Source organism: Letharia columbiana, assembly GCF_014066305.1.
Source record: "Letharia columbiana isolate WasteWater2 chromosome Unknown Sc0000008_s0, whole genome shotgun sequence".
NCBI classification, from domain to species: Eukaryota; Fungi; Ascomycota; class Lecanoromycetes; order Lecanorales; family Parmeliaceae; genus Letharia; species Letharia columbiana.
In genome coordinates, this window is record NW_023501044.1 from 583295 (window position 1) to 708260 (window position 124966).

General features: G+C 42.2%; 33 protein-coding genes across 33 annotated transcripts; 16 read left to right on the forward strand and 17 right to left on the reverse strand.

The window, feature by feature from the left end:
- Positions 1 to 17163: 17163 nt before the first annotated feature.
- Positions 17164 to 17898, forward strand: HO173_003433 (uncharacterized protein; the record flags this gene model as incomplete). Its single annotated transcript, XM_037305359.1, has 2 exons — positions 17164 to 17532; positions 17590 to 17898. 2 exons carry the CDS (start codon positions 17164 to 17166, stop codon positions 17896 to 17898), a joined length of 678 nt encoding a protein of 225 aa, XP_037167767.1.
- A 167-nt stretch (positions 17899 to 18065) lies between these two features.
- HO173_003434 (uncharacterized protein) lies at positions 18066 to 18287 on the forward strand (the record flags this gene model as incomplete). Its single annotated transcript, XM_037305360.1, has 1 exon — positions 18066 to 18287. One exon carries the CDS (start codon positions 18066 to 18068, stop codon positions 18285 to 18287), a length of 222 nt encoding a protein of 73 aa, XP_037167768.1.
- Positions 18288 to 18341: 54 nt separating this feature from the next.
- On the reverse strand, positions 18342 to 19585 carry HO173_003435 (uncharacterized protein; the record flags this gene model as incomplete). The annotated part of the gene is made up of 2 exons (XM_037305361.1): positions 18342 to 19168; positions 19261 to 19585. The coding sequence occupies 2 exons, from the start codon at positions 19583 to 19585 to the stop codon at positions 18342 to 18344; spliced, it is 1152 nt and encodes a 383-aa protein (XP_037167769.1).
- Positions 19586 to 19856: 271 nt separating this feature from the next.
- HO173_003436 (uncharacterized protein) lies at positions 19857 to 20906 on the forward strand (the record flags this gene model as incomplete). Its single annotated transcript, XM_037305362.1, has 2 exons — positions 19857 to 20475; positions 20524 to 20906. The coding sequence occupies 2 exons, from the start codon at positions 19857 to 19859 to the stop codon at positions 20904 to 20906; spliced, it is 1002 nt and encodes a 333-aa protein (XP_037167770.1).
- Positions 20907 to 21804: 898 nt separating this feature from the next.
- Positions 21805 to 23451, forward strand: HO173_003437 (uncharacterized protein; the record flags this gene model as incomplete). Its single annotated transcript, XM_037305363.1, has 3 exons — positions 21805 to 21831; positions 22010 to 23088; positions 23238 to 23451. 3 exons carry the CDS (start codon positions 21805 to 21807, stop codon positions 23449 to 23451), a joined length of 1320 nt encoding a protein of 439 aa, XP_037167771.1.
- A 399-nt stretch (positions 23452 to 23850) lies between these two features.
- HO173_003438 (uncharacterized protein) lies at positions 23851 to 28124 on the forward strand (the record flags this gene model as incomplete). Its single annotated transcript, XM_037305364.1, has 5 exons — positions 23851 to 23873; positions 23947 to 26035; positions 26187 to 26720; positions 26771 to 26872; positions 27042 to 28124. The coding sequence occupies 5 exons, from the start codon at positions 23851 to 23853 to the stop codon at positions 28122 to 28124; spliced, it is 3831 nt and encodes a 1276-aa protein (XP_037167772.1).
- A 295-nt stretch (positions 28125 to 28419) lies between these two features.
- Positions 28420 to 30105, reverse strand: HO173_003439 (uncharacterized protein; the record flags this gene model as incomplete). The annotated part of the gene is made up of 2 exons (XM_037305365.1): positions 28420 to 29679; positions 29728 to 30105. 2 exons carry the CDS (start codon positions 30103 to 30105, stop codon positions 28420 to 28422), a joined length of 1638 nt encoding a protein of 545 aa, XP_037167773.1.
- Positions 30106 to 30793: 688 nt separating this feature from the next.
- On the reverse strand, positions 30794 to 33196 carry HO173_003440 (uncharacterized protein; the record flags this gene model as incomplete). Its single annotated transcript, XM_037305366.1, has 1 exon — positions 30794 to 33196. One exon carries the CDS (start codon positions 33194 to 33196, stop codon positions 30794 to 30796), a length of 2403 nt encoding a protein of 800 aa, XP_037167774.1.
- Positions 33197 to 34169: 973 nt separating this feature from the next.
- On the reverse strand, positions 34170 to 34606 carry HO173_003441 (uncharacterized protein; the record flags this gene model as incomplete). Its single annotated transcript, XM_037305367.1, has 2 exons — positions 34170 to 34195; positions 34345 to 34606. 2 exons carry the CDS (start codon positions 34604 to 34606, stop codon positions 34170 to 34172), a joined length of 288 nt encoding a protein of 95 aa, XP_037167775.1.
- Positions 34607 to 37566: 2960 nt separating this feature from the next.
- Positions 37567 to 43434, forward strand: HO173_003442 (uncharacterized protein; the record flags this gene model as incomplete). The annotated part of the gene is made up of 4 exons (XM_037305368.1): positions 37567 to 41371; positions 41422 to 41631; positions 41686 to 42289; positions 42351 to 43434. 4 exons carry the CDS (start codon positions 37567 to 37569, stop codon positions 43432 to 43434), a joined length of 5703 nt encoding a protein of 1900 aa, XP_037167776.1.
- Positions 43435 to 43718: 284 nt separating this feature from the next.
- On the reverse strand, positions 43719 to 46223 carry HO173_003443 (uncharacterized protein; the record flags this gene model as incomplete). The annotated part of the gene is made up of 2 exons (XM_037305369.1): positions 43719 to 44468; positions 44523 to 46223. The coding sequence occupies 2 exons, from the start codon at positions 46221 to 46223 to the stop codon at positions 43719 to 43721; spliced, it is 2451 nt and encodes an 816-aa protein (XP_037167777.1).
- A 152-nt stretch (positions 46224 to 46375) lies between these two features.
- Positions 46376 to 50126, reverse strand: HO173_003444 (uncharacterized protein; the record flags this gene model as incomplete). Its single annotated transcript, XM_037305370.1, has 4 exons — positions 46376 to 46453; positions 47039 to 47072; positions 47129 to 50018; positions 50081 to 50126. 4 exons carry the CDS (start codon positions 50124 to 50126, stop codon positions 46376 to 46378), a joined length of 3048 nt encoding a protein of 1015 aa, XP_037167778.1.
- Positions 50127 to 50407: 281 nt separating this feature from the next.
- On the reverse strand, positions 50408 to 51493 carry HO173_003445 (uncharacterized protein; the record flags this gene model as incomplete). The annotated part of the gene is made up of 2 exons (XM_037305371.1): positions 50408 to 50913; positions 50980 to 51493. 2 exons carry the CDS (start codon positions 51491 to 51493, stop codon positions 50408 to 50410), a joined length of 1020 nt encoding a protein of 339 aa, XP_037167779.1.
- Positions 51494 to 51849: 356 nt separating this feature from the next.
- HO173_003446 (uncharacterized protein) lies at positions 51850 to 52671 on the forward strand (the record flags this gene model as incomplete). The annotated part of the gene is made up of 6 exons (XM_037305372.1): positions 51850 to 51908; positions 51960 to 52070; positions 52128 to 52144; positions 52205 to 52350; positions 52401 to 52481; positions 52540 to 52671. 6 exons carry the CDS (start codon positions 51850 to 51852, stop codon positions 52669 to 52671), a joined length of 546 nt encoding a protein of 181 aa, XP_037167780.1.
- A 411-nt stretch (positions 52672 to 53082) lies between these two features.
- HO173_003447 (uncharacterized protein) lies at positions 53083 to 58194 on the forward strand (the record flags this gene model as incomplete). Its single annotated transcript, XM_037305373.1, has 3 exons — positions 53083 to 53245; positions 53323 to 57829; positions 57894 to 58194. 3 exons carry the CDS (start codon positions 53083 to 53085, stop codon positions 58192 to 58194), a joined length of 4971 nt encoding a protein of 1656 aa, XP_037167781.1.
- A 607-nt stretch (positions 58195 to 58801) lies between these two features.
- Positions 58802 to 62350, reverse strand: HO173_003448 (uncharacterized protein; the record flags this gene model as incomplete). Its single annotated transcript, XM_037305374.1, has 1 exon — positions 58802 to 62350. The coding sequence occupies one exon, from the start codon at positions 62348 to 62350 to the stop codon at positions 58802 to 58804; it is 3549 nt and encodes a 1182-aa protein (XP_037167782.1).
- A 278-nt stretch (positions 62351 to 62628) lies between these two features.
- On the forward strand, positions 62629 to 65111 carry HO173_003449 (uncharacterized protein; the record flags this gene model as incomplete). The annotated part of the gene is made up of 4 exons (XM_037305375.1): positions 62629 to 62800; positions 62855 to 63022; positions 63074 to 63921; positions 63969 to 65111. 4 exons carry the CDS (start codon positions 62629 to 62631, stop codon positions 65109 to 65111), a joined length of 2331 nt encoding a protein of 776 aa, XP_037167783.1.
- A 57-nt stretch (positions 65112 to 65168) lies between these two features.
- On the reverse strand, positions 65169 to 65498 carry HO173_003450 (uncharacterized protein; the record flags this gene model as incomplete). Its single annotated transcript, XM_037305376.1, has 1 exon — positions 65169 to 65498. The coding sequence occupies one exon, from the start codon at positions 65496 to 65498 to the stop codon at positions 65169 to 65171; it is 330 nt and encodes a 109-aa protein (XP_037167784.1).
- A 238-nt stretch (positions 65499 to 65736) lies between these two features.
- Positions 65737 to 66728, forward strand: HO173_003451 (uncharacterized protein; the record flags this gene model as incomplete). The annotated part of the gene is made up of 2 exons (XM_037305377.1): positions 65737 to 65836; positions 66487 to 66728. 2 exons carry the CDS (start codon positions 65737 to 65739, stop codon positions 66726 to 66728), a joined length of 342 nt encoding a protein of 113 aa, XP_037167785.1.
- A 719-nt stretch (positions 66729 to 67447) lies between these two features.
- HO173_003452 (uncharacterized protein) lies at positions 67448 to 67794 on the reverse strand (the record flags this gene model as incomplete). Its single annotated transcript, XM_037305378.1, has 2 exons — positions 67448 to 67663; positions 67720 to 67794. 2 exons carry the CDS (start codon positions 67792 to 67794, stop codon positions 67448 to 67450), a joined length of 291 nt encoding a protein of 96 aa, XP_037167786.1.
- Positions 67795 to 69599: 1805 nt separating this feature from the next.
- On the reverse strand, positions 69600 to 70870 carry HO173_003453 (uncharacterized protein; the record flags this gene model as incomplete). Its single annotated transcript, XM_037305379.1, has 2 exons — positions 69600 to 70352; positions 70634 to 70870. The coding sequence occupies 2 exons, from the start codon at positions 70868 to 70870 to the stop codon at positions 69600 to 69602; spliced, it is 990 nt and encodes a 329-aa protein (XP_037167787.1).
- A 575-nt stretch (positions 70871 to 71445) lies between these two features.
- HO173_003454 (uncharacterized protein) lies at positions 71446 to 72813 on the forward strand (the record flags this gene model as incomplete). Its single annotated transcript, XM_037305380.1, has 1 exon — positions 71446 to 72813. One exon carries the CDS (start codon positions 71446 to 71448, stop codon positions 72811 to 72813), a length of 1368 nt encoding a protein of 455 aa, XP_037167788.1.
- Positions 72814 to 74305: 1492 nt separating this feature from the next.
- HO173_003455 (uncharacterized protein) lies at positions 74306 to 75515 on the reverse strand (the record flags this gene model as incomplete). The annotated part of the gene is made up of 5 exons (XM_037305381.1): positions 74306 to 74592; positions 74651 to 74781; positions 74854 to 75168; positions 75230 to 75270; positions 75435 to 75515. 5 exons carry the CDS (start codon positions 75513 to 75515, stop codon positions 74306 to 74308), a joined length of 855 nt encoding a protein of 284 aa, XP_037167789.1.
- A 4636-nt stretch (positions 75516 to 80151) lies between these two features.
- HO173_003456 (uncharacterized protein) lies at positions 80152 to 81461 on the reverse strand (the record flags this gene model as incomplete). The annotated part of the gene is made up of 6 exons (XM_037305382.1): positions 80152 to 80261; positions 80410 to 80489; positions 80568 to 81020; positions 81166 to 81178; positions 81238 to 81262; positions 81318 to 81461. The coding sequence occupies 6 exons, from the start codon at positions 81459 to 81461 to the stop codon at positions 80152 to 80154; spliced, it is 825 nt and encodes a 274-aa protein (XP_037167790.1).
- A 497-nt stretch (positions 81462 to 81958) lies between these two features.
- On the forward strand, positions 81959 to 83142 carry HO173_003457 (uncharacterized protein; the record flags this gene model as incomplete). Its single annotated transcript, XM_037305383.1, has 4 exons — positions 81959 to 82091; positions 82325 to 82394; positions 82448 to 82624; positions 83016 to 83142. 4 exons carry the CDS (start codon positions 81959 to 81961, stop codon positions 83140 to 83142), a joined length of 507 nt encoding a protein of 168 aa, XP_037167791.1.
- A 253-nt stretch (positions 83143 to 83395) lies between these two features.
- On the forward strand, positions 83396 to 86199 carry HO173_003458 (uncharacterized protein; the record flags this gene model as incomplete). The annotated part of the gene is made up of 4 exons (XM_037305384.1): positions 83396 to 83453; positions 83728 to 84757; positions 84805 to 85327; positions 85381 to 86199. 4 exons carry the CDS (start codon positions 83396 to 83398, stop codon positions 86197 to 86199), a joined length of 2430 nt encoding a protein of 809 aa, XP_037167792.1.
- Positions 86200 to 86566: 367 nt separating this feature from the next.
- On the reverse strand, positions 86567 to 88797 carry HO173_003459 (uncharacterized protein; the record flags this gene model as incomplete). The annotated part of the gene is made up of 7 exons (XM_037305385.1): positions 86567 to 87639; positions 87690 to 88022; positions 88170 to 88198; positions 88247 to 88417; positions 88472 to 88541; positions 88591 to 88625; positions 88679 to 88797. The coding sequence occupies 7 exons, from the start codon at positions 88795 to 88797 to the stop codon at positions 86567 to 86569; spliced, it is 1830 nt and encodes a 609-aa protein (XP_037167793.1).
- A 198-nt stretch (positions 88798 to 88995) lies between these two features.
- Positions 88996 to 90875, forward strand: HO173_003460 (uncharacterized protein; the record flags this gene model as incomplete). Its single annotated transcript, XM_037305386.1, has 5 exons — positions 88996 to 89067; positions 89147 to 89361; positions 89433 to 89877; positions 89930 to 90543; positions 90617 to 90875. The coding sequence occupies 5 exons, from the start codon at positions 88996 to 88998 to the stop codon at positions 90873 to 90875; spliced, it is 1605 nt and encodes a 534-aa protein (XP_037167794.1).
- A 1880-nt stretch (positions 90876 to 92755) lies between these two features.
- HO173_003461 (uncharacterized protein) lies at positions 92756 to 94897 on the forward strand (the record flags this gene model as incomplete). Its single annotated transcript, XM_037305387.1, has 7 exons — positions 92756 to 92850; positions 92901 to 93249; positions 93300 to 93405; positions 93459 to 93606; positions 93677 to 93889; positions 93962 to 94161; positions 94218 to 94897. 7 exons carry the CDS (start codon positions 92756 to 92758, stop codon positions 94895 to 94897), a joined length of 1791 nt encoding a protein of 596 aa, XP_037167795.1.
- A 1011-nt stretch (positions 94898 to 95908) lies between these two features.
- On the forward strand, positions 95909 to 98333 carry HO173_003462 (uncharacterized protein; the record flags this gene model as incomplete). The annotated part of the gene is made up of 6 exons (XM_037305388.1): positions 95909 to 95938; positions 95989 to 96073; positions 96136 to 96362; positions 96412 to 97081; positions 97134 to 98087; positions 98146 to 98333. The coding sequence occupies 6 exons, from the start codon at positions 95909 to 95911 to the stop codon at positions 98331 to 98333; spliced, it is 2154 nt and encodes a 717-aa protein (XP_037167796.1).
- Positions 98334 to 99119: 786 nt separating this feature from the next.
- On the reverse strand, positions 99120 to 100652 carry HO173_003463 (uncharacterized protein; the record flags this gene model as incomplete). Its single annotated transcript, XM_037305389.1, has 4 exons — positions 99120 to 99147; positions 99203 to 99379; positions 99444 to 99564; positions 99722 to 100652. The coding sequence occupies 4 exons, from the start codon at positions 100650 to 100652 to the stop codon at positions 99120 to 99122; spliced, it is 1257 nt and encodes a 418-aa protein (XP_037167797.1).
- Positions 100653 to 100665: 13 nt separating this feature from the next.
- On the reverse strand, positions 100666 to 102480 carry HO173_003464 (uncharacterized protein; the record flags this gene model as incomplete). Its single annotated transcript, XM_037305390.1, has 3 exons — positions 100666 to 101587; positions 101728 to 102168; positions 102224 to 102480. 3 exons carry the CDS (start codon positions 102478 to 102480, stop codon positions 100666 to 100668), a joined length of 1620 nt encoding a protein of 539 aa, XP_037167798.1.
- An 882-nt stretch (positions 102481 to 103362) lies between these two features.
- HO173_003465 (uncharacterized protein) lies at positions 103363 to 105851 on the reverse strand (the record flags this gene model as incomplete). Its single annotated transcript, XM_037305391.1, has 4 exons — positions 103363 to 103490; positions 104160 to 105229; positions 105280 to 105411; positions 105466 to 105851. The coding sequence occupies 4 exons, from the start codon at positions 105849 to 105851 to the stop codon at positions 103363 to 103365; spliced, it is 1716 nt and encodes a 571-aa protein (XP_037167799.1).
- Between the last annotated feature and the right edge of the window lie 19115 nt (positions 105852 to 124966).

Sequence of the window (124966 nt, forward strand, 5' to 3'; positions counted from 1 at the left end):
TTAGAAATATTATAACGTATTAAGAGAATTATAGATTACGCTCCGTAATCGCTTTAACGTTAAACCCTCGAAATAAGAATTTATAATTATATATATTTAGAATATTTAAGAGTATATAATCGAGAGAACTAAGCTTAATTATTATAATTATAAAAGAGCGTAAAATTTAAATCGCTTTTAAATATAAGAGTAGAAATTTATAGAAATTTAATCTCGAATATCGCTTTTCTTTAGTATATATTTTAGCTTAAAACTTATCTCAGGGCAAGTTTTAGAAATTAGCGTATATTTTCATATTTTTTATCCTTAGAGCTAAAATTTCAGCTATTAGAATTTGATCTTAACGTTAAGATTATATAATATTTTTATACTTATATTAAAGACGTAGGGCTGATAATTGATTAAAGAAAATTATTTTGAAAATGTAGCTGTTAGGTTGATAGCCAAACGGGCCCTAAACTACGCTCCGAAGCAGGCACATAAGCCCCGAAGCGCTATATGCAAAATGCGAATTTTTTAGACATATTTGAAATTGGAAATAGGTAGTAAAATACGCAAAATGCGCATTTGATAACTCGCGCGGTTTCCCGTTTTGCCGATGTTCTATCTTTACTCCTTAGCATTTTCCTTGAAATACTTCAAGGTCTCGATATACAACCAACGAACTCATACTAACCACCATACCCGCCTCGAAGTTCTATCCGTACGCGGTTTACCTCTCGACAGAGACAGCTCGTTCGAGTAAAAAGTCGAGTGGAGGGTGTAAACGGCCGGGCTCTCTAACGCAAGAAGACCGATATACACACTCTGGCGTCTATTCTACTTCAAATCTACGACTTTCAATCTCAACCCCTAGGATATCACAGCATCATACTTTACGCTCTCGCCCCGAGGTCAGTCTCAGCCCTACGATACTCATATTTCGCGAAAGATATATTATACAGAGTGCTACGGTACCCCACAAGGGTGTAATATCTAGAGGGTCATCGCATCGTACGGTAGACATCATCAAGATCGAGTGTTGCATCACCTCAGAGGTGAGATGCTATATCCCCTCTGCTCACCCTAAGACCGGCAGCCTCAGGTGAGCCCTGACTGAGCGGAGAGCGGATTTCTGTCCTCTCCTACAACAGTATTGTAAAGCCTCTTGACGATCGGTATTTAGTTCTAGCTATGGAGAATGAGATACCTCTTACCAAGCCTCGTTCCCTGATAGTCTTAAAAATTGTTCAACTACCAAGTTTATATACCTTTCGAGCTTGTGCAACTTTCGAAATTATATCAATTCCGAAACTTATATAATTTCTAAAGTCTCTAAGGAAATTAAAAGTCGTAGAATAGAGAAACTCTAATGGGATAAGAATTGTAAGATAAGAGAAAGCCGTTGAAAAGAGAAAACTATAGAAAAGAGGAAATCGTAGAATAGAGAAACTCTTAAGGCGATTAGAAGCCGTAGAATAGCGGGAAATCGTAGGGTAGTAGGAAACGTAGAGTAGAGAAATCTCTAGAGTGATTGGAAGCCATAGAGCGTAGAGTAGAAAGATTTCTAATAATATGTGCTGGGGCGCGGGCTACCCAGTAGTGAAAAGCTAGCCAAGCATTATGGGAACACTGAGAACATCGCTACAATTAAACATGTTTACGATACTGCATTTAATTGATTCTCCGGATCCTCCCCATAACGATAGGGCTAATTACTAATTCATACCCTAAAACTATGAATCCTTACCGAATCATACCCTAATTACTGAATCATACCCCTAGGGGTATGATTCAGTAATTTGCCATTACTTGGGGTATGATTCGGTAATTTGCCATTCATGATAAAAATCGCAAAGGAGAAAATTCGCGACCTGGGCCATCCGACCATAGAAAAGAGGAAATATCTCCGACCGTATTCAATGGGTGACCTACCAGCTCGAATACATCAGACGAAAGCCGAGTGGGTGTTAGCAGCAGCCCCCACGGGGGCCCTATTTAGGTTCAAATATGGGTGTCTGGCTCAGACACCCCCGGGACCAGGCTTTTTTGCGCTTGACAGCCAGACACCCCTATTTGGACCTAAATAGGGCCCCCGTAGGGCCGTCGCAGGGGCCCCGTGGGGGGCTGCTAACAGTGGGCTAAATTTGGCCCCCAAGCCTGTCTACACCCAGTCTGTGACTCTCATACACAGTCTTCACTCCCAATAGTCTACACAGCAAGTTTGGTAAATTATCGAATCATACCCCAAGCAATTAATCCTTACTGAATCATACCTCAAATTTTGGTGTAGGGGTATGATTTAGTAATTAGGGGTATGATTCGGTAAGGATTTATAGTTTCGGGGTATGATTCGATAATTAGCCCCATAACGATATCTAAGAAATAGATTACATCGTCGGTTAATCTCAGAATATATGAGATTCTCTATAGCCTCATAATCACCGTAACGAATTATAGTAGATATTGCCGAGTAGATCTGTGTGTTACGATCAAATACTAATCGTTCTAAGAAGGTTAAGCGAGACTTATTCTATATTTAAGAGTATATATCCTTAAGAGCGTTAAGTAACTACTCGTGATATATCTCATCGTTATCGTCCTCGTCGTCCTTATCGTCCTCGTCCTCGTTATTCTTATTCTTATTATTCTTATCTTTACTCGTAGTAACGATATCGATAATATCGTTATATAGCTTCAGAACAGTATTATATTTATAGAGAATCCGAGTATCTTTCAGCTATTCTATCGTATCCCGAAGCTCTTTATTTCGCTTTACTTATTGAATATGAATAGAATTCTTTAAATAATAAGTATCGTAGTCTTATTAAGTGAGAAGACTATAATCTCGATATAAATTCTATATATTAAAGATTAAACGTTATATAGAATCTTAACAGCGAAATTTAAGATTATTATATCGATGAGAAGAATCGAGGAGAAGTCTAGTAGATAATTTATTAAAGCCTTTAAATATATATTAAGAAGATCTATAAGATATTGTAGACTAAGATTAACAGCGTATTATTATATTATAGAGTATAGAATCTCGACGTTATTATGGATTTTATTAATTTCTCTAAAATTATAGCTGATTTTGAGAGCGTAATTGCGAGAGAGCTGAATTTTATTAATTTCTCTAAAATTATAGCTGATTTTGGGAGCGTAATTGCGAGAGGGCATGCTTATTTTCCTATTATTGACGCTTTTTTTAATAACGATTCGTAGTACGTATGGCAGTAGAAGAAGAGATATCATAATCGAAAAGAGTTAATTGAGATATAATTTGTAGAGATAGAATTCTTTTAGAGAAGAAATGGAGAGACGGAGATAAAGTTGAGATTACTAACAAAATTTGATATTCGTAGCTAAGAAATTTAGTTACTTCCCGAATAGGTATCTGGCTTTCTCGATTCAGATCTTAATAGTACTTTTTAAAACTTATCGACAGGAAGAAAGCTAGCTTTCCAAAAAGGGAAATTGCTCGAAATTACTCGTTTTCACCTCTATTTATATATTACCTTCATTTATACGCTCTTAAATTCGACGAATTCGATATAGATAATTATTACTACTATATAGTTAAAGCTCGATATAGCTAAATTAATATTTCTTATTAATTAATTCGTTATAGCGAGATTTCGTAAAGATAAAAGTACGCTAGTAGATAGCTCTAGTTTTATATATATAAAAATATTACTTAATAGCTATTAAATTTACTTATTTATTAAAGAGCGTAGTAACTTTAAATTTATAATTAACTATATATATAAATTTAAGATTTTTAAACTTAACTCTATCTTATTCTTTTATTAATATATAAGTAAAGGCCTATGAATTAAATTTATAAAGTTGGATTTTTCATTTTTCTAAGTCAAATGAAGTTGAATTTTTCTAAGTTAAATGGAATTTTAGCCCTAGCCCTAAGTTAAATCGAACTCTAATCGCTTGCTATACGTTTTTAATCTACTTCCACTACTATAAAATTAATAAAGAAGATAAAAGCCCTAACTCTAAGTTAAATCGAACTCTATTTACTTTCTATATAATAAATAATCTACTTCTATTACTATAAATCGCTAATTAATTATATTCTTATCTAAAAAAGTAATATCTACTTAATAATCTTATTCTTAATATATCTTACTAGTTAAGTAAATTATCTTCTTAATAAATCATCTAAAGTTATAATTAATAGGTCGACTTTACTAATAACTTAACTTAAAATCATATATAATTAACTATAAGTAAAGATCTCGAGATATAAATATAGACTAATCTACTATAATAACTAGCCTTAGAACTTATTAATTATTATACTAAAGGCCAATCGAATTAGAAATTAAATACGTTAAAAGAAAATATATAAATTATTCGAATTAAGCGGAGTTAAAGGGATATATAATATATAATATCGTTTACCGTTATATTCGCCTTTAAAAATACGATAATTAAGTATCTTAGATTCAATATACTTAACTTATAAACGTATTTCATTATATAAACTTATATACTACTTTAAATTCCTTAGTAATATTACTATATAATTCTATTTTAACTCTAAATAATAAGATAAAAGCGAGGTTGATTTAAAGGTATTTATTATTTTAGTAAATAAAAGGAAGCTATCTTCCTTATTAACGACTTAATCTCTACTTTTATAAACGATCTTAATCTTAAAGAACTTATCGAGAATTTAACTATTAAATTAAGCGATATTCTTATTAAGAATATAAAGAATCGCTCTAGATATATAGAAATCAGCTATTTAATATAGGTTAAGATTATTATAAATAATATTAATTAGCTAAATAATAAAGTTATCTAATAATTACCTAATAAATTAATTAATAGCTTCTTATTCTTCGAAGCTTATTAAGATATTATTATCTATATCTAATAGTATTTAAGCGAATTCCTTTATATTAGTCCGATCTTAATTAATTAGATTAAGGTTTCGAAGTCTTATATTTTTTATTAACTTAAGAATTTAAATATAATTTTAAAGATAAGATATTTTTAACGTAGTTTAAGCGATATAATCTAACTTAATACCCTTAATAATCGAAAGAATTTAATAAAAGTTATTATAGAAGTATATAACTATATTATTAAAAGAAGTAAAATTCTTTTAAATATCTTAAAGTATATGATTAACGGCCTCGATATTATAGCGGTTTTATATAGAGATCTTATTCTAGAAGATAAGTTTAATCGCCTTTAATAATTAAGCTAAATTAGATTTTATTAATATATTATAATTAGACTAAATAATAGTATTAAGAAAGATCTTAAAGCGAAAATAAGCGATAATATTATCTTAAAGAAAAATAAAGGTAATATTAGATAAAACCATAATAACAGCTATCTTAAAGTCATTTCGTACTCTTTATAATACGATATTCTAAAGTATAATCTTATCGATATCTCTATAGCCATCGAGGAAGAAAAGTTAATTATTAAAATAAGAGATTATATTTTAAATAGCGTTAACTATAGTAATTTAATTATTATTAAAACTCGTCTATATCTAATTCTAGATATTAATTTAATAACTACGTACTTCGCGTAGAAGTTAATTTCGATTATTAATATAATACTATTCGTAATCTCGCTAGATTACGAGTAAATTAAAGCTAATAATAAGACTAATATTCTTTATAGAGCTAATATTATTTTTCTCTAAGCGAATTTAAATCAAATAAAGATAGAAGTCTTTAACGACGATCTACTTATATTATATATTATTTAATAAAAAAAGAGTATAATACTAAGTTTAAAGAATATAAATAAGATTATTAAATAATCTAAATAAAGAATAATAAGTATTAGTTAAGAAATATACGTAAAATATAAATAAAGAATTAAATTATTTATGAGTAAAAAAAGAAAAAATATATCTAGCGCGAAAAGTTTTGGTAGCTAAAAAAAGAATAGTATATTAAAAAAAATCGCGATATTTTAAAACCACCGTTAGCGCGGTAATCTTCTTATTCTATAACTTAAAATACTTTAACTCATTAAAGATATTACTAAGGAAAAATACACCTAACGCGAAAAGTTTTAATATATAAAAAAAGAAATATTATATTAAAAAAAGTCGTAATATTTCAATACCACCGTTAGCGCGATAAGCTATTCATACTACGCTTAAAGTATTTCTATTTAATAAAAAAGAAATTACTCATATATCTCAATTTATAATTATTTCATAGATTTAAAGAATTATCGAGCTTATATTATAGTAGAATTATTATAAAAAAAACCCATAAGTAGTATTCTCCCTTTTAGGCCGCTACTTTATTCAATACTTAATTTTATTTAGCGTTATTATAAAGTAAGCCTCTCGCTATATAGACATTATAATAAAAAGAAAAAATATTATCATTTATCATACGTAAGTCTTCGAAGAATATAGAGTTCGATATATTTAAAAGAAGATACCGTAGATAGAAGAGCTCCCCAGCGTTCGAATTAATATAATATATTCTTATAATAATACCTCTACGCCTCTAACGTAAACTCTATTTAAATATACCTCGCTTATTCTTTTTCTAGATATATTACACCGATAAATCGATATAGAAAAGATCTTCTACTTATCTTCCCTATCGACGTAATTAATTTAGCTAAAAAAAGACTATTAACTTAATCTAACATTTATATTCTATATCAATCATATAAAATAGATTATTATTATTATTAAATATTATACTCTATTAATTTAAGAGATAAATAGATAACTATTCGATAGAAGAATTATAATTATATAATTTAAAGTCAAAAATCCTTTAATAGACTTTCGTAGAGCCTATTTACCGTGCGTTTTAATACTTTTAAATCTTATTTATCTAATCTAGCCCTATATCGTTCTAATCTATATTACTCTTACACTCTATTTAAAGATTAATCTAATCACTACTCTTATAAATATACTTAAAGATATATTTATAGACTTTAATATTAATATAGATTTTTATATTAATATAAATATTATACTTAATTAATAAATAGAGACTATAGAATATTATCTAGTAATTCTATTTAAATTCATTATCTAATATCTTAATAGATTTACGTTAATAATATATAAAATATTTAAAATCTAATTTAAAAACGATATAATCGCTAAAGTCCTTCGGAAATCGCTTATTATATATATTTTTATCTAAGTTTTAATAAGATAAAATAATATCTATTCTACTAGTAGTATATTAATTATAATTTCTATAAAGTATATATCTAATAACGATTATATAGAGATTAAGAAATAAACTCTAATTAGAAATCTTAATATTAATAGCGACGTCGACCTCAATAACGCTAAAGAATCGATCTTTAAAGTGTAAAATAATAAGAATATAGACATATGATAAGCCTCGTTTTTAAAATTCAATAGTATAGACATAGGCCGGAACTCGATCTATTACCCGTAAAGTTAGTTAGAATTAAGACTAATCAACATTTCAACCAATCATACTTCGCCCTTATAGAGGTGAAAAAAAAATTAAACGATATCGTAAGGCTAACTAATAGGAATTACGGTATATAATAAGCTAAATCATATTAAAAGTACTCTTAAAGACTATAACCTACACTAATTATCTAACTAATATATTATCTAAGAAGCTACTCTACTAAATAAAATAAGAGAGAGCTACTATACTACAATAGGGGGTAAAAAGAATAAAAGCATATCTAGTACCTTCCCCTTTAAAATATTATTTATAAAAGTCTTTAGCTTTAATCTAAATACTCTAGTAATTAAATTAAACTAATTAATAACGCGTTCGCCGAATAAAAGATTTTTAATAATCTCGATTTATTTTAAGTTATAAGTAAAAGTTATAAAGAGATTTAATTAATTAAACTTAATAAATAAGATAATAATATCTTAATAGAGTTATTTTATAAATCATAGATCTTCTTAATAGAAGAAAGAGAGAATAATATATTATTTATTAATCTAATTATCTATAATAGCTTTATTGATATAAATATCAATAACTACTTAATAGATATCGACTTAAATAATCTTCTAATTTATCTTTAGCTAATAGAGTTTATTACTTTTAATAGCTATATAGATATCGTAGATAAAATACTATAGTAATCTATCGTAGTAAAGAAAGCGATTAAACTTACTAAAATGAATCTATATTATATATCTATAAGAAGTTAGCGATCGATAAAATAGAAGAAATAAATAATATAGATCTATAATATAAGATAAGTGTTACTTATATAGAGTTATCTCGACTAATAATTTCATTAACTCGTAGAGCGATTTCATTATTACTATGTTAATAGATAAAAAGACTCTTATCTAGTATAATGTCTATATTAGATATATTATTATATTATAATTATTTATTAAATAAGAAGATAATAAAATAGTGTAAGAGTATATAAATTAGATATTAATATAGAATACTAAATCTCTTACTACTTTAAGCCTCTATTAAGATATTCTTAGCCTTAAATAGATTTAATAAATTATTTATATTACTCTCTTAAGCGATAGCGATTTTATCTAAAATAGAATAATTATAAATACGTAAATTATAATATTATAAATTCTTATAAAATAGCTTATAGCCTTATATATCTAGATTAATCTTTAACTTTTCGAATATTAATTTAAGAGTAATAATATATGAATTAATACTTCTAAGAATTATAGCTATTTTACGATAAAGTATCTAATTAATATATTTATAGTAGCTATATCTAGTAAAGTCAATATAAAAAACGTAATTAAAAGAAAATTATATCGTATTATAGACTAATCTTAGATACTATTTATAATATAGATTTAGCTAAAAATCGATTTTTCGCTCTCTAAAAGCGCTAAGGCAGATATATAAGTAGTAATCGCTTTCTAGATTTTATATATATAGAGGGCGATTAAATAATTAATAATAATCTACTATAAGACTATAGAGGTTATATTATTATATTAAACGCTATAATAATAGAATTCTTTATAATTATTAATAAAATTTAAGATTTCTAATATTAAAGAATAGAGGATTTAATTAATAGTATACTCGCTAAGATTAATTAAATTATTTATACTCGTTTTAACGCCCTTATAGCCCTATTCTATATTATTTACTTCTTAATTAATATCTATTTTAGATATATTAACTTTAGTCTTTTCGCTATTATAGTATTATTTAACTATTTTATCTTTTTATAACGCTATATCGTAGCTATTATAAATCTAATTTATAAAATCTAAATTATATTATATAAGCTTTATAATATATAAATAACGCGTGATATAACTAGCGAGCTTTATTAAAGACTAAATAAAATTTAAATAAAGATTAAAAGATAGACTAAAAAAACGTAGGCTATCGAAAAAGTCGTTATTAAAGAAGTCTACTAATAGATCTTATAATAGAGAGTCTTCAATAGCGTTTTCCTTTTATTTAAGAGTTTCTTCTTATTTAGAATTTAATACGCGTTAAGAGACTTTAAAATAGAGTAATAAAGAATAAATAGAGAAGAAAAATGCGTCTTAAAAAATAGTATCGCTAGATTAAAAGATATTATCGCTAGCTTAAAAGGAGTATATAAAAGAGAATATATTTATTTAAACTCTTTTAAAGAGTCTTTTAATATATTTATAACTAGTAATAGATAGCTATTAAACTCGCTTATAGTCTTAATTATTAATAGTAGCGAATTTATTAAGAAATAATTTAGAGGCGTTAATAGAGGCTCTAAGAGGCGAGTAAATAAGATATATATATCTTATAGATCTAGTAATATAAGAGCGAGAAATAGAGAGAATAAATATATTTATATTAATAAAATTAATAGAATTAGTAGAGTAATAAAGAAATAATAATTATATAAATAGATAGAAGGATTATTATTTAATTTTATCTCGAATGTATTTAATATAACTACGATATTTAAATATTAGTTTAATCTATTAATAGTAAGTTAAACTTTAATATTTTTATAGCGTTAGAAAGCGCACACTAAGCTCTATAATTTATTAAATTATAAAGAAATAGTATTCTTAGAAAGCTCGTTATTTTAGAGTATAAGATTTCTATATATAGATTTTTAATAATTATAAACGCTAATTTATTTACTCGCGATATCTAATCAAAAAGCGTAAATCTAACGAATTAATAATTGGCTATATATACAAATTTAAGGTTTTCTAGTTTAGCTCTATCTTATTCTATTATATATACTAATATAAAAGAATAAGATAGAGTTAAGTTTAAAAATCTTAAATTTATATATATAGTTAATTATAAATTTAGAGTTATTACGTCTTTTAGCTAGACTAACTAAGTTAGCTCGCTAGCCCTTTCGAGTTTTCTTATTAAAAATTTATATATAAAAGTTTTATACTCTAAAATAACTAGCTCTCTACGAATATTATTTCTTTATAATTTCATAAATTATAGAGCTTAGTATACGCTTTTCTAACGCTATAAAAATATAAAGTTTAACTTATTATTCGTAAATTAAATAAATATTTAAATATAATAGTTATAATAATTATATTAAACGCGTTTAAGTTCGAATAATAATTCTTTTATCTATTTATATAATTATTCTTCTTCTATAATTCTATTAATTTATTAATTATAAATAAATTCGTCGTGCTTAAATATTACTAAATATCTAAAATACGTATTTCTTTTATTCGTTTTTTAGATCTCTTATTAACGTTTTTATTACTAGTAATTAAGACCGTAAGCGAGTTTAATAGCTATTTACTACTACTTATAAACGCGTTAAAAGACTCTTAAAAAGAGCTCGAACGAATTTATAGCTATTATTCTCCTCTATATACGACTTAATTAACTACTTAATTAATACTATTTATTTTATTAGCTTAGTAATTTACTTAATTAGATCGTTAATTAGTTACTTAATTATTTACTTAATTAATTACTTAGCTAGTTACTTAATCTAATACTCTATAAAAGAAAAAGTAAGAGAAGAAACTATAATAGATAAATGCGGAGAATACTACGGAGAAACTAAGCGGTAATAAGATTATTATTATTAAGAATACGGCTTAGCTCTCTAAGATCTCACGTTATATTAATTATTTACTTAGTTAATTACTTAGTTAGTTACTTAATTTAATACTCTATAAGAGAAGAAGTAAGAGAAGAAACTATAATAGATAAATGCGGAGAATACTACGGAGAAATTAAGCGGTAATAAGATCTTTAATATTAAGAATACGACTTAGCTCTTTAAGATTTCACGTTATATACTCTCTACGATCTTATATTAAATTATTACTTAATAAGCGAAGAATACTACTATAACTTAATTTATTATTTCTACTATATTAAGAAGTAAGAGAAGAAACTATAATAGATAAATATAAAGAATACTATAGAGAATACTATAGAGAATATTATCGAAGAAACTAAGCGGTAATAAGACTCTCTAGTATTAAGAATACGACTTAACTCTCTAAGATTTCATATTATATACTCTCTACGATTTTATATTAAATTATTACTTAGTAAGCGAAGAATATTACTATAACTTAGCTTATTATCTCTACTATATTAAGAAGTAAAAGAAGAAACTATAATAGATAAATATGGAGAATATTACGAAGAATACTATAGAGAATATTATAAAGAAATTAAGCGATAATAAGACTCTTAGTATTAAGAATACGACTTAGCTCTTCAAGATCCCACGTTATATACTCTCTACGATTTCATATTAAATTATTACTTAATAAGCGAAGAATACTACTATAACTTAGTCTATTATCTTTATTATATTAAAAAGTAAGAGAAGAAACTATAATAGATAAATGCGGAGAATATTACGAAGAATACTATAAAGAATATTACGAAGAAATTAAGCGATAATAAGACTCTTAGTATTAAGAATACGACTTAGCTCTTTAATATCTCACGTTATATACTCTTTAATATATATTTAAATAAATTAAAATCGTTCGATATCTATAGCTATTTTATTATTCGAAAAATTTTACTATAATAAAAGATATTATAAGATTTATATCACTAATTAACACGTTATCTTTATTACTTTTTAATATTTCGATACTTCTTATTATAAGAATATAGTCTTTCTCTATTTTTATAGATAATTATTATAAATTAATTCTTTATACTTAATATACCTTTCTAATTAAACTTTAGCGCGTCTCTCTTCGTATATATATATTTATATATTATATAGATTAAATTAATTTTATAGTAGTAAAAGTAGATTAAAAATATATAGTAAGCGATTAGAGTTCGATTTAACTTAGAATTAAGACTAAAATTCGATTTAACTTAGAAAATTTTAACTCTATAAATTTAATTTATAGGCCTTTACTTATATATATTAATAAATTAAATTATAATAATTTCTTAATAATTAATAATAATACTTTAAGATTTATAGCTTTTAATCGAACTCTATTAATCTCGTCTTATATTAAATCTTTTAATAGAATCTACGATATCTATTAAATATATTATTATAGTAGTTAATAAGTAAAAAGATAAGTTATTAATTATTTAATCTATATATTAATTAAATTTAAATTCTATATCGAGTTTTATAGTCGAGTAAGTAACTCGATATCTTTTTTAATATATTATTTATTAAGATCTAGTATATCTATATTAATATTATATCTATATCGATTTTAATATATTTAAAAATTTATTATTAATAATAATCGCGTTAGAATATAATAAAAATTAATAAAAATTAAATATTAGTATATATAAAAGAATAAGATAAAGTTAAGCTTAAGAATTTTAAATTTATATATATAGCTAATTATAAATTTAGAGTTATTATACTCTTTAATTAAATCGACTAAATTAGCTCGCTAGCCCTTTTAAGCTCTCTTATTAAAAATTTATATATAGAAATTTTATATTCTAAAATAATTAGTTTTCTATAAATACTATTACTTTATAATTTCGTAAATTATAAAACTTAATTTACGTTTTCTAAAGATGTAAAAATTATAAAGTTTAGTCTATTATTAGTAAATTAAATAATATTTCCTTTATTTATTTATATAATTATTATTCTTTTATTACTTTACTAATTCTATTAATTTTACTAATATAAATATAATTATCCTCGATACCCCTCGCGAAAATATTACTAAACGCTTTAGATATATATATTTCTTTTATCTCTCTTTTAAAGTCTCTATTAACGCTTCTAAATCGCTTTTTAATAATTTTATTATTATTAATAATCGAGGTCGTAAGCGAGTTTAATAGCTAATTTACTTAATTAATTACTTAGCTAGTTACTTAATTTAATACTCTATAAAAGAAGAAGTAAGATAAGAAATTATAATAGATAAATATAAAGAATATTACGAAGAATACTATAAAGAATACTATAGAGAAATTAAGTAATAATAAGATTATTATCGTTAAGAATACGACTTAGCTCTTTAAGATCTTATATTATATACTCTCTATAATTCTATATTAAATTATTATTTAATAAGCGAAGAATATTATTATAATTTAGTCTATTATTCTTATTATATTAATATAATATATTACTATAATAATATTATAAGAAAAGAATTTACTATAATAATTATAGCTAATTAAGTCTCTATAGAAGAAATATTAAATAATATATATTTAAACGAATTAAAATCGTTCGATGTCTATAGCTATTTTATTATTCGAAAGATTTTACTACGATAAAAGATATTATAGAATTTATATTATTAATTAATACGTTATCTCTATTTCTTTTTAATATTTTAATACTTCTTACTATAAGAATATAGCCTTTCTCTATTATTTATAAATAATTATTATAAATTAATTCTCTATATTCGATATATCTTTCTAATTAAATCTTAACGCGTCTCTCTTTATATATATATATCTATAAACTATATAGATTAATAAAATAACTCTATACTATATTAATATTATATAATATTAAAAACTATTTCTTAATAATAGTTCTAATTAAAAAAATAGATTATAAATTTAATTTATAAATCTAAACTTATTAGATTATAAATAATTTAGAGAAACTAGTATTTATTATATAAGAACGAGTAAAGATCTATAAATTAAATTCGTAATCGTTTTTTTTTAATTAGGGCTATCGAGTAAAGTGGTAAGTAGTCTTTAATAAGCGATCTTTAGTGAGCGGTCTTTGATGTGATCTTTGGTGAGCGATATTTGAATACCTTGCCTTTTGATAATTATAAGATCAAATTTCGAAATTCTTAATACGTTCAAAAGCGCAATCTACGCTTTATAATTTAAAAAAATAATCTTAAAATTTTCATAGAAAATAGTAAAGTTATTAAAGGGTTAAAAGTAGAGAAAGAGATTTTTAATAATTGCGAACGCTAATTTATTTATCCGCGATAAGTTAGTCGATCTAATTAAAGAGCGTAAATCTAATAAATTAATAATTAACTATATATATAAATTTAAGATTTTCAAGCTTAGCTCTATCTTATTCTACTATATATATTAATTTAAATAAATTAATTTATAATTAATTAATTCTATAATTTTTAAATAATTAAAAAAAATTAAATTTATTTATTAACGAAATTAATAACTAGTTATAAATAAGTAAATTATTCTTTATAATATTCTATTATATTATAGAGTCTTAATAAAGTATAATATCTTATTTAAATAGATATATAGTAAAATTAAAAATAATAGTTTTATTTTAATATTACGTCGAACTTATCGAATTTTATTTAATATTATTAAATATTAGATACTTTCGAATATATACGAGTAACTATACTTTAATTCTTATAATCTTTTAATCTTTAATCTTTACGTAACTTTATATATCTTATTATATATTAGATTTATATTATATATATACTTAAATTAATATTAGAGAGTTTTAGACTACTTTTTTTCCGCGTAATACTTTTAGATTTTTAGACTTTTAATAATTTATTATTACATTTCGATAGTAGATTACTAAAAGTCTAAAAATTTAAAAGTATTACGTCTAAAAATAATAAGACTTCGAAGTACCTTTTTTTAATTTAATAGTTTTTTTAGTCGTAGTTTTTAATTAGATTCTATAGATCTAGTAGTTAAATAAGATTATTCTATTACTATTACTACTTATTAATAATATTATTACTACTATTACGATTCTTTATATATTTATATTCTTCTTAATATCTTCTACTCTTCTTAATATCTTCTAGCCTTCTTAATAACGCGAAAAAAGCTCTCTAGATCTATCTTCGAAGGTATTACTAGTATCTCTTAGTTTAATTAATCGAAGAGATCTCGCGCTCTCGTAATTAAATAGATATAGTAGAATATAGAAGTTATAGTAGAATAATAAGAGTATTAAAAAAGAATATTACTCGCTTAGTCGAATTTAGATATAAGAGTTCTTAATTTCATATAGCGTTTCTTTATAAAGGCCTTATAAACTACTAGCTATTTTCTTATTTTAGAATATCTTCTATTATATCTTCTAAGGCTAATAAGAAAGAGATTAAATATCTTACGTCTCTATATCTTCTTATTAAATAAGCGAGATATAGTTATTAATAGTAGAAATAATAGCTAATAGTAGTATTAAGTAGAATACTCTATAACTATACTCGTACTATCTAGAAGTGAGTTACCTCGCTTAATAGCGCCGGGAGAGTTAATCAATCAAACTACGATTTTCGCGGAGAACTGAGTAGTTTGATTGGTCAACTCTCCCGGCGCTATTAAGCGAGGTAACTCACTCCTGGACAGCACGAGTCCGGGTTACAGCTCGGCAGGGGTGAAAAAAGTTCGGCAGGGGTGAAGCTTCAGCATATGCTCACTTCACCCCACATGAACTCATAGCATATGCTGAACGTATCCGTTTCACCCCGGATGAACTCGGGCCGGGTCGAAAATAATATCGGCACTTTAGGGGGTCAAGGCATATACTAGGCATATGCTATGATTTAAAGTAAACGCGGAATAAGGTTATTAGCAGCAGCCCTCACGCGGGTCTTATTTAGGTCCAATAGGGGTGTCTAGCTATTATTATCAAGCGTAAACACCCCCGAAACCAGGCTTTTTTAGCTGAGTTGTTAACAAAGGTAGGTTTCGAAATAAGGGGATTTTGTTGAAATGTAGCCCCCGCGTATCCCAGCCACCATATTTTCCAGCCACCTGATTTTGTACTGTATTTAGGACCTGGCCTCGGAGAGGTTTTGGAGAATCAATCCGTCCGTTCTACACATGACATACCTGGAATTCTAACAGATTTAAGAGATTAGGTAGGTAAGGCATATGTTAAGTATATGTTTTTAAATTTTAATTATTTTTTTTTTTAAATAAATTACCCCCCCCCCCAAAACACCACAAAAAAAAATTTTTTTTTTTCCCCCCCCCAAAAGGTGGGCTAAAAAAAAAATATTTCCCTCTCACCCCCCAAAAAAAAAAAAAAATAAAAAAAAACCCCACCCCCCCCACCCTTCCCCCCCCCCCCCCCCAAAAAAAAAAAAAAAAAAAAAAAAAAAAAAAAAAAAAAAAAAAACAAAAAAAAAAGATAAAAAAAAAAAAAAAAAAAAAAAAAAAAAAAAATTATTTTTTTTTTATATGTTATTTACACTTCTAAAAAAAAAAAAAAAAAAAAAAAAAAAAAAAAAAAAAAAAAAAAAAAAAAAAAAAAAAAAAAAAATATTAATATTATTAGATATCATGCCCCTGAGCCCCGTGATCAATGTACGAAAGCTAGGCGTGAGACCCAGGCCGTATTAACTGTAACTTACTCGTACTCGTACGTCACGTCTCTCAGCATTTATTGAATATTGATACTGTAGCAGTGACTACGAATACGAAGCATAATGTTACATGCGTACTCTTTAGTATGCAATCATGCTCTCACTGCAGGGACCTGTCATGATGTTCCATCTCCTACGTCAGTGACTATTATTTACTTTCGTCATCACTTTGGCAAAAGCCTCATTCTCGTACTCGTGATCCTGCATTTCATTTCACCTCTCCATTTTGATATAAATCCATTCAAAACTTCAGAATCTCTTCGTCAGACCATCACCCTATGCTCCCCTCCTGCGTCCGCATCCATCAGCGTACCTTCTTTCCCACTTCAAAACTCCTCACCCCTTGTCTCAACCAAGCTCGCGCAAATTTGCGACCCTTCACCACCACCACCTCCACAATGTCTGCAAACAGCAAGATGGAATCCGCCTCCCTGCCCGCCTCCGCCCCTGGCGAGAACTACGAGCCCCGCCAAACCCACCCTTCGGAAGACTATACGCCAGACCCCTCCAAATCCCTTCCCATCTCCAAAGAGCGCCAAGCTCTCGTCGACGACATTCTCGACCTCTACAGCTGCAAGCCTACCGTCCAGAAGGTCAAGCGGTATACATCTGATTGCGTGTACGACGATCAGTTCGTGTATGCAAATGATCGGTACAAGATGGCGGGGCAGTGGTTTGCTCTGCCGAAGCTGTTTAAGGATAGCAAGACCGAGAAGTATCAGATTGTGAAAAATGAGCCTGGTTTGATTCAATTCAGAAATGAGCAGGTCGGTGTCCTCCTCTCCTCCATTTGTTGGCAATGTCATGCTGACTCGCTGGTATAGTCATGGACATTCAAAATCATCCCCAAAACCGCCACCATCAACGCCCTCGTCTCCCTATCTCTCGACCCATCCACCATCGACAGTGACTTTATCCAGGTCAAGTACCACAAGGATCAGGCCAATGACAAGGACTACTCACACGAAGGTCTGGGTTTCAGCTTCAAGAAATGGCAGGCAGATCAGGTTATGAAGCACATGGACAGCCCTGAGGTGAAGGAGTTCGAGGCGGATAAGGGGGCGGGCAAGGAGCACATTAGGGAGTACGGTAGTGGCGCTGCTGAGGGCAACGCGCCTACTCAGGAGTTGTAGAGGAAGACTCCAGCTAGCCGTAATGATGTATGATCCATCATTGTAGCAAATGCAATCATAAATGATAGCTTTCATCTCTTTCTATTGTTCGAAAGCCAGTCTCTTGTTTCTAGCGACAGAACACTCGGCCAAACCTTAGAAAGCCGTCGAGGAAATGGCCCAGTACAATGCGTGCCATCTTTCAAATTGGAGGGTACAGCGGCTTGATCGGAGAGGATTTTGTCTGCCAGCAGAAACCTTCATTTTATGCAAAGGCAGCCGTGGAAGCTCGGCAACTTTGGACGTTGTTGTCCACGAAAGATGGACGTGCCCGCCTGAAATACGTTGCCCTACGGGGCGCTGTCGCTGGATTGGTATGGCATCCTCGAATTCTTCGCGCACAAGTCTAGACCATCTTCGTTTTACCAGAGCCCATGCAATGCTTCGAACGTTGACAAGACCATCTATGGTTGGGTCGTATTTCCCGTCCCACTCACAACCAGTATTACACTCCCGAACTGTCGTCTCAAATCCTCTTTGTCCACATCATGACTATCTTCCACCTCTCCCCACCGCCCGGTCTGCCAGATAACCTCTTGACTACACGCCTTGGCGGCCTCTTCGATGCCGAATCTTTCCGCTGCCTCTCCTTGCATGTCTCCTAGCTTCAGATATTCGCTCCATTCGCAGACCAATCGAGCTGCAACGCACAAACTCTTGCCAGCTAATGCCGCTCTCTCGAGCCCCACAAGCTCCCATGCTGGCAAACCGGCCATCCATCCTTTTATGACTGCGCGCGTGGCTGCAGGCTGTGAGGTGGGTAGTATAGATCCGTTGTCAAGTGTAGGTTTCAACTCAACACCGGGCCATACATTTTGCGTAAGATATGACAGGATCGGGGTCGCAGTCCGGACTTGCAGGTCTCTCAATGATTCCCCTCTGACATCCTTATCCGACGGATTCGTTAGGGTAGATGCAGGAGCCCAACAAAGTAGTGTATCAGTATCGAGATATCGTAGCAGCGTATTCACAATGTCGTAGCGTATTCCTGACCCAGAAGATGCGGCGTGCTGGTTCTCTCTATCTTCGAGGCCAAGGACGTGGGCGCGGGCGCTGATTGAGGTCAGTGGGATGAGGTGGGAGCGGGTAGCCTGCTGGGCGGAGACAAGGAGGTCCCATTCTAGAGCTAGCGCTGTTGCGAGATACGGTTTTGAATGGGGAATGCTCATGGGCTTTTTGGTCGTAGGATTGCGAAGAGCGCGAGTGTCGAGGTTGACTAGATAGTTTTCCTCTATAGGAATTTAGACATGTCAGCAAAGCATTTTCTGTAGACATGATAGAGGAGACACAGGTGCAATTAAGGGCACCGAGATTGAATCATACCAGCATCCGTCTGCACACTCACATCTTTCCAAAATCGCTTTTTGATGGCGGTCCCAGGCTTCATATGGCTAGCTCGCATGTCTTGTCCGCGCTTGAGCAGCTCAGCTTGCCGCCGCCGTCGATCGACTCTTTCGCCATATTGGGATGCTGCGGGTTGTGGAGCTGCTGGGGGAGGACCAGTGGCAGTGATGGGCAGAGGAGTGGCGACTCGAGGGGAGGTGGTATGGAGGCAATGTAGGAGCGCTGGACGATAGGGGAATGACACGGTCCTGTAAGATTTGTAACACAGGGGCGAAGATGCCAGTGTTGCAATGCGCTTCATCATCGTCCTCACTCTGTTATATGCTAAGTAAGGTATCCTGTTCGTCGCCTGCTGCGGGATAGAAATCTAAGTGGTCTACATACTAGTTTTTGAAAGTGATATGACTACTCCGACTTCCCAAGGGTTTCACTTGAAAGTGAGGAGCTCACGCCGAAGTCTTACTGAAGTGTTACACCATTATCGTCTGCACGCGATATTCCAACAGCTACATGGGTATTTTCGATTTACCGCCCCAATCTTCGTCAAAAAAACTTCAAGCGTCAAGAAGCCTAACATGCTAAAGCGAAAACACAGCACCGATGGTCCGTCTAATATGGCCGACGAACATCAAGCTACCCGCGCAGGCCCAGTAACGCTCGTGATCGATCCTGAAGGTGATCTGTACATGCAGTTCGATAGTGGAAGTCTTCTGGTTTCCCGCAAAGCTCTCTCGCTCAGCTCCCCGGTCTTTCTTGCCATGCTCGGGGCGAATTCGAAGTTCAGAGAGGGAACAGACATGACTCTCGCTCATAATGGTGTTCAAATTGTCTCATTCGAAGATGACAACTTCGAAGCCATGACTACATTAGCCAGAATAATCCACCTTCAAAGCGACAATGTCCCAGCCACAATGACATTCAAGCAGCTCTATCAGGTGGCAGTAATGTGTGATAAGTACGATCTGAAGAGATGTCTGTGGCCTTGGACAGAGATTTGGGCGACCCCGTACCTCGACTGCTATGCGAGGCAAGGATACGAAGAATGGCTCTTCATGTCCATAGTCTTCCAGTACGATGATCTCTTCAACGAGGTCACGCGACATCTTGTCATCAACTCAGAAATGTCTGAGCAAGGCACGCTCGTCACCACGACTGGTTTCGACATAGGCGAAGGCGTATCTTCGACCATCTTAGGTGAGTGAATTCCGAAAAGTCGAAGCTCTGAGCCCTGATTACGAACAGAGCGAATCACCAAGTCTAGAGCAGAAACGATGTTCGTGGTCCTGGACCTTTACTGGCAGGAATTCTGCAAGTTGCGAGCCAGTAATACGGCACGCGTCTGCAAGGTCGGTGGTTTAAATGTGGCAAAATGCGATGCTCTCAACCTTGGAAGCCTATATCAGCAATTTCCAGAACTTCAAGATCCTCGACAAACCTCCGGCGCCTGCCGTAAGACTGTCAAAAGCATGATTGAGGCTCCCGCAGGCATTTTGGAATTCAGCGGGGCGCTGATCTTCAAATTCGGCGACCATAGGCCTTGCGCTGTGGGTTCACGTCTCGCAGCTAAGGCGAGGAAGTTGCTTGACGCTGTGCAAGGGCTGGACTTGAATGACATTGTCTGCTAGCAAGATAGACGGCGGCCTGCTCCCAGTACGTCATGACCACTTGGGATCACCGAAGGTTGCACTGGGGATCTGCTGACAGTGTCTAGGATGATACGCGGCCGGCTTTCATGTCTTGATGTAGCATAGTCTTTTCTTTCCTCGGTCGGCTCGCAGGGTGGATTACTCGTTGTGTTGGACTCCGCAATGTTGAACGGCGACGCGTCACTGCACACATAATCTCTGCGGCTGCTCTCGATGTACATGACCAAAATCAGCGTTCTTGAAATGACATCCTAGTCATGAGCAGTAGATCAGACAACAAAGGCCTGGTTAATGAGACGGTTGTGCTACGCGGGACTCACGTCCATTGCCAGCTAGATGTTACCATTCGTCCAAGGTCCCCCTTTTTGCTGACACCATTCATATATACAGTCTCACAGATACAGTCTCCCACCACTTTATAGAATACTGCTCCGATCCTAGCACCATGATTCATTACACTTGCGGGTCCCGGCCCAGTCAGGGCAGCTATTTTCATTGGATCCCGAACCAGCGTGGATGGGTATCTTGATGTGTCTTCATCCACGTATGTTTATCACTGCTCGCCCAGTCTTATATTTCAGGGTTCGAAATATAGTGATTGTTGTTCGCATACTATGACGCCCTTCGTTCGAGTCGACGTCGCTATCTTTAGCGTGCTGGATTCTCCGCGGGCATTATGGTCCTCTTCCGCGCGGCCTCTTCCTCAAGCTCATGTCATTATGTCGTGAACAGTAATATCGTAAAAGTGTTCTCGACATCTTCAAAGCAGTGGTCTGTCTAGACACAGGATGCATACCAACCAGGGTAGGTTGCTGTAAATCGATTCTGAATTAGTCTCCTCCCCAATTACTCCGTTTCTTTGCAGCTGTGAGGCACGATGGCAAAGCCATTGCAGGTCATTGTTGTAGGTATCACCCTTTCTAAGGATCCTGTCCTTGTTCTTTTTCCAATTTTTGTCCGAATCACTAGAGAACTTTCGCCTCTATGTCTCTCGATTTTAGTCCTCTGCTGCATTAAAGTTACTACCCCAGTAGAGGCTTGCCTTGTGCCCACGGTTTCATTACTGAATGTTACTTGGACAGGTCGGAGGCTCGTTGGGAGGACTCTTTGCCGCCATCGTACTTAAGCGTCTCGGTCACGTTGTGCGCATATTCGAGCGCAACCCTAGCCCACTATTACAAAATCAGGGCGCAGGGGTAGTCGCAGGAGGTGATACACAGGCCTTCTTCAACAAGTATGACGCTACAAGGCGGCCGATTGCCGTTACAAGCAAACTACGACAGTACCTGGATCAGCAGGGAAACCAAATCCATGAAGAGGACACCGTTCAGAAGATGACTAGTTGGGACCTGCTTTATTATCTACTGAGAGCGAACTTCGATGGTGTCGAGAGTGGCTATTGCAAGGTTCCTGAGCCATTTGAAACCGATGGTCAATGCGCGTACGAGTACGACCATATGGTGAAGAATGTCAAAGATGTTGGTGAGCAGGTTGAATTGGAATACGAAGACAAAAGGGGCCAGGTCGATAAGACCACGGCAGACTTGATCATCGGCGCGGATGGACCCAGCTCGACTTTACGCAAGATCCTACTACCAGATGTGAAAAGGGATTATGCAGGCTACGTAGCGTGGCGAGGAACAGTACCCGAACAAAAGGCATCGCCTTCGGCCAAAGGGACGTTTGTCGATAAATTTACTTTCTACCATTCCCGAGGCACGCAGATATTAGCCTATGTTATACCAGGAGAGAATGGAACCCTTGAACCAGGCGAGCGACTGATCAACTGGGTCTGGTATTGCAACTATCCGGAAGACTCGACAGAATACAAGGAAGTCATGACGGACTCTGATGGGAAGACTCATCACGTCACAGTACCAATCGGGAAAATGAGGAATGAGGTACTAGAGCAGCAAAGGCAGTGTGCCAAAAAAGTGCTACCACCCCAATTTGCAGAGATCGTCTGCGACACGAAGCAGCCGTTTATCCAAGCTATCACAGATGTGATTTCACCGAGGAACTCCTTCTTTGACGGGAAGCTTTTGCTGATCGGAGATGCCGTTGCAGGCTTCCGACCGCATACAGCTGCCAGCACGAGCCAAGCTGCATTCGATGCGCAGAAGATGCATGAGCTGATGAATGGTGAAATCGGACTGGACCAGTAAGTGCACACTAGCAAATCCTACCCAAACGTACGCTTTGTTTTGAGCCTCAAGACATGTTTCGCGAGCAGTGGTGGCATTGGGCTCATTAAACCCCCCCCCATTTCTTAGTAGGTGAGTCTTTTGCAAAGTTATGCTGACTCCGAAGTGTGCAGGTGGGAGGTGGAGACGATGAATTTCGCGAAACATATGCAAGGGCGAGGGGTGGAGATGGGTCAGAGGAGTCAATTTGGGCATCACCCTCTAGCTCAGACGTTGGAAGGTATGGCAAGATCATGATGGACTTCATGCTGCTTGTGATGTACTTACGAGTGGAGAGGAATTGGTGGGAGAGGTTGTTCGAAATCTCAATTGTAGGCTAGAACTCATAGAGCGCACAGCTCATGTTGAGGTCCACCCTTATTTTCAGATGTAAAAGGGCTATGGTCAGGGCTGAGGCTGGTACCCAGACAGTTTCATCCGTCCCCGCGTCCCCTACAAATTCCGTGGGATTGCTTCATTCATTCACTAAGCGATCCAATCCACGCCCAGGAAATGCCGTCATTCATCCCGCCCCGCCCCGTACCGGCCGAGAAGCTTCGATTCTCGATCCCTGGAACTCGAGAGTCCACCAACCTAAGGTATATGTTTTTTTTTTTTTAAAGGTACTTTAGAGGTTTGACCCCATCCCTTGAATAAACACCCCCTATCAAATCTATTACCTACAACCTACAGCCTATCAAAGGATCGGTAAATTTGTTGCTGGTCACACAACAATAATAATGTCCGACAAAGGTGCAGAGGGGTAAGTCCTCCCTCACAGCATTCCAGCACAACATATTTTGCAGCCAAGTTGGACTGACCGGACCTCGACTCAGCCATAAGCGCTCCAAATCTGCTCTGGCCAAGTCGCTGCTTCACCGAGACAAATCGAAGAGTATCGACACCGACGGCGAGTCTAGTATTGCAGGTTCCGAGGCCGGCTCCGAACCCCCCTCTCCTACGATAGGCGCCCCGTCAAGCCACCACTCCTTTGGAGGCCTTCGATCTTCTCGTCACAAAGCGAAGACATCGAGCGGTGTTGCTGGTATGGACATCTCAAGTCCCAGCACCGCTGCTTTGACTCGAGACGCTGCTGCTAAACAACAAGACACTGGCCCTACGATCCAGCAATCCGTCCGAATGTTCAAGTTGTTTGAGATTCTACGAAGTGGAGACAGTGCAGCAATTGCCAAAGCTGTCACCGAAACATCTACTATGCCCACCATCAGCGAGGATGCGGAGAAGGGTGCAGCAGCTGGGACAGGGACCTTGGATGGTACAACGATCCTACACTTAGCCATCCAGTGTGCCGATCCCTCTGTGGTTGAGCAGATATTATCTGTTGCCAAGACTACGCCAGGAGCTAGCATAGATATCAATGCCCGAGATCGTGATGGGAACACCCCACTTCATCTCGCTTCTATGCTTGGACGGCCTACCACTGTACGCCTACTACTAGACCAAGCAGATGTCAATGATTCTCTCCTGAACTACCAAAGCCGCTCTGCTTTAGACCTTGCTAAGACACCAGACATCTTTCAGCAGTTACAACTTTCTCGCTCATTGTTCGTCGATACCACTGTCAAAGACATCCAGAAGCTCGTCAGCAAGCAAAACTATGATCAGCTCCAAGCTACCCTTCAGGACTCACGTGTTGAGACTGTCCTTGACGTCAATGGTGGAGAGCTTGCAACAGATCCCAGTACTGTTGAAAGTGGAGGCACACTACTACATGAAGCCGCGCGCAAAAGGGATACCACGCTGATACAGTTGCTGCTAATGCACGGAGCCGACCCTTTTCGTCGAGACCGCAGGGGCAAACTCCCTCAAGACGTCACAAAAGATGACAGGACACGAAGTATCCTAAGAAAGTCGCCTGCTGCAGCTGCAGCTCAGAGAGGCATCCAAGAGAAAGCAATCCTAGGTAGCGGTTCGGCTCAAACCCCAGATAACGCGCCTGGCGGGAAGGACGCTCGAGAGATGAAAGGCTACTTGAAGAAGTGGACAAATTACACAAGTGGATATAAGTTGAGATGGTTCGTCTTGGAGGATGGGGTGCTAAGTTATTATAAGCATCAGGATGACGCTGGCTCAGCGTGTCGTGGAGCCATCAACATGCGCATTGCCAAACTCTATATGGACCCCAAAGACAAGACCAATTTTGAGATACAGGGAAAATCATCCGTTAAGTATCATCTCAAAGCAAACCATGTCGTGGAAGCCAAGAGGTGGTTTTGGGCACTGAATAATGCGATTCAGTGGACCAAAGACGAAGCTAAAGAGACTGAGAGGCAGAAACAACGAAAGGAAGGGATGCTACGCCAAGCTAAAGCGGGACAATTGCCACAGCTCGCGGATGAATCGAAGGAGCTCGGAACAACAGATGCATCTAGGCTTAGCGGCAAAGGTCTTGCCCCTGCCACCGCAGTGGGTGTTCCTCTTACAGCGTCTTCATCACGATTATCATTCCAAGAGTCCACGTACGGGGATGAAGAGGGCTCAATGTACGATTCGTACGAACCCGGCGCTGCGGACAGGGAACTAGCCCGTTCAGTAAGGGGTGCACAGACCACCACAATCGCGGGTGACCTGGACGACGAGGAAGAATATGGAGATGACGCGAGTGATCACGAGATCCAACCTCTTAGCAAGGACGCGTTCAATATCACTGCCCACTCAGCCAGTCTCCAGCTAAGGCTTCTTGCCCAAGTTTCGGCAGCGCTGCAAGCGGAAGGCTCTAAAGATCACGCCGTTTCGATCTCTGATTCTACGGTCAAACAGGCTCTTTCGACCTATGAATCTGCAGTTGCTAGTCTCCAAGGCCTGGTTGGTGACCTGCTTAAGATCTCTCGTGACCGGGATGCGTACTGGCAATACAGGTTAGATCGGGAAGCAGATGTGCGAAGGCTATGGGAAGATAGTATGGTACGTAAATATCAAGGCAAACTCTTCGTGGTAGAGCCAGCTTGGGTCGCAATGCATTTTAGGAGCAGAATTAAGGGACCTCGCTCCTTCGCGCTCCTTGAGGTTGGAGTCTTTTATGCGAAGTGAAACGCTGACCCTGTAATCTTCACAGGCCCGGGTCGCAAAGGAGCAGGAAGAGCTTGAGGGCCGCATTGGCGAGTCAGAAGAGAAACGAAAACGAACGAAGCGAGCCCTGAAAGAGGCTTTGGAAGGGACTTCAGACTCTGTTGCGCCAAGCAGAGGCATGTCTCAAGACGAAGGTCAAATTTCAGCAACCCTCGAAAATATTCAACTCGGCCAACGAAGCCCTGCTCGTCCTCGTACAAAATCGATTGGCTTCAGAGACCAAGGGAGGAGGAAGTCTACAATTGCAGATCTCACGAATCTCTCCGATTCAGATTCCGATGAAGACGAGGAATTTTTCGATGCTGTAGATGCGGGGGAGGTGGAAGTCATAGATGTGATGCCACCGTCGAGTCCGCTAGCCCTTCCTGAGGACGATGCAACAGATCAGAAAACTTCCGAAGATGGAGATCTGCGTGAGAAAAAGTTGGCAGATATCAAGGCCTCGTTCAAAGGATACGAAGATCCCATCCGCAAACGATTCAAGATGGAAGCTGACAATAGACCAAAAATCTCTCTCTGGGTGGGTACATCTTCAGACTGTCATTTCATGAGCCACTGACATGAAGCTAGGGCATTCTCAAATCCATGATTGGAAAAGACATGACCAAAATGACACTACCGGTGTCCTTCAACGAGCCAACTTCCTTATTGCAACGGGTGACAGAAGATATGGTCTGTCCCTTCCTTTCCCTTTCATTTCGAAATCCTTCATGACCGCCACGGTATGGGCAGCAAGACCACGTTTTGGCAGCAGAACCAGGGATCCTACCCTTTTTACACATTTCTCGTGAGCCTGATCATTGTCTTGAAAATGGATATGCTGACCTTTAGATCTTCGCAGGAATACACCGATCTATTGGACACGGCAGCTGATCGAGCCGACTCGACCGAGCGCATGGTCTACGTTGCAGCGTTCGCCGCGAGTGAATATGCATCAACCATTGGCCGTGTTGCCAAACCTTTCAATCCGTTGCTCGGTGAGACTTATGAATATGTGAGACCAGACAAGGGCTACCGCTTCTTCATCGAACAAGTCAGCCATCATCCACCCATTGGCGCAGCGTGGGCTGAAGCGCCGAAATGGGACTACTATGGCGAATCAGCAGTCAAGTCCAAATTCTACGGCAAGTCCTTTGATATCAACCCCCTCGGCACCTGGTTCCTCAAACTCCGCCCTACAACTGGTGGTGAAGAGCTTTACACCTGGAAAAAGGTTACCTCCTCCGTGATCGGCATCATCACCGGCTCACCCACAGTCGACAACTACGGCCCCATGGAAATCAAGAACTGGAGCACCGGCGAAGTCTGCACGCTCGATTTTAAGCCTCGGGGCTGGAAAGCATCATCGGCGTATCAGGTCAACGGCAAAGTGACAGGCAAGGATGGCAAGACAAAGTGGAGCATCGGTGGTCGGTGGAACGACAAGATCTATGCTCGCTTGACCCCAGGCTTCGAAGATTCAGAGCTCAAACCTGGCAAGTCCCACGAACCAGGCTCCAATCAAGCCTTCCTGGTCTGGGAAGCCCACCCGCGTCCCCCAAATATCCCATTCAACCTAACCCCCTTCGTCGTAACATTCCAAAACCTCCCTCCCAACCTCCGGCCCTACCTCCCGCCCACCGATACCCGTCTTCGCCCCGATCAGCGCGCTATGGAAGACGGCGAGTACGACGTCGCTGCTACCGAGAAGAATCGGGTAGAAGAGAAGCAGAGGGCTAAGAGGAGGGAGAGAGAGGCTAGGGGAGAGGAATTTGTGCCGAAGTGGTTCAGTAAGGGGAGGTGTGAGGTTACTGGGGAGGAATATTGGGTCACTAATGGGCGATATTGGAGGGTGAGGGATGAGGTGGGGAGTGGCAGTGGGAGGTGGGAGCAGGTAGGGGTTGACGACATCTTTGGGAAGGATGAGGAGGAGAAGGAGAGGTAAAGATTTAACGATGGGTGAACAGTTGTCGTGAACCAAGGGTGGTTAACGATAGCAATAGCGCAGCATTTTTAAGTCATTCCTTGATGGACTATCGGTACAAGAATATGTTCACTGTCAATGCATGCTTTACAATCTCAAAGCAATTTATTGACGGTTCCTTATTTCCATGTCAGAATGCCTACATTCCTTCATGTACAGTATGGCACCTCGGCATTCTCACACTTTTTCTTCTCGGCAGTCTGATCCCTCACATTCTCTTCTTCCCCCTCTCTTTACTTATCCATCTCATCCATCATCACACCCGCCCCGGCGCACTAATGTCCCTTCTCAACTCTGCAACGTCCACCATCCTCTTCCTCGGCGTCCCATTCCCTGCAGCTATACTCCTTGCCCTACCTCTCCTCTGTCGAATCTGCTCCAAGGCGTCCTCTCTGCTGATTCCTCCTGGCGTAGCTGGCGCAGGGGTGAAAGGTAGGTCATCTTTCAGAGGTATGGTGACTGTTTTGGTGTAGCTGATGGTTCGTGGTGGAGGGATGGGAAGCGGACGAGGCGTATGGGGGAAGGTGAAAGAGGGTGTTGGTTCGATGGGAGATGTGTGGAGGCTTGGGAGGTTGGTGGCTTGTGGTGTTGACTGGGGAGCTTGTATAGAGGGTTTGGGTGTCTCTTGGGTGGGAGGAGAGAAGGAGGGTTTGATTGGTGACGGCACTTTGTAGAACGTACCTGTAGTTGGGGAGAAGTTGAGAAGATCTTGGTCCGTATTTTCACGCTGTAAAGAGGGTTGTCGCGGTGGTGTGGATGGTGGTTGATCTTGTGCTGATGCTGGGATTGGTTGAACAATGTGTTCTGGAAGTGATTCTGTGACTGGTTGTGGTGCAGGCTTTTCAAGTTCCCCTGCGATCTTAGATGCTATCTCCACCATTTGCGTAGCCAAAGTATCGTCGTGGACGTATTGGATTCCCTGTCTCTGAGCAATGCGGCAGGAGCAGCATTGGAATTGGCATTCCATTTTCATGAAGTTGATTTGGTCGTCTGCTCGAAGCCTCATCCGCTTCTCCATCCTCAGCTGGTCCTTCACTGATTCAAGCTGGTCCTGTGATCGAGGGGCTTCCGGATCCACATTCTCCTTCATGCTCTCGCTTCTTCGGCTTCGCTTTCTTGGTGAGGCAAAGTTCTCTCCATCTGTGGACAGCGGCAGAGCGATAGCTCCCTCAACTACTGGCCTAGCGGCCTCCTCATCTATTAGGCTAGTCTTCAATGTGTCCCGCTCCTTCTCAATTATCTTGTCCTGCTGCTTCTGCTTCTCCATCTCTTCTTGCAGCTCAACGAGCTGGTGCTGGGCAGCAAAAGTCTCTTGCTCTCTTGTATTGACCTTCCGTCTCTGCACATCGACCTCTTCCCTCATCAAGGTGTATTTGTTTCTGGTAGACTTCAATTCTTCTTGCAGCTTCACCAGTGCGCTGGATGACTTGAAAGCTTCTTTTCTCGCCCTTCGAACTTCCTTTTCGTAGATTGTTTGTGCATGGGCCTGCGTCTCTTTGGATCCTTGTAGCTCCTCCTGTTGTCTCGATCAGCGGAATCTTTCCGTAATGGTCGTCTACCCTACCATCACACCCTCCAGCCTCTCGCCGACCTTCCTTTCTCTCGCTCTCCCTTCTTCCACATCCTGTCTCAATAGCCTGTTCTCCTCTCTCAGCCTTCTCGTCTCACTTTCAGCTTCCTCGCGCCCTAAGACAGCCCGTTTAAGGGCAGCCTCACTATCCTTTCTTCTTTGTGCAGCCTCCTTGCTCAAATTGTTGAACTGTGCAACTTTGCCTTGAACATCTGAGTTGCCGCGCGAGTGTACGATAAAAGGATCATTCTGTATGTTGGAGATGGAAGGTAGCGATGGCGATTGCGGGAGTTGTAGTCTGTTTGCGCGCTCTGGCGAGACGGGAAAAAGAGGAGTACCAGGGGAGGCTGGGAACCTGAAGACTGGATCCATGCGATTCGATTGGCAAGTTCGGATCCTTGTGTACTGTAGACTGAAATGCAAGTCGCGGAGAAGGAGAGAAACAAATAAGGCGTGCCGGACCTAGCCCTAGCCCTAGTATAATCCTGGAGTGCGTTGCCCAGGGCAGCGCCCGCTTCACGCTAATGCACTGCGCCTAATTCGGCAATAATCTTTTTCATCTTGGGACGTGATACCTACATGTACTTAGACACGATCCCTGGCCCCACCCCCCTACCACCACACTTTTGAACTGGGGGTCTAAGGCACAGCTTCCAGGTACTGTCTCCGGGCTTGCGCAGTCGAGGGTGTTTCAATGCCTGTGTATCTTGCAAGCTACCTCTACCTTCATAGTGCGTTATTCGTGAACAGGATCCTCCCTCCCTTCGGACGCCTTAGGGGGTAGAATGTCTTCACCTATCGTACCCAAAAGATGAGAGTGGTGTACATGTATCAGGGTCCCTTCATTTTGACATTTTCAATTTTTATGTGAGATGGTGAGACGTTGAATGTATAGATTGAAATACCTGAAGCCCTAAAGATATTCCAAAAGTATAGAAATATGACCAGAGAAAATGAAAGCCCGAACCCACGCTCCAAATCAAGGACAACTCCAGTGGCATGAGGCTTTCCATTGCAATCCCCTGATTCAACCCACCCGCGTCCGGTCAGACTGCAAGTATCATGCCTTCAGCCATTTTTCCCTTCGGTCAGTCCAATCTTTATCATCATCCCCCTCGTCTCTGGCTCTCTTTTCTTTATTCGCCTTCTGAAGCTTGAGCTTCCTGAACCTACACTTTTTCTCTTTGTCTTTCACATCCTCGATCTCCAATGACCTCGTTCTTCTTGGCGCTGCCAGAACTTTCAGCTCGATCTCTCCCTCGCTTTCATCCTCCGATTTCATCGACGGTTGATCATTGATAGACGCGGATCGGCCATCTTGAGGTGGACTCGTGGTCGTCGTTTGCAGCTGCGAGTGCGTCCGCCGAGACTTGGGAGCGAGCGTGGTACGAGGTGATGTTCCTGGCGTATCTGCCATGCAGACGTCTTGATTACGGTACTTACCATCTACCGTTCCCTCAACCCCCTCAATTCCAAATCCCACCCTTCTCGATCGGTCCAAGTTCCACTCCGGTATCTTTAACTCAGGACCCTGGCGTCGAGATTTCTTGTGCGCCTGTACAATGTCCTGACCGAGACTCTGACCATCGTCGGGTTCGTCTCTGTTTCTTTTCGTCCCATGAGCCTGGTGTGGACTAGATACCGCTGACGGTTGATGTGTTTGCGGAAGACTGGGCTCGGATTGACTACAATCCGGCTGCTCATCCTCTTCGATCACGTCCACAAAATCAGCACGATAAGACCTTCCAGTCTTGGGATTGGGCTTGAGCTGATTCTGGTTTCTGTGCCTCCTCGAAAATTCTCTCAACTCAGCCTCCTTGCTGAGGTCAAATAGATGCCGGGTGAGATTCGCGCCCTCGTATCCTGCTCTATCCTCCCTATTTTTCCGAAGATTTATGCGGCCTCGTCCCCCGTAGTGCAATTTTGTGACGGCGAGCTGGTGGCCCAAAGTTCCCTTATATGGAAGACTCTGTGGATCGTAGTGAGAGCAGCCACTCGTTTGCTGGTCTGGACAGCGTGCAACCCACGGATTCCCACCAACTCCGCGTCTCGCATTCGCGCAACATTGACTTACGAAATCTTCAATTACCCTTATCTCTTCGTTAAGAGTAAAAACAAATCTGTTCCTTCTCCCTTTCTCTTTCCGTGTATCGCGACCTTTAGCGGAGACGTTCAACTTCGCGCATATCTCTGTGAAATTGCAGTAGCGCTCGATGCAGTATAGATGATAATAAGCCGCATTCAGAAATGGGTCGTGGTCGGGATACTGTACGGAAAGCTCGTCTACTACGATGAGTAGCTGACCTTGATTGATTGTACGCATCGGGCAACCTTGGAAGCGACACTTCAATCCGCTTGGGAACCTCTTGGCAGATGAGGCTGGAGTTTTATGAACCCTAAGCCTCAGGGGGCTCTCCTTCAGATTGCGCTGACCTTGATGTAGGACGTGAGTGAATAAGTAGCGATTGATCTCCTCTGCGGAGTAAAGCCTGGACGGGTCCAACTCACCGTCTTTCGTATACTCGAAGATGCTCCACGTTTCTGGCGCTTGGTTTAAAGGCGTGTATAGGCTATTCTCATTGTATTTTTTGTTTCGTTGGACCGGAGATCTATCAGACTGCTCTTGGGTTGCACCTTCCTGATAGCCTTTAAGGGGTCTGCGTGGGTTCGTCAGTACTGCTCGACTCTCGTTTTCAGGGTCCGGCTCACTGCTTCCTGTTAATGCCACGCGGCTTGCGCTAGAAGCTCCGTCCCAAGCAAGTCGTCTTGCCCTGTAATCCTGAATTGCACTGTTACCTGTTGAATGAGGTAGTTGTTGGGTATTGTACCCTACATCAGGAATCATAGCCGGTTGTATTCCCCTACCGATTAGCTGCAGACTCTGAAGAAAGTCCAAGCCCGGTGGACTATCTGGAAGCTCGAAATTACCTGGCGAAGAGATATGCGAAGAACGGTCCTCCGACTGTGTGGCTGATGTGGCTGATCCAGCCAATATTTCATTCAAATTTTGCTCTGCGGCAGCGTCGTCATCGAAGTTGAATGGAAAGCCTGGCAGAGAATGGCTCTCGGGCTGTACAGCCGGTGCACCGAACACGGGTTCAAAAGATTTCTCCTCATGATTTTCGTCATCGAAGTCGTTCAGCTCCTGAGAGGCTTTCGCAGCATTGTCATTTACCGCGAAAGGAAAGTAACTGTCCCAGTCGATATGGTCAGGATCATCGTCAAATTTGGGGTGGTCGACTAGATGATCAAGGTCAAGTCCAAATTCTAACGCGATAGCGGGGTTTAACTCGTCTTGCAAGCTGGCCTGAAACGGCATTTCTTTCGTACGATTTGTCCCGCTCTCCTGATGAACATCGACATCTGATGTTGTGGAGACTACGTTCTGAGTACGCGCTGGATCCAGATCAGAGGTATGGCCTGCCATGGTCGTACTGATTGCTGATATGGTGCTCTCTGCCATCTCGGATCTAATCATCGACCGAGGTTGGGGTTCTTCGTGGTGATGCCCTTCAGATGATGCAAGCGTTGCAGTCGTCAGATTGGTAGGTTGATAATGGCTTCGTCTGCAACATTGGCTTATTGTGTAGGAAGACCAGGAAGGTATACAGGCTGGAAAAACCAGAGGAGCCGGGGAGGTTACAGGACATCAGCCAATGCTCTTTTTGTGTCCACAATCGACAAAGAAAGTCAATAATTGCATTGTACTTTGGAACAAAAGATACGAACAGGGGCTTCCGGCACGCGGTTGTGTGCTGAGATTAAAGCAGAGCTAGACAAAGATATGAAAGTAGAGCAACAAGGAACTATTCAATGGTTTCATTTCTACCAAGGGAGATGTCTCACTGCCATCATCGCTGCTAAAGATGTCCGTCCCAAAGCACTCACGTTATCTTTTCTAATGGTCTCGAGATCGTTGAACGTAGCTTGACATATTAAAATAAAGGGTCAAAAGACATGTATAGGGGGAACCTCGAAGGCTTCAAGTCTCAATACGGCGAGGTTGTTGGCAGGCGATGTGTCAACAGAAGTGACAGTCGAAGTGGTATGAACCCTTATAACATCGACAAATCCACACCGACCAGGAGGATTGTTTGCTGTTGAACGCTCATACCGGAGTAAGTTTCATCTGCGAATGACACCCTCTTTAGAGATGAAGCCTAAAATCGGCGTAGGAATATAAAAACACAAAATTCCAACGCCTCAAGGTGGAAGTTTTTCTGACGAGTTGCCTGCCAAATAGACCAGCGTTAAGACCGCCAATTCAAAATAGATGTTAGATGTCAGAACGTTGAGACAGGCAGTCCAGAAAGGGTCTAATTCTCAACATCTCAGTCGCTCTCCTGTTGATGCTTCAGGGGATGTGACCTGCGTTTAGAGGCGTCGCGGAGCCGCCATCGGAATTTGGAGTCCATGATACTTGGAGGCAGCCAGTCTCATCCCATGTTGGCTGAGTATTTGCCTATAAAGAATCTGGGATCAGCATTTCTTCTCCAAAACAAAAATTCGAGCAACGGACGGCTCGAGGGGCAATGAAAGCTTCTTTTGCTCCCGGGACAAGTCTCGCTCGTAGAAATCGTCCGGAATAATGAGGAGTCGCTCCAAACGTACCGCGCTTTCGAAGAGATTTTCCAAAGACAAAGAACAAATAAGGTATCGGAATCAGAAGTACCCCAAAGAAGGCGATGACACTTGAGACCCATGGAATGCCGAGATGGTGATACATGGGATTGACGAACAGTGGGAACGATGCCGCGAAGACCGATCGAAGGAAGGTGTTTGCCGCCACAGCACTCGCGGCATATTTCTGGAAAGTGTCTATCAAATAGTCCAGAGCGCTCTGAAAAATAGTGAAGAAGCCGAACCCCATCATGGCGGCAGCAATACATGGGGCTACCCAAGTGGTATATCGACTAGATGTCCATCCGAAAAAGAAGAGACCTGTGGAGATTTACGAGTCAGCATTTCTTCAAAGCAAACTCATAAGGATACAGACGACTCCGAGGTGCTTCAAGAGTCTTCTGCTACCGAAACAGGTGCAACCCGAAACACGATCCGAAATAGGAAGAACAGGCTCCGAAACGTACATACCACCCGCAAAGAAGATGGATCCGAACATCATCGGAGGTAGGCGAGCTTCGGGGACAGCTTTGTTGCCGGCTGCGATAAAGCGGCGATTGTAGTAGCTCTGATTCAGCACATTCGCAGACCCCCCCCAGGAGGATACCAACGAAAAGGGCAAGGAAAGGCAGCGCGCCCACGAGCAATTTCTAGCCGCGTTCCTCCTCGAACTCAGTGGGGAATGCTGCAAGATTGGCATACAGAATACCGTAAACGAAGGAAGCGTACAATGCCACAGAGAAGCAAATCGGCGTCAACAGCACTTGGAAGGGTCGTACACCTGCGCATATTTCGGAGTCAGCATTGCTTTCCAAGGCAAAACCCAGACTCGCAAGATAGGGCTCGGGAGTAGCAAAAGCCTTCTGCTCCGGGAATTTGTCTTGCAACTCCGAATTCGGCATTGAAAAGGAAGAAATTTCTCCGAAATGTACGAACCAAATTTTAGGGCCATCTCTTTCAAGGAGACACTGGACCAATTTCGCAGTCAGTGTTGCCTTTTTGAGCGGGTATATCGAGCCTTGGAACATGTATGGAGAACACAGACTCCCAAGACATGTCCCAAGACTCAAACCAAAAGAGAAGAGATGGACTCCGAAAATACGTACACCATTCTTCGAATTCTGCATGCAATGCCCAATTCCCAGTGTTTATTCGTAGTCTTCTTGCTTTGTAGACCAGAAGCCTTGATGGGTAGCTCTCGTCGAGTGTAAGAACATCCAGGGTGAGAATAGCCAGCATGAAGATACCAGTGAGGGACTCTGTCCAGCGCCAACGAAGATAGCTCTGGAAACAGCGCCACCAACGATAGGTCCTACGATTGGGCCTCCCACCACCGCGAATGCATACCCGACTATAGCTGTTCCACGCTGCGTTGGATCCCAGATGTCCCCTAGCACGCCACCTGTGTTTGTTACGGGCGCCGATCCGAAAAGGCCTGCAAAGAATCGAGTGATGATGATGGTCTGAATGTCCTTGGCCGTGGCTCTTCCGAATGAGAAGACCGGTGCAAGGAAGTACGGAATCAAGACTGCCGGCTTGCGGCCAAACATTTCGCTCAATGGGGCTCAAAGTAAAGGTCCAATAGCAAAACCACAGAGTAGTACACTCAATCCGAGTAGAGACACTTCTGTCCCAACATGGAACTGTTCCGAAATTTGATCGATTGCAGGAGAGTATACGCTGCTCGCCCATGTGCTACCCATCTTAGAGTTTTCTACGTCAGTCTCTATCATCGGGGAAAGCAAAACGAGTCGTCAAACGCTTTGGTAGTCAGTCTACTTCGCGGCTTGCCTTACGCCTCAGAGATTGTACCAATAATAGAGCGGGGAAGTAGGGAGAAGAAACTTGCCGTGGTGAAGGCATATAATACTGTCGTGATCACCTTCTTCCTAAAAGGCCAGTTGATCGGTCTGTATGGTTAGTCTGGGCCATCGAAGTCAACGAGGACATCTGCGGATGTTTTGACGTGCGACAGAGCATGATCAAAGAATGCACGTCTCTGTGCCAGGCTTGAATGCGAGATATTCGACCGCTGCTGGTCGCTCTAAATGCCCCGGTGCTATTGCCCCTTTGGGTATCTTCAGCAGTCTCTGCTTTTTCTAGATTGAAAGGTCTATATGGACGTGAGCTGAAACTGGCCTCGCCAGCATCATGGAGGCTGGATTGGCAGGTAGTCTGGCGCTGGAAGAGACTGGGAAGGGTATGTGCTGGGTAGTCCAAAGGGGCCGACATGGCCAATGCCGCAATTGACGCCGGAGGATTTCGATCCAGGTGTAGCAAAGTTGTACGTATTTGAAGTGGACAGGAGAAAAGCTGGGAGAGCAAATGGAGTGGCCATGATACCAACACCACCAACAAGTCAATAACAAAAAGTGGTAAATGAAATGACGGAGGTGTTGGACCCGAAGGAAAATGAAAAGTTCGGCAGTTCTGATAAGATACTTCGTATTAATATCTGTGTTCTACAAATCCGTTCCCTCACCTTTCTTTTGCAATGAATTTTTCACCCAGCAGACCTACTGTTGTACCACAAAGACGGGCAGGTTTGCTTGCTTGTTTGGATCTGCTTTGATCTTGATTTTGGCATGATTATGACACTGACCGGCTCAGATTGAGACTGGGTCACTGGTCACTGACGGAATCCTGAAATCTTGGGAAGTAATCGTGGCCCCACCGTTCGCTATGAGTAGTAGTGTCAAATATCGTCGCATGCAAAATTCGTAAAATTCGTATTTATATGGATGTTATTCTTCAAAAAGCTGGAGTAACAAGCGACTATGTTTGGTAGGAGAATGCTGAACGCTAGGTGTTTTATAATATAATTGTGATGGTGAAATAAGACTGTACGATATTCAGATTTGTATGTAAATCTGATGCGTCTTCGAGTGAGATAGGGACCACTATGAGCGCAGCGATGGGGGCACGATTAGGGTGCGGATATAAAGACCTAAATTCCGCGGTTGCCAAGAATACTCAAAGCTTGATTCGTCTCTCTTCAAACACCATAAAGTACAAGTAAGCGCAGGCACGCTTCATTCGAGAGGAGAGCTCTAGAGTACCTTCAAGGCCATTTCGCTCGTTCTTTGCCTTGATTGATGCGCTACACATTAAAGCCAATGCCGTTCGACTGCTCGATGCTTTGCGAGACGAACAAACCCACCTTGAGGCCTCACTGTCTTTCCGGAACTTTCTAGCTGGCCAGGCGCAAACACAATGGCAGAGGAGAATCCAGAGTTGCAGGGGAAATTGAGGGAGCTAGATGTCGAGCTTGAAGAGGGGGAAATCACACAGAAGGGGTACCAGAAGAGGCGAACTCTCATCCTTTCCCAGTACCTCGCGCCACCTGGTGAATCCGCCCGAGGCCTGCGCTTGCACTCCCCGGACGATACTGCTCATCCCGCCAATGATGGATCGCGTGCTGCCTCTTTCGCTGCGCTTACCCAGCGCTCACTTTCACCTCTGCCTGCTGTGGCCCAGCCGAGCGCAAGGATGGGTGGTTCGGAGGCGGCAATGGATGGCCAAAACAGCTACCCAGGAGGACAACTGGGAGTCAGAAATCCGAGCCCAGGGCCATCATCGAGTGGACAAGGCTCATACAGTTCACGACCAAGCCAGGAACAAGGCCGAAGTGACGGCCAATACGTATTCAATCCTGCAAACGACGACGCTTACGGTGGGCAACAAGGAGGGGACTACGGGAGTGGCAGTCAAACCAGGCAGTCAACCATGCTAGATCAAGCCTACTTTTCAGACTTCGCAGGCGATCAGCATGAAGCTCAGCGCGATAGCTATGGAGGTGGACCACAACGATACTCCACTGCCGATACATTCTCCCCAACAGCGAACATTGCACCTCCAATGTTGAGTAACAGTGATCTACCCCTGCTTGGTACTTTGAACCACCAACTACCCTTGGAGCCGAGAGAAGTTCCGTTCGCTGTTTATGACCCCCATAACAGCAACATACCAATGTCAAAGTTCGACAATATAGCCACCGTCTTACGCCATAGAGCTCGCACAAACCCTAAACAGCCTGCATACTGGGTGCTGGACCAAAAAGGCAAAGAATTCTCGTCTATTACTTGGGAGAAATTGGCGAGCAGGGCGGAAAAGGTCGCACAAGTTATTCGAGACAAGAGTAACTTATACAGAGGAGACCGCGTTGCTCTGATATATCGCGATTCCGAAATTATAGACTTCGCTGTCGCCTTCATGGGCTGTTTTATTGCTGGCGTTGTGGCTGTTCCAATTAATGATTTCGACGTCTCGACTACCAACCTCTCAGATTATCATAGACTGAATGTGATTCTCACGACGACGCAAGCGCACCTAGCGCTCACCACTGATGTGAATCTGAAAACTTTCCAACGAGATATAACAGCTAATAAGCTGAATTGGCCTAGAGGAGTAGAGTGGTGGAAAACGAATGAATTTGGAAGCTTCCACCCAAAGAAAAAGGACGAAATACCACCTCTGATCGTTCCCGATCTCGCATACATCGAATTCTCTAGAGCTCCTACAGGCGACCTTCGAGGTGTTGTAATGAGCCATAGGACCATCATGCACCAGATGGCTTGCCTCAGCTCCATGCTTCAGACCATACCTACCAACGGCAACGATACCTTCAATCCAAATCTTCGCGACAAGGCAGGACGGCCCATGACGGGATCAAACGTGGGGGAGATCTTGTTGAGCTACCTCGATCCTCGACAAAGCATCGGTCTAATATTGGGTCTGCTCTTCACCATTTATGGCGGCCACACTACCGTTTGGATGGAGGCTCGGGCGGTTGAGACCCCTGGTCTTTACGCGAATTTAATCACCAAGTACAAAGCAACGTTGATGATTGCGGACTATCCAGGTCTGAAACGTGCAGCATACAATTATCAGGCAGACCCCATGACGACACGCAATTATATGAAAAAATTTGAGCCCAACTTCTCGAGTGTTAAATTATGTTTGATTGACACCCTGACAGTCGACAGCGAGTTTCATGAAATTTTAGCAGACAGGTGGCTTCGACCTTTGAGGAATACAAGAGCGCGTGAACTTGTGGCTCCCATGCTCTGTCTTCCAGAACACGGTGGTATGGTAATAAGCGTACGTGATTGGCTCGGTGGCGAAGAGCGGATGGGTTGTTCACTGGGAACGCATTCTTCTGACGATGATGAGAGTCATGACGAGAAAAAAGATGCCAAGGTGGTTGTACCAGGGAACGCATACGGTAGTCTGATTGGTGGAGGTCCGAAGAAGCCGGCGGGCCCGAAAGCACGAACAGAGCTGAGTGAAGTCCTATTGGACAAAGAGTCGTTAAAGACAAATGAGGTGGTGGTGGTGGCCATGGGTGATGAAGCCAGACGACGAGCAGGCAACGAGCCGGGTACGGTCCGAGTTGGAGCTTTTGGATACCCGATACCGGACGCGACTTTGGCAGTTGTAGACCCTGAAACGAGCCTACTTTGTACTCCCTATGTCATCGGAGAGATCTGGGTTGACTCTCCCTCCCTGTCAGGTGGTTTCTGGGCATTGCCTAAGCACACTGAAACAATCTTCCATGCCAGACCATACAAGTTCCAGGAAGGCAATCCTACTCCAATGGCTGTTGAGCCAGAATTTCTTAGAACTGGGTTGCTCGGATGCGTCATTGATGGCAAGATTTTCATCTTGGGACTCTACGAAGATCGCCTACGGCAGAAGGTTGAATGGGTGGAGCACGGTATGGAGGTAGCAGAGTACCGCTATTTCTTCGTTCAACACCTCATCATCAGCATCATGAAGAATGTACCCAAGATCTACGATTGTACCGCCTTTGATGTGTATTCGAATGATGAACATCTACCAATTGTCTTGCTTGAATCGCATGCTGCTTCTACGGCGCCTACGACTTCTGGAGGACCGCCTCGACAGCTCGACACTGCACTTCTAGACTCTTTGTCCGAGCGATGCATGGAAATTCTGTACCAAGAGCATCATGTGCGAGTCTACTGTGTTATGATCACAGCTCCAAACACTTTGCCAAGAGTTGTGAAGAATGGTCGGCGAGAAATTGGCAATATGCTGTGCCGGAAAGAATTCGACTTAGGTTCCTTGCCCTGCGTACACGTCAAGTTTGGTGTCGAGCGAGCTGTGTTGAACTTGCCTGTGGGCGTTGACCCTGTTGGCGGTATCTGGTCGCAAGTCTCGACTACAGCCAGGCAAGAAATTCTACAGCATCAGGACAAGCAATACTCTGGCGTTGACTACCGAGAGGTAGTTATTGACGACAGGACCTCGACGCCGTTGAACAACTTCTCAAGTATTGTTGATCTGCTACAATGGCGCGTAGCAAGGCAAGCGGAGGAACTGTCTTATTGCACTATCGACGGCCGCGGCAAGGAGGGAAAAGGCGTGAACTGGAAGAAGTTCGACCAAAAAGTTGCGGCGGTGGCTCTGTACCTCCAGAACAAGGCCAAAGTCAGGCCAGGAGATCACCTCATTTTGATGTATACACACTCAGAAGAATTCGTCTACGCAGTCCATGCTTGCTTCTGTCTTGGAGCTGTGGCCATCCCAATCGCGCCGCTCGATCAGAACCGCATGAACGAAGATGCACCTGCTTTCCTCCATATTATTGCTGACTTCCGCGTCAAGGCTGTCATCGTGAATGCAGAAGTCGATCACTTATTAAAACAAAAGATAGTCTCTCAGCATATCAAGCAGTCTGCACAAGTCCTGAAAGTTGGCGTACCTCCATACTACAACACTGCAAAGCCACCGAAGCAGTCAAGCGGATGTCGAGATCTAGGCTTCACGATGAAGCCTGCTTGGATACAATCCAAATATCCTGTTTTAATTTGGACATACTGGACGCCTGATCAACGACGCATAGCGGTACAGCTTGGTCATGATACGATCATGGGTACCTGTAAAGTACAAAAAGAGACCTGCCAGATGACTAGCTCGAGGCCAGTCCTTGGATGCGTGAGAAGTACGATGGGATTGGGATTTGTTCATACCTGCTTGATGGGCGTCTTTGTTGGTACGTTGCTGCTCTGTCCAGCTCTTGGCCTGCTGCTAACATCTCTACAGGAGCACCTACTTACCTTGTCTCGCCTGTCGATTTTGCTTCTAATCCCATGTCTCTGTTCCTCACTCTATCAAGGTACAAGATCAAGGATACCTACGCTACTGGGCAAATGCTAGACCACGCGATGAACACCATGCCTGGTAAAGGCTTTGCACTTCATGAGCTAAAGAACATGATGATCTCAACCGAAGGCAGGCCAAGGGTTGATGTCTGTAAGTGATTATTAGCTCCCACGTTGGTCTAGACCGCATGCTGATCAGACGCAGTCCAGAAAGTCCGCCTACATTTTGCAGGGACTGGCCTTGATAGGACAGCCATCAACACCATCTACTCACATGTCCTCAACCCTATGGTCGCCTCACGCTCGTACATGTGCATCGAGCCAATAGAGTTGTGGCTCGACACACGAGCTCTCCGCCGAGGACTCGTCTACCCTGTCGATCCTGACACTGATCCTTCTGCTCTCCTGATTCAAGATTCTGGGATGGTACCCGTCAGCACTCAAATCGCGATCGTTAACCCTGAAACTTGCAGACTTTGCCATATTGGCGAATACGGGGAAATTTGGGTGCAGTCTGAAGCCTGCGTAAAGTCTTTCTATGGATCTAAAGATGCTTTTGACGCTGAAAGATTTAATGGCCGAACGGTCGACGGAGATCCTCATGTTACGTACGTAAGGACAGGCGATCTAGGTTTCCTACACAACGTCGTCCGGCCTATTGGTCCCGGAGGTCAACAGGTGGAGATGCAGGTGTTGTTTGTCCTCGGCGGCATTGGTGAGACATTCGAGGTCAATGGATTGAGCCATTTCCCGATGGACATCGAGCACTCGATTGAGAAGTGTCACCGAAACATAGTGACCAATGGCTGGTAAGTTTTCATTCAGAGCTCGTCCCCGCTTCTGCGGGAAGTGCTAACAGTTGCTTCCTAGCGCGGTTTTCCAAGCAGGCGGCCTTGTCGTTGTCCTCGTCGAAGTCGTTCGAAAAGCCTATCTTGCCTCCATCGTCCCCGTTATCGTAAACGCTGTACTAAATGAGCATCAAGTTGTCGTTGACATTGTTGCGTTCGTCACGAAAGGCGACTTCCCACGCTCGCGCCTCGGCGAGAAGCAACGCGGCAAGATCCTTGCCAGCTGGGTCACCAGGAAATTGAGAACCATAGCACAATTCGGTATTCGAGATACGGATGGTGCTGATAGCCAGATCACTGAGGTCGCAGAGCCAAGGAGTATGCTGGGAAGTGTCGTCGGTGTGGGTAGCTCATTAAAGAATGTTGAGACTGTCAATGCACCGCCGACGAATCAGGCGCAACAGCAAGCGCAGGACTATGCTATCTTACCCACAGGCATCTCCGAGATGCCAGCAACTTACGAAAGCTCGATAGTCGAGTCCCCACCCCTTCCACCAGCTGAAGAAGACAGGGACGATACGCCCACTGAATCCCGCAACAACAATCATTTCTCATCCAGAATCGACAATAGCGACAATGGGGAGGAATCATCCTCCCAAGCATACAATCCACGAAATGATTCCCTTCCATCCCACAACGACACCGGCCTACCATCTCCAGAGCACTACCCTAACTACGCAGGCTACACCGCCAATCACGATCCTGACCCTGTGCTCGGTAATCCCGACAAGCCCTCTTTCGATTTCGTCTCCGAGGCCCCACCACCTCCCGCCCGCTACGATTCCAAACCAACCCTTACCTCCCAACACGCCCGCGAGGCCGAAGGCGACCTATGGTCTCTCCCATCACAGCAACGGCACCCACAGTCTCAATCTCAAAGCGCTTCCCAACGCGATGCGAGAACAAGACCGGGTGGACCGAGCCATACACCCTCCGCCAGCTCATCGGACCACTATGATATCGCCGGTGATGATGATTGGCGGCAGGACGCGATCATGCATATGAACCTGGCGCGAGATGGGAGCAAGAGAGATGCGCATGTTGGGGATAGGAGTGGTGGGCTTTATGGGGCTTATGATGGGAGTGGATATGGGCATGCTATGTGAGGGGCAGATTTTTGAACGGGGATTCTATGAATTATGCCCTTTTCTGGCCCTGTAACTGAGGAGATATGACACGAGGTAGTAGCTGCATGCGGTATGGCGTCGATGCTCTGGATGGCACTTTATCGTGGGAGGCCACTTGACGACGCATCAATCAGTGAGAGACGGCTGACGTCGAGAAAGCAGGGATTGTATAGTCATGATGGAGGCATTACGACTTCACGGCGGCATTCCATTATGTTTCGGATATCTAATGATTCATCATCCTCATCCATATCTACAAATGACTATCTCCCTCCACCACCACCACCTTTGACCTTTTTCGCCTTCCCCCCTCTGTCTTTTCCACCCTTCCCTTTCCTCCCCTCCTTCCCTTTACTTCTACCCGCAACACCACCCCTCTCATCCCCTTTTCCCTTCTTCCACACCCTCCCTTCTTTCCTCTCCCTCCTATCATCCAACATCTTCTTGTCCTTCCCACTCAGCTTCCCGACCTTCTTTTTGCCCTGCTCCACAGCCCCATTCAACTCAGCCTGGCCACTCTTCTTCGCGATCTGCTTCTCCTTTTCACTTTCGAACCATGTCCGCTTGGGTCTTGATTTGATCTCCGGTTCATGCTCCATGATATTCTCTCCTTTGCGGAGATGCATTTCGGCGCCAGCGAGGGCTTTTTCTTCTTTCTCTTCTTTGAGTATCGCTTCTACTTCGCCTTCTAGATCCTCGGCTTTCTTCGCCCATTCATCTGCCAACCTAGCTTCGACAACTCGACTAAAGATCTTCGCACCTTGTGCCTTTCCGCTCTTGACAGCCTGCTTGACGACCTTACGGTCCGGCTCCGCAGCAATGGTGCAAGACCTACCAGCTCGGCCGGCACGCGCTGTTCGACCGACTCGATGTAGGTATATTTCGTGGGATTGGGGCGCTTCGTAATTGATCACGGTGGAGATGTTGGATATATCGAGACCTCGGGAGGCGAGATCGGTGGCGAGGAGGTGGGTGCACTGGGATGAACGGAAGGAGGCGAGGGCAGAAATACGCTGATACGGTTGTCAGCCGGGACTTGATATGTATGGATGAAGAAGTAGGCTTACCTGTTCTTGTGACATACTACCGTGGAGTTCAGCAGCCTTGATGCCACAAAGACCGAAAATGATGCGGACTCTGTGGGCTTCCTTTTTCTGCCGAAAGAATATTATGGCTCGGTCTGTGTAGATGTTTTGACATAGATACATCAGGTAGCCTAGTCTTTTACCTTCTCTGCCTGGACGTAGGCGAACAAATTCCTGTACGAGGGTTCCCACAGTCTGCTTTCTTGCATCTACCATCAGTCGTACTGGTCTGTTCAAACCCACCCGGATGAGCTTGTCGACAGTGTCTGTCATGGTAGCCGAGAAAAGCATGGTCTGCCTCGACTTGGGTATCGTGGTCAATATCTCATTCAGCTCGTCCGCGAACCCATCTTCTAGCATTCGATCTGCTTCATCCAACACCAGAATTTCGAGCGTATCCACAGTAAAGCTGGCCGAATTTCGCATATGGTCAATGAAGCGTCCAGGCGTAGCAATAATAACATCCGGCCTACTTCTTAGCACATTCTCCTGTTCCCGCAAACTGAAGCCTCCAACAAGCTGGCAAAAAGCGACATCCGTGAAGCTGGCAAGTTTCTTCGCTACATTGAAGCACTGCACCGCAAGTTCTCTCGTGGGCATTAGGATTGCGACTCGGCTTGTGGGTACTTTCTTCGGCCGGTACAAGAGTCTTTCTAGGATGGGTATAATGAAAGCTGCTGTTTTACCAGAACCTGTCACCGCGCCACCTACAACATCTTTCCCTTCGAGGGCAATTGGGATCGTTTTTGTCTGGATTGGTGTGGGTTCTGAGAAGCCAACTGCTGCTAGGCCCCGCAGGATTGGCCTTGAAAGGGACATGCTTTGAAACGAGCCCGAAGCAAAGCCTTTGGCCTTGACTTTGCTGGTTTTCTCTTCAGGTGCGAAAAAAGCTTCTCGTCGGGCTTGCTCCTCCAGGTCATAGATCTCTTCAAGGGAAGATGCCTGTTCAATGTCGTTTGGATGGGGTACGGGCTCGGCAACGGACTCATCATCAAAACTGGCCACTGAATCCTGATCTTCATCTCCGTCGTCCTCGCAATCGTCCTCTTCGCTAGCTAGCGCTCCCATGCCAAAAGCATCATCTGCCAAAGTCTCATCGTCTTCCTCGTCCTGCACGTCGAACCCATCTTCAAAATCTACTTCATCCTCGTGTTCGGGTTCAACATCTCCCTCCTCATCACTCATGGAGACATCTAACCTAGTCTGCTCATTCGCAACTTCTTTCCTCCTTCTTGCAATAAGCTCATCAATATCCACTCCTTTCTCATCCCCACGCACTGCAGGCGCCGTAATACTGCCATTCATGTCCCACCCATCAAAGCTTTCTGTGACCCCTGTATTCACATCCCCAATCTGAAATTCGAAGTCTGAATTCATCGCCCCGTCGTCCTCGCCGTGCGCAGTCCATGTCTCGTCGTCTTCGACTGGCTCTGCGGCACCAACCTGTATGGGTACGGTGTCTTCTTTCCGTCTCTTATTCTTCGCTCCTTTGTCTTCTCCCAGCGCAGTATCATTGGCGTGACTCTGGCCTTCGTCAAGGTCGCGCTTGCGTTTATTGCCATTCAGGGCGGATTGGGAAGGGGCCTGATGGATAAGATCTTCGTCTTCTTCCTCTCCTAGCGGGTAGAACTGATCATCATCAATTGTTTGAACGAAATCATCGTCACCGCTTGACTTCATCATGCAAGGAGAATCGTCCAATATATTCTACGAGTTCTTGGAGCTTGAATGCGGACTTTTTGAACATCACCTGGGCCGAGGTTCAGCCGGCAGCCCTACATATCTTTCGTGGCACCAGGTGCCAGTGGAGAATGGCAAAGGTAAGATACCTTACCTTAGGAGGTTCCGTATTCAAACACTCTGTTGTAACTCTCATACATTACACTTTGATCTCTAAGTTCTTTTGGCTTTACCTATTGCTTTGTGTGTGTAAGTAGAACCGGTTTCCAAGATGGCCACTTCCTCTGGCATTGGCAAAACAGAAAAACCGACGGCTTGCCTTATTGCTCAAGTCAAGTGCGAAAGCTTCCTGTAGCTCTTTCCAAAGTCTCGGAGGTGGTTGAGGTCTCTTATTTGATGCATCAATCTGGCCTTTTGGATTAGAGAGGATTGGAGGGAAGAGAGAGGATATTTTTTCGTCTATCTGATGCTAGCATACAAGAAAAAGGAAATTGAATGACCTGTAAAGACCGCTGTCTAAGGAAAGTGTGGCAAGCTGAAGACCTCAGGTGAGCCATAGACAGCGTCGTCATGGAAGACGGGTTAGCCGTAGATGACTTTGGCTAGATCCAAGAGCTTTTGTGAGATCCGTTGTCACGGACATGCTGCCAGAAATTTTTACACCAACCAAACCACTGTGAGGGTGGTTGAGCTAAGAAAGCTTTCGCCCAGGAAATCAATCCTTCATTCTATCAAAAATTGCTCCAAGGTAGAACACCAGATTCCGAGAATCCTCGTCTAGAATCGTCTGTCATCTTTTCCCTTTCTCAAAGTCGTACGCTAGTGTTCAGCACGAGCTGGCACATGTTCACCCTGATCAGAGGTCAGCGAGATTTCCTTCTTTCAAGAAACATTTGGGCATGACTTACAGCTTGCCCGTCTTGAAGCCAATATGAGGCGATGTGCCTACATGCTGGAACTCGTACTTAGCCAACCACTGCTTGCGCCAAGTAACAGGATCCTCTTCGCCATCGGAATAGAGTATGTTGACCATAATTGCCTTAGCTTGACGACTGCCGCCAGACATCCAATAAGAGATGTCGTTGCGAGGCAAGAAAGGAGCACAGTCGAGGAGGATGTGATCTAGACTCAAAGCTGCAAGTATACGATCCATTAACGTCCGTCCAATGCCTTGGCGATAGAAGTCTGCATGGACCATGAGCTCAAGCTCGACACTGCTGTGGTACATCGTGTCTTTGGTCCCGAAGTCGGCAGCGACACTGAAGCCGACGACATTTTCTTGCTTCTTCCGAATTATATCTGCCTGGTGGCGACAAGATATCTCTCCCATGTGGATAGCAACAACAAAAGGATTCCTCTCATTTTCAGCCTCTTGTAGACGACCGCGCCAGTACAACTCCTCGACAGGGTCCAGATGAGGCACAAAGCTTGTCTCACGCACGTTGTGGTTGTAAATGTTCATAACTTGGCCCATGTCCTTGAATTCAGCCGGGCGAAGGTATATGTTGGCGACAGGAGCATGTGGATTAGGTGGGATCACTCTTGTTCTCTCTTCCTCTATGAGTAAACGTCGGAGGGCTCGCTTTTCTTCCCTTGTCATGCCCCTTATGCCAGAAGGCGTAGTCTGTGGTCTGGCCGCGATCTTGGCCTCGTAGTTTTTCATAGCCTCTGCGGCGTTTTGGTGGCGACGTGCTTGGGTGAAGTCATCATTGGGGCTATGAGTTTCATGGTCCATTTTGTCAATGGGGCTTAGCACGTTCACATCGCCTCCAGCCAAGCCCTCCCCGGTTTGGAAATCAGCGCTTGCCGTGTTGACGACCACACGATTGTTCTCCGGATCTGCAGCGTGTTCCTCTCTCCATAATTCAATGACCGAGAGGCGCTCATGGCTCTGAGTATTGAAGGGCCGACGGCGATTCCACTCGTCACCTACAGGTGGCTGGCTCATCTTGCCATCCCAACCAACTAATTCTGAAGTGTAATCGACCGACTCGAACTCTCTTGCTTGCTTCTTGCCTTTCTTGACTGAATACTCCCCACGATTCGGAGCAGCACTAATTTTCGATGGAGACGCCAAGTTGACATTCTTCCGCATACTGTTTACTTCCTGAAGGGCGCCAGCATAAGGTCCCATTGTGGGGCCTTTTGACTTCGTGTTCGTGCTGTAATTACCATCCCCATGTTGATCGGCTTGTGGTTTCGCGCCCTTATCGGTGGCTTTGGAATTCGACTCGGCTGCAGATGCCTTCAATCTCAAAGATGAAGCCCTAGCGTGGGGCGGGACGTAGATAACTTGCTCGGTGGTCTTTTGAGCATTGCTATCGGTGGGCTGAGCTACAGGAGATGTGGCAGATGTTTCTGCATGTAGACCTGCAACAATCTCTTCATCTATATCGAGGACCATTTGAGTTGCAGCGATCTCCTCGTCCATGTCGATCGTTGGTCGGTAGCTGTCATCTTTCTTTTGAGACGGTGATGGAGTTGTGACTGAAAGGGTACATTTCGTCGCTCGGGTCTTGGCCGCAGATAGACCCTGAAGGTGAGGCGGAACTCTGTTATCCTGCATTGCAGAGATCGCATGCTTTCCAGGCTTGAGCTCTTCGTCATGAGCGGTTGCTTTTGTGGCAGTAGTGGTAGTAGGACTAGCCGAACCTCTTAGGTGAGGTGGGAGAGGCTTACTCTTGTTGTCCGACCCAGGAAGAGCATATTGCACTCTGAGGTGCGGAAGGGCTGCAACGCTCTGTTTCCCTGGCGGGATGGGGACTTCATTAATCTTTGCTTGAGGAGAAGAAACGGCAGATGAGGCAATGCTATTCTCTTTCACATGAAGTAGTTTTGCCTCCGATGTGTCTTGAGAAGGACAAGAAGCTTTCAATTTGTCGCTCTCCCGCTGAACTCCGGATGAGACCTGCATGGTTCTCGCAAGCACCTCTTCCTGAGCTGCTTTCGCCTTTGGGACTTGTTCAGCATCGAGTCGCCCATCATGTTGTAGCTGCTGGAGTTGGTGGTGCGACGAGTCGGTAGCATAGCCTTCTTCCTGAGAAGCAACACGGGCTGTAGCTTGAACTTCATCTTTCTCTGAGATTACCAGGCGTGGTGACCCTGCCATCTCATGAGACTTTTGCGTCTTTGGCATGGATCCGGTCGCTTGTGGGTTGAGCTTAGCCTGTTGTCGATTGAAAGAACTAGATACAGTTTCGAGCCCTGCCGTGTGCTCTGACTTTGGCATCCGATAGGTCGGCAAAATTGTCTTGGCTGGTCTATCGATGTTTGCTGCAGCACTGTTCCACTCGGTGAGCGGAGCCTCAGGTGGACTTGCAATCGACCAGCATGAGGGCTTCCGCTCAGTGATGATTTGGATGGATGAGGTGTTGCTCTCAATATGCTCGGAGTCACCACGGAAAGGCACGGAATCAAGCTCCGGATGAGACGCGTCCGTCGTTGTCACTTGTGTGTGAGTAAATGGTTGATGATCGGGGTTTTTGTCTTTGACCTGAGTTCGCCGGTGAGGGGCAAGAGGTTCAGTCGATCTTGGAGTCATTGTAGACGCCAGCTTGTTGATTGTAGCAGAAGCTTTAGGTTGATTATCGCTGGCGGTCAGAGTCTCCGCATTGTCACTACTTTGGGTAATTGCAGAGTCTCCAAGCCCAGGTTCTTCTTTTGTTTTGTTCACTTCATCTGGCTGAAAGCCACGATGGCGTCGACTAGAACCGACACTTGGGGTGCGCTGACTTTGGAAGACTGATATGGTGGCATCAGGAAGTGCTTCGTTGTTGGAAGACCTTCGGTAAGTCCTGCCTGTATAGTCGATCAGTCGTTGTTATATTAGATGTTGGCTGGGAAGGTGAGCTGAAAGTTACCTCGATGAGAACCGCCATGACCACGAGTTGAGCCGGCGTTACTCATTGTGTCTCAATGTTGAATGTGCTTTGCTTGTGCAGGCAAGTCTGTAGTATGATAAGTTATTGTTGGAGAGTGATTAAGGTGATCTCGATTGTTGTTGTGGGTGATGGTGGAAGAAGAAGCGTGTAGAGGTGAAGAGTCTACGCCATTCACAAATTGGGACCGCGCCAAGACTTCCTTACTTCCAATCACATCGCGCTTTTCTTATTCAAATGCCCCTTTTTCTTCATTCTAAATCTTCTCCACACGGAGCCACCTACGCTCTTGCCAGCCACCTGAATAGCTTAGTCTTTGGAGCTCTCGGGAACGGATTTTGTCGATGATCCTGCTTTCATGTCGCTATCTGGAGTTCTTACATTCTGAGCCTTGACCAAATATGTAGCAATGAGGTCCTGGATATTCTCATCGATCCCTGGCATGCTCTCGATATTTGTTCTCAAGGATTCTCTACTTGCAGGAGTATTCTTATCTTGCCTACTTTTGGCCTCATCCTGTCGCCGTGCGCCTTGCTTGTTGTGCTGCTTTCGAGAGCTTGGAGTAAAGCCATCTGTGATGTTGCCAACGGCTGGTTGGAGAAGTCCCAGGGCTGGGCTTTCCGGCATAGAGTGTTCTCTGGGCCTGCCAGCAGATGTGCATTTCCCTACCGAGCATGACGTTGGGACAGTATTTGCCGGCTCGAGGTCGGTACACGGGGCAGCTTTCTTCCTCAAAAGGGTGTCCGAGCTCTGCCATGTTGAACTTGTTCCAGTTGCCTGCGTTTCTGTGACACTTGGCGCATTTTGCTTTGCTACTACAGGGACGGCGGGCGGATGCCTCGAAGGTCAGTTTGGGACACTGACGGTGGTGTTAACAATACCTATGGCCGCAGACTGCAAGGGATTGGTAGGATGATTTCGAGTACATCTCCGCCTCTTGGTCGTTGGTTTGCGCTTTTGCCTTGCTCCTGCACCCCCCTCTCGTCTTGCGTCCACGTGTACCACCCCGACGCCTGTTATCATATCATAACAAGAGTGAATTCTGTAGCCATTGCTTTGTTCTAGAAGTCTGCGGCTTTGCGGACTCGAATTGCTTTTTTCGGTTTCCGGAATTGGGTTACGACCATCGCTGGCAGGATTTAACAGCTTGTTGACCTCCGAGTTATGATTCATCAAACCATTGCCGTTTTGTTGCAACTCTACCTCAGCAAAGACCTCCGAAAAGCGCATGTCTTCCCCCAAACTTGCAAACCGGTCCTTAGCCAAGCCCACAATATCTTGGAAAGGCGTACGACAATCGGTCAATGCTTCTGTAGCGTCCATCCGGTCTCGCAGACTGAGCGTTGTTGCTGCTGAAAGCGCTGCTGCCGACTCAGTGTCTGCAGTATGACGCATGGCAGTCTCTTCCCTCGATTACAGTAGTGCAGCAGGATGAGCGAGGGATCCAGAAAGAGTCTTGTGGCTATACGTCAGGTGTTGAGGGATGAATGTTGCTGCTGGGGATGGAGTGGCGCCGTAAATAGCCAAAGACGAACATTCATCCGAAAGACCAATTGCAGTATGATCAAATGCGAGGTCATAGGAAAATATGAAAATCTACGGGTAGGTCTAGTAAAGCAAGCATCAAATCAACCAGGACACTGGTGGGAAAGCAAGCGAAGTGAAGGTGAGCCGCTTCCCATCTCTAAATTTCCTCCGAACCGCCCTAAGCAACAATTCGGGTCCACGGGAGTAGTAATATCAGTGGTACAATGCTTTCAATTTTGCGCAAAGCTCGATTGAGGGATAAAGAGATGAGGATTTTGATGCTGTAGGTGGAAAGTTGTGAAGTATTCAATCAGGTCTGCTGATGCGACATCAGAGGACTGGACAATGCCGGCAAAACCACAATTGTCAAGCGATTGATGAATGAAGACGTGAATACGGTCAGTCCAACACTTGGGTTCATCATAAAGACCATTGAGTACCATGGGTGAGTGAATGGCAAGATCCAAATCGAAGAACCGGCATTCGTTGACTACATGAGAAGCTACCGGCTCAACATTTGTACGGGCATTTCCCATCGTCCTTGGGCTACTGACGTCTGACCGATTTCACGTGGACTAGGGGATGTAGGTGGCCAGAAGACACTGCGCACTTATTGGCGGAACTATTTTGAAAAGACAGACGCTTTAGTCTGGGTGGTTGATGCAACGGACCGGCTACGGATCACTGACTGCAGGCAAGAGCTTGGATCTTTGTTGCTGGAGGAGGTATGTTTCTTCGCCGCTCAATTGATCGAACTACATTGATTAGCGAGTAGCGGCTCATGGGGGCAAGCCTACTTGTCTTCGCCAATAAGACCGATGTGGGTGGCTGCATGACTGATGATGAAATAGGGAAGGTAAGAGACCGGTACTCTACCCGTAGAGTACTACCAGAAGGACAACTGACATCTCCAGGGACTGCAACTCGATGCAATCAAGACGCACAAGTGGACCATCCTCCGATGCAGCGCAATCAAGGGGGATCATCTGCAGGAAGGATTGGCATGGGTGGTCCAGGACGCAAAAGACAGACTGTTCTTGTATTGAATGTCGAGGTTAGGGCCACCATGGGCCATGGTATACGGCGCTATCAGAGGATTGCTACCCCTGCTACGCCGAGAACTCGCCTGGAGCTGATAGGCTCTTCTTGGCGGGAGGCTGACTGGGAAAAGAAAGTCTAAGCAGCTGCGGGTCACAACAAACAGGCCCGCACGCCACGTCTTGTAGAGGCTTCGTTCGACAGCTTTGAATAATGCGATTGTAATTTTTGGTGAGGACTAGGCGAGTCCATATGAATGGGGGCTTCTCTTCACTCAAATGCTGTTGTGACTGCCGTTCCAACTTGCCTCTCCGCTGTCCTTACCGCCAAGACCAGCAAAACTTGCCCAGCGCCGTGTTTGTACTATACAGGTAGATCAACACTCGCTGCTAGAAGGCATTCGATACGTACATCGCACAATGCCTATCACCACCAATATCGACGGCTCGGAAGATGTTAACGACTTCCTATTACGCATTCGCGACCTTTCGCGAAGGCGGGACATAGAAGATGAAGAGCGGACAAGAAAGCTGGAGGAGGAAATTAAACAAGGGCGCAAGGAGAGGCAGATTAGGAGAGCAGGTCTGCAGCCTTAGGGCGGAGCATTGAGCCGTCATCACAGCGTGGTGAAGATGTGTTGAGCTAATGCAATTGCACAGAGCGCGCAAGGTCAATCTCGCCCATCAAAGACACATCTTCCAACGCGGGTACTCCAAGCTCCATACGCTCTGGAAACGAGATGTCGAGCCAAGAAGACTTCTCCAACACCCCATCCTTCCAACCGCCACTATCTGGTCCCTCTGGCCCGGACCATATTTCTCGTAAGACAAATGGCGCCCCTACCAATGTCAACGACCTAGGATCTGATAATTTGCCTCGAGAGCTTCCGCAGCCACCGTTAAAATCTCAAATAATCTCCACCCCCTCTCCGAGTGTGGCAATGGCTCTTTCACGCGCGGGCACCCTCTCATGGCAGCAACGGCCTTCATCACGCGGATCAACGGGCTCAAGCAGCCGCCCGTTGTCCATGGTAGCTTCAGAAAGAAACGCCTCAAACTCTCCGCGTGCAGCTGCAGATCCTGCCCCTACGAATGATGATAGCATGTCCAGCAGCCAGATCTCGCAATCTCTAGGGTCAAAAGACCCCACTTGGTTCAAGCAGACGCACGATCGAGGATTTGGATCTGCAGCATTCAGGAGGAACCAGGACGATCTATCAGACACAGCATCGATGATGGGCAGTAAGCGGTTGCCAGGGGAGTCAGGAGAGAGCACAGCCGCATCTGAAGACCGCACGAGTCCGGCCCCTGACGGTGTTCGCTCTGCATCGCCATCACGAGAGGGTTCAATCCGTGGCATTCCCGGACTGGTCCACACCTCCTCAAATTCTGCATCGCTAGCATCCGCTGGAGGCATCCGATCCCCTCTACCGACTATGAGTAGCCAGAGATTTGATCCCCCGTCCAACACAAATTCATCTATGGTTGAGAATTCGTCCATCGCGCGGACGATGGCAATGTCGCCTTCCCAAGGACGTCTTTCTCCAGAGCATCTGGACCGACCTGCGTCGCCTACTAAAGGTCTTGGAGGATTTGTCCAAAGCGCAATGCTGAAGCGCTCAGATAGCGTCAGTAAAAGGTGGAGCGCACAGGCAGGTCCGGGTCTAAGTAGGGGAAGCTCTATCACAAGTAGCCGCAAAGGCTATGAAGATACAAGGTACCCAATGGGAGGAATCCGTCCACTCAAGGAATCAAGACCGAATAGTATGAGTCGCGAGAACTCCACAGAAACGACGTCCAGGCCTGGATCAAGTCACAGTAATGCTACTTTAACTCAAGCACAGATCGAGGCTGAGCGGATAAACATTTCTACACCTTTGTCTTACTTTAAATCCGACTCATTCCAGGACGAAGTCTCCAAACCAGCACCTATAGATACTAAGTCGCCTCCACCGTCAAAACAGGATGACAATGAACCAATGATGAGTCCACCCGCAAGCCCAAGCAAGAAGTGGAGTCCTACCAAAGCAAGCTGGTTGGAGAATGCCATTAACAAACCAGACTTTTCTAAGGCCAGATCGCCTGCACCTCAGCAGCCGGCATGGATGGCAGAGATCAATCGAGCAAAACAGCAGCGCGGAAGCCATGATATGTCAAAGGGAGGAAACTTCAAGGAGGTAGCCACTGGTGGACTAATACGCTCCCCTCCGCCAGGCACGGGCTGTAAGCCACCGGGCATAGGTGGGCTCCCAAGTGGCTTCAGTGCAGGCGTGGCAGTGAGGCCCCGGACTGGTAGTCCAGATAGAGTCAGCCAACAAGATGAGTCGCCGAAGACTACAAATCACAATGACGGTCCTCGAGAATCTTCTTCATCTCCTACACTGCCACCAAAGGAGGTACGAACAAAGGGCTTTTCATTCGATATATCACTAGCCGACGAGAAATCTGCAGACTCACCTTCAGCGAAGAAGTACAGCTCTCAGCTAGGCTCTCGTACGCAGTCGCCTACGGCGGCGAAATTAAAGCCAGAAGCGCCTCCGAAGATCGATTTCAAGTCTACCCTCAAATCGCGGCAAGCCTCTGGAGAAGCAAATAGTAAGGATGAGTCTGAATTCAAGAACGTGTTTGGAAATCTCAAGCGAACACATACGCAGAATTACAAAGCTCCTGACGAACTCAAAGATAATATATTGCGTGGTAAAGCCGGCCTTGCTCTGACTGGAGGCCCCAAAAGGACCGAGCGTAAGGATGAGTTTAAGGAAAGCATATTGAAAAAGAAAGAGGGAATGGTAGTCCCCTCGGCCTCTACAAGGATAACAAGCGGGATTCCCAGACTCCAGGAGCATAACGTACCCGAGGCGATTGCCAAGAGGCAAGGGCTCACAAGATCTGAGAGCCTTCTCAGCAACGTTGGCGTGGAGGGAGCGAGCGAACCGACTAAAGCTGAAGCACTGGCCAAAATACAGCGCTTGCGAGACAAGCCAAAACCGGCGCTTCCAGACAAACCGCCTCACGCCGCAGCAAACGCGGAGAAAGACTCGACACCCAGAGGTACCCTGGGAGGATTCACTTCTTCGCTTGCTGGTATGCTTCAAAGAGGCTCATCACCATTGGCCAACAGCGGCAAGCCGAACATGGCACAGTCGTCGGATGATATACAGGATTCGGATTCCATAGTGAGGCTGAATGATCAAGAGGCAGCTTCAGTAGGACCATCGTTAACGCACGCAACCAAAGCCAGAGCACGTGGGCCGAAAAGGCGATTACCTACTGCGAGGATGCAGGATGCCGCAAAAGATACGCCGCTGTCTCGAGCTGAGCCTCAGTCGAAGTTATTGGTGGCTGCGAACAGACCCCTTGGACCTATACACGTCACGAAATCCCAGACCCTTCCTGCCGGCGTCTACAAACCTGAGTCGCGACCTCTTTCCAATATTACACATAATAATAACAACAACCGCAAGACCTCTCTGCCCCCTTCCCCACGGAAACCATCGGCAAGTATAAATCAGTCGTCCAATGTCAGAACTTCGCCCCCGGTCTCGCCAGGCCCAGGGAAAGCATTGCAGAACAAGCCTCCCGCGGTCGTTAAGGAAAAGCTAAATCTGAGTCCGAAAGATACGAAGATACCTATCTCTTTCCTTGCTACACCTGGGCCTCCCCCTGACACTCCGTTAAAGCGACTAGCCAACCAGGAGCCAATCAATGTTCCTATTGGATCAGTCAGGGATCAGGAAAGGCGCGAACCCGAGCCTCAGGAGCTTGATAAACCAACACCATCAGTCAAAGGTGCAGCAGCTGTTTGGGGACGATCGCCTATGCAGCCATTCCAACCTAGATCGCCAGTCAAATTACCCACCCGAAAAGACGAAGAAGCTGGTCAGGAAGAGGCGGGTCCTAGATCAAAGGGCCCTGGTATAGGTCCTGTTGGATTGGGTATCGAGACCACCGTTTATGGGCCAAAGTCATCGTTGGACCGCAATCTACCATCGCCGGCCACCCCATCGCCCAAATCTCCCCCATTACCAGGAAAGAAACCCGCTTCAATTGCGAATAGGGTTGTGTCCACCGATCTACCTTCTCCAGCTACCATCGCTCTACCATCTCCAGCCACTAATCGACCGACTATACCATCCCAAAACCATCCCCCAGGGGTATCCGCCCTCTTGGCCGAAGTATTTGACGAATATCCAAGCTCCAAACTCAGCATAAGCATCGATACGCAAGCAATTCTTATCTCGCGCTGCTCCAACGACAACTCACTGAAAATCAAAACGCTCCGCAAACAAGTGTTTGAGATCACCGATAATGGTAGATCTGTTCCTGTGCCTTCTCATCAAGAACACATTCTCTTCGAGGATCGTTTGTACCTCTGCACCCATGTTTTCGGCGCCCTCGCTGGGACACGTACCACAGAAGTATACCTCTGGTGTGGCGACGGTGTTCCGTCCTCCTCAATAGAAGATGCCCAGCTGTTCGCCAAGAAGGTTGCGAAAGACAACAATGGCAAGCTCATCATCCTCAAGCAGGGCAAGGAAACGACCAACTTCTTTCAAGCACTTGGAGGGATCGTCATTACGCGCCGTGGATCGGGTAGTCGCCCGGAGTCTTTGTCCGGCACAGCGGCCACGTATCTTCTTTGTGGACGGCAGCATGTTGGACAGATTGCGTTTGACGAAGTAGACTTTAGCCCACGGAGCCTGTGCAAAGGATTCCCATACATCGTCTCAGCTCGCTCTGGGAAAATATATCTATGGAAGGGCGGTGGGTCTGGCGCGGACGAGCTAGGCTGTGCAAGGCTGATAGGGATGGATTTGGGTTTAGGTGGCGAGATTGAGGAAATAGATGAGGGTCATGAACCTGACGCTTTCTGGCAATCTTTTCCGGGAGGAAAGCGATGTGCTAGCACCGCCGAAGGAGCAAGCGCAGGGCATTGGCATCTAAAGCCATCTTGCGAGAAGTACACAACGAGGCTATATAGGATCGATGTTGAGGCACCCCGCCCAAAATCAAGCTCAGGATTCATGCAATGGGGTAGGAGAGGTAGTGCGCCTGCAGACACGAATGTCGCCATAACGGCGCAGATCCGGGAGATCATACCCTTTGCGCAATTGGATATCGTGGATGATGGAGTTTTTGTGCTTGATATTTTCTTCGAGATCTTTGTGTAAGCTTCTTCTACTCCTCTTCCAAACCTGGAAAGAAGCCTTCGCTAATTGGGCTTGATTAAGCATCCTAAGCATCCGCTCCCTCGCACCAGCACCCCAGCATAAATCCACAGAATCCGCAGCGTTTCGCGCGGCTTTAGTCTTTGCCCAAGAATACAGCATTCTTGCTGCTTCGGCGGAAGATAGGCCGTTCGTACCGGTAAGCTCTGTTGTCATTTGCTCGAGGGGTGGATCTCCGAATGTGAAAGAGGTGGAAGATATACCAGAAGGCATGAGGCGAGCGTTCAGGAAATGGGATGATGGCAAGGGATTGGGTGAGTGTAGGGTCCTGCCACTGACTGCAGCTTTGGAGGCTACGGGGTGATAGAGAGGATCCGGCCCGGAAAATCGTCCATTATGAAACGTCCAGCCTTACTTTCGCGTCATTATAGAAGAGGGTGACGATTACACGAATACACATTTGAGGGGTTAAACGGACTTGAGCAGGACCAGGAAAAGCTCGGCGCTTGTGTGTCTTACGGTGGGGCATCAAACTCTGGAAAGCTGTCTGTACAATATCTTCCTATTCTTTTTCTTGTAGATACACACCATCGAGAAGGAGGGATGCCCCCAGCCTTCCAGGCGAATTCAAAACCCTTCTATCACCTTCATTATCCTCAGATGAGAGCAGGATGGGCCAAGGAGGCACAGAATCTCTACAGTTCAAATACCCTTTGGCTCCGTTCTTCGGATTCTTTCCGCGCTTTCACTGACAATCGCTCCCCCTCATCTGAAGCAAAGAAGAGCTTCTCTTGGCGCTAGTATGCATGCAATTGGTCTCTGCAACGGCTCTGCTCGCGGACGTGGTCTGACCTTGAATACGAATAATGAAGGCCATTTTGGATGTATGAAGCGATGGGCTATCACTTCCTGCCATAGTCCTTCGCCTTTTCTGAGAGCATATTCGGTGTATATGCTTCTGTACTGCGTGTTCAAGGGACCTTCTCAACCTGCGGTCCAAGCTCACTACACTTCTCAACAAATCCCGCTGCGATCTGGAGATTTTCTGCACCGCTCAGAGCCTTCATAACAGTAGCTTGTCTTCTCTCATGAACGAGCCGCCGAAAGGAGCTGACCAGAAAGCCTGACACCAATTCGACGGACCAAGATTCTGGGATAAGTTCTAGGACGTCCCGTACATCGTACCAAGGTCCAAAGCGCTCTAGGAGCTCACTCGTTCGTTCCAACCTGTCGCTGACGTCTTGAATGCGAAGAAACTCCGTAAGAAGGTACCCGAACAAAATGGCTTGCTCGTCTTGAGATGGCGCAGCAATCGCAGCGGACCCTGATTTTGGATGGAATATACTTGCTCCACCTAGCAGGCAGTAATTGACAGCAGTATGATAATCTCCAAGCCCGTGGGTGAGTAGACGCAGGGCTTGCTTATGCCGACCTTGACGGCCGTCGAGAATGATAGACTCAGGCACCAAATCTTGCTCAAATGGCTCAATGCGCGATAGTATATTGCCGACATCGTAGGAGAAGTCTGATCCATGACTCCCGCCGATGAGCTCAAGCAGACGCAAACGATCATGCCACCATGACATAGGGACTGCGTTTTCAGTAATGAATTGTCGATAGGTCGGCTTTGGAGGGCGAAGTGCTCTGTAAGACTCGTAAGATTGCGAAAGGACACCTCGAGCTTCATCAGATGATCCCAAAACCTGAAGCACATTGTCAAGGTAGTATGAGATGAGATCGTTCGCGTATTTCACGTTCTTTTTACCAAAGACCAGGTGCTCTAGGTAGACTTTGACGGCGTCAGGAGCCTTCCTTCGCAGTAGCATGACGACTTGTTGAGGTTCCCACTTGACTCTGCTGCTATCGTTGGTGAACACCTGGACTCCGAGATCGGGATTGCGTCTAGCAAGCCAGGTGCCATACTCGTCAACCAGACCTGTGTCTTTGATAATCACCAGATATCTGCGGACTTCATTTTCACCATCGGCGAGGCCCCCACCCTCGTCGCGTTCGCCTTCAAGTATCCTTCTCCAAGTTTCCAATACCTTTCTGGCCATTCTCCGGCTCTGGTACAGCCTGCTCAGGACAAACAGACGCTTGTACTGCTCCAACAGGGTGATTGCATGGTTAAAGCAATCTACACCGGAATCAACAAATGCATAGAGCTCAATTCTCGTCGGTGAAGGCCTCGATATCCTTGAGGGATCTTTTTGATCTTGCTCAAGCAGCACACGAAGAAGAGCTGCATCGACCGTCAGGAATATTTCAACTTCGTCAGCAATGCTTCCGAAGCCCTTGCGTTGTCGCCATGCACCGAGGTAACGTTTGATGAGATTCAGCAAATCGGGTGTCGCCAATTCCTCAAAGGTCTTGCGCAATGCTGAATTGAAGCGTTCAACGACCGAGATCAATCCAGCATGTATCCAGATACCCTTTTGCCCCTCAACGATTTCTTCACGGAGAGCGGGTATTAGCATCAGTATGACTCGCGGATCCACACTTCCCTCCATAAGCACTCCTTCGGTGATTCTTGAGTCAGCTGTTTGTACGTTAGACATTGGAAGTGGACGCGCAATTAAATCAGCGAACAGTACCAAGCTGGCTTTCTGGCGGATATACTCCAAACTGAGAAATTCCGTCTCTGATATAGCTTCTTGTCCCCGGATACTGTTGACTATCTGGATGATTCGGCTACGCTCAATTTCATGGCAAGAGTCCTCTTGCGATTTACATTCCAAGACTTCGTCAATGGCAGCATTGAGCCTGGTTGCAAGTGGGTTTTTAACGACCCACCAAACGGAAGAACCTGACCATAGAGTAATACGGCCTATTCGACCTCCAAGGCGACGACCGAATTCAACCTCTTCCTTGTTTCTGCTCATCTCCAAGGCTTCTGGGAGACTTTCAGAGCCTACCTTCTGTGGGCCGTTCGCAGCTGAATTCATTTTTGAAGGAGATAGGCGTTTGCCACGCAATAATTCACCGATCTCTGGAAATGGAACAGTGACTGGAGTGTTGATTGTCCGAAGTCCAATTTTTTTTGAGGAGGGCCAGGTGCCCAGATTCTGGCCATTTGCCGTCAATGAAGCGTCAGGAATGTCAATCAAGTCCTTGTTTCCGCCATCGTCCACATCCCATCTCTGAATCTCAATGACGTTGCGATCACTATCGTCGCCAGGTATAGTCATGGTAGCAAGCACAAAACCTTCGCGATCCTCGTCTCTACCAGCAGTCTCGGTTTCGATTCCGCTTCCATCTAGGACTAAGGCTTGAGGATATCGAGTGAATTGCAGCGTTCCTCTCACGACATCTCCATCAAGATTTACAAAGATTCCCACACCTGCTTCGTTTTCATTTGTGCCGGTGGTCAGTAGGAATTCAGTAGGCGTCGGTGAACATATGTGAGGCAGTAATACTGCAGAAGGACGTAATCGAGCAGGTGAGAGTCCCCTGAGCGAATCTGATCGTTCGGGTCGTTCGGGTGGTATTGGAAGGGGCTTATCAGGTATTGACCTCAGTGGAGTATAATTCTCTGGCTTTGAAGTGGACCTGTTACGAGTTGAAGATGATGTTGGAGAGCTATCCCGCGTGGTTAGCTCCGGAGTTGCAAGGCCTGATCTATCTCGATTTGTAGATTGAGGACTAGCTTGACGTCTTCCTAGGCCTCCAACAAAGGCACCGAGGCTTGTATTCCTCCCATGACCTTTACCATCCGACGCGCCTTCGCTCAATATCGGGCGTGATGAATTAGAGATTCGTACAGCCGTAGAATCTGGCGTAGTTGATATACTTTCAACTCTTCCACCTGCGGTATTTTCATCTAGCGATGATATAGGAAACAATGTGATCTTTTGCTGATTCTCGACATCAAGCAAGGCATATGAGTGAGTGTCTGCCACACAAGCAAAATTGCCTCGGCGAGTAGATATGAGACAGCCTGGAAACTCGATGTCCCGAACTCGCCGAGCTTCATCACGTATCCGCATAAGCCTGACTTTGTTTTTGACACATATCATCACGACCACCCCATTCTCCTCTGCAACCGACTTGTTGCTGAGATCCACACCTCCCACCCATGTGCAATTAGCTACCGTGTTATTGTCGAAGGCAGGACTCAGTTCAGGTAAACTGTAGAAACTTAAAGTACCATTGCAAAGAACGCATGCCTTTTGTACTTTTGGTAGAACTAAAATCTGTTGCACACCAGGCAGAACCTGATCGGGACCAGAGCTTTGAGGACCGTACGCTGGCTGCAGTCTCGAGGCAAAAATATACTGCGAACCAGAAGAGTCTGCTGGATCTGCGGGAATGGAGACAAAATGTAGTATTTCTGCCTGAGAAGTGCCAATATAAAGGTTTTCATCACAAAGCTCCACACAAGTGATACGAGCCTGGGCTGTATTTTCCTCAGTCGAAAGCGGAATATCCTGCACCAGAGGCCTGAGGACGTATGAGCCGGTAGAAACCCTTCCGTCATTGCCAGGCCCATGGAAGAGCCCACTCTGCTCCTCCTCGGACATAACTTCTTATAGAGACCTCAAGGCCTCATCAGCCTTGTTATAGTGAGCTCATCCCATCGTAGATACTATTATGAGTGAAGGAAGATCGCGATCCAGTGATTTTTGGAGAAGACCGTCTCAGCCTTGGCGTTTGACTCGTCCCGAGCCGTAATCTCCAAGCTGTCCTTCACTCCTACAAGTAAGCCAATCCAAGGTATTGAGGATTGGGTGATAGATTCAGTGGACTATGAATCAAATGCCTCAGCCGGACCAAACCAATAACAGACACCAAATGCAACATGGATGTCACTGGGGGAGGGGACACTGCATCTCCCTACGAGAGTGATCGAGACGGTCCTGGGGATAACTCGAACGCTACCCAGAACGCTTCCACCACCTTATTGAGCAATGGCGATTCCCCGTCTTCGCATGAAGACAACAAGTTCCAGAGTGCCATCTCGGCCTGGAGAAGTAGGGGTTGCCAAAAATGCTACATGACATGCCCTAGCTGATAGCTCCTTGTAGATATTAACCTGACCAAGCTCGTCCCAGAGCTCGATTCTACAGCCACCGATATTGTTACACATCAACGAGATGCATTGTTGTCACGCAAGGATCTGGCGCAGAAGACGAAGGATTTCAGGAAGCTGGACGACGCTGCCAAGCTGGGGGAGTTCAAGGGTCTCTTGAAAGGTACTAACACTACATGAAAGCCCACCATCGTTCCCAGCTGAAAGTGAACAGCCTACCAGACCTTTATTGACCTCCTCACAAGTCATGGAAAGACTACATCTTCGGCCTTCCTGCAAATTTACTCTTCTGTCTCCGAAGCCCCAGATCCGTACCCATTGCTTGAAGCATCTGTTGATGCGCTTTTGCTGTCTGAGGATACGCTTCCCAAGCTTACGTCTGAGAATGGACACCTCCAGAACAGTATCAGCAATCTTACGCAGCAGTTAGACAACTTGGACCGCCAAGTAGAGGAAGAACGTGCAGCTAGGAAGGCGCTAGAAGAATCACGAGATTCTAAGATCAAGGAGGTGGAAACCTCATGGAAGGCTGTAGTCGAAGAGAAGAAAGACAATTGGAAAGCCAAGGAACGAAGTATGGAAGAGAAGATTGAAAGCCAAGAACGTCTCATGAACGAGCTGAAAGCTAGCTACGAAGTTTCACAGCGCTTGGGCCAAGATGGAGACGGCGAGAATGAAGCCCATCACAGCTCTGCCAGCGCTGCTGAATTAGAGATTGTGAGCTCAGATCTCGACAGAACTAGCCAACGCTTGGCTGAAGTTGAGGCAAGGAACGAGCAGTTGAGGGTGGAGCTTGCAGAAGCCTCCTCGAGTGCCCAGCGAAAGTCCGCTGTAGATGACGACCCCAACAATGCACGTCTAAGGTCCGAAAACTCCGCGCTGTTGAGAAAATTGGACAAAATCAGGCTAGAAAAGGATTCAGAGACCAGGAAACGGGAAACTCGCATCCGTACACTGGAGAAGAACGCTCAGATGCTAGAGCGTGATAGAGAAGGGCTGCGTGAGCGTGTACAATCATGGCGTGACTACGATGAAATCAAACAGGAGCTGGAGATTTTCAAGGTATAGTCTATTCTGATTGTCGCATGTAGCTTGCTGATCTGCGACAGTCAATCGAGTTCTCTACTCTCGACGAGGACGACGCCAGCCCGGTTGGCGATGGTGAGGGCAATAGCGATCTGAGTCCTGTCAACGGCGTGGTCTCAGGAGACAAAAAGGACTCGCTTGAACAGCTGCTGCTTGCAAGAAATAAAAAGCTAAGCAACGAAATGGCAGTGCTGAGAGTTTCGCATCAAGATCTGCAAAAGCAGCTGGAATGGATGCAGGAGACCATGTCAAACACGAACTCAGATCTAGAACATGCACAGAATCTGAACGCGACTCTGGAAACGGACCTGGTCAAAGTACAACAAGAGGCATCCAATGCCTTCCCTTCGTCGGCTATGTCTGTCGCCGGGACCTATACCTCTCGCTATCCGTCTTCATCGTACAATGCCAACTCTTTCCCGAGCCGCAAAGGTAGGGTATCTCCAACATCTTCGATCATATCTGGCTTCGATCCACAAAGCACCTCTCGCAACACCTTGGATGCCATCCGAGCGGGTGAGCCTGTGGGTGGGGGCTCCGGAATCATGCCTATGATTCAAGCTCAGCGTGACCGGTTCAAGCAGAAGAACACGCAGTTAGAAGAAGAGCTCTCAAGACAATACAACACGGTCTCCTCCCTTCGGCAGGAAATTGCATCCCTGCAAAAGGACAATCTCAACCTCTACGAGAAATCTCGCTACGTTTCCACCTACAGTCGAGGTGTGCCAGCCTCATCAGCTTCGGCATACGCGCAGCCTCCACAATCCACAGCAATATCAGTGTCTGCAGAGACACCTTCAGGCCTCTCTTTAGACCGCTACCGCTCGACGTACGAAGCTAACCTTTCTCCTTTCGCCGCTTTCCGTGGACGCGAGTCTACAAGGGCCTACAAACGGATGAGCCTTCCCGAACGCGTGGTCTTTTCCGTCACTCGCATGATTCTCGCCAACAGAACAAGCCGAAACCTGTTTGCGTTCTACTGCTTCTCATTACATATCTTGATATTCGTGATGCTTTACTGGATGCATTCTTTCGATGTTTCCAACCACGCAAGCAACCTTAGCGCGGCGGTCGACGTGATCGCGGCTGCAGGTGGCAATCCTGGAGCGGACGCGCAGCACGGCGGTTGGCTTCAAGAGGGATTTGAAGCTGGCGCAGGAACGTGAAAACGTAAGGAAGAAAATAAGGAGAAAGGCATCGTGTGTGGCACCGTTGCACTGGGGTTATGTCCGCCTGTCTGGGCCTTCCAACATCCACCGGTCCCCTGATGGGTATATACCCGGCAGCACACCTGCTTTGGAGCAGAGCAAGTATTTTGCGTCGAGCAAGCTTTCGCTGTGTTGTGTAACATTGGCGACTAGTAGCCCAGCGCTCACGAGTAACGAGCGAATGGTTTGGCCAGATGTCTTTGAAACGCCAACAGCCTCATCCAGCCTCCCAAAGCTCGAAATCATACCTTTGATCTTGCATCGTTCAGGATTGGCCATTGATGCATCTAGAAGACGACGGAGTTTCACCACAGAAAGGGAGTACGGTGCGCTCAGAGATCGCATTTTTGGCCTAGAGTTGATACTGTGTTATTCAGTGTATGTAAAATGTACCTTTATGCATTCATCCATAAGTCTCTTATAACCGGCTTTTTGTGTCTTGTGCCTGTCAACTGCGATTCTCGTGGACTTCAGCTCAGCAAAATCTAGCGACGTCGCCTGTTCTACGTACGTATAGTTTACGTATAGTTCCGCGACAGAAAGCTCTTGACTGTCCCAGCAGCTCTATATGGCCCCTGCAGCGATGCTTGTTACGGGGCGAATCCTGCCTTTGGTAAAGTTTGCGCAGCTTCTCTGGTTTCTGTTTGCTTTGCTTTCGACTCTACTGGCTTTGAGCTCCGCAGGTGAGTCATCCCTTTGGTGTTTCTTATTATGCCTAAATGGGACGCTTATCGATCTGTTGTTTCAGACTTTTCTGCGCAAGCACAACAGCCCAGTCCTCCAGCCCTAGCTTTATTTCCAGAAGACTCTGCAAAAGTGGCGATCGAACATCTGCAGGAGCAGGAGCCGCCCCTTCCTCGTCCACAAACACAACCATCAATGCCAGCGGAATCGCCACCACCAAACCGGCTGGCACTAGCTCCAAGCAACTCATACCTTGCGCTTCCCAAACATGGCTCCGCAAAGCGATAACATACTTCAACAGTGACAGAACCTCGCAATTCCGCAGAACGATCTACCCATCTGCCTATTTCCCACCCAGCAGCAGAAGCATCCCTTGCCCGGCCATCCGCAACTCCAGCAGCATATCTACCAGCGCGAGAAGCTTCTTTCGCAACCGCACCGACCAGTCCAGCATCTATTTCGCGATTGACACTCTCCCGTCGCCGCGCGATCTGATCCTAAAGCCGCGGAGAACGGGAGCTCCCCAACCAAGGCTTGCGGTCAAGGCAACTCATCTCCAACTTGCAGCAGTCACGACACGCGGGGCACGTCTCATGTCCTCCACGTTATGCAAATCCGCCAATCTCACGTCTCGGACTGCTACAAGTAGGCACTTCGAGACATGGTCCTCCATCGGTGGAATATTCGGCAGGCCAGAGTGATCCGAGTGGCACCGTCCGGGTCCGCTTCAAGGCTCCAACGCGTCAAGACAGTCGGACGGAGTCCTTCGAGGATCGTCACCACTGGAAACAAGCAGCAGCAGCGGCGGCATTACTCCTGCAGCAGGAGCGACGAGCCTTTCAGATACGACTGCGTCCTCGCACACGGCGATGGGCTGTGGGATTCACGTAGCAGGGTCTGAGGACCTATGGTTTGCTTTTCGTGGGTCCATAAAGTGTTTTTCTTTGATCTAAGCTCGACTTGTAGATAGACCATGGGAACGGTTCGTTGAACTTTCGCGTATTCTCGAGCTCAGCTGTCTAATATTCGTACGTTCTTATGATTTAATGATGTACTGTATTGGTCAGTCGGCGTGTTTGGAACATTAGAAGATTGATCATTTTATTTGATCGAGAGGTGGCTGTATCCATTTATATGATAGCTGTGTAGCCTCCATGCACGTTTGTGCTACGCCAGAACGCCATGATATCTCGGGAGAACGCCATCCTAGTCATAGCCGGGAACCGAAATGGAAAAAGAGAACTGAGAAGGAGGCTTCGTCTCATGTACACATCATGCAAAAAACCAATATTCCGCGGCATACTGCCTCGAGAAGGCCGTGGGCATCCCTGCACACGTCGCTGGCGCAGCACCCCCTGCAGTATTGACCCTATAGATCTCCTTCACGCTGGGCACCAGGTCCTTTTGCTCAATCGTCAGTGGAGCGACTGGGCTCTCCACTTCCAACTTTAGCCAGGGAACGGCTTTGCTTCCATCCGGTCCGATGGCGGCAGTAGCTGGCGCTGTAACGTTGGAGGTCTTTTTCGAGAAGAAGATGCCGTAATTTGTGGTGTCCCAGACGAGGTTAAAGGTTGGTGTAGTGCTGTCGGTGAAGTAATGGTGGCCGGAAATCACCGAGCTGGATCCGAGGGGATGTATGGGCTTGCTGTCGCTTGCATTGGGGTTGGAGTTCGCCACGGCGACTGCAGGGGCGTTATTGAGAACGTAGGGGGATTCCCGCCAGGTATGGGGACGCTGGCCATGCAGGTGGTGTTGTAGAGATTAGCAACGGCGCCAAGGGCAATTGGGACGTCCGAAGAGCCAGCGTCGAGAGGGCAAGTGTAGTTCTAGGCGCATTAGTAAAGGAAGCAATAGGGGAAGAAGATATTTCCCGAACGCTTACTTGTAATCCACGTCCGAGTGCAACATGATAGACAGTAAGACCTTGAGAAGGCGGGGGCAGCGTGGATGAAGGCATGGCTGAATTGGCTGGAGTAACGCATGTGAATGTGGAGGTCGCTGCCAGGACGCGTTTAATGCCTCCGACATAATCTCGATAGGGTTGTGCCCATGGCTCGTGATGCCACGGCCCTATTGCCGCTGCTGATGCTAAGCAGGCTAGTGAGGAGAGGAGGAGCAGTTGTGAGTACATTGTGTAGAGAGTAGGAGAGGTTTAGAGAAGGGAGAAGTCTAAGATGCCTTGGACACTGCCAGGTGGGGGATTTAGTAGAGTAGTAGATGGATTGTAAAGATGTGAAAGGTCTCGATGCGGAGGCAAGAGTGACTCGGGGAGAGAGAGATATGGTGAGAGGACATTGGAGGCCATGATGAATGTTATGTGTATTATGTATGTTATTTATGCTGCGAGATGTTTCTATTTTTGTCCAGCGACAAGCGACGCAACTGGTCTTTGAAAGTAGGACTACCTTAAGGTAAGGTATTTAAGGTAAGTAGCAGGAGCGAGATAGAAGCCAAGAATCGAGCCAAGAATCAAGATTCTGAACGAGGCGTCGAGTGGACAGCTAAAAACAGAGCCAGCGGTAACCCACGGCCGGCTACATTAGTCAAAAGTCAAATATCACATCAGCATGGCCGGCGGCTGTAAGTACTAAAGTAAAGTATAGTAGAGTCTGAGTGTATCAGGTAAGTAGAGACGAGCGTACTTTACTTAGGTACTTGAGCTTGTGGAGGGAGCAAACTGCCGATTGGATGATTGACGTGAATTAAGGTTTTTGGGTTCTTTATTTTTGGCTTGGCCCTGGCGGCTAGAACTACCTTACTTAAAGCATTCCATCCTACTCATAAAGTATACTCCCACTTTCTCCAACATCTTTCTCTTTCCCCCACTCCACGCATAAAACAATCAGATGGCCATATAGAACATTCTATACTTACACCTTCAAATCTGCTCGTCTTCAATATATTTTTGCAAGTCTTTCCGAGGTGTGATTGGTCATGGATGCACCGCTAATGCAAAGATCGACCCGGGCGGTTAGGTAGACTGTCCTTTAGACTGCTCTCTCGGATGATCATCAAACGGGTCAGACTTTTTTTTTTTTACGAGTCTTTTTGCTGACCGTCGACCGGTAGCCAATCAATTTATTATCAGCACATTCTAAACGCCGTCCTTCGCCTTCCTTCGCCTTGGCTGCATCAAGGATCATCATCAACTCTTCCATGCACATAGGCAGCAGGCTCGACAAAATCAAAGAGGTCAAGTACGAATATGCGGCTCGGCGGGTGTGGAATTCGAATCATGTCCTGTAGATTTGTCTGTTGGAGTGAATTGTAAAACTGCAAGCGGCGCTCGTCCAAGTGGCCTCACGGCCTCATGGCCTGAATCTGCTGGCGGAGGCTGTTTCGAAAAGAGAAGAAAGGTCAAACTGTAATTGCCCATCCTGTTAGCCAACACCATATCTCGCCTCTGACCATCTCGACTTTACAACGCTCTGGTACCATCCACGCATCTCAGTCGGTCATCATTGGAACAATGAATCTGTGAAATTGTCTTGGCATTTTTGACCATGGCTTGTGTTTCACATGAGGACGATACAGCGACTTCTTCCCTTTGTGCCGGACATGAAGCATCAGGGACAGCCTGAGATCGCCTCTTCAACGGAGGTTTCGTACTGTACTAGGACTTACCTCCTGGATTGCAGAGAGAAATGCTTGCGTGCATTGCGCTGCAGGCTTACGGGCTCTTCAACTTCGGGCTACTGGTAGGTCGTTTGGTGACAGTTTTTTCCCTACTGAAGTATCATTACATAGAAAGAGAAACATGATTCAGTCAACATCTGGCACGGGCAAACCATGAACCAGCTTCACCTTTCTTCCCAGATCGGCCAACGCTTTCTTACTTCGCTCATCTCGTAGGTCTGAAGCCTCAATATCCGATACGAGCACAAAGTCATGCTCCAATACTGCAGATCCAATTTCCACGTCATACTCTTTGGCAATCATCTTGTCAGCAGGATGGAATTCAACAAGGAGTGATTCCTTGACTCCAAATACAGCATCTGACGTCTCGTAAGGGTCACCGCGTGTGTACAACGCTGTGATCAAGTGGTCGTATCCCGGTCTCTCGAACATGAAATGCATGTGCGCTGGTCTGAACGGATGGCGTTGCAGCTTCTCGAGGAGCTTTCCCACTGGGCCATCGTGAGGAATTGGGTAGGAAACTGGCTTGATGGCCTTGAACCAGAAGTTGCCATCCTGATCACTTTTCATGACGCATCTCCCGTCTGGACCTTCTCGGTCCGCGTATTGGACGTCGTAGTGCCCTGAAGAGTCCGTTTCCCAGATATCAATCTTCACATCGGGGACAGGCTTGCCGTGCGAGTCCTTGATAGTGCAAAGGACTAAGCAAGACTCGCCTTGGGCATCATGGGACATTGCGTCGCCATGCGCCATATCCTCCGCTTCGTGTGAGTGGAAGGGGCCAAGAACAGATCCTTCGGTGGAACGGGCCGGCTTGGGGTGGTCTATGCTATCAACGAGCAGAGAAAGGCCAAGGATATCAGAGAGAAGTATGAACTCCTGGAAGATATATGGTCAGCGTGAAAGTGGCGTGTGTTGTAAATAAGCAAGCACACTGCCAGAAAAGGTCGCGGTTGCCATGGTAAAAGTCCATGAGAATACGAATGACGGGGTTGGTTTTCCACAATGAAGCCTGCTCAAACTGCTTCTACCCATTGATGGCCAGTCACTTCGGCTTGCCACCATCTATCGTGTAATATATGGCGCTGGCCACCACCTATGACTGCCACTTCTTCGGAAAGCTTGCTAAGACAACGCCCTTGGAGATATATGGAGCCTACCTGTCGGACGTCGCTGGAAATTTGACCCACAGCAGTCAGGAATTCCAATGCAGCCATCCATTCTTTCGTACTCAGTCTTGTTTCCCTCGCGAAGTCGTGAAGGTGTGTGACCAGCCGCTCGAGGACGTAGGTGAGACGAGGATCTGAACTTTGGGAATTGATGCGGATAGTGTTCTCGGTGATGTTATCGATGGTCAAGTCCTTCATTGGAGGTACCTTGGCTTTTGAGGGATCCATTCTTGAAGTTGAGCGGCTCCTTTGGGTCTTTGTAAATATGTTTGATGTTTTGGGAGAGATTCGCAGGGAGGAGCTCACGGACTTCTTTTCTTCTTCTTAATGACAACCGGGCTCTAACCTGACCTCTTAAAGGATGCATTATTTATAGAATATGAGGACTTATTATGTTTGTGAGACAGCCAATTGAAGAAATTGGCGGCGGGGTCGGGATGACGGAAAGATGATTCGGCAAAAGACAATTGCCCTCAGTCTCTCGGACCTTCCGATCCGGGCGGGCCGAGCCGAAGATAGCTTTGATTCGCTCCGAGGGCCAGCAAGGCTGTGAGCCCACAAGAGCCCACAAGACAAGCACAAGCACAGGCAATCATCAGCATTCGACCATGAAAGCAAGGCACACAACAACTTATCTTATAAGCACCATAAAATAAAGCAAGAAGTAGAGTGGTCCTCATATTGTCACAAAAAGCATTAGCATCATCATTATCATTATCATTACGGAATCATGCTGACACTCCATCATCTTTCATGCAACTTATCGCTCAAGTAGCGACTGGTCCACACCACCGCCCATCGCTATGGCCGACCTCCCCAATACTATACCAATGTATCCCAATCCAGCCCATAGCCAGCCTCCAAGATCCGACACTCCAACAGCCCCAACGAGTAAAACCCCAGCAGTCACTACCGCTCAACGAGCCACAAGTACTGCCTTCGAATCTGCCAAGCCCAGCTCCAACGACAACGACCCCATACCTCGCCATCCCACTAATTCCTCGTCGGATGAAGAGAACCAGCCTCCGGATTACTCCCATGACAATGACCCCTACCAGCTCTCTACGAAGCTCAAAACCGACAGCGAGATCGAGGCAATACGTGCAAATACCTCTCGGAAAAGAGATGGCTACGGTCCTATCACTCTGAACAAAGAGGCGCACAAGGCTAAGAAACTTCAGGACTTCTATGAGAATCAGAACGAAAATATCCAGAAATGGCTCAAGCCCGTCGACGAGCACATAAGGCTGGCTAAAATCTTCCAAGGGGAAAACCATCTCAAGTACCAGATCGCTGTGCGAGGCTCTTTCGTCGCTAACCTCCTCCTCGCTGTCCTGCAGACCTATGCCGCCATTTCTGCTGGCAGTTCGCTCTCCTTGTTCACCACCATGGCCGACGCCATTTTCGATCCTATGTCCAACATCACCCTCATCGTCTGCAATCGCGCCGTCAAAAGAGTCGACCCTCGAAGATTCCCCTCGGGCAAAGCTCGTATCGAAACCGCGGGAAACATCGTGTTCTGCTTCCTTATGACCGCCGTCTCCTGGATCATCATTGTTCTATCCCTCATGGAGCTGAAACAAGGCACTTCAGAAAAGACGAAACCCCTACATCTACCCTCTGTAATAGCGGTGGCCATCGCAGGTGTTACAAAGCTCGCGCTGTTTTGCTACTGCTGGACCCTGCGTAACGTCTATTCTCAGATCCGTATTCTCTGGGAAGATCACCGCAATGACCTTTTCATTAACGGCTTTGGTCTCCTCACTTCCGTCGGTGGCAGTAAATTGAAGTGGTGGATCGATCCGATGGGCGCTATCATGCTTTCTTGCTTGATCTCATACCTCTGGCTCTCTACCGCCTACTCAGAGTTTCAGCTCCTCATCGGTGTAACAGCAGACACGCAAATGCAGCAATGGATCACCTACATCTCCATGACGCATTCTCCCGCCATCGTTGCCATTGACACCGTTCGGGCCTACCACTCCGGTCCGCGGATCATAGTGGAAGTCGATATTGTCATGGACTCCTCGGAGACCTTGCGCACTACGCACGACGTGGCTGAAGCGCTACAGATGAAGCTGGAAAGTTTGCCGCATGTTGAGAGGGCATATGTGCACATTGACTTTGAGACGAGCCACAAACCGGAGCATTTCTTGAAGAAAGAATTGTAGTGGTCTGTGTGTGATTGACGTCCAGTTTACGATTGAGAGGTCGCTGCTTGATATTGCTAGCCCATGGGACATTGGAGATTTGCTATTGGGAGTTGCGGAAGCTATATAGACTTGGTATAGAGAGATACGCGGATTGAATGACAACGACTTTCGCATGGACACTCTTTTGCAACGAAGCCCAGGCGCAAGCTCGATCTGTCGCGATCACGCTGCCTGAAATTGGCAATTTCATGCACTGGTGCCGTCTGCTTCTCGAACAAGTAGCGGATGCAAGCCGCGGTGTTGATAAGTTGTACGTGATCTAGAGCCTAAACACTCAATGGACTATCGTCCGCTCCTCTTTGCTCCTGTTCATTAACATTCCCACGAACACCGCTTATTCGAAAGCTGCCCCCTGACTGTTGAGCCGTTGGGCAGCCCACCTATCGCAGACCTCAGCATCTCAATCCTTGCATTCACCATAGCAAAATTCACCGTGACGGTAGCCCACTTTGCAGAAGTCGCCAGTAGCTTCGACGCCGTAGTCGATGTCGAAATACCCACTTTCTGGTCCTCCAAGGTCTCTCCCCTCGTAAGACTAGGATTTTTAACATCGACTTTCGACATATGCTTCTTATGATAGGGTGGATACCGAAAGCTACACAGGCATTCGAACCAGCCGGGCACAGGTACGGCAGGACGGTGATGCGTGAAGGCCTCGAAGCCGCATTTGCCTTGGTAAGCATCACTGCCCCCGCCGAAGGAAGTGTTCTCGACAACGGCGTGGAGCATGATCTCCAAGTTTTGGGAAACCGTTAAGACTTCTTGAAATTGGGATTCGAGTCACAAATAGGACCTTGGAGAGTGAAGGGCTCTCGAAACATGTTTTACGGCAAAAATAGGGAATGAATGAGTGGAAAAGGCAAAAGGCTTGCGCAAGAAAGCTCGGGTCATTATTCCAGCTGAGTGCAAAAGGTTTTACATCGTTGACCGTCACACCTCCTGACGAGGTCTTTGGGAGGACTGGTGCATGTTAGATTCCAGGGAACTTGGCTCAGAGGATTGAAAGATAAGTAACCAATGCAAGAGGATCGTGGTCAGATACTTTCGTCAATCTCTTTTTTGTCCGTGCTGAAGATTTCTAAGTTCAAATGCCATTTCCGCCAAAAAATTGACTCGATCTTGCCTGATTTGAAGATTTTGTGAAGGGTTGAATGCGTAGCGTCGAGCTGATCTGGCGTGGTGTAGGGAGCGATGCCGGGTGTGCAGAGTCGCGATTGGTGAAGGTGAAGGTGAAGATGAAGAAGAAGAAGCTAGATGGTAGGTCCTAAAGAGCCTCGTTTCGTGTCCGAATCCGGGCATTTTAACCTAAGTTCTACACATATATGGTAAGAATTACAGACAAGGTTTCTGAATTGTATGACGGGGCACCAAACCTCATGAACCCAAATTCAATGTTCATGCCAAGGACATGCACCATATGTACGACCGTCAAAACCGCAAGAGAGCTACTCTACAACCTTCCTTTGCCCCATAATGCGCCGCCATCGAGGGTAATGCAGGCTCCGTTGACATGACTGGATGCCCTACTCGCCAAGTACACCACTGCGCCGGCAATGTCTTCTGGCCTGCCCAATCGACCGTTGGGATTCTGCTTTGCCATCTCTGCCTCACCACCATGCAATGACATCAATCCCGAAGCCATCTTCGAGGGGAAGAAACCTGGGGCAATGCTGTTGCAAAGGATGTGTCGAGGGCCGAGCTCGACAGCCAGATTCCGGGTAAGATGAATTGCAGCCGCTATAGAGGGGAAAGAACATTAACGACAAACAATGCTGGTTGGAGAATGCGGGCATACCTTTAGACGCAGAGTAGCCAAAGGTCGCATTTTCACCCAGAGAGCCAACACCGAGGCCGGCAATAGAGGCGGTAACGATGACTCGGGAGGGGTCCTCCATTGTTGCATTCTTCTGAAGTAGCGCTGCAAACCTGTTTCATGCGGCGTCAGTGGTAATACTTGTGGAGACCGCCCAGCCATCAGCGTGGAAAAAGAGCACATACAAGCGGATAGTATTGAAGACACTCTTAACATTCAAGTCCATCACCTTTGCAAAAGCGCCATCAGGATGAGTATCGAATTTCTCCCCCCACGTAGCCCCCGCATTTGCAAATAAGATATCCACATGGTCCGTCGTTTCCATGACCTTCTTTACCAGAGCCTCCACGTCTGCAACCTTTGCGCTGTCGGCGGGCACTGAGATGGCTTGAGCGCCTGGACGTTTGTTTGGTAGGGCATTGAGGGCGGCGCATGCAGAGTCGCAGGCTGCAGCTTTGCGCGAAGTTATGTAAACTTTCGAGCAGCCGGCCTGAAGGAAGCTGCAATGGAGAGGACTTCCGTCAGTATCGCACGCAATACCGGTCGAGACCAAGAACATACCCAGAAGCAGCGTGGAGACCCAGTCCCCGTGAGCCGCCTGTCTATGCGTAATCAGGCGTCAGCATTGCTTCGAGACAATATCATGATTCACAGCACAGATCTAGGCAATTTACAACGCCTTCTGCACCCAGTACATGTCTTGAGAGCCAAAACATTGGTATCGTTCCGGGGTGTTTTGGGGTGTGGGGGGGGGGGGTGCGCATACGACGACCACTACTTTTCCATCGAGGGAGAAGAGACTCTTGAAGTCCTGGAGCTCAGTTTGGGCTTTTACTTCGGCAGCCATGATGTGAGATGTCAGTCAAAAATGCATGGCAATTTTATGATTCATTTCGAAAGAAAGGGGTAGAAGAAGGTTATTCCGTTTACCTCAATCATGAGCACGGCGAGGTGAGTTGTGAATACCACTAAAGGTAGGGATGTGATTCTTGGAGGGACCGAGTAGGATAGCCAAGTAAACTATACTATATAAAGCTAGAAAGACCCCGCAAGACCTTCCGACTACGGAACAAACAGATAAGCCCCAGGACTATAAGCTTACAATGTAGGTAAAGAAACAAAGCCGTAGCATAGTAGCCCTAAGAAAAAACCAACCACTGTTCTGTAATTATTTCATATAATGCTATAGCAGGACGCTAAGCCCGCGGTTAATTTAGAAGCTAACTTCTAAGTATAAACCCGGGAAGTATAACCGAAGCTCGGATGTTTGGTAGTTTGTATTATAGTAATAGGGTAGTGGATCCGATAGCCTCGTAACGAATCTTAGGTACTCGTAAATGGTGTTTAATTTTCGGCTATTAGTTTATAGTATAAGAATCTTCTATAAGATCTACTATATTACTTATTCAATAACTCTTTGCAGCTTTTAGCTTTCTATATTTTCTAATATAATATAATTAGATCGCTATATAATGCGTAATTACTTGATTTCTTATTATATTAAGAGCTATATTTTTTCTATAATTAACGCTGTCTAATTATATTATAAGTTTATCTAATAAATAGATATATTATACGATCTAGTATAGTTAATAGAATTTTACTTAGCTATTAAGTAGAATATTATATTTAAAAGTATATATAGATAGTATATTATAGAAGCTTTTAATAGCGGTTCGAAGAATACTATAGAAGAGATTCTTAAGTATAATAACTCGTATATTATAATTTTAGTTTAATAAACGCTATCTTATCTAATTCGGTAAGAGAATTCTTATGAAGTACCGCTTTTAGTAGTTTATTATACCTCACTATTCTGCTCTTAAGTATTAAGGGCTTATAATACGTAATGTTTAATCTTAAGAATTTTTTAATTATTATTAAAGAAATGTTAATTATAATCGGGTAGTGATTGGCTTTTTATATAGTAAAGAATAACTTAGATATTAGATAATGTTTTTATATTAGTATATAGTATAAGGAATCGTAAACCTGCTTATATAGTAGACTTTTACGAGTATAAAAGTAGATTCTACTTTAATAGTTTTAAGTAGGCTTAAAATCTATTCTTATAAGTTAAAGGGTATATAATTTAATAGAATATAAAGGCTGAGATCTGGTAGTAGTTTTATTTAGTATACTAGATACTGGTAATATATTTTTAATATCTTATATTTTCTTAGATTAATATATCGTAGTTTGGGAAGCTTAGTTTAATATCGCTTTATTATAAACTTTCAGTATGTAGTATCTTTTTTCGTGTGGTAATATATGTCTTTCAAGATCTATAGAATATATCGTATACTCGGATTTAAAAGTTTAGTAGCTAGTGGTCAGATCTTTAGTAAGAATTTATAGATTTTATCGAATTAGATATTACTGTGATAGGCTTTAATCTAAATCTTAATATTCTTATCGATCTTATCGAAGGCTTTTATAGTAATTTTATAGTTTTGTAGTAGAAATAGCTTTTGTAGAAAGAAGAAATATCATATAGCGTGCTATTAAGCTTTAAGTTACTTTAATTTAGTAAGTATTATTAAAACGAATTAAATTTATTCTTATTTTCTTCTAGATTTATTTCGAATTATAATTCTCTATTTCTATTATACTCGTGTAATTATAATATTTCTAGTATTTAGTATCGAATAAGGTCTCATAGCCTCAAGTTTTTAGGTTGATATATTAATAATAAGTTTAGGAGAGTTTATTAGTCTAATGTCTATAGATTTTATAAAGATCTAAGTTGAGGAAGTGGAGGTTTATAATTAGTATATATTATATAGGCTGATATGTGCTTATATAAGTAGTTATATTTTATAGAACGTGATAATAACGTAGGTTCTCGCTTATAAGTGGGTATTCTTTTAGTGAAACTAAAGGTATAAATCGTATAAGATAGATACTTTCTTATTCTTTCTATTGCGATAGCTTTTAGATTATAAGTTTCTATAGATAGCTCTTATAGGTGGATATAATATTTGTGATAGTATATCTGTTATAAATCGAAAGTATTATATATATATAAACGATTCGATTTAGTTAATATTGTATATACTTATTCTTATAATATATTTAATATATAGGATCTCGAAGATAGTTATTTTATTTGATTTATCGTATTTTATTTTCTTGTAAGTCTGAAGAGATCTTGCGATTTTCGAAGTTCTTTATTTACCGACGCGTGATATCGATAATTCTTAGAAATCTCGAATTTCTAATTAATTTAGGAATAGACCCTTAGTACTTTAGTAATTCGTTCTTTAAGAATATAATATATTTAATAATATAAGTTATATTTGGCCTTAATTAATAATATAAATAGTTATAATTTTTAAGAATAAGAGTAGTTATTTACTTAACTTTAGAAAGAAGTAATCTATAGAAAGAAAATAAATTCTTAGTTATGAAGCTATTAAGAAGTCGTTTATATAGAATATAAGAGGCGTATCTTAGAATTCGGCGAATATAGTAAAGGGTTTAAAGAATAGAATTAATGCTTTATAAGCTAGCTCTATTATAATAAAGCTATAGACTATAATCTCTACTATATTCTTATAGACTATACTTATTAATATCTAAATAATAAAATAAGTAGTTTTATTATTGAATATAGTATTTATTTATTATTATAAATTATTATTTTTTACTCTTGTCATGCTAACTACTTAATAAAGTTATTCGGGCTCGTTAGGTTTTATCCTGACTTTATCTTTTATGTTTTTTATTTTTTTTTTTTTAATTTTATTTTAATAAGTTTTTTTATTATTTAAATTTTTTAGATTTTAGTTTTTGTTTTATTTTTATATATAATATTTTGTTTTTTTTTTTAGATTTTTATTAATATTATTTATTTTATAGTTTTATTTTTGTATGTTATTATTTATTTTATTATTGTTTTTTAGTTTTATAATATTTATTTTTTTTATAAAATATTTTAATATTTAAATATATATTCTTTTAGTATTAGGTTAGTTTTATTTTTATAAATTAACTTTATTTCTATATTTATTATTTTATTTATTTTAAATTTTATATTATATTTTTATTATTTTTAATTATTTTATTTTATTTTTTTCTTTTTTATTTTATTTATTTTTTTTAATTATTTCGGGTCAGTTCTCGGACTTTCTCGTCTTTCTTAAATATATATATGTATTTTATTTATATTTTAATATTTTTTATTTTAATAATATACTTGTTTGTATATTTTATTTTTTATTAATTTTTATATTATATTTGTATATATTTTAATTCTTTATATAAAGATTTTAATCTATTTATGTAATTTGGCGTGCTGTTTAAGATATTACATTTATATCAATCTTATTCGCTTATTAGATTTCTTCTACGTTATTATTTTTTTCTTTAATATAAATATAACGTCTTTCTCTTTAGCTTAATTATATACTTTTGTTTATAATAAAATATTATTTAAAATATTAATATAGTGTTTTAAGTCTCTGTTTTTTTATTATATAAAATATTATATAGGTTATCTATATGTTAATATTTATAATTTATTAAATAAAGTGTTAACTTTACTTGTATTTGTGCTTGTTTTTTTAACGTATATTTATTTATATATAGTATACCTATTATAGATTATTATCTTATATCTTTATATTTTAGTATATATCTCATATATTTTTCATTTTTAAATAGTTATTAAGATTATTTTTTTATTAATCGCTCTTACTTTATATTTAAAATACTCTTTTTAGTAGCCTAATATATAGTTATTTTAAAAGTTTTAATCTTTTTAGTACTCATTTACTTATAAACTTTTTTTATTTATTAATATTATTATTTTATTTATTATTAAATTTTTATATAATTACTTATTAATATATTCCTTTATTTTTTTATTGTTAATTTTCTGTTTTTGTTTTTTTAGTTTGCTTTTTTATATTAGATATTTTTTTTTTTTTATTTAATATATCTTGCTTAATTTTTATTATTTTTTTTTTATATTAAATTTTATATTTTTATTTTTTTTATTTGTTTTTTTTATATATATTTATTAATGTTTTTATATATATTTTTTAGATTTATTGTTTTATTTTTTTAATTTTTTGAATTTTATGTATTTTTATATATTAGTTCTTTAATTAATTATATATGTATATAATTATAATATATATTTTTATATTTAAAATATTATATATATATTTATTTTAAATATTTATTAAAGTATGTATAGTATTTAATATTATATAAAAAAAATAAAGTATAAATATTGTAAGTAGTTTTTATTATCTTAGTCACCAAGTGCCGGACGACGGAAAACCCTCTGTGAATGAGAGACCAGATGGAACGCAGTCTAGCTTTTCTGCTTCTGCTCCTTCGTATCGACACATGATGAGCTACATACAGTCTATACACGGTCGTCGATGCCTTGTGGCGTATCCACCCCAAACTCCAGCCCTATGCTATATATAATGTAATGCCGCATGTTCCAGCATTGACAGTTTCTCTCACTTTTAGAGCGGACCGGTTGGACCTGTCTGCATGCCAATTTTCCGCTTCCCCGGCTTCTGGCCTGTCTTGCCCCGTTTCGATGCTCCCGCCATGGGGTGTTCCCTTTCCCATTCTAGATTACAATTTCGGCGTCAGTAGTGCCCATTTGAGGAGGTATAGCCAACGTTAAAACATGTTTCGAGAGTAAAAACTCCCGAGAAATGTCTCAAGACTCGAGATTTGCTCCAAAACGGGATAATATGGGATCCGAAAATACGTACTCTCGTCGGCCAGATACGCCTCGACAGCGAGACCCAGGTTGTAGTCTGATTGTTGAAGGTAGAGGAGAGCAATGTCATATCTGAGATGCACAGGAATGCTCGACGGCTGATCAGCCTTGTCCAGACCACGATAATCAATTGGGGGCACGACTACTCACTCTGAAACTTTACACGCAACCATCCACCGTCTGACCTTCGCTTTCCGAATTCCTTCCTCCTCGCTCTCCATTGGTTCAGGACTCAGGCTGATGCCTCCTTTGTAAAACTCTCCAGGGATGAGTATTGTTCGTCGAGCCGCCAGCAGATGGTCTGCGAATAGACCATTCTTTCGCCTCAGCGCATCTTGGGAAACGCCGTAGCGTAGTGAGAGTGACAGTAGTGAATCCTGGGAAGGATTCAGGAAATGCAAAACATCCTCTGCTGGAGCTTCCGAAGCTGAACGGTACTCTTCTCTTAGTGGCGTGAAAATGTTCAATGCAGAATACGCTGGGGGCTCCTCGCTGTCCGGTGGCGAGGCCAAAGTAGCATGGGCGGGACGAGGAGAAGGAGGCGGCGAGTACGCTGGAGGATCACGAAGGCCTTGAGGTAATGAAGATGGGCCGGATGAGACTCTAGATAACAATGTTGCAGTCAGTATTGCCTGTTGGGGCGTGGATCAAGCCTTGAAACATGTTTCAAGAGTGAAGAGTCCCAAGACTTGTCTCAAGACTCGAGGCTTGGTCCGTGAGAGGAAATGTCAACTCCGGAGATACGTACTGGCAGAACGGGCCTTGTATCGAGATTCAGTCTTCCCTTATGGGGCTGCGTCTTGCGGATGGGGAGGCTCACAGTAAGACGCAAATCGAGGATTGTCCTTCAACAGAGGATCAGTCGAGGCTCCCGATATAGGGTAAATTGAGAGAGCATACTGCTATACACTTTCCACAGATAACTCGACCGCAACATTCCAACCGGCGATCCTGCACTGTGGGCTTCTCCGTCTTCTCATCATACTGTGGCGAAATAACCGACAACAGCGTGGCGCAAGTGCAGCAGCATGCTTCGTCAATCATGATAACAGGGTGTGCGGAAAATAAAAATGAACAGAAACGCAATAAGCAGTTCAGGAACGATTTGGAGGTATTAAAACATAGACGTATGGTAGAATTTCAGACACAAAAGCGTTCAACAATGATTGATAGTCGCTAGCGCTACCTTCTTCATCGCCGTTTATCGCCAGACGAATATCTAACCAGGTTGGACCTAGCCTGGCCCACGAGATTTGGCGGACCCTCGACTTTCAACTTTCGACCTTCAACATTCAACATTCAACATTCAACCTTCGACCATCCGCGCACTTAGCTAACGATAGAGGTACGTTAAGACTGGTGCTCATAGTACAAGGTTGCTTGAGCCGACCATACTTTGCGCATGGAGTTCGTCCGGCGACATGGGCTGAAGACCCCTTGTCCCAAGGGCACTCTTTGCGCTCACAGGCTAATATGGATCTCTTCGCTCTGCCAGATACCTCACCTCCCACCGCCGGGTTGAGAATCTCACGTACGCCAACATGGTCAAAACAAGTGTCCTCAACGATGCGCTGAATGCCATCAATAATGCTGAAAAATCTGGCAAGCGCCAAGTGCTCATCCGGCCCAGCTCAAAAGTCATTGTCAAATTTCTACATTGTATGCAAAAGCATGGTACGTGAGACGGTCAAGTAATCGTTGGCGCGCCTTCTTCTCCTTTCCAAGATCGAACGCATTCGGGTAGATAACTAGGCAATGGTCTCAACATTTCAAAACACTTTACGACCTTTGCCCTTTAAGTACTCGATATATTCAAATCTGCGAAGATCTTACACGTTCTCTGATTTAATTTCTGACGTCCAACGTTTAATCCATCGCGACATTGCTGACTTGTCCATCTTTCCCAGGTTACATTGGAGAATTTGAGGAGGTCGATGACCACCGATCAGGCAAGATCGTCATCCAGCTCAATGGCCGGTATGTAGTCTCACCTCCCATGCTTCATTACGAGTAGCTGATCTCTGCAACAGCATCAACAAGACAGGCGTCATCTCTCCACGATACAACGTGCGAATAACGGACTTTGAGAAGTGGGTCGTCAAGCTGCTGCCTTCGCGTCAATTCGGTTACATTGTCTTGACAACTTCTGCCGGAATCATGGATCATGAGGAGGCTCGACGGAAGCACGTCGCAGGAAAGATCATTGGGTAAGGCTAGTCCGTTTACAACGTTGACGACATACTCATGGCCCCACTACAGTTTCTTCTACTAGATCATGGATTGAGTCGTCATGCCTCTGAACGCGAGATAACCAGAGACAGAGACACTAGCGTGGTTGCGAAAAGCTGGGATACGATGGAAGCTTGACATAACACCAAATATGATACCAATGCTATGGCAGATTTGACTACCGGGCTCACAGCTTTCTGCTTGCCTTAGTACTGCATCTGCCTGAGAGTATCCGCTCACAATATGCTTGTCGGCCTTAGATACTCCTCCCCAGTAATCAATCTATGATCCATGAGCGTCCGTTACTTCTTATTGAGACGCCACGTTCTTGCGAGGGCTTTTGCTTATTTCCAGCTTTAATACTTGTAGAGCAATCAAGGTCTCCTCCAAATCGCGGAGCAGGCAGTGTCTGGAGAATGGACCAGACCTTTTAAACGTCGCTCTCAATGCTCTACCTGTAAGCCTAGATTTACCAGATGATCTGATCAAGTGGTGAAGGAAAGGCTGTCCTAGAAAAGGGGTTCTAGGGCTTCAGGGTTTTAGGGTTATAAGCAAATGCCAAGATATAGATAAAGGGTTTCACGTGCTTGAAGTATAGGCTGGGACTAAAGTAGAGTATTGCTCTTGCCCAAGGTCAAATGCCAACTTGTTTGCATCTTCCAGTTGCCATGATTTTCTCCCTCTCTTTCGAGCTCCCATAGCTGAATTACCAGCTACTGAATTCCGACTAACGCCTGACTGTCCATGTAATGCCTACAGTCCAAGAGCCTGCCGAGCTGCCTCCTTTAAAGCCAATCTCATCAAAATGTGAGCCTAACCCCTTCCTTCTTCTCTCCTTCCCCTCACCCCTGTTTGTTTGGCCACAGTGTCTGTCGGAAGTCCTTTCACTGGGGCTTACGGGATGCTTCCAAAGTGGGTGTGCCTGCTACTGGGATGCCTCCTGACAATCTCTAATTCTTTACTTTCCACTCCACTGCTAGAAAAATCTTCCCTGGCAGTCTCTCGACATTTCCTTCTAGATCTCTTAGCTATCTTCTTTGTGTACTATCAAATGAGGACGAGAGGCTCACATGCCAGACAGCCGTTCTCATTGCCGAGCCTGAGAGTATATCTCCTGAGCCAAGTCCCAGAATAGTACCAGCAGACAGGAAGCAATCGTCACGTGCTTCATTGTCCTCCAAGCAACATCGTACGAGCACGTCAAAACGCTTGTCAGGACGTCCAGCGGCCGATACCTCTAGTCCTTCGCTGCATTCAATATCAACCATTAGTAGCGTTGAGTCGGACACCACCCCAGATCCGACCGACCACGGAAACGAAGTCAGACTAGAAAAATCTCACCATGTTGCACATCTTCAAGATCCCGCTAGTCACATCCTCTCGCAAGTAGCAGAATGGCTCCACCAAGAAAAAAGCAAGAAAGCTGCCCACAAGGCCAAGAAACATAGTCATGCGAAGCTCGCACACGCTGCAGAAGCAACTAAAAACCTTGTAAATCAATTTCGTAGCGACGAATCTAAATCGAACAACGAGCGCCATGTCAGAACTTCTTCGGACGTATCCGAAGGAAGCCTGGCTTTGGAGAAGTTGGAGCAGATCCTGTCAAACAGTATGGGGTTGGGTGGAGCAGACAGTCTTACCCCTACCGACGACAGGAAGGATTCATATTTTCCTCGTCGAAGATCCAGGCGACAAGGTTCTGCCAGAGGTTTGCTCCGAAAGGCTTCAACCATAGCATCATCGGATACCGAATACCAGGAACCTGACATTGATGTGCCTTCAGCCGAGGTGGTTCTTGACAATTCCAAAACACTGGGCTATAGTGGAGGAGCAGCAAATGTTGATCTTCTGAACCCTAACAAGCGAGCAGTGAAAGAAAAAGAAGCCTGGTTGCAGTTCAAGATGGAGATTGTTCGGTTATCCCACACCCTTCGTCTCAGGGGATGGAGGCGAATACCATTTGATCGTGGCGGAGACATCGATGTGGAGCGCCTAAGCGGTGCTTTAACAAACGCCGTATACGTTGTCTCGCCGCCCAAAGATCTTTCCCAGACTCAATCAATTGCAAGGAACAACAGCACCGCTTCTCTTGTACCCAAGAAACCGCCTCCGTAAGCATTCACATCGTCAGGTCGACGGTTGGACTGACCGGATATAGGAAACTTCTTCTCCGCATCTATGGACCTCAAGTCGAACATCTCATTGACCGAGAGAGCGAGCTGCAGATCCTACGCCGTCTGGCTCGCAAGAAGATCGGCCCTCGCTTATTGGGTACTTTCACCAACGGTAGATTCGAACAATTCTTCCACGCGCGGACATTGACCGCTAGGGATCTTCGCATTTCCGAAACCTCTAAGCAAATAGCCAAGCGAATGCGTGAGCTCCATGATGGCATTGAGTTGCTGGAGGAGGAACGTGAAGAAGGGGCATTTATCTGGAGGAATTGGAACAAATGGGTGGATAGATGCGAAGAGGTCATCTCATGGCTTGACAACCAAATCTTGGCAATCAAGCAAGGATCAACAGCACCTCCCTCTGGAGAGTGGAAGGAGCGCGGGTTGGTCTGCGGTGTCGAATGGTCTCTCTTCAGGCGGACCGTGGAGAAGTATAGAAAGTGGCTTTTCGACCAATATGGAGGCCCGGCAGGTATCAGGCAAAAGCTGGTATTTGCGCACAACGATGTGAGGATCTCGGCTCATGAAGTGTCTTGACAGTGCACGCTGATTGTATTCAGACCCAATATGGAAACCTGCTTCGCCTCGAGCCAAGCGGAGAGTCTCCTTTGCTCCTGCCGGCAAACGAACACAAGCAGTTGATAGTGATCGACTTTGAGTATGCGTCAGCTAACGTCCCAGGCTTAGAATTCGCAAATCACTTCACTGAATGGTGTTATGATTACCACTCTTCGAGACCATATGCCCTGCACGCCAACAGATACCCAACACCCGAAGAGCAGCACCGCTTCCTCAAAGCCTATGTGCAACATCGTCCTCCAATCCAGACTCGTCCATCTATGTCACCACTTTTAGGGGCCAGCCATGGCCCTACAAGTTCCATCTCTACCTTCATGTTAGACAGTCGTGCTCCGATGGCCCAGATAGAAGAAGAGAAACGGCAAGACGAAGCGGTGGAAAGCGAGGTCAAAAAGCTTGTAACGGAGACGCGCCTCTGGCGGATAGCGAATTCAGCGCAATGGGTCGCATGGGGAATCGTACAAGCTAAAGTCCCAGGCATGGACGAGGCATTGGAAGCACAAAGGAACAGCACCCCAAAGTCGGAAGCCACAATCATCCAAGCCCCGGAAGCGCGCCTCGATTCGGATCCCTTGAGCCAAGAGAATGGGAGACTTGCGCAAGATGCCCATAAAAAGAGGCCAGAGAGCAGAGAAGAAGTGCCGGAAGAGGGACACGAGGAGGAAGAGGGGTTTGATTATCTGGGCTATGCGCAGGAAAGAGCCATGTTTTTCTGGGGAGATGTCCTTCAGCTTGGGATTGTGAAGAGGGAGGATTTGCCAAAGGAGCTACTGAACAAGGTCAAGGTCGTCAAATATTAACACAGGAGTGGCAAAGGCTGCCTCGAAATCGTATAATTCTTTCTGTTTGGATACCCTTTTCGCCTGTTTCACTCTTCTTCCGGCGCACTTCGATAAAAGACGTAGAGATACAAACGTCACAAATCTTTCAGCAGTCTCTACTCTGGTTTTTTGCTAAACTTGGGGGGTCGCATCGACTTATTCTTATTCACGAGTTTGAGGGCGGGAGGGCACGCTTCTCACAGCCAAAGCACGGGCATTAATAGACTGGTAGGAATCTTAACGCAGCGAGCGCGAAGTGTTCTAAGCGAGAGCCACATACCTTCAAGCTCCAAAGTGGAACCTTGCATATGTACAGCTCTCCACTCCTTCTTCCATCCTCCAAGCATCAACATATCCTCACCCCACAACACTCAACTCTTCCGCCCCTGACGTCGGTCTTCCTACCCCAGTAAAGAGCCACCAGCTCCCGCACGAAGTGTCTATCGCTCTCGCTCCATATATCAAGACCCATACGGCTCATATCTTCGCTGCTCACATATACTGCATCCGCGTCTTCTAGATCTTTGCTGGTACATTTCCGTCTCTTCTGCCCGCCATTTCCATCTTCGTCTGCATTTCCAACATCATCCGTATCCTCATCTGAGTAATCGGAAGCATCGATGATGTCCGACAGTGTCTTGAGTATCAAGATAGTCAGTCGGTGAAAGTAACCAATAATCGTCATTTCCAATCCTGCTGGGGATGTGTCCATGCCCTCCACGCCGGGAGATCTGCCGGGCGACTTCCTTGCTGACCGTGGTCGATCGGGTGAATCACCGCGGTAATTATCGAAATGGCGTAGCAAAGCAGCATCGTGATCTGCTTCTTCGTCCAGGTCTGTGCGTTTCTCGCCAGCCGAAGCCCACCACATAAAACTGGAGTACGCAAGCGCGGACCAGGATTGCGGTTCGGCGAGTTGAGTGTCAAGAGTAGAGGAAGCATCGTCGTAGGTCTCTTGAGCATTTTCGAAGGGGAGGTCAGAAGTCTGCTCCGTGCTTGAATACTTGGATGCGTGCGGAGAGTGGCCGCTGGGAAAGCGGCGAAGCTCTCGGCGAAGTGTACGGTACCGACGCAGATCCCGCTGTGTGGCTTTGATCTCTGTCCCCTTCTTGACTTCAACGCGCGGCCAAATTTTCTCTTTAGCTTGTTTCGAGTAGGATGGCGGAATAGTGACAAGGGTATCGAAAAGGTGGTCTTTGTGAGAGAGGATATCATCTGTGGTACAGGCCACCCACCCATATCCCATGCCCTCATCAGTGACTTCGGAGCTCGGATTGATGTCTCGGGAGCCTTGAGCTAGGGTTGCCATGTCGTGGACACCTGCTGCGAAAAGTGGCCGCAGGCGAGTGGGTAGAGGTTCGAGTGGGAGGAGGTCAGAGACAGAGGATGGGATACAGGAAACAACTGAGATGTCGTACACTGAAGACACATTTCAGCCAAAGTAACGGTAATTCGAGAACTTTACTTACCAAAATTACAAGCCAGTTCAACAGGCGCTTGGCCCACAAACAGTATTCTTTTCCGTAACAGCGCCGCCTTGTACAAAGGAAATATCAGGGGCCCGAAAGTGTCTAGTAACACAGGCAGTGAAAGAGCTGGATGATGAGACGACAGTGATTGCCCTGGCGGGGCAAGAGCAGACGCTGTTGAGACAGCACGATGGCGATTGCGCGTTTTGCCGTTGGGCGAGCCTTGACTTTGTCTTCGCTTTGCTTGTCCGTCCGAAGGTGATTCTGCTGCTTCCTTCTGGGAGTCTTCCTCAGTTGGAAGCTTGTGTGCCAGCCAAAAATCTTTCAGTGGCTCTTGATGGTGCCGGAGTCAGCATTACTTTTTGGGGAGGGATTCTGAGTCGCGAGACATGTCTTAGGAGCAGAGAACTCTTTAGACACGTCTGACGACTTATAGGACAGCATCAATGGGGAGAGATTGCCTCGGAGGGTATAACGTACGGGTCTTCGTAGGATCTTGGACGAGGGTCCTGGCCATGTCAGCAACCATTCAAGAGTACAAATGGACACCCACTCACTTCGCCAATTCTTTCAATCCCGAGGCGTGTTTCCAGCTTTTCCCAAGCCTACCATAGCTCAATGGTACCAGTGCTCCTACAGCCAGCATGAGCGCATTTCGATCCGCCTCCTCGGCGGGCTCGTTGAGGAAAGCACTGATGCCAGCATAGCCGTTGTCGTGGACGAAGTATCTTGCATTTGATCAATTTATTGTAGCAATGATAGTGTACGAGTAGACAGCGTACATGAGATCTTCTCGGACATTGTGTAGCCCAGAAGGGAGGGATTTGTATTCCACGCTCTCGTTGAGTTCTACTACCGTAGCAGTCAGCACAGTCTCAGGGCTGGAAGGGTGTAGGCATACACCCAGGCATCGACTGCTTCCATGCTATCGTGTAACTAGTATTCCTTAAGCCCTTGTCCGAGCAACTATGGAGTTCTCAGAAGCCTACCCTGCCTTGACGTCGAAAAGAATAAGGAAAACGGCGGCAACCGGTGGCAGTTCTTCTGCATCGCGATTGGGAAGTTCAAGATGAAGCGAGTGCCCTCTACGTCGTTTGGCTGTTGACATGCTGAGAGTGAGATGTTATGATCATGGAATATTAACTTCAGAAAATAACGAGTAGAGTAGTGCCGCTATTAATACCGCAAGCGGTCGTGGGGTGCATACAGTGGCTAGTCAGTATTCTGTAGAAAGTCACGATTCTCTGACTTCGCCATCAATCCAATATTCAGATGTTTCTGATATGATGCCCAATTTTCCCCAACTATGCATGAGATCCTGACGATCCAGCTTGGCCACCGTGCGAACTACGTCGCCACTCATTTCTGGAACACACAGGTATCTTCCCGCTCCTGGCCCTCAACGCCAACTCTGCAGCAACATCATCTAACTTGCACTTCCCCTTTCTTCTTGGTAGGAATCCTACTTTACGTATGACAGCACTCAAGCTTCCCCTGTTGACCATGATGTACATTTCCGTCCTGGTATCGGAGCAAGGGGAGAGGAGACATACACGCCAAGGACCTTGATTTATGATCTTAAGGGCGGCTTTGGGGGTTTAAGGAAATGGGGGGGCTTGTATGACCAGCAGATCAGCGGAGATGGAGGGGTTGAACAAGGGAAAGGCGTTTGGTAAGAAACGGTGTTCATGTGCAGAAGCGTGAGTAGAGACTACTATACTGACAAGAATTGTGGTAGAATAGGGATGGCAATGTTGTTTTGCATCAAGATCCTGGCATTGAGCAATCTGAGTTCCAACGAAGCCTCGACGAAGGCGTTCCTAGTGCACAGAAATTAAGTACCGAGACCGTAAGATACTGGTCAGATTTCAATCGCGTATTCTACCATCCGCGATCAATAGTGCAAATCAACGATTACGAGCTAGGTTCCACACTTATGCCATTCGAGAAATGGGAAAGTGGTGAAGAACTTTTCGCGAGCATGGATAGGGACGTGGACTTGCTAGATCGAGACGTGAGAGTCTGGGCTGAGGAGTGCGATCAGATGCAGGGCATCCAGGTATTTACAGGTGGAGATGATGCATGGAGCGCCTTTGCAGCCAAATACGTCGAGAGCTTGAGAGACGAGTTCGGGAAGGTGTCGATATGGACATGGGGGTTTGAAGAAGAGCAGGGCAAAGGGCAGAAAGTCGGTCCTGTCGTCCCGCATTGATGTAACACTTGTTGACTGCGATGAGAAGGCCAAGCAACTGCTAAGGACCGTCAATGCCGCGAGAATGATCAGCGAGATGTCGACGCATGCATCTATGTACATTCCATTATCAATACCATCGACACAACTCCCACAGTATGTACACTTTGACCGGACTTCGCAATGGCATACCTCAGCACTCCTCTCGGCTGCATTGGAAAGTATTACACTGCCGACAAGACTAAGGCATGACACCCAGAAGCGCGGGTTTCTTGATAACCTGGAGGGAGCGTTGAATGTTCATGGGAATCACCGGATTGCCCAGCTGCGGTGCAGCATGCTCGATCCCGAAACCGCGCCGCTCGTAATTGCAACCACCAATGGGACTACTGATGATAGAGCGCCATCAGCAAATAACGGCACTCTGGTCGAAGAGGACGGATTGAAGCTCGCTGAGCCAAGACTGGACATGGACCTTTCGTGTTGTAACGCTCGATCCCCATCTCCGTTTGCTACTCAGCACGATGTATCGGACCATGTCTTTGGTGTCGTGGAAACTACGAGGACAAAGGTTGAAGCAGCCAGAGATGAAGAAGCGGAGGAAGGCGAGATCACTTACGCACGAAAACGAAGGCGATTTGCTGGTCTGCCAGTCATCGAAAGGTTCGTGACGCCAACATTGTCAAGGATTCTGCCACTGCGGAGGACATTTCCTTATGCAACTAATCCCGTGCAGGTATCACTCCTCGCTTGAGTGTCCAATCCTCGATAGCTTCCCGCCAATCTTGTCGTTCTCGCCGGGTCTCACCCAAGTTGCGGTTCACACCTCGCTTTCAACCACATCGGGGATCTCTAACCGAGTCAAAGCTCTCCAAAGGGTGGTCAGCAGGATGGCAAATCTTGACGAGCGCGAGACACTTTCTAACGGCCTTGGCCAGATCAGCGAAGCATACGAGAATGGCTGGCACAGTGGAAGCGACGAGAGCGACGACTGAGATGGAGTGTTCTATTATTGACATGATTTCGAATACGGAGTATCAATGGCGAAATCGCTACGTGAGCGCTACTGACTAGCTACATATCATAGCCGACAAGGATACGAGGCACAGCTCAAGAACAACGTCCAAGCGCGATGACTCGGCTGGGTTCGAAGGTTGGCAGCCAAGTTATACTTATGTGTTGCGGACATGTTGTTGTCCTCATCATTGGTCCTCCCAACTTTTTCTGGCGGTGAGGGCCATGTTTTAGGATTCAAATGTAGCCAAAATGATGGAAAGCAGACACATTATATGCCCGCAGGTTTATTCCCTTATATCCTGCACCGGCTCGGAGCAAGGGGGGGAGCGGTCTGGCTCATGCATGTCAGACACAAGATCCACCAAGACCTGAGGACATATGCTAGGAAATCCACTTAAGGGCCCCACTACTGCATTGCTACATCCATAGTTACTGCCTACGATGAACAGGATGTTGAGATATGAAATCATCGTGGATTGTTGACAAGCTACAAAGGTAATTTTAAAAGACCAAAAAGAAAGCCCATGCTTTGTTTTTTCGTTGTTGCTATATTTCGAATGTCTTCCTTCTTCCTTGGTGGTGCACTGACGGGAAGGAATGTGGGGCTTGTCGATCGCTGCTCTACGAGGCTAACTGTAGATAGGAGATGGCGGGGTACTTTAGCTTGCCCCGCCATCACGTTTTTCTTTCTAGGTATACTCTATCCATGTTGTCAACCACCACTCTTTTCAGCCGGTGAGTGCGGAAGACTGCCCATCCTTTGCCCATCCTTTGCCCATCCCTTGCCCATGCGCTCCACACATTATTCTTCTTACCTCCATCTCATTAGCACACAGGCAAGACATTTGTCAGAAAAAGCGGCACTTCTCTTCCCAGTCGTATAGTACACATTCATGCATCAGACCCAAAAATGTTGGCGACCAATGTGTAGAAGCAGCCAAAAGGCGTGTTCGAGTGGTAAAGAACCCCGTCCTCGGTCGCTAAGAGCCACAGCACATGGGAAAGCTTCACACCCTCGATATCCTTGCCTGGACATCTCCGATTTCCGTGGTTGTCTTCTGAGCTAAGGTAATCGCCCTTGCGGTCCTACTATTTCCAACTGACCTGGGAAACAAGCTGGAAGGACCATTCTCTACATCTGCGCATACTACTGCCAAGGCAAATAACGGGCACAACGATATTTCTGCTCGCATATGCTCACCGCTTTAGTAATTCATGCAATGAGCAGATGCTAAATGGAAAAATAGGAACTTCTACTCATCCGTCGCGGGCTTGCGAATTCATGGTTCCCTTATATGTGCGTCGTTAGGGCCGCAGATGCTGAGATGCTCGCTTACCTGCCACTAGCTTTCTTCCACCCTTGGCATGGCCTTCTCGACCTGCAGCCTGCTTTTAATGTCGACGCCAATTGTTTTTTAGCGGCATCTTGCAGAAGAGGATACTGAGGCTAGTTCCGAGAGAGAGAAAAAAAAATATCGTACAATAATTTCCACGAGCCTCCAAGACGCCAATCCAGGACGGTATACCACTAGCAAGGCCATGACATGCATGAGCTGGCAGATACGAAGCCACACGATAGGATCTGGTCATATCCGTCTGACGTGATCGTTTGCTTGAATAGATGGGGACGATCCATCTGCAGTGCTTGTAGACCAAAGCAACTGGGATGCCTTTATCATCTTGCCTCTGCCCGCCTCTTTTCCTTCCTCTTGTAACCTGATTTACACTCGCTTTAGGTAGCAAGGACTCGCTCGCTACGGTTCTTCTTCTTCTTTCTCTCGTTTTGTTCCTCTGAACAAGATCCACCATTTCTTCCTGCGTTTCCACACTCCTACCACTTGTGCAGCGCTTCGCCATAATGAAGTCCTTTCTCACTTTGTCTACCGTTGTCGCCGCTACTGTCGCCGCCAACGGCTTGGAGAATCGGTGGTTTCCAGGTTGGAATTCCTCTACGTGTGTTCGTACCTGACATCATCGACAACCTCGATGTTAACATATGATAGCTCCTATCCCGAGACCGAGACATTGACCACTTACACCACCGTCACCACGTGCCCTCTTACAATCAGTTCCGGAAGCGCCTATCACACAACCCTAACTACCTCCACCATTGTAGTCACCAGTTGCAAGGGCGGCTGCTATAGAACTGCCACCCCACCACCACCAAAGAAGACAGCCACGATCGGGACTGCTCCGCCACCACGACCACCACCACCAAAGAAGACAACCTCGATCGGGACTGTTCCCCTACCTCCACCATCGGTTACACCCCCTCCACTGAAGCCATCCAATGGAACCACTGTGGTGGTCCCCTCCGTCTCTCTACCTCGCGAGACTCCAATCTACTCAAATGTGTGTATCTCTTGGGAAGTGGAACAGGGAAGGAGCTAAAAACGGGGCAGACCACCATTTTTAAAACCAAGACCGAGACGATTCCTACGTCACCCAGTGCCGTGACCATCAGCTATACCACGAGCACCATTTTTATCACCACTACGACGTGCCCAGGTGAGCTTTACTACGCACTCAGGGAAAGTTTTCGACTAACACGAATCGGGCAGTCACGTCGACCATCATTACGACTGGTTCCACAACGGAGACTGTCCTCGTTACTGAAACGAAGACTACCGTCATAACGAGCATCACGAGGGTCCCGGTGACCAAGACTAAAACCACAGGGACCACAAGCCTTACAACGAGATACATAACGTGAGCTTTTCCGGAGCGATTCGTAATTGATCAAAAATCCAACAGAAGCGCTGACGTTGATATTATGTAGGAGTACCACTTGCCCAGTGACATCCACCGTCGTGACGTCTAAATCGTCAATCACCACTGTGCCAATGACCCTCACGAAAACCACAGTACTCACCAGCATTATGACACTTCCGAAACAAGTGACTAATACCACGGAGATTGTTGTCAAGACGAAACCCATCGTCACCAAATCAACCGAGTCGACCAGCTTCACAACGAGCACAGTGTACATAACGTGAGTGTGAATTTCTAGCGCGATTCAACCTTTGCTTAGTAACTTGAAGTAAATGCTAATCAAATTCAACAGTACCACGACTTGTCCGGTGACTTCAACCGTCATCACGAAAGAATCTACAACCTCGACAGTGCCTGTCACCCTTACAAAGACCACCGTACTAACTAGCCTTACTACGATCCCCGTCCCCATTACGCCTGTCGTCACCAAGTCAGTCGAGACGGTCGTTTCCACCACGAAACTGATAACCTACACGACCACCTCTTGCCCAGGTATGTGTGATTTGGAACGCAAGAAGACTTCGAAACTAACTCGTCGAATTACCTAGTAACCAGCACTGTTGTCACAATCAGCGAGACGCCTAAAACCGTACCAATCACGCAGACCTTCACCATCACGACCAGTTCGATATCTACATTTCCAATAACCACAACTTCACCCATTCTCGTAACCACACCTGGAAAGGAGACTGAAACCGAGGTTCAGACCCCAGCTCCGACTCCAATTATGATCGAAACCACCATCTCCGAGACCCCAACTACGGTACTCAGTACTCCACCCCCGGAAAAGGAGACTGAAACCGAGGTTCAGACCCCAGCTCCGACTCCAATTATGATCGAAACCACCATCTTCGAGACCCCAACTACGATACTCAGTACTCCACCCCCGGAAAAGGAGACTGAAACCGAGATTAAGACGCCAGCTTCTCCAACGCCTGTAGTCATGACCACACCGGAGAAGGAGACGGAAACAGGAACGATCACCCCGGAGGTTGAGGCGACCTCCAAGACACCAGAATTTGAGAGTACGCCGGAAGTTACGCCCGCCAGTACCACAGTACCAAGCGCTCCGCTTATCACTGAAGCAACTGAGGGTCAACCCGAATACCCCGTACAAACATCTACCCCAACTTCCACGTCACCGCTCGCTTTCAAGGGTGCAGCGCCCACCAACAAGCCTGCAGTGGCCGCTTTGGCTGGCTTGGTTGCGTTCATGGCGCTGGTCTAAGAGGCCAGCGAATGGCTTGTTTTTGGATACAGAAAGATGGTTATTCTATGCGCCTCGCACTCCTTTCACGACTATCACACTCCTTGATGAAGACATGATGTATGATCTCGGCCAGTCGATATCGCTTGGAGTCGATACTTCTTACACAGTGTAATGTTTTTGGACAAATCGATTCCTGGGTTTATATACCCATTTGCGCGGTAGTTCTAATGGCACCTGCGGTGAGAGAGGAAAAGGTGGAAAGGGGTAAATGAAAAAAGGACGTAGCAAAGTAAATAATATAATTAATTATACGTTAATTACTTTTGCTTGCTTACCTACAAACTTAAGTCAAGTGCAAAGAGAAGCAAGCAAGTGGCAGCAGCACTAGCAGATGACAATCGCGGAGTTAGGTCGGAGAGCTTTAACCGGTGAAGGTATCTCGAAGCTTTTTTTCCAACTTACGATGCTGTGAAGGCAAACGTGCTCATGTATGCTATGGGTAGATGACGAGTAGCTGTAACGCTCCACGCAGCGGTTGCGTACAAATCAAACAAGACAGTACATTTACTTGACAGTAAAGAGAGTCAAAGGAGAGCGTGACATTTTTGCCGAGGGGGCCATGTTCTGCTTTACGCCTAGGGTAGTCCTACTGTACCTTAAGGTAGGTATACTTTACTTGATACGATATACAGTACTGTAAGGTATCTTCCTTCCCTTGAGGCTGAAGGTTAGCCCGGAAGTCTAAAGTATAAAAGTCGGCCCGGAATATGGGCTGGATACTACAGTAGTAAAGTGGCTCAGTGGCCTCAAGATATCATATTTCCCATTGGGTCTCCCTACCCATCACCCACACCCATCACTCATACCCACACCCACACCCACGCCCACACTCTTCCTTGTTACCGCATGACTACGTCCCTTCTTCAACTCTCTCCCCCCTAATTTGGAGCCTGAGTCTCCCGCACTCATCATAAGTATCCTGGCATCAGCACAGCAAAGCTTGCGCCTAAGGGCGCCCAAGTCTTCAGCATGTCAACAGATTACAACTACGACGAGCAGGTCCCTGGTCCTGCTTCTCTGGAAATAATGAGGTGCTGACAAAGGATCAGGGCCAATTCTTTCCTTACTTCATTCTCACCATCTCCGCCCTCGTCACCCTTCCCCTGTCATACTCCCTCCTCAAGCCGGACAAAGGTCAGAGCCCCGGCTATCCACTCGCCCGCGAGGAATGGAACAAAACACTGATGATGAATTAGACATAGAGGAAACTGCCCCTAGAATCAAGTCCAACTTCAAGCCTGCAGATGACGCTCTTATTCAAGGGCAGAAAAGGAAGCAATGGCGGCGAGAGAGGAGGCTGAAGAGGATTACAACAGTGGCTATGGGCTACTTGACAATGGCGTGGATGATGTACCTGATCATGATTACAAAGACAACTGCGCCAAAAATTTGGGACCCCTATAGTATACTGGATATTTCAAGAGTAAGAAGGAAGAAACCCGTGCTAGCACCTGGACGCTGATTGTCCCTAGTCATCAAGCGAGGCACAGATCAAGAAACGATATCGAGATCTGTCGAGGGTTTACCATCCAGACAAGGCGGTGATTGACGAGTCCAAGAACCAGACTGCCGAGGATGTCAACGATTACTGGGTTGAAGTGTCCAAAGCTTTCAAAGCTCTGACTGACGAGGAAATCCGCAACAACTACATACAGTACGGCCATCCAGATGGAAAACAAAGCTTCAGTATTGGAATCGCTCTACCAATGTTCATCGTCACAGATGGAAACGGAAAATACGTGCTACTGGTATACGGTTTGCTTCTGGGAGTTCTGTTGCCGTATATCGTGGGGAAGTGGTGGTACGGGACACAGCGTGTGACTAAAGAGAACGTTCTCCTCGCCAGTGCGGGCAATCTGTTCAAGGAATACAGGGAAGATCTCGCAGATGGAGACGTCGTCAATGCGTTGAGTTGCGGCGAGGAGTATAAGGAAGTTCTAAGTGGCAATAAGATGGACTCAGGCTTGGGCAAGATCGAGAAGAGCATCGCGCGGGAAAACGGTCCTGATCCCTCAGTATCAGGACTCACGCCTAGAGATCAAGAGAAGCTTCAAGGCTACGAAGGCGCTCGCAGGAAAGCCTCTGCTCTCGTCTGGGCCTATCTCGGAAGGGTAAGGCTGGATGGGTCGTCACTTGATGATGGTCAGTGTTCCTAAAATCTCTCGCCCAATACATAACCACTAAAAACTCGCAGAGAAATACGAAGCTGCACCTCTCGCTTTAAAACTGAATGAGGCTTTCACTGCCATCACTCTCGCGTTCGGCAGCGTCCCACAACTGCTCTCCACTTATCGCGTATCACAACACCTCATTCAAGCCGTTCCTCCAAACGCCTCGCCCCTCCTCCAGCTCCCACATGTCACACCTGAAATCGCCCGAAGGATCGAAGTACGGTTGTCAAGAGAGCATTTGACCGTCCAACAATTCATGTCATTGCCAGAATACAAGCGGCGCAAGCTTGCTACTGACCAACCTGGGGTTCTGACGCCGGCTCAATACAATGATGCTGTTGCTGTGGCTCGCCAATTTCCTCGACTCAATGTTGAAAAGGTATTCTTTAAAGTCATGGGTGAACGATTCGTCACCACCGGCTCGCTCGTCCAATTCGTCGTCAAAGCTCGCGTGATCCCTCCCGGCATAGCCAACGTTCCTGAAGTGAACGAACTAGACCTTGAGGATATCGATCCAGACGAGGATGATCTCGATGCGCTTCTTGGTCGCAAACCATCTGGGAAGGGTAGGAAGGCGAGACTGCGTGAGGGTGATGCAGCTCCGTCATCGGACGTAGAAAAGCCACTGCAACCGCCGCTGGCATATGCACCTTACTTCCCTCGTGATCACTCGCCACGCTGGCACGTCTTTCTCGCAGACAGCAAGATGGGCAAGGTCGCCGTGCCACCCTTCACAATGACCACCTTCAATAAAGCCTTGCTCGATGACCAAGGCAATCCAACATTCAACATGCAGACTTTCAAGATGCAATTTCAAGCCCCGCCGCATGCGGGGAAGTATCCGTTCGTGATGCATTTGGTCTGTGATAGCTATATCGGGATGGACAGCAAGAGAGAGGTCGTGCTCGAAGTGGAAGACAGCGCAAAGGCTGTCGCAATGGACAATGAAGAGGATGAGATCAGTGAGCCTGAAGAGGGTACGCATTTCCATCTCCCGCCGGCATCGAGACACAAACTAATGTAAAAAATTCATAGATTCACTAGCAGGTCAAATGAATGCCCTCAAGACCGGCGGCGTCTCCGGCCTTGCTGCACCGCCGAAACGACCAAAGAAACACACAGCTACCGCTGAATCGAGTGACGAGGAAAGTGACACTGAGGGCGAAGCCGAGGACACGAGCGAAACGGACACTGATACTGAAAGTGAGGATGAAAAGACGTGAAATGTGGTCAGGACTCTTCCGCGTAGATGTCAGTGAGAGATCCAGGAAGTACCGAGATTTTGGCATTGCTTCTGGCGTCACATGAGCGCATTTGTGGTCAGATACTCCGCCTAGGGGTGCATTGGCTTGCCTGTGTCTCATACCATGGTTCCTGATGGAAAAGAACGGATTTTGAAGTCTTGTCAGCCTTCCTATGGCGATGTCAATTGCGTTCGATATACGAAAAGCATTCGTAGGGAGCGGTGGCATGCTTTGGACATTGCTGGAATACGCTTTTCTTGTCTTTGTTGTGTGCAGCACCGACACTCTTGCGGATTCACTCTACGTGCCATCGTGGGGACAACGATTCGGTATGAATACTTTCATTGCTATCTCAATAATGCTCGATAACAGACTCGCTTGGATGCTTCTAATTGCAGTCTTCCAGATCGGCAGCAGGACCCTCTCTGCCATCATGCAAGGGACCCATCAACATCGATCGTAAATCATCATTTCGTCAAAGGCATGAAACCGTCGTATCATCCGCATTTGAATGTCATGCTCAAACGCAAGAAACCAAATCGCCACAAAGAAAAAGAAAGTAAGTCCATGGTCTCCATCATTCAATCGGGGCCGCCTCAAATATTTCGAAACCATGGATTAGGTGCAAATGCAAGCACTGCAAGAACCGGGTGTCGTAACTGGGAGTTCGAGTGACTGATGCAGGAGCCACCAGAGCTGTATATGGCCTAATCTGTCTCGTCGTTCATCTTTGTAGCGGCGCTGTAGCCGACGTGAAACACCCATTCAGATGTAGAACATCGAATCGATTAATCTAAAAGCTGATCAGCTAGGATCGACAAGAATGGAGCCGTGCAAATGAGACTCACTCCTTGTGGACACCTCCAGTCCAAGGCGCTTCGTTCCAGTCAAATTCTTTGCCTGGAGGCCAACGTCCGTTGACGTATTTTGCAAGATAGCATCGGCCGCGCTCGCAAAGAATGTCGGCGTAGTAAGCAGGTGGGCATATCGACACGGCTTTTGTGGCCCTTCCAAAACCATAGCAGCTTTCACAGGTCAGGCGTGCCTCTCTGAGATGGAAAGGGAAAAGGGGCAGGAGGAAAAGCTTACAGATGATGAGTGATGGTCTGAAGCTCTTCAGCACCAAGCTTCATCTCATCAAGAATCACGACGTAGTGCGAAGGTTTCGCCGTGCCTTGGAGGGCAGCGTGTGCCTGGAGGAAAAAGTCGACTATCGTAGAGTCAGCAAACCCCTCCGTTGTCACATTCAATTGGTTTGCAAGGACTAAGTCAGGACCATAACACAAACCAAAGGCATGTCTAATTCCCGCGACATGTCTGGGACTCATGATCTTGCTCGAAACAGGGAGGAAAGTGAAAGTACTCACAGCCTTTTTCCATGGTAACTCCCCGGTCGACCACCGTTCCATTCACGGGATTGCCTTTATTGTCAGCGGTCCTAGCATCCGTAGGGTAGAATCGAGTATGGTGCCTCTTGCCGACAATTACAATGGTGATCTTTGGCTGAGGCCTCGGCCCATAGATCTCCTTGCAAGCTTCCCGAATCTGCTCCAACTCATCCTCAAGCACAGTCTTGTACTGACCCTCAGAGACACCATCACGGTAGATTAATATCTTTTCTGGCCCTCGGTTGTTGGTTTTTATCCAGAGTTTGAGGCGTTCTTGCATCATGAATTTCAATGTCGATACCATTTCCTTCTTAGAATCTTGGCAGCGGATGCTACCAGGCCATTGACCGTATTCGTTGTCAATGCTTGCCACCACCGCCGCAATACTTGGCGATCCCTCCATACTCTTGGGTGCCGGGTGAGTCACATCAATACCGACGACCATCGTGTTCCCGTTGTTCAGAAACCCTAGTTGGTTTGGAAGAAGTTGGTTGACACCGCCATTTTTCAGGTTGAATTTGAGTGCAACGTTGGCATAATATTGTGCGCCTTTGGAGAGATTCTCGGCGAGAACACAGACTGAGTGGATCCCAGCTTTGACGTCCCCCCAAAATTTCACGCGGGCGTAGGTGACTGAACTGGAATTTGGCAAAATCACCAAAACCATCTTTATTCCTGTGCTGAACATAGCTTTGAAAACTTTCTCGATAGAAGCGTCGTTTGCGTCCTCTGAGCCAGGGAGAGGAGCTTCAAAGGGTTGAGGAGCGGACGGACCTTCGGTTCCGAGTCCATAATCCTTCAGAGCCCGCTTGAACGAGTCGATGTGGTTGCTCTCAAGACGCACACCACCCAATTTTAAGAACGCCCATTTCGTGATCTTGATTGGTTTTGCGAACTGCTTGCCTCTCATATTCCAAGATGCTTCAGTGGGGGTGATTTGAGATTTTCTGCCATACGTCACTGGGGGGTGCTTCAAGAATTCTCCCTTGGATCACAATCATCTTGGAGTCGACTCCAACGCCGAATGCCGCCAAGCTTGGGTTGTTGCCTCGAAATCCAATAACCCTATGAGCGCCGTTCGCTATTCGACGGGCGTTCTCAGCAGGGCCTCTCGCGGCGACCAGAATCATCTGTGATGTCTGATGGTCACTCAGTTTGCCTCTGAATGCTTGACCAGGCATTACTTCACACAGCTCCGGCGGGATCCAGACGGGCTTATCTCTTGTGCCGCAATTAAGCAGCCAGGCTTGTGGTGTATTGAGCGTGATATTGTACTTCTCTTTGAAGTATTTCTCAACTGTTAAGATCTTGCCGTCAAATTCCTCACACTGAAACGTCACCTGTTGTGCGTTCAATGGATTATCCTGTAGATTCCTACGCTTTTTAACGTTCCCTTTGTCATCAGTCACGACTTTGCCCTTGTTGTCAAGGACATCATCCAGTTGCTGCGAGAAGCCTATGATGGTCTTGATTTTGACTGCATCGGTACCATCCTTGTGCTTCATGTACTTCGTCTTAACGCGGAGCAAATGGAGAAAGTATTCCACGGTTAGCCAATCACCACGTCCATGCTGTGTTATGAGATCTAGCACATTAATCGCCGGGTAGAAGGGCGAAGTCTGAGCATTGACATTGAGTAGGGTCCGTAGGGTAGACGTGCGTACACTCGAGTAGTAGCCACGGACAGCAATGAGACCGCCCCCGAGCTTGTCGTATGTTTCGGGGTCGGTAGGGTAGTGGAAGAATTTATTTTTACCACTTTGGAAGACTCCTGTATTGAGGTTGGGCGTACGAGCAACAATGATGTTCAAGGCTTGGACTGCATCCTCCTTTCCTGTGAAGTCGCTGGGGTCAGTAGGGGTCGAAGCCAAGTATCGAAGAAGTTCTGTCGTTGGAACTAGTCCTCCATATGAAAATTTGAAGGTGTAAAGGATTGATTTGATGCAGGCTCCCGATCTTCTAGCTCTTGGTAAACAATGACGTACTCCTTGGTCCCATCGCGATCGAGAGGAAGCTCCTTGGATGTGATGACGATTGAGCCATAGTCTGTGGCCACCCCGTGACCTATGCTTCGGAAATCCTGATGCTGGAAGAGAAGCGCAAAAGCTTGCCGACGTTTCCTAGAACGCTCTGGTGGCACTAGGGGTGCTTTAACTTTCCCTGTCTTTTTGTCCTTCTTGGGCTCTTTGTGCTTGGCCGTCAGCGTAAGGGTGTACTTGAACAGCTTCTTCCCAGCATTGATCGTCATGTTGAAGTAATTGGTTCGTAGATGGATGACAGTGCCCGCGACTCCGTACCCCGGTCGGAGGGGTAGCTGGAAGTCTGCCAGCGAGAGCGTGCTCAAAGATAGACCTTGGTTCTCTTTGACAATTTGATTTTCCTTGGTCTCAACCTCCGCTTCCGGTGTAATGTTTTCTCCTGGGGGACTGAAGTATGACGAACGTCAGTGAGGAAGGTACCTAACAAGAACACAGGACAAACCTGAAGATTTTGGAGCCTGGAGTGTGCTCATCGTCGCCTAACCTCCTAAACGATGCTCCTCCACGACCGTCACCGCGCCCACCACGACCATCACCGCGCCCTCCACGACCGTCACCACGTCCTCCACGGCCAAAGTCTTGGGGATTTGCACCATCACCACGGCCTCTTCCATAAGGATTTAAGCCCCCGTCACCACGACCACGTGATTGGTCCCCACGCCCGGCGCCTCGTGGACCGCGTGGACCACGCCCGGACATACCGACGCTCCCTTGTTCTCGGAATGTAGTGCTCGTAGTGGTTACGTTGAGCAAGGCGGACTAGATGTCCGGATTGTCGTGCATTTACTCCAAAGACTATGATGAGGATGGATGCGGATCAGCTGATGTAGTAATGTTTGAACAAAGGATAATTAGTTGTAGCAAATCAATGATGACTGATTGAAAGCAGATATCAAAGCAGGCTTGACCTTTAGTAAATGTAGATGTAGGGGGTGGGGAAAGAAGATGTTTTTGAAGGGAGGGAGGGGGTTTAAATAGTCTTCCAGTTACTGCGCTAGTGTTAATTTACAGTGTTCAGGGATTCATTACTACCTTACATTCTGACTCGGAATACGGTAGAGGGAATGATTTCTCGTAAATCGCTCGGGAATTGTAATCGCTCTGACGTGATTCGCTCGGAGTAGGAGAAGCCGAGAAGGATTAATGCTCTGCTGTGCTTGCGAGAATAGTCCTCCATCATCTACCTCTCGGAGGGGCTACCTGTTCCGTTTGGGCCAAGTCACCACCACTACCACTACCACTACAACGCCCAAGTAGAGCAGCTCTAGAGTCAACTTTATCGAATCTACTGTTATGAGACGCATAGCTCTTTCATGCACGATGCAAGGAGCCGCGCTAAAGGAGCCTATACATACCTTAGGCGCAGTTCCTAAACCTTATCCGACACTAGTTCTCATGCCGCGAAGAACTCATCTTGAAAGTTTTGAAAAGCTTCTTCCATCTACTGTAAATGTGAGGTTACGAAGCACCTGCTGAGCCGCTGCCGTATGGAGTGTAGCCGGAGCAGGTCGTCAAGGTGCGCTCCAGCTCCCCGTAGATTTCTCCCGTTGCAATGATATGCGGCATTCTCCTAACACATAGTCATTCTACCAGTCCTCTAATCAGCGGGCAGAGCAGAGCACCGCTTCCAAGAGCCGCTGCTTGAAGGTCAGCATTGAAAAGAGCGACAAGTGGAGAATCGGCTGAAGTACCGCTGCAGATGGGCGATTCTACCATTTCATGACCGTTAGCGGAAGGAGCATTGATCATCGACTGCAACGTCAGTCTTCATTGTTTGGTAGAAGCAAGAGAAGTGAAGATTTTGGAAGCTGTTAATCCGGTGTAAATGAGAACATTGAAGGATTAGACGTGGAGGCTTCGTCTGGGGTTTGCAGGAAAGCTGAATGTACATCTTAAAGGCCTGTGCATGATTATAATTATCGATAGGCGTTGTTTTCAACCTTAGCAATGATGCAGCTTGTGAGACGCATATGCATCATACCTCTAGTCACGACTCCAAGCAGAGCCTAAATAGCTCCATTTGGCTACTTTCTGATGCTGAAGAGACAAGGCTCAATATCCAAGTACAACGTTACAACAAAGGAATGTGCGAGCCCTTACGAACGTGGCTATCTCCAAGAAATTGACGGTCAAGAATTGCTATATTTTTCCGAAGGAAGGGACAAGAACGCCTTTTGAATGTCGACCGAGTAGCCAACATCCACGCTTGACACTGTGCATCAACCAGGTATAATGGAGGAATTTCGCATAATTAAAGCGGGAAAGAAAAGTAGAATTGAGCTTGGGATTTGTTGCCCATAACCGAACTGCACAAAGACTTGATTTGGTTGTCGTGGCAAGTACCCATCATGTCTCTTCGACCCAACCGATTGTCTCACCGTACTTTACTTGCTGTCCCTGTTGGACACCCCATTGCCAACCACCCTTTCTTGATCCCTCAGCCCACCCGTCGTCGAAGCTTTTACGACGCCCTTTGGGTGCTTCGAAGACCAAAACGATGGAGCTCCCTAATTGGAAACCTCCCATCTCTTCTCCTTTTCGCAGTGCATGACCCCCTAATATTCTGCTTGCCTCTCCATAAGTAGCTTCCGCAAACCCTGAGTAAAGCTCTCCACGATTGGATGCTTCTTCAGCCGCTCTATCTGCAGCTGTGTCAGTGGTCAGGCTGTTTGTGCGTAGTTCACGGTCGAAGTTGATCTTGATTGATCCAACATTGGTTGCTCCAACGGGTGTGAAGCTGAAAAACCCCCATCGCCAACGACCCAACAACACCACCCTTTCATTGAGAGTGAATAGTCCGGGCAATGTTCTCTGTAGATATGGCGAGACACTGTAGAGCTCTCCTGCAAAATGGCGGCGCTTTTCGGCAACCCACGACGCGGGAGAATGAAAGCGATGATAGTCTCCTGGTGCTAGATACACCACAATATAGTATAGAGCTGTTGGCGTCCTCGAGGTTGAAGAGAACCACGATTGGCTACTGCCGTCGCCCAAAGCAAGGTCGGCACCAACCTCACTCTCTGACGAGGAACGCGGTGTCGTCGACATGTCGATGGCCCTGGAACCTTCTTGAAGCTTGGATCCTGAAAAGAGATTTGGTAACGTATACGAGATGCCATTCACGGTGGCAAATTCCTCGTCAGCCTTGACGATGTCCTCATCTCCAGGCGTGACCGATGATTCCTTTGGCTTTGGACTCTCTTCCTCTGCTTTTGATCTCTCTGGAAATTCTGTGCCCAGGAGGGCATCAAGGCTATACGTCATGCCCTTGACCTGCTCTACTTCTCCGTTCTCAATCATACCGTACTGCAGGACTCTGCCGTCGGCGGGAGACAGCAGGGCGGACGCACTAGTATCTATTGGGCGTACTCCAGGCTTCAGAGTGCGGTAGAAGAAGGAAGCGAGGTTCTTGTACTGGTGGAGATCAGACTCGGCAGCCTCAGACAAACTGAGTATCCAATCAGCGTGAGTGTCTGCACTGGTACTTTCGGCACTCACTTGACCCCAAAGATCCAAGAATATAGCCTGAAACCGGGTACCCGCAAATAGTAGGGTATTTCAAGCTCATTGAAGCGCCCCCACAATCTTGAGACCGCCTTCAACGGGAGAGTTGACATAACCTGTACCTGCCTTAGAACTTGTCAGCTTGAGAGCTCTTCGAGTTGCGCACTTTTTCCCTTCTACCAGGGGCCGCTTGGCCGTATGCGTTTTCTCTTTCTGGGCCTGCCCTTGCTATCTTTAGTCGATTCCAGCGCATCCTGCTCTGCCTGGTGTCTTTTCTTTTCCCGCTCCTGCACTCTGTAGAATTGTACAGCTCCAAGAAAGCCGATACCAAGTCCAACAGGAATCCTGTACTTCCATTGGACCTTGGTGTCTCCAAAGGCCGTACGTAATCTTGTCCTGAAAGGACCCTTATTCTGATGCTGCTCCTGTCTTGCTCTTGCGGAGGTCGAAAACCGCAGAGAGGGTCGCGTCTGCTGGCAGAGAAGACACGTCCATGTCGAAGACATAGAAGCGGTCTCGTGGAACAAAATAGGCCTCTGGCCCCAGGCTCTTCCTCGAAAAGACATGATTCACTTCCACCTTCCCAAGTATAAGTCGGAAGGTGCTTCCTGCGGGGTCTTTCTAGCTAGCCAAATGTAGTATAGCTTGTCTGGCTGGATCCTTAGGGAATCCTTCGGATCCTTCCTCCATAGAATCTACATCCTCTTCTACCCACACGAGCCTGGTCATTCTTATTCTTTGAAGGTCCTGCCCGGATCTTTTTGTGGCCTTAAAATAAGATCTCCTTTATTATTATTCTTGCGTGTCTTTAGAATTATTATTTAATCTATCCAGCTATAATCTATTATTATTCGTTTTTCCACTGAATCCCTTACTAAAAACCTTACTATAAAAGTACTTTCTTAAGTTATTTAATCTAGAAAGCCTCTTTTATCTATTAAACCTCTTCTTAAGACTTAAAAAGCCTTTAATAAATATCTTAAAAAGTTGCTATTACTTAATTCGATTTCCTAGCCATCGTCGTTATTTACTAGAACTCTCTTATTATTACGAAAGTAAGTAAATTATAGCACTATCATTTTAGCGAGTATTAGAAATCTCCTCGAAGAATTAGCTTATTACTATCGTCTTAACATCTTAGACTTCTTAAGAATTCCTCTTAATAATAGTCTTATGAATTTTATAGTCTCGTCGTTAGAATCTTATTAAAGTACGCCTTTTTTAGATTAATTTAAAGCTTCTATATAGTTTAATAATATTATAAAAGTAATTATATCTCGCTCTACGTTTACTATATATAATAACTTCTTAAGAATTACTAGTATATTAATATTAAAGTAACTTCGAAAGTTCGATTTTAATATAGAGGATTATTAAGATAAAGAAGATTATTTTCTCTTAGTTAAGTATTTAAAATATCTTAATATACTTTTTATCGATAATGCTTTCGAGTAATTAGAAAGTTATTTAGAAGCTATTTAACTTCTTATCGAAGTAAAATATTTTAATTCTTAATAAATAATCTAGTAGTTTCGAGCTATATTCTATAAGAAGTTTCTCTTAAAAGCTATAAAAGTAAGTGCGATTCTATTCGATATCGAGATTATAAATCTATATTAACGTCTTAAAGAATCTCTTACTTTTTACTTTAAGCGTATTATTAACTTAATATAGAGAGTTAAAATTAAGAATAAGCCCGCTACTACTCTTAGTACTATCTTTAATCTTCTTAAATCTATTATACTTAATATTATTCTCTATATCTTTATTAGAGAATTAAATAATTAAGAGATTTAAAAGAAAGTAATAAGAGGTATAGTATCTTCTAATAGATCTCTATATATAGTCTATAATCTCGCGAAAGAAGTATAATATATTAACGCTGAAATCTAGAAACTTCTAAATAAAGAATCGAGATTCGACTAGCTATAGTTTTATAAATCTTTTATAAAATAAAACTTATTGAAGTAGTAGATAATTTTCTTACTTACTTCTTATTAAGCTATTAAAACTTTAAGACCCTTATATTATTAGTCTTAATTCTTTTATATAAATTTATTAAAGTAGCTATTAGAGGCTTTTATAAGATCTTAATATTTTATATAATTCTAACTTCTAGAGTATCGTTATTCTTTATACGAAGTTCTAATTTCTACTTCGACTTCGATCTTAGTTTAGAATTTTAATAAAGAAAACGTTAATAGAAGCGGACTCCCGAATTTTATAGCTAGCAGTCGCTTTCGTAATTATTAGCTTATTCTAAAAGATATACTCGATTATAGTATTTCGAAAAACTCTTATATTAATAGTATAATCTATTAATCTTATAGAAAAGACGATTAGCTATATATCAAGTGTGATATTAAGAATTATATCTCTTCTTATTATAAGAATACTTTACTATTTACTTAAGAATAGTTATATCTAAAAATACTTATTTTTAAGAATAATTTATAATTAAACTTTACTTTCATTAGGTTTAAGAAGTTTAATAAATCTTCTAAATTCTATAAGACTACCTCTTCGCCGAAGCCTTTAGTAGCTTTTTCTTCTTCTTCTTCTTCTTTAGCTAGATCGAGTTAAATAACGCCTTTAAGCTCTATAGATTTATATATTTCATCTTATTCTAATTTAATATACTTCGAAGTAGTAGAACTAAATTAATCTTATTTCGCTAACGTAAAAATCGCTAAAGCTTTTCTCGATAAAGAGTTAGAATCTAATAAATAAGCTTATATAAAAGAAGTATTAGTATTAATATTAGTATCGATATCGATGTCTTAGTAATAATAAGAAAAGTAATCTAAGAGATCTTAATTAGTATCTATTTAATTATAGTAATTTATATTATAATAATTTTAGATATCTTAATATTAGTAAAAGTAGTTTAATATTAATCTAAATTTCGATACTTCTTTCTATTCGCTATAAGTTTCTACTTAAGTAAATCTATAGTAACCTTCGATAGCTATAGATTAAAAACCTTCTTTCTAAAATTAGCTATATCTATTCTAGACTACTTCCAAAAAAGAGTATTTTAAATATAAAGATAAAAAGCGAGTTAATAAGAAAGTAGAATTTTAGTCTTTAGTAAATCTATTTAATAGATTAGAATATAATTCTTCTATATCGATTCGATATATATTTAAAAGTATTAAAGTCGATATAAATATAATAGATCTTATAATATAATTATCTACTATATATAAGAAGTTAAAGCGCCTTTATACTCGAGTTTTTAAGAAATAAACTTTAAAGTCTATTGTGAATACTACGTAAGCTCCTCTAGTTAGCTTCTAATCTACTTTTATTTAATAAATTTTATAGATATCTATATTACCTTTAAGATATCCGTAAGTCTATTAATCTATATCGATATTTTTTTTTATATTAACACTATAAGTATCTATATCTTAGTCTTCTTAATAGACTTTAAAGAATCTTATTATATTAATATTTATATTCTAAATTAATATTTCTACTATAAAAGCTAAGAAGTATATATACTTCTTAAGCTCTCTTATAAATATAGATAAGACGTTTTATATTTTTATTATTATAAGAAAATAGAATAGATCTAACGTTAATCTCGAGAAATCTTATATTTAGATAAATTAAGGTTTTAATATAAATATAATATCTTCTAGATTAGTACGCCTTCTAGGGCTATATCTCTATCTACTTTCGAAGATTAGATTTAAAAGCCTTTTTATATATACGACGAATTATTATAATATCGTATTAGAATATTAAGTATAGCTTATAATTAATATAAAAGAAATCTAGAGAAATATTCGATACTTTATAACTTCGAAAGTTATATTTATTATAAAATTAGAGAGATCTAAATATCTTAATCTAATTCTCGAGATTCCGTAGCTTTAGACTATAAATACTTTTATTTTAATTTATTTTTCTATTATTTTCCTAGAAGATAGATCGAAAGATAAGGAAATCCGAAGAATTATAGGTTCGAAAATAATTTTCTATAAAGATTATAATTTATTAATATATCTTAAGTTTATTATAACTACCTCGAAAGCTATTAAGTAAGATATATTAAAGACTTTCGTTAAGAAAGTTAATTCTTTAGAATCTAATAGTTCTTTTAATTCTAAAGATAATTTATTAAATATTAAAGAGATTAAGTATTAAGATTTTTAGTAAATTAAGTCTATCTTAAGTAGAATATTAAATTATTAAAGCTTATAGAAGTCTATCTTAAGAATTTAAGCCTTTTAAATACTCTTATTATTATCTTTAAAATTCTTAATTCTTTTTTTTTATTAAAGTAAGCGATTATTATAAGCTTTCTAGACTAATCTATTAAAGTCTTTAATACTTTAAGAACGCTAGCACTATTATTTCTATAAATATCTTTTAAGTAAGTATATTCTATTAGAAGAATAATTCGTCGAAGTCTTTTATAATATCTCTTATTATTAGAATTTAAAGAATAGGCTAGCAAGCTAAAATTAGAATTAATTCTTAGATTACTTATTATTATAGTAGAGTAAAGATTATAAATACTATAATTGCTATATTAATATAAGTATCTTAATAAAGAAAATCTAAGAGATCTATCTTATATGAATCTTATTATATATCGAGTATATATTATATCTAGTACGAAGCCTACTTTCTCGAAATCTTAAAAATATTAACTTTCTTATATAGAATAGTAGTTAAGAAAGCTTATTTAAGACGATCTTAAAGATAATATCTATAAACTTATTAAGTTTATAAATAAACGTCTATCTCTATAGAACGCACGAGCTATTATAATAGATAAAGTCGAGAATTTAAAACCTACTAACGAGTCTTAAATAACTTTCAATTATTTATAAGTTACGAAGCTTTTTCTAGAAGCTTATCTCGAGCTAAGCTTGAAAGTTTATAATTACTTATCTAATTTATATTATAAATACTTATTCTCAACTAATTTAAAGCACGCGTATTTTATAATACCTCTATATTCTAATAATAAGCACTACTTTATTTTTACTATTTTAGATATTAATTAAATATAGTCTATAAGAATATAGTAGAGATTATAATCTATAAACTTTACTATAACGAAGCTAGCTTATAAAGTATTTAATTCTATTTCTTCAAAATCTTCTTTACTATATTCGTCGAATTCTAAGATTCTATTACCTCTTATATTCTATATAAACGACTTCTTTAATAGCTTTTATAACTTTAAGAATTTATTTTTCTTTCTATAATATTACTTCTTTTCTAAAATCGAGTAAATTAAATTACTCTTATTCTTTAAGAAATTATAACTATTTATATTATTAATTAAGGCCCTTAATATAACTTATATTATTAAAAGATATATTTATATTTTTAAAAAACGAGTTATTAAAGTAACTAAGTAGTTTATTTTTTTAGATTAATCGAAAGTTCGAGGTTTCTTAGAAACTATCGATATCATATATCGATAAATAAAGAACTTCGCGGAAATCGCGAGATCTCTTTTTAGATTTATAAGAAAGATAAAATAGCGATAAACTTAAGTAGAATAGCTATTCTTCGAGATTCTACGTATTAAATATACTATAAGAATAAATATATATAATATTAACTTAAGTCGAATCGTTTATATATATATTAATACTTTCGATTTTATAGTTAAGTATACTATTATATAGTATTATACCCTTATACTATAAGAAGCTACTCTATTAGAAACTTTATAATCTTAGAAACTTATCGTAATAGAAAAGAATAAGAAAGTATTTATCTTATACGATTCGTTTACCTTTAATCTTATTTAAAAGAAATATTCTACTTATAAGCGAGAACTCTACGCTATTATTATATTCTATAAAAAATATAATTACTTATATAAGTATCTATATTAATTTACTATAATATATACTAATTATAAGTCTCTTATATACTTTCTCGACTTAAATCTTTATAAGAAAATTTATAAATATTAGATTAATAGACTTTATCGCTTAAATCTTATTATTTAGTATATATCTAGATCTTAAAATAAAGCTATCGATAATTTATCGAGGATCTTATTCGATATTAAATACTTAAAGAATATTATAGTTATATGAATATAATAGAAACTAGAGAATTATAGCTTAAAATAGATTTAAAAGAACGATAAGAATAGATTTAATTTATTTTTAATAGTACTTATTAAATCGAAGTAACTTAAGATCGTTAATAGAGGTATACTATATAATATTTCTTCTTTCTTACTAGAAGCTATTTCTACTATAAAAACTATAGAATTATCTATAAAAGCCTTTAATAAGATCGATAAGAATATTAAGATTTAGATTAAAGCCTATCGTAGTAGTATCTAATTTAATAAAATCTACGAATTCCTTATCGTAGAATCTTTAACTCTTACTATTACGCTACTTTGAAAAGCTTTTAAGTATCGAGTAATATAATATATTCTATAGATCTTTTAAGAAGACATATATTTATCTTACGTATCGAAAGGAAAGATACTTACTATACTTCGAGAAGTTTATAATAAAAGTAGATATTAGACTAAAACTAATATCTTAGCTAGATTATATAATTACTACTAGTCTAAGAAAGTATAAGATATTAAAAAGTATATTACTAGATATCTTAAGTATACTAAATATAGACTTACTATTAAATCTTAATCTTTATATTCTATTAAAGTTATATACTCTTTCTAACTTATAGAAATAAATTTTATAAATCTACTTAAAACTATTAAAGTAGAATCTACTTTTATACTCGTAAAAGTCTACTATCATCTGCAAATCTGAAAAGTTTCTACAAAATTTGAAATTGCTAATCGCGCGTTTGTCGCGGAAATTACAAAATTCGCCGGATTAGTAAATCTGATTAGAATTCGTCTAAATTCTATCGGTTTAGTAAATCTAATTAGAATCTATCTAAATTTCGCCGGTTTAGTAATTATTCTAAATTTTTTTATTAGTTCTACTAGTTTAATAGTAATACGTATAAAAAAAGAAAAGTTCTAATAATCGACGTTATGATAATAAGATTTTACGATAATAAATATTAACGCTAACTTAAATTTAACTATAGAATTAGATGATTTAATAAAATTAGTCGCGTAGATAATACTCTAATATAACGTATAATAATACGTATATTAATAATAATATATATTAATATTATATATATATAGAATAATACTTAGAGTATATTAGAGTACATTATATAAAATTTTTAAAGTTACTAAAAATTTTTAAAGTTGCTAAATTGATAGAACTGGCGAAAAGAGTTAGAATAGTTGCTGAATTGGCGGAAAGAGTTAGATATAAACAAAGTCTACTAAATAGACTAAATCGTGCTTATGATACGGACTCGGCGGAAATCGTGCGGAAAGGAACTTTTCAGATTTGCAGATGATATAAGTAAATTTATAATTTTCTTTACTATTATCTCTACTAATATAAAGAATATTATCTAATATCTTAAATTATTCTTTACTATATATAGAAAACCTTATATCTATTATCTCGATCGCGATTAGTATTTCTTTAATAATAAGTTAAAAGAATTCTTAAGATTTAAAGATATTATCGTTATATATAGCCCTTTTAATACTTCTAAAAGTATAAGAATAATCGAGATTTATAATAAACTTCTAGAAGCGATACTTCGTAAGAATTCTCTTTATATCGAATTAGAATAGAATTAGCGATTATTAAAGATTAAAGATTTAATTAATATACGAATTATCGAATATCTAGAAATCTCTTCTATTAGTATTCTTTTCGAACTACTATTAAAAGCTTCTATTAGTATATCTATCTTATATATACTTCTCGAATATAATATTTCTATTTAGATTACGAAGCTAGAGGATTTTACTAGCTATACTTAAATTATATATTAATATTTTATTTATCGAGCGAATCTTTATAATATAATTAGATAGTATTCGAATTAGTAGAAGAAGAATATAACTTCTCGATATAATAAGAAAATTAAGTAAGTTATATATTATATTAACGATTTAGTTATATTATATTAAAAGAATATAGAAAAGCTAAAGACTCGTTAAAGAGGTTTATTTTAAATAAGTAAGTATAATAGATTCTATAGAAGATTCTTCACACTAGTATAACTTAATAGTCGAAGAATTAGATATACATTTCACGGAGATTATCTTAAGAACTTCGTTACTCGTATAGGCTATCTCCTAGATTTCACTACCCCCTTATTACTACAATAGTAAACTACTCGACATCCTCGCTAGAAGCTTTCACGTGAAGTCTATACTTTCACGGAGCGAAGTTTATGCTATCTGCGGAAGACTTTAGAATCTATACTTTCTTAAATTCATAATATCTGAAAGTTTATGCTTTCTCGGGAGTTTATATTTTCTTAGAAGTATATGCATTTATAAAAGACTTTAGAAATAGTAATTTTGTTTTACTTTTACTTTAGATACTATACTATACTATAGCTTTATCTTTTATAAAAGTAGCTTTTATCTATATTTATATATAGCTTTATAGTCGTTAAGACTCTATCTTATTTATTCCGTAGTAATCGAAAGATACTTTCTACGAGGTCTTTCTAGCTAGTTAAATATAGTATAGCTTATCTAACTAGATTCTTAGAAAATCCTTTAAATCCTTTCTTTATAGAATCTATATTCTCTTCTACTCACACGAGCCTAGTTATTCTTATTCTTTATATATATATAAATCTACCTTAGTCGTTAGACGCTATTCCCACTTCCGAGTCTATCGTATTAGATATAGTGCGAAGGATTTTCGCGGTTAGATTAAGTTAATAGGCGTAACTTTCTTATAAACTTTTATAGCTAGTCTAAAAATAGTATAGCTTAATTTAGTAAGATAATCTATATTCTACTATAATAAACTTTTAATATATACGAGTAAAGGCCTATAAATTAAATTCATAATCATTTTTTTAATTAGGGCTATCGAGTAAATAGGTAAGCGATCTTTAATAAGCGATATTTGAATTCCTTGCGCTTTAATAATTATAAGACTAAATTTTTAAAAAAAAAACCACTCTAAAAGCCCATATTTCGTTCTATATTTTAAAAAAAAATCTCAAAATTTAAATAGAAAACGAAAAAAGTTATTCTAAAATCAAATAATGTGTATCTGTTTTTTGATCAGGGGCCCAGGGCTGTCCGGCTGTCGAGCGAACTTTGGTGAGCGATATTTGAATTCCTTGCGCTTTAATAATGATAAGACCGAATTCTATAAAAAAAAAATTATTAAAAAGCGTAAATTACGGGCTATAATTTAAAAAAATAATCTAAAAATTTTAATAGAAGATAGTAAAGTTATTAAAGGGTTAAAAGTAGATACGATAGAATAAGAGATTTTGATGGTTGCGGACGCTAATTTATTTACCCGCGATGACTCAGCCGATCTAATCAAAGAGCGTAGCGAACTCGAATTTATAATTAGCTATATATATAAATTTAAGATTTTCAAGCTTAGCTCTATCTTATTCTATTATATATATTAATAAGTAAAGATCTATAGATTAAATTTATAGAGTTAAATTATTTTATATTATATTAAATTTTAATCTTAACTCTAAGTTAAATTAAACTTTAATCGCTTATTATATACGAGTAAAGATTTATAAAGTAAATTTATAATTTTTTTTAATTAGAGCTATCGAGTAGATTTAATAAGCGATCTTTAATAAGCGATATTTAAATATCTTAATTTTTAATAATTATAAGACTAAATTTAATAATTCTTTTTTTATCTAAAAGCTTATATTACGTTTTATAATTTAAATAAAAAAATCTTATAAATTTAATAAAAAATAAAAAAGTTATTTTAAAATTAAATAATATACGAACTTTAATAAGCGAACTTTAATAAATAATATTTAAGCTTCTTATTTTTTAATAATTATAAGATCGAATTTTATAATTCTTTTAGAATTAAATAGCGTAAAGTACGTATTATAAGCGTATTCTTAATATATTACTTAGCCCTATAGCCTAGTATCTTAGCGAAGATATTCTCTATTATATTATATCTTCTTTTTATCTATATAATTCGATAGTCTTATTATTCTTAATCTATCTCATTTATATTAATATCGTATTTATACTAGTTCTAATATTATAATAAGACTTCTTTATATCTCTCGACGAAGAGAAACTTATATAAATAATAATTAGATAATTAATTATACTCGAGAATAGTAGAGTAACTAATAGCTATTAAAGATTTATCTTCTTTTATTCGAATTAGCGAATAAATTTAAAGAAATACGTTAATAGAGACTTTATTAAGATATTAAGATTAAGATATTAAGATATTAAGTTAAGATATTAAGATATAAATTTAAGATATTATATCTTTAAGAAAGCTTACTATACGAGTAATTTAATTTTAAAGAGTATTTAATAAAATAGCGAAACGACCTCGCTAGAATAATAGGCGAGAAATAAATAAGATATTAGAATTATTTATACGACTAGCGAATTAATAGTAGAAAGAAATCGTTATAAATACTCTCTTATATTATAGTAAGTCTACTATAATAGCGACGAGAATAACTCTAAAACGACTCGATTCGATCTCTTTATTAAGTATATCGATAATATATATAATAAGTCTACTATTAAATAGCATTTAATATTAATATATTCGATTCTTATTACTTATCTTTTTATTAAATTCTACGAATTAATAAGTATATAAGTTTACGAAAGTAATTTATATTAGTTAGATTATTAACTATTAAATACTCGTTATAATAGTTTAGAATAAGTATATATAACTAGTAGCTTAGAATAAATAGATTTATAAAATATTAGTAGTCGAAGCGAGTATATAAAATTAATAGTCGAGGCGATAGACTTATAAAGTAAATAAATATAGTAAATAACTATTAAGTAAGATAGCTATAAGTTAAGATAAAAGATATAAAACGAAGAATAAATTTTTAATAATAAGAGTATAGGAGATATAGGATAAATTTATAGTAAAGCTTCTAGGCTAGACTATTAAAAGATATTAAAGATAAATATATACGTTAAATTTTCTTTAATTCTATCGAAGAACTATAATAATAAGAATTATAGTAATAAGAACTATAATAATAAGAAGAAGATCTCGAAGAATCTTACTAGTACGTAGATAAGATATAGTTATATCTTTAGAATCTCTAAAGAATAATATAAATATAGTATAGTTAAGACTAGTATATAGCTCGATAATATCTCGAATATAATATTAAGAAAGCTAAAGAAGAGTATGAAGATTCTTAGAGTCTCTTCGATAATTACATATTTTCAAAATATGCTAATATATATTATCTCATCTCTTAATAAATAAATATAGGCTTAAAATAGTACTAGTAGATACTTAAAAATATATAAAATATAGATACGATTTCGTTCGATAACTCTATAATCTCGCTAAGTAAGAATCGAATATAGAATAGTCGAAAAATTCTTTCTAGGCACTTTCTATCTACTATTTAATAGTCTTATAGCTAATATATCTACTACTACTATACTATAGAATAGCTATTAAGAATTTCTTTAATATAGATATAGTTAGATAGAATAGACGTTCTTCGTATTTACTTATTATAATAAGAAGAATAATATTAAATAGTAGTAAGAATAATACTTATAGCTATCTCTTTAAATAGAGAGTTATCTATAACTAAAATATAGCTATTATAGTTATAAAATGTAACTATTAATTATAAAAATAAAAATGAAAAATATCGCTATTATAGTTATAAATATTTATTATTTCTATATACTTAGCGTATATTAAGTCTTAAATTATAAGTTAACTTATAATTTATATATTTTTAATATATAATATAATCTAATAAGTAAAAATATAATTATCGAACGTAATCGTATATTAATAATACGCTAAGTTGAAAATATATTAGCATATTTTAAAAATATGTAATTATCGAAGGGGCTCTTACTTATACGTAGATAAGATATAATCTATATCTCTAGAATCTCTAGTAAATCTTCTTTAGTTAAGGCCTATAGAGGCTATAAATATTTAAAGAAATAGAATAAGCAATAGGCGTACATCTTCGATCTATCAGCTATAGAGGTTATGGCTATTAAGAGAGAGAGAGTAATATTACGAGCGTACTCTTAATATACTACTTAGCCCTATAGCCTAGTACCTTAACGAAGATATCCTCTATTATATTATGCCTTTTTCACCTATATAATTCGATAGTCTTATTATTCTTAATCTATTTCATTATACTAATATCGCACCTATACTAATTCTAATAATACGCTTTATAATTTAAAAAAGAAATTTTAAAATTTTAATAGAAAAAAAAAAAGTTATTTTATTTATAAATTGACGTGGGATCTTGGAGAGCTGAGCGGTGTTCTTGGTGCTGGGGGTCTTATTGCCGCTTTGTTTCTCCGTAGTGTTCTCCGTATTCGCCTGCTGTATTGACTTCTCTTGTATTGGCTGAGTGGATTGGTGTGAGACCGTGGAGAGTAGGCCTGTTGTGTCACTGCTGCTGATGACTGTCTCCGTAGTGTTCTCCGCATTCGCCTGTTGTAGATCCTCCTCTTGTTCAACTGAGTGCGAGGGTATCGACGCGTTTATGAGTAGTACTCGGGGGCGTCAAAAGTCATCATCCTCCGAGGTAATCCCGGCTACTACTGGCTTCCCCACCAAAACACTATTATAAATATTTCTATATCGTCAACTATAGAGCATAATATATCCCCTTATACACCTACACGTAGCCTTTATCGTCAAGAAGCTACTACGCGTAAGAAAGCTAAATTCTTTAAAGCCGTTAATACTCAAGATCGTGAAAAAACGATCAAAGATATATACGCCGAGAAGGATATTTCACATGATATGGGTAAGACTTAGTTAAGAATTAGAAAACTTAAGGGCTCCCCTAATATCAGAAGACTTAAAAAATAACGTTTCGAACGTCCCTCTAAAGTCACTTAAGCTATATATAATATTTTATAAGATATAAATAATTCTATTCGCAATTAACCAATGAAACGTCAAGTCAGATATTATGAGATTTTAGTTCACTCTTAAATCATTTAATAAAACGCGCTAAAGTATATTAAAAATGCTTAAATATATAAGCAACGTTTAGCTAAATAAGTATTCGATCTTAATATAAAAAAAAGACTAGACTACGAATACGATTATAAGAATAATACTATAGAGAATTATTAGTAATTTATTATATAAACGAATAAAAAGTATTAAAACGTTAGATTCACATAATAGGGCCGCACTTTTCGAGACGCTGATACCGCTGAAAAGCCTAAAAATACGCAATCTATACCTCCAAAACAAGGTACCACAATTTATATATCCGCGGATATTTCTTAAAACCATAAAGGCAAATTGCGATTCTATTACGACGAGCTCAATCGCTCTCGAATTACAATAGAAAAACCTTCGAAGCTACGTCAACGTCCTCGAAATAGAAATAAGAAGAAATATTAGGAGCGTATACGGCAATGAAAAGCTACTATACCTCACGATCTTGCTATAAAATTCACTAGAAATAGTATAACAATGAAATACTATACTACGTATCAACTTCGGATTACTATAACTCGATAAATTGACTACAAATTATATACGAATATAATATTTTATAGAAAGACGGTGATTTAAGTTACGGAATAAAAAAAGTAAGAAAAATAAGAAAGTTAATATAAAAAATATAGCTACGTAGCTAAAAATCGATTATTAGATTAAGACTCTTAATTACCCTACTTAATTACCTAATCTCAATTCAATAGAGAATATCTAAAATCTTCTAAATGAATAAATATATTAAAGAAAGTAAAATAATTAGTATAAGCTTTATATCGTAATCTCGAAGAAATGAGAGCGGATTAAACTCAGTGAAATTTAGGCCAGAATTGCTAAAATGCCTTAGCGATATTATATACTACGTGAGGGTAACTATAATAAGCTTATTAAATTAAAGCTATAGTAGAAATATATATATTCGAGTAATAGAAATAATATATGTGGTAGAAAGCCAGTAGTAGCCGGGATTACCTCGGAGGATAATGACTTTTAACGCCCCCGAGATAGTAGGTACCTGTTGAGCTCGCTTACGGCCTCGATTGCCAGCAGTAGCGGATTCGCCGAGGGGTGGCCTAACTCTAAGAGGCGGGCAAAAGGGGTGTACGTACCTGAAACGTTGAGTGACCTTTGGGCGAGGGGTATCGAAGACGATTGTGTTCATATTGGTGGAATTGATAGAATTGGTAGAGTAGTGAAAGAATAATGGTTACACAAACAGGTGAAAGGATTATTATCCGATCCCGGACGCGTCTGGTGTGACTACCATAACTATTATATTTGAATATTCATTTAATCCACCAATAGTAGGCCAAACTTCATTATTTTTACAGCGTTAGAAAGCGCACACTGAGCTCTATAATTTACGAAATTATGAAGAAATAGTATCCGTAGGGAGCTGGTTATTTCAGAGTGTAAAACTTCTATATATAAATTTTTGATAAGGGAGCTCGAAAGGGCTAGCGGGCTGACTTAGTTAGTCTAGCCAAAAGGCGTAATAACCCCGAATTTATAATTGGCTGCACATACAAATTCAAGGTTTTCTAGTTTAGCCCTACCTTATTCTTTTATATATACTAATATATATCTATTTTATTTTTTTAATAAGAAAGCTTAAGAGAGCTAGTAAGCTAATTTAGTCGAGCTAATTAAAGAGCGTAGCGAACTCGAATTTATAATTGAATATATATATAAATTTAAGATTTTTAAGCTTAGCTCTATCTTATTCTATTATATATACTAATTTTTAATTTACTTCTATTATTATAAAATTAATAAAGAAAATAAAAGCTTTAACTCTAAGTTAAATTAAATTTAAATTTTTTTCTATATAATCTTTAATTTATTTCTATTATAACGAGTAAAGGCCTATGAATTAAATTTATAATTATTTTTTTGATTAGGGCTATCGAGTAAATAGGTGAGCGATCTTTGGTGAGCGAACTATTTGGTGAGCGGGCTGTCCGGCTGTCGAGCGAACTTTGGTGAGCGATATTTAGACTCCTTGCTTATTAATAACTATAGGACCAAATTTCAAAATTGTTAAAAATTTGGAAAGCGCAAACGACGCTCCATAATTTAAAAAAAAATCTCAAAATTTCAATAGAAAACAAAAAAGTTATTCTATTCGTGAATAACGTACACCTATTTTTGATGAGGGAGACGCGGGAGGGCGAGATTTTGATGGTTGCGGACGCTAATTTATTTACCCGCGATAACTCAGCCGGTCTAACCAAAGAGCGTAGTGACCCTGAATTTATGATTGGCTGCACATACAAATTCAAGGTTTTCAAGCTCAGCCCTATCTTATTCTGTTATATATACTAATAAATTATTAACTATTTATATTCTTACGAGTAAAGATTTATAAATTAAATTTATAATGTCGTTTTTTTACTTAGAGCTATTAAGTAAATTTAATAAGCGATCTTTAATAAGCGATATTTAAATTTCTTACTTTTAAAGAACTATAAGACTAAACTTTAAAATTTTTATTTTATTTAAAAGCTTATTATGCTTATATTATATTCTATAATTTAATATCTATAAATCTAAAAAGTTTCTTTCCATACGATTTCCGCCGGGTTCGCATTATAAGTACGATTTAGTACGATTTAGTCTATTAAGCAGACTTTATCTATATTTAATTCTTTTCGCTAGTTCTATTAGTTTAGTAACTTTTTAAAAAAATTTAGTAACTTTAAAAATTTTATATAATGCACTCTAATACACTCTAAGTAAGTATTATTCTATATATATATGATATTAATATATATCATTATTAATATACGTATTATTATGCGCTATATTAGAGTATTACTTACGCGACTAATTTCATTAAATCGTCTAATTCTATAATCAAATTTAAATTGACGTTAATACTTATTATCGTAGAACCTTACCGTCGTAATGTCGATTATTAGAACTTTTCTTTTTTCGTGCGTATTGCTGCTAAACTGATAGAACTGGCGGAAAAGATTGAGATAATTACTGAACCGGCGGAATTTAGACGGATTCTAATCAGATTTGCTAATTCGGCGGATTTTGTGATTTCCGCGATAAACGCGCGATCAGCAATTTCAAATTTTGCAGGAACTTTTCAGATTTGCAGATGAAAAGAAGTATCTTAAAATTTTAATAGAAAATAAAAAAGTTATTTTAAAATTAAGTAATATATATTTATTCTTTAATTAAAGCTATCGAGCGAACTTTAATAAATAAACTTTTAATAAATAATATTTAAATTTCTTATCTTTAAATATCTATAAATCTAAATTTAGTATTTCTTCTTTTATTTAAAAGTCTATATTATATTCTATAATTTAAAAAAAAATCTCGAAATTTTGATAGAAATTAAAAAAGTTATTCTAAAATTAAATAATATATATATATTTTTTAATTAAGACTATCGAGTAAACTTTAATAAATAATATTTAAATTTCTTATACTTTAATAATTATAAGATTAAATTTAAAAATTCTTTTTTTATTTAAAAGCGTAAATTATATTTTATAATTAAAAAAATCTTAAAATTTTAATAGAAAATACAAAAGTTATTCTATATATAAATATTATTTATTTATTTATTTAATAAGAAGTCTTAAAAAAGCTACTAGATTAATTTAGTTAATTTAATAAAAAAGTATAATAAATTTAAATTTATAGTTAATTAGTATATATAAAAGAATAAGATAGGGCTGAGCTACAAAACCTTGAATTTGTATGTGCAGCCAATCATAAATTCAGGGTCACTACGCTCTTTAGTTAGACCGGCTGAGTCAGCCCGCTAGCTCTCCCGAGCTCCCTCATCAAAAATTTGTGTGTAGAAGTTTTACACTCTGAAATAATCAGCTCCCTACGGATGCTGTTACTTCATAATTTCGTAAATTATAGAGCTCAGTTTGCGCTTTCTAACGCTGTAAAAATAATGAAGTTTGGCCTACTATTGGTGGATGAAATGAACATTCAAATATGGTAGTTATGGTAGCCACACCAGACGCGTCCGGGATCGGATAATAATCCTTCCACCTGTTTGTTTGTGTAACCATTATTCTTCCACCATTCTACCAATTCTACCAATTCCACCAATATGAACACAATCGTCTTCGGTACCCCTCGCCCAATTAGAGCCCCTTACTGACGCCCCCAGGCCACCCCTCGGCGAATCCGCTACTACTAGCAATCGAGGCCGCAGCCTAACAGCTACCTACTACTACTTATAAACGCGTTAGAAGGCCCTCAAAAAGAGCCCGAACGGATACGTCCTCCCCTATATACTCCTTCCAAGCCAGCGATAGGTGGGCTAAACTGATATTCAAATATTGTAGTCACACCAAACGCGTCCGGGATCGGATAATAATCCTTCCACCTATTTGTGTAACCATTCTTCTTTCATTATTCTTCTTCCATCATTCTACCAATTCTACCAATTCCACCAATATAAACACATTTATCCTCGGTACCCTCGCACTCAGTTAAACAAGAGGAGGATCTACAACAGGCGAATGCGGAGAATACTGCGGAGAACATTGCGGAGACAGTTATCAGCAGCAGTGACACAACAGGCCTACTCTCCACGATCTCACACCAATCCACTCAGCCAGTGCAAGAGAAGTCAATACAGCAGGCGAATGCGGAGAACACTACGGAGAAACCAAGCGGCAACAAGGCCCCCAACACCAAGAACACGGCTCAGCTCTCCAAGATCCCACGTCATATGCTCTCCACGGTTCCACATCAAATCATCACTTAGTAAGCGGAGAACACCACTGCAACTTAGCCTATCATCTCCACTACATTAAGAAGTAAGAGGAGGAACTACAATAGGCAAATGCGGAGAACACTACGGAGAACACTATGGAGAACACTGCGGAGAAACCAAGCGGTAACAAGGCCACCATCGTCAAGAACACGGCTCAGCTCTCCAAGATCCCACGTCATATGCTCTCCACGGTTCCACATCAAATCATCACTCAGCAAGCGGAGAACACCACTGCAACTTGGCCTGTCATCCCCACTGCATTAAGGAGCAAGAGGAGGAACTACAACAGGCAAATGCGGAGAACACTGCGGAGAACACTACGGAGAACACTGCGGAGAAACCAAGCGGCAACAAGGCCACCATCGTCAAGAACACGGCTCAGCTCTCCAAGATCCCACGTCATATCAGTCATCCACTCAGTCAGCCACTCAGCTAGCCACTCAGTCTGATACTCTACAAGAGGAGGAGCAAGAGAAGGAACTACAACAGGCAAATGCGGAGAACACTGCGGAGAAACCAAGCGGCAACAAGGCTACCATCGTCAAAAACACAGCTCAGCTCCCCAAAACCCCCCCCCCCCACCCTCCCCCGCCCCCCCCCAAAAACACACCCCCAAACGAGGAAAACCCCCCCCCCAACCCCCCCTCCCCCCCCCCCCAAAAAAAGAAGAAAGAGGAAAAAACAAAAAAAAAAAAAGAGGAGCAACCACCACAAAAAAAAAAAAAAAAAACCCCCCCCGAAAAAAAACCACCACAAAAATATATATAAAAAAAAAAAACCCTACCTTTCTCTTTCCAACACAAACAATTTTTTAAAAAAAATAAAACCCCCCCGGGAGAAAATAAAATTTAAACCCCCCCAAAAAAAATAATTTCCCCCTTTTTTCCTCTATTTTTAAACCCTTACCCCAAAAAAAAACGCCTTTCCCTTTTTTTTTTATTAATAAAAAATTAAAAAAAACCCCCCCCAAACACCCCCCCCAAAAAAATATTACCCCCCCCCCCCCCCCCCCACAAAAAAACCCCAAAAAAATAAAAAAAAAAAAATTTTTATTAATAGAAGTAAAAAAAAAAAAACAAACAAAAAAAAAAAAAAATTTATATTTAAAAAAAAAATAAAAAAAAAAAAAAAAAAAAAAAAAAAACAAAACCAAAAAAAAAAAAAAAAAAAAAAAAAAACAAACAAAAAAATAAAAATAAATACAAAATTTATATTTAAAAAAAAAAAAAAAAATAAAAAAAAAAAAAAAAATAAAAAAAAAAAAAAAAAAAAAAAAAAATATTATTTTTTTAAAGTTCGAGAATCGAATTTAATCTCGAAATTAGATTTAAAAATAAATTACTTTTTATAAATTTAATTTATAAACTTAAACTTATATATATTAAATAGAGATTATATACGTAATTAATATATATAATAGAATAAGATAGAGTTAAATTATAAAATCTTAAATTTATATATATAATTAATTATAAATTTAGAATTATTATACTCTTTAATTAAATCGACTAAGTTATCGCGAATAAATAAATTAATATTTATAATTTATTAAAATCTCTTATTCTACTTTTAATTATTCAATAAATTTACTATTTTCTATTAAAATTTTAAGATTTTTTTTTTTCAATTATAGAGCGTAGATTACGCTTTTAAATGCTTTAAAAAATTTAAAAATTTAATCTTATAATTATTAAAAGGCAAGACACTCAAATATTACTCATTAAAAATCGCTTATCAAAGATCGCTTATCAAAGATCGCTTATCAAATTTACTCGATAGCTCTAATTAAAAAAAAAAATTATAAATTTAATTCATATACCTTTACTCGTAGCTATTAATTTTTTAA